A 103848-nucleotide genomic window follows, 5' to 3' on the forward strand; every position below is an offset into this window, starting at 1 on the left:
ATAAACATTGTATTTAGCGAGCCTTGGCGAGCTAAATACATAGTGTTTATTCCTAATACAGGATATTTACCATCCCCAAACACACAAGCGTAATAACCTCCTTATCATATAATGTCATTCTTTAATTTTGTGCTTGAAAATCGCTTTACCTCCCTCACAAACATTACCTAAACATTGCGAGTTTTCCTGGAATGCGCGCATCAATATTTATTACGTCACAGGGTAAGTGATGTGTCAGTCGGACAGTGACAGTAGCCAATATAGTTCCAACTGAAATCTGTTTCTTTTACAGTGGCGAAGCAAAATATACGCATAACAACAACAAAAATTACTTGCATTTCGCGGCAATCCATCGGTCTGTCCGCTAGAGTAACTGCCCTCTGTCAAAGGGAAGCTACTCTAACCCTAGTCTATGAGACTATGGCCACGATAAGACGTTGTTGACAGTCGGCCTGTCCTGTCAAAACGTTAGAAGTGCAATCAGATGTACACACAGCGAAAAACGAAACAAGGTAACAATTCAAATATATTTCGGCCAAATCCAACTATTTTAATTTGTGGAGAAGGTTTCAAGCCGCAGAGGTCTACAAGCACAGATATGGCTACTGATCCCGCTTGGCTAGGGCTAGTGCCCTCGCCAAATTGTTTCGAAATTTATGTCTCCAAAGTTGCCAAAACTTATAGAATACCTTAGCGACGTCACAGTTAGACACTGCTTTTAAGTATATTAGACTGTTCTTTTGCTTATGACAGCAATTATCTCTGTAGTTTATCCAGATTCCCGATGGTTAATTCTGAGTCGATTTCCGAATGACAAGAGCGAAGCCATGTTTGTTTATAAACACAAAAAGTAGTCCCTACTTGACCTTTGATATTTGCATCTCTATCCGCATATGACCCCAACGGATATCGTTTTTATCCGTTGGCTTTATCATGCTGAGAAACCTACCCATTATATGATAAATAGGTTTATCTGTTTTGTGTTTTTTTTGTGAATAATGAGTGAGTGAGTGAGTAATGTTTTACGCCGCTTTTAGCAATATTCCAGCAATATCACGGCGGGGGGACACCAGAAATGGGCTTCATACGTTGCTTTCTCGTAAAAGGTTTATCTTATTGTTCTAAATATGAACATTGTTATGGGTACCCTGCTCTAACATAATATTATATGTATATATCTTTGTGATTTTAATTGCATTATGCAAAATTATGAAAATATGTAAAAGTTAATTTGACACCATGCCTTCATGTGTCGCCGTAGCAATTACATGTCCTCAAATCAAACGACACGTTTTCTGACAAAATTCAAAATTACGTGTCAAAATATTTGAAAATAGTTCTGACCATTCCAAGTGCAAATTAATTGTAATGTTGAGTCAAGATAATGCACAATCCATTCCGGAAAAATAAAGGAGTGTTAAATGTTTTAAATGACGTTAAGACATAAAACGTGGCTAAGAGAAATTTGATGCATTCCTTGGCAGTATGCCAGAAAGGTCACAGCAGAGCACACCAGGAATGTGGTACAGATATTGTTATCATGTGGGGAAACGAACCCGGGTCTCCGGGTTTAAAATTCGAGATAAGAATAGGTCCCCAGCAGCCCATGTTTGTCGTGGAGGCGACTTAATGTATTGGATGGCCAGCTCGCTGACTTGGTTGATTGCATGTCACTGCACCTCCGCAATGGGGGACGTTGCTCGTAAAATAAATCACTGGTTTGTCTGGTCCAGGTTCGAATATTTACGGGCCGACATCATACAGCTGGACTTTGCGAAGTTACACGTGAAGCCTGTTTGCAAACATGATCTTAAACTGAGTGTAGTATTATGTCCCATCCCCTTACTTCCACAAACTGACGATGGCCACCACAGACACGCTTGATACAATGACCCCTAGCTATTTCCTCCTGAAGTAAGTGAAGATAGTTTTACGCCGCTTTCATGTTAGTAAGGTTACGACAGCGAGAAACCAAAGAGGACATTGTATAGCTGCGATGGAAATCACCCGGCCCCACTTGCACAAAGCGATCTTAGCGCTGAGATGATCATAACTTAGGCCCTGGTATACGTGCGACGAGGAAAGCTTCAACTGCGAGGCTTCAACTCAGTTTTTCTTGAAGAATCAGTGCGCTCAATAGTCATTGATAAAAATCGCAACCCGACTGAACCCGCAGCCAAAGAGCTGTAGTCATACGCCTGGTGGAAATATGCGAAAAACCATTTGTAAAGAATGTGATTATATCTGTAATCGCGAGAATATTCATTTATTTCATATTAATGTGTCAGTGTTTGAGGAATGATGACTTAACATGCCTAAAATGCCATAAATATGGTAATGAGGTTCCTGTGCATTCAGATGTTCGCGTATTTTCTTTTCATCCTAACACACTCTCGACAATAATCACGCCATGTTGAACAACACTTTAGTTGAAGCACTATTCTCCTGGTATATGGGAGGAGACTCCAGGTTGTCGATTAGCAGTGCGATCATAGAACATGTGCCATCGTGGGTTGGTTGTACTGTCTGTCTGCACTACTCTCCTGGTATATGGGAGGAGACTCCAGGTTGTCGATTAGCAGGGCGATCATAGAACATGTGTCATCGTGGGTTGGTTGTACTGTCTGTCTGCACTTCAAGACAAACACTTGTTTGCTGTGTAAGGTCGAGCTCAGACGAGGTTTCTGACACCTATAACACACTATGTTTCAGAACACGTCCAGTTTCCTAAACTTTTTGTAAAACCAGAGGACCAATTCATGTCAGTATTTTTGGGGATAGATTAAAAAAACCCATTCCGGAACCCCACTTAGGACGAATCTGGGTACTGGTTAAGTTGCACGGTTAAGTTGCACGGTTAAGTTGCACGGTTAGGTTGCACGGTTAAGTTGCATGATTAAGTTGCATGGCTAAGTTGCATGGTTAAGTTGCACGGTTAAGTTGCACGGTTAGGTTGCACGGTTAAGTTGCATGATTAAGTTGCATGGCTAAGTTGCATGGTTAGGTTGCACGGTTAAGTTGCACGGCTAAGTTGCATGTTTAAGTTGCATGGTTAAGTTGCATGGTTAAGTTGCATGGCTAAGTTGCATGGCTAAGTTGCATGGTTAAGTTGCACGGTTAAGTTGCACGGGTAAGTTGCATAGTTTTGTTTGTTGTTTAACGCCGCACTCAGCAATATTCCAGCTATATGACGACCGTCTGTAAATAATCGAGTCTGGGCCAGACAATCCAGTAATTGACACCATGAGCGTCGATCCACGCAATAGGGGTGAGATAACATGCATCAACCAAGTCAGCGAGCCTGACCACCCGATCCCGTTAGTCGCCTCTTACGACAAGCATAGTCACCTTTTACGGCAAACATGGATTGCTGAAGACCTATTCCACCCCGGATCTGCACGGGTGCCTGTATATGCAATGTTCAGACAAAGAATACATACATTGACTATACAAGCATATCATACACACAGCTGAACACAATGACTGCACACGCGTACCGTACACAACTGACACAAGCCTCAACACACACAGTCGCCAGTTACGCTGACTCGGATACCCCGAGTTCTCAGCCAGCAGCTGTGGGTGGGAGTGTACAGGGTATTTGATCTGTACACCAGGTTGGAGACACAATCCCACCATTGAATACTGCACTTTTTCTGATTGACTCGAAAGGCTTTAGACACTTGATAGTGACTTATGCACCATCCGGCAACGAGGCCGTGTATTTGATTGCATCGTGATCCTCCTGTTAGGAATGTTGTGAATTATTTATTGCTGTAGCAGTCCAGGGTTTAAAAATGCCATCGCATAGGACATGATGTGGTTGATGAGTTTATAGAGTGTATTAAGTGTGTTAACGAACAATTGTGTGAAACCTGTCTAACTTTATCAAGACAGACATTAACGCCCAAACTGTATGTACTCGCATTTATGTCCTCATTCGGCCATTTTAACGTGTACCGTTGTTTGTGAAATATACGCCTGTATAAAGCAGTGGCGCTAGTAGGATTTCTTTACATAATGCAACCAACTTGAGATCAAGAATACATTCTACGAAACAACTACGAAAATAGATTATACATGAAATAAGCAATCAGATATTAGAAGTGATATGCAGGCGCGACAGATTGGTTTGCATTTATTGAGGACAGAGCCCAGGTCCTGCCCTCACTCACCGACCCCCCACCCTCCCCGACCCCCACCCGCCTTCCCATTGCTGTAAGTAAAACGCTTGAAAACCGTGGGTAGTTGCTTATGTCTTAACGACTGGAATCGATTATTTACAACCCATTTTTAACCAAGCTGGACTATTGCTGACCGCGCCGTAAAACGACATTCACTCCGGCCAGCATATCTATTGCGAATAGTTGCTTCCCAACACGCAGCATGCCATGATAGGACAGGGAGCTTGACCGCCACACAAAGCCAGCACTTCATAGCAGTATTCATCATGTCACACGTCAACCTTGATATCAGTATCGCTTAGTTTATGTCTACACGTTCATCCCCACCTCAACATTTCAAGTCTTTGTAGGAAACAAACACATTATCTTCAACTTTTGCCAATCCTTGAATGCATAACCTACCCAACTGACCAAATAGTTCACCACGTTTCCTTTAACATATTTCAAACGGGCCCCTCGTCGTCCCCTCGTCTGTACAATGACGGTGTAGTCAGTCTCCGTCACGGCTGAACCCAGGTGAAGCTTGGCAACGCCTTGTATAAGTAGACGCCCGAGGCCATCAAACATGCAATATGGAGATACAACCGCAGATACGACCCTCGTCATACAAATACATAGAAACTTAAATCAACCCTGGCTTAATTTACTCCAAACAGTCTACGTCCACAATTGAAAAATCTACATTTCAAAAGCACAATAAAACCACATAACTTAGGCAATAAATTGCCCAAAGAATATTAATAATATACTTGCCTAACTCTCAGCCGTATAGAGAAAGCGCCTGAGAAAATATATTTCCCTGTCAAGCGATATCGTTCTTTGTTCGTGCTATGTAATGATATTCCCGGCATTTGGATTGCCCTCCTGTCATAATAGCATACCTTAAATACTCGCTACGCCTGTGTGCATCTTCGGGGTATAGAAAAAGTCATCCGCATGGAGTTTTCGAGGACCGTTTTATCCTGTACATTGTGATAAATAGGTTTCACATGTTACAAATTCCTTGCTCGCCCTATTCCTAACTTCAAGAATGTGGACCGTTCACTGAAGCACACGGCCCCTTTTCCTGTCTGTAGGGTGTCGATGTGACAAATTTATTTTGTTGTGCCCGGGTAGGTTCTATAGAAGGGTATAATTTGGCTCCTGTGTAGTGGCCCCATCTTCGTGGTTAATGTGTTCCGCTTGACTGACAACACGCAGCTTGTGTGAACATTTACAGAGGATCAGAGTTTATGGTCAAAACATAATCTGGTCATCAACTCAACAACAAGGAAAATTGTTCAATTTTGTGGTGGATGACTTTAAAGGGAATTGAAGTACAGCCCATTTTCGGTTTGTATAGATGTGATAATGGTGAGAATGTTGGTGTGAGGATAACGATGCTATAAGATGACTTTAGGAGCCCACATCAGGGCTACGCATGATTGAACTATGTGTACAAATATGCCTTGAAGAAAAAGTGTATCACTTTGTAACGCGGCTTCCAAGAAACTAATTTAGATTTGTAAACTATCAATAAAGGCATTTCTTCGGCAGTGTCATAATACGCCAAGAACATTCTCGCATTGGTAGCAATAGGACGAGGCAATGATATTCACGCGTTTGTATGTTAACAGTCGTCAAAACAGATGAAATAAGTAAAGCTGTGTAGAGTTCTAGCTTAGTCTATCACAGAACACCAGAACACATAGAGGTGGTTCTAGCTAAGTCTATCATAGAACATCAGGACACACATAGAAGTGGTTCAAGCTTAGTCTATCATAGCACACCAGGACACACATACATGGGGTTCTAGCTTAGTCTATCACAGCGCACCAGGACACGCATAGAAGTGGTTCTAGCTTAGTCTATCACAGCACACCAGGACACGCATAGACGGGGTTCCACTTAAGTCTATCACAGCGCACCAGGACACGCATAGAAGTGGTTCCACCTAAGTCTATCATATAACACCAGGACGCACATAGACGTGGTTCCACCTAAGTCTATCACAGAACACCAGGACACGCATAGAAGTGGTTCCACCTAAGTCTATCACAGCACACCGGGACACGCATAGAAGTGGTTCCACCTAAGTCTATCACAGCACACCAGGACACGCATACATGGGGTTCTAGCTACGTCAATCACAGCACACCAGGACACGCATAGAAGTGGTTCCACCTAAGTCTATCACAGCACACCAGGACACGCATAGAAGTGGTTCCACCTAAGTCTATCATAGAACACCAGGACACGCATAGAAGTGGTTCCATCCAAGTCTATCATAGAACACCAGGACACGCATAGAAGTGGTTCCACCTAAGTCTATCACAGCACACCAGGAAACGCATAGAAGTGTTTCCACCTAAGTCTATCATAGAACACCAGGACACGCATAGAAGTGGTTCCACCTAAGTCTATCATAGAACACCAGGACATGCATAGAAGTGGTTCCACCTAAGTCTATCATAGAACACCAGGACATGCATAGAAGTGGTTCCACCTTAGTCTATCATAGAACACCAGGACACGCATAGAAGTGGTTCCACCTAAGTCTATCATAGAACAACAGGACATGCATAGAAGTGGTTCCACCTAAGTCTATCATAGAACACCAGGACACGCATAGAAGTGGTTCCACCTAAGTCTATCATAGAACACCAGGACATGCATAGAAGTGGTTCCACCTAAGTCTATCATATAACACCAGGACACGCATAGAAGTGGTTCCACCTAAGTCTATCACAGCACACCGGGACATGCATAGAAGTGGTTCTAGCTAAGTCTATCACAGCACACCAGGACATGCATAGAAGTGGTTCCACCCAAGTCTATCACAGCACACCGGGACATGCATAGAAGTGGTTCCACCTAAGTCTATCACAGCACACCAGGACACGCATACATGGGGTTCTAGCTAAATCTATCATAGAACACCAGGACACATACATGGAGTTCTAGCTTATTCTATCATGGAACACATGGACACTCATAGTGGTGGTTCCAGCTTAGTCTATCATAGAACACCAGGACACGCATAGTGATGGTTCCACCTAAGTCTATAATAGAACACATGGACACTCATAGTGGTGGTTCCACCTAAGTCTATCATAGAACACATGGACACTCATAGTGATGGTTCCACCTAAGTCTATCATAGAACACCAGGACACGCATAGTGATGGTTCCACCTAAGTCTATCATAGAACACATGGACACGCATAGAAGTGGTTCCACCTAAGTCTATCATAGAACACATGGACACTCATAGTGGTGGTTCCACCTAAGTCTATCATAGAACACATGGACACTCATAGTGATGGTTCCACCTAAGTCTATAATAGAACACATGGACACTCATAGTGATGGTTCCACCTAAGTCTATCATAGAACACATGGACACTCATAGTGATGGTTCCACCTAAGTCTATCATAGAACACCAGGACACGCATAGTGATGGTTCCACCTAAGTCTATCATAGAACACATGGACACTCATAGTGATGGTTCCACCTAAGTCTATAATAGAACACATGGACACTCATAGTGATGGTTCCACCTAAGTCTATCATAGAACACATGGACACTCATAGTGATGGTTCCACCTAAGTCTATCATAGAACACCAGGACACGCATAGTGATGGTTCCACCTAAGTCTATCATAGAACACATGGACACTCATAGTGATGGTTCCACCTAAGTCTATCATAGAACACCAGGACACGCATAGTGGTGGTTCCACCTAAGTCTATCATAGAACACATGGACACGCATAGTGATGGTTCCACCTAAGTCTATCATAGAACACATGGACACTCATAGTGATGGTTCCACCTAAGTCTATCATAGAACACATGGACACTCATAGTGATGGTTCCACCTAAGTCTATCATAGAACACATGGACACTCATAGTGGTGGTTCCACCTAAGTCTATCATAGAACACATGGACACTCATAGTGATGGTTCCACCTAAGTCTATCATAGAACACCAGGACACGCATAGTGATGGTTCCACCTAAGTATATCATAGAACACATGGACACTCATAGTGATGGTTCCACCTAAGTCTATCATAGAACACCAGGACACGCATAGTGGTGGTTCCACCTAAGTCTATCATAGAACACATGGACACTCATAGTGATGGTTCCACCTAAGTCTATCATAGAACACCAGGACACGCATAGTGATGGTTCCACCTAAGTCTATAATAGAACACATGGACACGCATAGAAGTGGTTCCACCTAAGTCTATCATAGAACACATGGACACTCATAGTGGTGGTTCCACCTAAGTCTATCATAGAACACCAGGACACACATAGAAGTGGTTCCAGCTTAGTCTATCATAGCACACCAGGACACGCATAGTGGTGGTTCCACCTAAGTCTATCATAGAACACCAGGACACATACATGGGGTTATAGCTTATTCTATCATAGAACACATGGACACTCATAGTGGTGGTTCCAGCTTAGTCTTCATAGAACACCAGGACACGCATAGAGGTGGTTCTAGCTTAGTCTATCATAGAACACTAGGACACTTATAGATGTTGTTGAGTCTTTTGTACAACAGCAAGACACACACAGATCTATGCATCTGATTTGCACATATAATTTGCCTTTTACGCTCAATGGAATCTGTTTTGTTTGATAATCGAGACAGGTTATTCTCTGGTGCTGACGTTTCATATTTTTGGCTTAGGGTTAGAGTTAGACTAAGGGGTATGGTTAGAGTAAGGGTTAGGGTTAGAGTGAGGGTTAGGGTTAGAGTGAGGGTTAGGGTAAGAGTGAGGGCTAGGGTTAGAGTGAGGGTTAGGATTGGAGTAAGGGCTAGGGATAGAGTGAGGGTTAGGATTGGAGTAAGGGTTAGGATTGGAGTAAGGGCTAGGGTTAGAGTGAGAGTTAGGGGTTAGAGTGGGGGTTAGGGGTTAGAGTAAGGGCTAGGGTTAGAGTGAGGGTTAGGATTGGAGTAAGGGCTAGGGTTAGAGTAAGGGTTAGGGTTAGAGTTAGGGTTAGGGTTAGAGTGAGGGTTAGGGGTTAGAGTAAGGGTTGGGGTTAGAGTGAGGGTTAGGATTGGAGTAAGGGGGTGTATTAATACACTGGTATTGGTATTTGTATTAATAACGTGGGTGTTGATTATGTTCGGGTGTGAATACAACTGAAGTACAGACATAGACTTACTAAGAAAGGGTTGGAATTTATTGACGGTGACATAATCGTAATTGAAACCTTCCTCACAAACTCACTAACTCCACTCCTTAAAAAGAGTTACTTTTTTGCAATCTGTTCATGTAATTCTATTCTGAAGTTGAAGGCAATAAAAGACGCAGTTTAACTAAAAATAGCTTCTGGTGTCACATTGAATTATTTTGGATGTAAAAAATGTTTGGTACGATTTTAATCCAAGACGCACATCTTGGGTGAATTTGTTTCATATGTAGGGTTTTAAAGTCTGCAAATACAATATTTTCTTGTAATCAAATAGTTGAACGTTAGATCTTGGCTCTTTGGTGTATTTCAACGTTTTAATTCATGTCATCATGATTGTTTTCCGACAGCGTACGAGTTTTTAGGTTCAAGAACCATTCCTCGAGGAACCGTCACATTCCTGGCATATGTCCCCTGGAAAATAGTGGGTTTTTTATGTTTATTAGTGTCACTTAGTACGTATATATCGTTTTACATATATAGATATAAACCCTGGATATTTAACACAAGGGGATGGTGTTGGCTGTCACGGTTACTGAATAGCCTATATCAAAATACAGTGTTTGCGACATCACGGAAAGCAGTCGCACAGCTGGCGATCGTGCAGTTCCTCCAAATAACGACATCTCTGCCCGAACATCAGGGTGACACATTTTCCGGCCTGTGTTTTTGAGCTGTGTGAGAGGGGGTGGGGGTGTGGAGGCGGAGGGGACGGAATACGTAAGGGGGGTTTACACAGCTGGTTTAGACAGAAAATATTTGGAATGTTATCATCTGGCGTATATAAAGCCAAATATAACTTTTAATAGATTTTTTCTGCCCCATTTCCTCATATATCAGGAAATACTTGTTGAATGGCGCAGTGGGGATCGTTCATACATTAAGTACATGTATACAGTCTAGATTAGAGTTTGAGTATGAGCAACATAGACGGGCACAGATGTTTACAGAATGTGTTGTCTTGGATGTGAAACAGTCGTGTTGGTGATCGGCCTTGTCAAACCGTCAAATTTCTATCCATGTCAATGTCTTCTCATTTGCCCTCGGTACTCATAATGCTATAACTTCATCATTTGAAACGTTTTTTCTCCTCGACACAAGCTCTAAGGCACAGTAGAAATAAACCACGCTACCTTGGTGTTCCGCTGATATGAACATAAACTCGTACATCACTTATCTTTTCCGCCAGCCATTCTAGGCCACTAGAAAACCATTAAGATATATCACTTTGAAGAAATGCGAGAGTTTAGTTTAACACCGCTTTCAATAGTATTTCACGGTAAATCAACTAAATGTGGCAGGAAAGCCCGAAGTGAGGCAGGTCTTCGATGTCTACCACTTTGATGAAACCCATGATTTCGGGTATGGTTCTGACAAACCAAGAAACATAAGCAGGGCGAATCTCGAATTCGAACCTGTCATCAAAGGTTTGTGGAACGCCTTTATGCCGCAAGTCTACTCTCACCGACTGGGCCACACGGAGTATCCAGCTAACCTTTCTGGTGTGTGCGGCAGGCTTGGATTCCGTGGTTCTGTCCTAGCGTCCCAGATATATAGACCCTCTTACACCATACGGTGAGGATCTCTCAGGCTATATAGGCCAGAGTGAGTGAGTGAGTGGGTGGGTGGTTGAGTGAGTGAGTGAGTGAGTGAGTGAGTCAGTTAGCGAGCGAGTGGGTGAGCGAGTGGGTGGGTGAGTGAGTGAGTGAGGGGGAGGGTGAGTGAGTGAGTGAGCGAGCGAGTGGCTGAGCGAGTGGGTGAGTGGGTGAGTGAGTGAGGGAGGGAGTGAGTGAGTGAGTGAGCGAGCGAGCGAGTGGGTGAGTGAGTGAGCGGGTGAGCGGATGGGCGGGCGGGCGGGCAAGCGAGCTAGCGAGGGGATGGGTGAGTGAGTGAGTGAGTGAGTGACCCTTCCATGGACAATATGCAGTGACCTTCTAGCAGTCACCGTGATCCCACCCCGTATCATTACAGACCCACTCCCAAATCTGTCATGTTCGCATGACGTTCGTTAGGACGCCTCCAGACACGCCCACGCCTATGCAGAAAGCACAGGGTAAATCTGAACTCATCTGAAAACATGACGCGAGACCAACAGCGATTTCCCCAGTTTATACACGCTAAACACCACTGGCTAGATGACTAGAATGTGTCGAATTTTTAGCAGTGGTTCAGCATGTGGTCGCCGAGCATGCAGATGGTTGCCAATCGTCTGGTCAGTAACTTGAACTCCGGTGGCCTGACACAAGGGAACAGCGATTCGATTGGCTGTTTCGGCTCGACTTCTTAACTCCTGGTTTCTGAACCTCGGACCTGTGTTGTTGAACAAGGGCGCGCTGTGCGGGGCTGATCATTAACATTTTGTGTCTGCAGAAACCTGTTCCAGAGTCTGCCAATCACAGACTGAGACACATATTGGCTACCTCGCCGAGTTCTACCAGTTTAAAGCATGCCAATAGCTCTTACGAGTTCATCGCGTTGCAGAAGATTTGATCACAAGTACTACAAGAGTAGAGAGCTTAAGTGTTTCTGTCAACCTCAACACCACTTAATAGCTCAGCGAGTGTCAACATGAAGAATAACCGCCAACCCACGGAGAAATTTTGGTTAGGATGAGTTGGGGTGTTAGGTTTTCATTGTGATACGGTCTATCTCTGGCAGTCGTTTTTCAAAGCTGATCTTTCTTCTGACGATAACAACATTGCTATTTCATTATCCCTCACATATTTGTGAGAGTGTATTGTAAATATTTCAGTTATTTCATGGCAGTGGACACCACAGGCAGAATGACCTTAAAGCTTCATAAAACAATTTGGGTACAAATGCGTAAATTACAACTATCCAACCGACCTGATGTAACCTCACAATCGTGCTACCATGCTTTATATCTGTGAATGCATGGCGTTCTCGCTACAAAGGCCCATTCATCACTTTAGGGAAAATAATGTCCGACCAATTAGAAACATGATTGCTGTAAACAGTTACCATGGTAATCGGGTAATGTTTATAAGCCATAACATATGTGTTTTGGTATGCGTCCAACATAAACTGACTGATGGAGTGTGAGTACTGTTTCAATGCAGACAGATGTTTCAGGCGCAAATTGTAATCCGTCCGTATGTAATTTACTGTTATACCAGAGTACATTGCCCTAGATCCATACATGTAGCTGCGCAGACGTTTAACAAAATTCTCCTCGGATATTATGCGAAATATAGAAAAAGACACCTGCATTGTAGTGTATTTAGAATGCTATTTTGAAACATGAAATAATTCTTAATTCCTGAGACACAAAGAGACAACTTCCTCCGTTGGCGAAGTCGTGACTGAATCATCTGCCCGCACACAATGACGTGACGTCATGCATGTATAGAGTAGAGAGGGAGGTGTATATTAATATACACACACATATACACATAAAACCATGACAGGGAAGTACTTCGCTGGTCGTGTCACGGAGTCACGTGGTCACAGTCACGGGGCTGCACGGCAGGAAACTGGAGGTACTATATTGGTTTCCACAAACCCCGGGTGGGCGTGTCCGGCTGATATAACGCTAGTGCAGTTGTAGCTGGAAATGGTATGCCCAGAATAAAAAGTTGGAAGCACCCTTACGTACTCACGTGTTCACAATTGTTTGTTAATTTTGGATTTAGTTGAAAAATGTTAGAACAATAACATCACATTCTACACTGGCAGTGTTTTGCGGACCTAGAATGTTTACGCGATGAGTGTTTACCAGTGACTGGTTGAGGCCTGTGTGCGAGACTTGTGTACATGAACGATGTACTATTCTCAGCATCCATGCTTCAGCATGAATCATAAACCACGCATCTACTATACAGGTGCTTGTTTCACCGTCTAACTATTTACACATGTGCTTGTTTCACCGTCTAACTACCCATACAGGTGCTTGTTTTACCGTCAACTACCTTGTGTCACAGTCCAGCTACCTCTACAAGTGCTTGTTTCGACGTCTAATTATCTCTACATGTGCTTATTTCATCCTCTCACTGCCTATTCATGGGCTTGTTTCATCGTCTATCTAAACATGTGCTTGTTTCACGTTCTAACTACCTCTACATGTACTTGTTTCACCCTCTAACTACCTATACATGTGCTTGTTTCACCCACTACCTACGTCTACATGCCCTTGTGTCAAGTCCAGCTACCTCTACAAGTGCTTGTTTCGCCGTCTAATTACCTATACAGGCGCTTGTTTCACCGTCTAATTATCTGTACATGTGCTTATTTCACCCTCTCTCTGCCTATACGTGGGCTTGTTTCATCGTCTAACTATCTAAACATGTGCTTGTTTCACCCTCTAACTACCTCTACAGGTGCTTGTTTCATCGTCTAACTATCTATACATGTCCTTTTTTTTACCGTCTCACTATCTAAACATGTGCTTGTTTCACTGTCTAACTACCTCTACATGTGCTTGTTTCACTGTCTAACTACCTATACACGTGCTTCTTTAATCGTCTAACTATAGCTCCCAAGACAGGCCCGACCTTGTCTTAATTTTTGTCCTGAACTTAAGATAACTTAGCGCTGAGACAGCTTCGAGAATACACTAAGATTTGCTTCACTCCGACATCTTTACTTTAATCTTAGCGCTAAGACATGGGCAAACTATACTTTATTACACTACACTTAAACTTTATTTCTTACTTATAAAGTGAAAAGGCAATTCTTATATTTTTATATCACTGATTTTTACCTGGTTAGATAAAGATCTATACACAGTTATATTTTGTGTGACTTCTTTGTTACACTGACACCCAAACAACATCCATCTGTATCGCGGAATGAAGTAGTTCCTCAAAGGGGAGGTGACATGAGCGTATGTATGCTCACATTGACATATTTTATAATTTGTTCACAACAAATATATTCAAATGATATCATCATAAGACGAGAAAAGTATGTTAAGAACTACCACAGTAAGTCAGTCACAGTAACAGCGCGTCGTAATACATTTACATCAAATTCAAAGCGTCAAAATGGCCGACACGATAAACGTGACGGGAAAGATGTTAATGAACCTATTGCGATTAGTTGAGTGTCAGTCATCATTGTTCAATTATCCATTGTAAAGATGTGTCAAGCAGACACTAGTGTAAATTCATAGATTGCTGGGTCGTGTCGATACTACGATAGTTTGGATGTACATTTCTTCGTCTTGTTCACCAGGATGGGTTGTAGCGAGGATATCCTTGAGTGGACATGCAGTCAAACACTCTAATTCATCCCAAGTAATGCTGAGTCCAAGATTAAGGGGTTTAAAAGCTTCTGTATTTATTCGTGCAAGTCCACCAGTGTTTACCTCATTTCAAGGATACAGTCTCGTGAAAAACGTGTGAACGTCAAAAAGTTTCCGTCATACACTTATGAGCTTAAGATTTTTTTTATCCCGCCCTCCCGTCCAGTTGAGAAACCGTATACGCGTAACCTTCAAATTATATATATATATATATATATATATATATTATGCACCTGTTCCAAGGGTCTGTTTGAAAGGCACCTGTTTCTCTCAACGATTATCTAGTTAGTCTGATGAATCATGTAATAACAACCTTCATTAAAGCGCACTTTTAGCCGTTTGAACATTACGGACACGCTACCCCACACATAATTACACGTTAAATCAAAGGAAAGCCGATATGTTAATAACCATGAGCCAAACAGAATCACAATTAACGTTCCACGTGCATAAAGACCCAGAAACAAATATATCCAATACAGCCCATGCAAGTCCATTATGTTGGCCAGTCTTGAAATTACTGCAGTATCTGAAAATGAGGACTCACGAGGTCTCTTTTTTATTACATCGTGTATCTATAATTTAACAACTGTTTCTTTCCTGTAAAATATGTTCATTTCAGAGACCAGATGTTAGTTTCAAACAGACCCTTGATCCGGTATCACAGTGGTGGTCACGTGACAAGTGACTTCATCTCAAGGAATTCCGTTGCATCCTCCATACTCCCAGCTCCGGAACCTTCGGTTTCCTCACATCAATGGAAAATCACATGGCACGATTCTAAACTGGCTTTTAACTCTTGCGGAAATTTCCGTACGCATTTTGGAATTTTGAGACGTAATTATATCCCTTGCGAACATTTGTTCTTTAAAGAGATATTTTTGAAGAAATATGTGTGACGGTGTGGATAACTCCGCTGAATGAATGTTTAATGCATTGCATGCATGTGAAATGGGGTTATAGTATCTGTTATTTTATTGCAATCATATCATTGTTAATGTTACAAATTCAATTTTCATTTACGTTTTCTCAAAAAAAGTTTTAGCTGAAATGTGAATATCCGACATTGCCTTGAATAGCTTTATGTGTAAATAAGAAGAAAAATACAAGAGGATTTTAACATTTCATTTTATGTCTGAAAATTGAGCCTTTGGTACGTAAACAAACATCGTATCTATAAGAGATGCTTGAACACAAGAAGCTTTCGGACGATGCCTCGGTCCAGGATAGAGTATTTCTATGTCTTACATCACAACATACGTTTCCATGACAACATGGATATCAACTATTTTATTAAAAATGTGAAATATTGTGCCTACAGGCCATGTAGTCTAACGATTCCCAGATAGGATTGTTCGTGACGTCACGTATCCACCCATTTCGGGCCCTGTGTGACGTCACATCTTACTAATCTATACGAGCTGTACTTCCTTAAGTACAGAAACATGTACGTACCGTTGTAGTATGTGCGTAGTGGTGAAAGAAAAATGGCGCCTACATATCAACCATTCGCAAGGTTTAGTGTACGTTTGTTGAGGGCGGAGACTGTTTCTAGGTCATGTTAAAACAATCACTATACAGCCAACCCCAACAAGGCCTCAAAAGCCCCATCAAAGCCGATAACCAACCCATTTGATAATTGGTGAAACCGAGTGACGTCAGATCGCAATCTGCGATGCAGGGAGCTTGTACGCCGGAATGAATAATCCTGATCATGATCAAATTCCTCCCTAAACCTACATACTCTCAGCACCGTACTGCACTGGGTCCAAGAGTTATACTTGCGCAAGTCTCTAAGGCAATAATTATCATTATAAATCATAATTTGTAGATTATGTAAATAATAAGAACAAGATGTCCCTATAAGAGACTGGAGTCCTTAGAGTCCACACATCTAGACTTACCCATTAGGAGGAAAGAATTACAACACATCCATGGACTTTTCTTTTAGTACACCCTTGAAGCAAGGCTGTACAGTTAACGCCGCTTAGAAAATAGATATAACGAACCGTGATCATATTCTTATTTATAATACTATGATGTTTTAGAAGCAAAACTTTAAGTTTAAGTTTTTAAGTTTACTCGTGTTAACTTTGGCTGAAGGTTTGGGGGTTTGAAAAAAATAAAAACGTTTCTAAATTAGGTTTTGAACAAAAGAAAGGGATTATGAAGTGTGTGGTTAAATTCACTTCCGGTTAGAGATCAGTTTGAAGGACTGGTGTTATCAGCTGCCACTTCTCCTGACCCAGATAGTCTCCGCACCCACCCACCCTGTGTTCACCCTGTGCTAGACGTCGGGTCACCCTCATAGCAGTAGTAGCAGTAGTAGCAGTATATGTTTATTAAAGTGAGTGAGTATGGTTTTACGCCGCTTGTAGCAATATTCCAGCAATACCCAGCAATATATATCACGGCGGGGGACACCAGAAATGGTCCTCACACATTGTACCCATGTGGGGAATCGAGCCCGGGTCTTCGGAGTGACGAACGAACGCTTTAACCACACGGCTACCCCACCGCCAGTTTTCAAAGTGTCACATGCAATTGTACATGTAAAATGTTAATAAAATATACACATGATTTACAGAGCGTCCAGCCATTAATTGGTTAATGAGACACTAAAATCTGTACACGAAAAGGATTATTAAAAGAGGAAGTTATAACAGTTTAAATAAGAAATACGTTACGACATCGTTTGCGGGTATATTGACATAGTACACATCACAATCAATATCAGTTTTCAGTTATCAACACATGAACTCATTAGCTTGTTTTGTTTTAGTGCAATGATATTATTATGAATCCACAAGACAATTTCCGACAACAATGTTCTCATAATGTTTGTCCTTAACGCTTAGGGCGAAGGTGGTAGATATGGATTATTTATTGATTATCACAAGAGATGTATTAAATATTGGTTGAAATTGTTATCTTTACCCAGTTATAGATACCATAAGCAATGTTATTTAATGCTAAAATCTTTGGATGAAGTTAATCGCAATACATGGATAACTTGTGTCAAAAGATTATTATTCAGTTATGGATTTGACCACGTGTGGATTTCGCAGGAAGTTGGTAATGAGACCCTCTTTATTAATGCATTTATTCAAAGGTTAAAAGACTGTAACCAACAGGACTGGTATTGTAAAGTTTGTGAAATACGTAAATTATCAATGTATAAGGAATATAAGTCATTGCTAACAGTTGAAAAGTATCTCTGTGAAATCACAACCGTCATTATAGACGTATGTTTTGTTTGTTAAGAGTTGGCGAGTTGCCATTGATGGTAAATTTAGGTAGAAGATGCGGTATAGAGTACTGTAATAGGCAGTGCAGATTTTGTAATTTACAGGAAATTGAAGATGAGTTTCATTTTATGCTTGTCTGCCCATGTTACAGATATTTAAGAAATAAGTATTTACCTATTTATTACTCTTCCAATCCTACTTTATTTAAATATCTTACACTATTATCTTTTAACCGCACTAGTATTGTAACTAATTGTGTTAAGTATATACTGGAAGCACTTGCAATCCGAAATACTGTCACTTAATACCCTCTGTCATCTGCCTCATACTGTATTTTACAATGAGTATTTGAACGTGGGCCTATGGCCTTTATACTGAAATAAAGAATTGAAAAAGCTGTGGCAGTAGAATGTGATAATTAGCCAATGTCAGTGGGCGGGTGTTTAGAATGCTTCTAGTATGCATCAGTAATAGTGCAGTGTGTGTTAGACTGCCGCTAGTGTATTGCTAACGCCGTGGGTATGCATGCCACGTCAGGGTTATGCTAATGGATGGCAGGGTGATGAGTAAACAGTTGGGGGTATAGGTGGACTCCAGCTTCCCACACTGCCCCGGGTGGTCTGTCGGAAACAACTAACGCTCATCCGTTATTTCAAAGTGTTAACAGAAGAAATGTTGGTGAAAACGCGGCTTACAACACAATGGTCAGGAAATAGTTAGCATTTGTGTGTCATTGTATATGAGTGCTCTTCTACAGAACGCAACATCACTTAAAATCAGCTTAAAATGTATTCACCATGCGCGTGTTCTTCTCTTGATTACATATACGTAGTTGAGTGTGAAAACGGCACTCATCGAACAGAATGAAAGAAAGTATTAGAGTTAAAAAACGGGGGCGTTAGTGAATTAGAGTGTATGGTGTAATCCCTCAGTTGGGAAGATTCTATATATGTCACGTCGGTGCGCGTGCGTGTGTTGGTGTGTCTACGTACGTGTGTGCGTGTGCGTGTGTGTTGGGGGTGTCAAGAATGGGGTGAGACTTAGTTTGTCCCAAACCAATCGTCTCAACCAAACGGTTACTCAAAAATCACATAGATTTACAGAATGGGTGACATTGCACCATACTCCACACGTCTTCGTACAGCGATCCAGTCATCTCTATGTAGAGGACAAAGAGGAACGTGTCGTAAGCCTGACGTTTCAGAAAGCACCACCTGTATCGTCAATTACACTACAATCACTTTTCATGACATATGATGCGAGTGCACCAAATGATCTCGCATTCAACACCTGCATTGTGTAAAACATGTGCATCACCGCCTATCTAATAAGAAAATATTGCATTGTCATGGGGAATTTATAAGATATGAATAAAGCATTGACGAACAAGGACGTAGCAGCGCGCCCGGCATACCGCCATGTATAGATCCGTCTGTGTGATAATCATAGTTATTTCGAAATACAAATATTGCCTTATCACATCATGTCATAGGAATTAAGATCTGATGGTAGAGGATTAGGAAGCTTACAAAGGTGGAGCGTTGACCACGCCTAGTCAGATGTACTTAATATCTAACTGTCCACATGTTCTCATATCGGGTGGATCAGTTTGGATTATTACACAAAAAAGGCACACACCCTCTGAAATTAATATGAAATAATCTAAGTTTTCGATTGGTATTTACAAGTGATACACATAAGAGATAGAATTTATTGACGTCAACACTGTTTCGGAGTATAATGCTTACTCCTTGACCAGGAGAATGATGAAGGAGTAAGTATATACTCCGAAACGGTGTCTTCTTCATAATAGAGAAGTTGGCACCTATAAATTCTTTCTTATGAAATAATATTCATTAACATTCCTAAATTAATAGACGCTGTCTCAGACCCTTTACATATGTCATTTTTATTTTATTATGTTTATGTCTCAAAAGTATGTGTATTACTTTGCTACTGGTCTCCTAGGTTGTTTGAGCTGAGTACTAAGACAACAGTAGGTTCCTAAGTGGTTTGAATGGTAAGATAACTTTCCCTTGACAAGCACTAAATACCTTCCGAAATCAGTCGTCGGTGATGAAGTACTGGGACAAACTTCAATTGTGTCTCCTATATACATTGTTTCTAGTAATTAGTACTTGTGTTAGAGCCCAAAGGCAGTGCTCCCCCGATCGTCGTACAAAACAATAGAAATGTATTTACCGTTAGATAAGCCTTTCACGTCCGAACTCCGAAATCCCTCGTGCATGCCTCGTGACACGGGGATTATGTCGGATTAACGTTGTGGCTGCGGATTAAACGGTGGCACCTCACACTTATCTTTTGTCGTTTCGAATCAAAGCTGGCAACATATTCTTACAGCAGCCAGACAGCCATGCCGACAGTAAAACATAATGGCTAGAAGTGAGTTTGAGAATTAAGGTGCAATACAAGTTTAAGTGTGATGTCCATCAGGGTTTGACGCCATACACTTGTTATCATCGTAATATAACCTACCCACCACCACCCCTTTTCTATACTGACTTATATCTGTGTATTGATTTTTATACGATTGTCATTTTAAATATGCGAAATTAAAAGCTTAAGAGGAAAAAATGAAAAAAGAAAAGTTATTTGACTTTGTGATGCTTTTTCTTTTAAACACAATTCACCCCAGAATAAAGTGATTCCTCACGTACAGCAGGAATAGCCATGTCAGTGACGTAGCCAGCCGGGGGGTAGGGGGAGGGGGGGGGCAGTTGCCGCCCCCTGGATTTTTATAGAAAACAGTTTTATCATGAAAATACAAGTTGGGGACAAGTGATACTTGTACAAATATTTGCCCCCCCCCCCCCCCCCCCCCCCCCCGTATAAAAAAAGTGAACTATGGCCTTGCATGTTTATAACGTCAGCCTCTAGCAGCAATGTTATTACGTAGATACGAGGACCCACTACGTAGATACGGAGAGCTTGCGTATTTTCATTTATTACTCTTAAAGGTATAATCGTCTTATGAATGCGTTCCAGATTTCCATTCCTAAAGTCGGCAGAAAACAAATAAACACATTTAACAATGCCGAAGAAAACAAACGTACTGCGAAGAAGCCAAGAAGCGAATAGGGTAAAATAACAGTGTATGTTTATACTCTTCTGTTCCACGAAGAAAAACCTTCTGCCCACGCTATTTATTTACATTGTAAATTACAAGTGCTACTTTTTCTTGTGCTCACAAAGAACTGATATGCACAGGGAGCTTTCTGCTGACGTTAGATGTACTAAAAGGAATTTGAAAACAATTTCTGAAACAATTTTATTTCAAATTGTACAGCGACCGCATATAAGTGAAAGGACCACGTAAAACCTTTTTTGACGTAAACACAAAATGCTGAGAAAAACTACCTTGCCATATGACATCAAACACGACAGTTGAACAAAAAGAAGTAGAAATAACATTGTTATGTGGTCCACTTATGTTGTTAAAACTCATGGGAAAAGCTTCAAGTATAACAGACTACACGACGAGAAAAGATTTCCCTCTTTAAATATTCCAAAAGATATCTCCATAAAAATTGTCCTGTCAAATATTCAAGTAATGTATTTTAATATTTTCTGAATTTATGGTTCGGAATAATGGTCGGCGAGCTATTATTGTTACAGCCAAGGATAGAAATTCTCATCATTAAAATCACTGGGTTGTCATATCTTCAACAAAAGAAGTCTTCTATTTATCGGTTGATATAATAAGTTTATAACCAAGCGTCGTGATTGTGTATAGGGGGGCGCATGTGTGATAATGTCATCAATGTAGACGCTTAACGACGTCACGGTGGTTGCAGACAGGAATTTAAAACGCGCAGACCAACGAAATTGAACGCTGCTCGGCTAAATATAGCCACAATATAACGCAGTTTAACGCAAGAACTCAGGCAATATGTGAGCCCAAAGTCTATTTTCCGATTCTGGCTTCCGTTTCAGATTTATGAATGAAAGTTTCATGTCTGAGAAATTTAGGCGGCAATCCCATTGGCGGCCATCACTCCTGGTTGCCACGGACAACGGATACGGAACTGCCATATTAGGACTCGCTACTACTGCTCCGTAGTGTGTGATGTTAACTGTAAGCGAAGTGCGTGGTCGCCATGCAAGCCCCGCCTTACGGGAAATCATTGGCTCGCCGTCCGACATAAATACGAGGCCCGGTCTATCCAAGTCATTCTCACTGTGACAACGCCAGACACGAGCGTCAAAAGACGAGATACAGTCCTAGCGGAACGAGATTACATTCTTTAGAAGCTGTACTTGTGAGCCGGGTATTCAATATGGAACACATTCTCGCCCTAGTTGTGTGTGTCTGCATGGTAAGCCTGACATAATGTTTGTCATTTTTTGTGTAAAGAGGCAGTTGTTTAAAGGTTCTTGTGCGAAATCCTCTGTTTTATCACTGAGCTGTTGTAATACATATAAGATGCTTTCTTTAAGCGACGAGACCCACGTGCACACGTCACTCAGCTGATTTGAAACATTTGACATTCTTTTCCTTATTTTGTTTATAAACCCCGCTACAGTTATTGAAATGAATTATTAAACATATGCATGTGCTATATAGTACAGTGTCCTTTCTTATTTTTCAGATGTCAACAATCTCAGCAAAAGCACTAGGTAAATTATTAGATTTTTATAATTTTGTGTTAACTATTCTCTGACAGCCATATAAACGTTTCAGTATGTACGAATTATACACATCGTCTCTTTCGTAAGGTAGTTGTGTCATTGTGAGTTAAGTGTCATTGATTCAGGGGTGTTTTGATAGTTATGTTCAACGGAAATATTACACATTCCAACCGGGGGCATAGATAAAGGCAGTCTAAATATAGAGACTATTCAATAATGGGGAGACGAATGGAGAATGTATTGAATAGCTATTTATAAACGTTTTATTGCTACAGATTATGACGACTTCCTCATGCAAAGCGACCCCCACGGCTGGTTTGGCAACTTCGCCGTCGACGAACAGTCAGGCATCGTACCGAGAGGTTAGTTGAGAAACTGTGGCGCCTTTTAGTGTTTTCCTAAAATGATTGGAGTATGTAACAGCATATTCTTCAGTTGTCTCCCCAGTCGGACAACACGCACCTGTTATGGTTAATTGAGTTCGATGAAAAACATATTTCGATTTTCAAAGAGAATTTTCAGAAAGGATAACAGTAGGATGTCTTAATTTATTCAACAGTGTTATTTATGTCAGTGATTTATCAGGAGGAAAATGGGTTGTGCCCCTGATGTTATTAATATTGTACCCTTGATGTCAGCGCTTCCTCCAATTCGATCTCCATAGTCAAGCGCACATTGGCATGAACATCTATCGTTTAGTGGATAAAAAATATTGATTTATGAACTATTGTCATGTCATAGGTGTGACGAGGTAGACCCAGTTTTATGGATACCAACTTCTTTAATACCGTATTATTTTTTTTAAATATGGTATTAAAGAAGTTGGTATCCATAAAAAATGTGTCTACCTTGTCATCTGTCAACTTCTAAGTAATGCCTATCAAACAATGCATAGGTATGACGGCTAGCGAATCTGCCAAACTAGAGCCCGTTTCTCCTTGAACCCATTTGGACTGTTGGTCTACTCAGAAAGGCTCCCCCACCCCCATCTGTATACGTAGCAACACTTCCCTTTGTATCAGAGTTATTCCTGGAATGTTGGTAACCGTTTTTGTGCCCTTTTCAAACACGGTTAGCAGGATGTTTATAATATTTCGTTGATCAGTCGCTGACCTTTACGCAATGAATAAATACTACTCAGAAGATGTTTCTTTCTCATGGCGTGGAGGATTAACTGTAGTCATAAGAAAAAATCGAGTGTTCTTTTACTTCTTCTTTTGAGTAGTATATTTTGCAAATGTTACCGAAACAAAAAGAATGCACTGCTGAATGTTTAATGAGATATGTGTTGTTTCTAGGATGTGGAGGGAAGCCAGCCGATGTCTACTTTGTGATGGATACGTCACGTGATGTGACCCAGAAAGAGATCGATCTTCAAAAGAATTATTTTAAAGAGCTGTCTTCCCTGTTCTACCTTGGCATGAACACAGTTCGACTTGGGGTAATTTCTTCCGGAAATACTCCTTTGACCGCAATCCGCCTCGGCAGTTACAAAAACACGGATGACTTCAAGAAAGCAATCGACATCACCCCAAGAGTTGGGGGCCAAAGGGATCATGCTCAGACGCTGGACTTTCTCAGACGAACCGCCTTCGCCCCAACCGTTGCGAGGCAGAGCGTGGCCCATGTCGTTATTTTCATGACCAACGGATTTTCTCACAACGCCAAGGCAACTTTGGTCGAGGCCAGATTGCTTAAAAAAGCGGGAGTCTATGTGTTCACTGTCAACCTTGGCGGAAGATGGGACAGGTCCGAGCTGACCGCAATGGCCTCCCCACCCGCCAGCGACTTCGTCTTCGACTCGGATGACTACAACATCATCGACCCCCTGATCAGGCTGTTGAAGATCCACGAATGTGATTGTAAGTATTACAAGAAGCAATCAGGACACGCTTGAAAGAACCTGTTCTCTATTTGCCTTTGATGCTTGGGTAAATTTCAATACACCTGGTAGGGAGTAAACAGCTCGGTTTGTGCCCTCGAGGTATGTTAATTGTAGTGTTGCTTCTGACATATTGTATAGTATAGGAGGAAAGCCTTTGGAAGAATTAGCATTTTGCAATGTCATCATTTGAATTAATACTCATGGCCATAAAAACTCATGCAATTATCTCTTTGTGTTTTTCAGATCAGATCCATCCCCCAGTTGCGGAGCCTAAAGCAGGTATGTCATATTTTTAGAATATTATTTGCTTATATAACAAATTATATTGGTTTTGCCAAGGTCGGTAATTGTTAGTTTGTTTGTTTGTTGTTTACGCCGCACTCAGCAATATTCCAGCTATATGAAGGCGGTCTGTAAATAATCGAGTCTGGACCAGACAATCCAGTGAAATCACGAACATCGATTCATGCAATTGGGATGCGATGAAATGCACCAGCCAAGTCAGCGAGCCTGATCACCTGATACCGTTAGTCGCCTCTTAGACAAGCATAGTCGTCTTTTAAGGCAAGCATGGGTTGATGAAGACCTATTTTACCCATGATCTTGACGGGTCGTCGGTAGAAGACGCGTATGAGACAACAGACATGACAAAAGTCTTTAAGGCCAACCGATTGACGTGACCTCACGACATAAATCATGAACGCCTTTTTAATGTATTTTCCCAGTTTAAACATACAGTTCATTCACAACGCAACTAATAAACCTTTTCTTATTCAGCTTGCAGTCCAAAACGAAAAGTCGATATGGTGTTTGCTGTAGATCACATGCACATCGGCGCTGTCAAATCAAAACGCATCCTTGCATTCATCGACAGCCTGTTCAGCGACTTTGACCACGGCGATAATCTCAACACGGCCCTCCTTCTCAGTCGCCCAGCATCAACTGGCGTCCTCAGCAACAGGCTCACGGAAGTCACGGAGACCGAAGACGAAATGGACAGAGTTGCCTTTCCTGACTTTAGCGCCGTCTTGCGTCGAACGAGGAGAGCCTTGACTAAGGGGAGACAATCCGTGCAGAAGACAGCTGTGGTGTTCGTGGATTCTAACGTTCCGCTGACACACGCAGCGTTCAAGGAGGCGAAGCGGAATAAATTCAAGAAGATCGACACCTACGTTGTATACATCGGTGACGATTACAACAAGAACGACCTTGAACTTATCAGTAACGGAAAGGAGAACATAATTATTGTGCCTAGTTACGATGAACTGGAAATCTCCAAAGAGGACGTCCTCACATCCCTCTGCAAAGGTATGTTTTATAATAACTCGCTTTTTTGCGTGTTATCGAGTAAATTTGTGTGTCCATATAATATCTCAGAAAATAGTTTTCATGTTTATTTCATAAAATATATTATTAATATTGATACAATATCAAATCGGTGTAATGCTGAGATACCTTTTTCTTAAAAAAAATCTTCCTAATTTTTGTCTTAAATATGATTCTCAAGTTGATTTGTACGTAGTTGTTTGTTTCAAATTTTAATCATGAAATATTTGTTTTCAGGGTTGTAAGAATTCCCCTTCAACGGAATTGGAAACACCTTCACCGTCACTGTTCCACGTGTACATTGATCTTATGGCAGCTTCCCATTACTGATGATCATACAGGTACATCTACACGACACTGCCAACACGTTGAAGAGAGGGTGTCCCGGTTGATACGCGGGAACGTTGGTTGGTCCAGCTACAACCAGCATGTGGAAACGATCAAGGATATGGTTGCGTGGCAACGACGATGCATTTTCGCATTCGATGTGACGTCATTACTGACTATTGCAATGGCAATAATACCAAAGACAATGGCGCACTCACATCTGATGTATTCATACGCGATCGTGTACAGAAGGACTTACCCAGGAACTATTCTAGTCATTTACAGAGAAGCAATGCAGGACATTGTTTGGGTTATCGTTTTGATTTGATATTTTTGTTACTTTTGTAACATAGAAATCTCTTTCATGGTAGATTTGGTATTGGTCTTTGTAGGAAAGTGGAAATAGCGACCATTTATATGTAACCGAACACAAGGGATAGGTACTATTCGTACCCTATGAGCTTTAATATGGAAAACACCAGGGTATTCATTTAAGACAAGATTGGTCAGCATGTGAAATTAAGCAGTTTTCTCATTATTTCTATAATTCTCAATTCACCAACCGGCGCAATCACGTCCCACTGCGCCCAACCAACCTGTTAAAGGGCAGCTGCAATAGAGAAAGAGCGACATCCGTCCATGTCATGTATGCCTTGTCTCATATTTTGTACTTTTATACTGTATTTATAAGGTGTAAATGCGAATATTGTGAATGTTATATGAACTGATGAAAGTTCCTTCTGGCAATGTCGGCAATACTCCGGTGATGTTGCCTTCTCCTGGTGCATGTGTGTGACTGGATGTGTGATGTGCTTATGTGACTGAACGTGTGACTGGATGTGTGATGTGCTTATGTGGCTGAGCGTGTGACTGTTTCTGTGGTGTGTGATATCTTGTATGGATTAGGTATGAAAGGCATGAACAGCAGAATGACATCGGTATTTCTGTGTGAAGTGCCATAAAATGTACCAGCGTCTCTGGCCTTGAACGAATTCCATGAATGTTTGCGATGTAAATCTAACTTATTCAATTTAATAAATCTTTAATCCAGTTGAATACATTATAATGTTTGTTTATTTTTACCAAGAGCTGAGAGTAGATCGTAGCCCCGCTTCATGTACAGCAACAGGCAAGCAGGTGATATTTGTCAAGGCTTAGATAATGCATTGTGGATTGACGTCAGACTGAATAATGGCTGATGTGAATTCCTGTGTTGAATGACACAACCGAACACCTATCAGTATATTTGAGTGTTCCCGAGACAACTCGGGGCGACACATTATGTAGTGTGACCTAGTCGCGATATGCACGCACACCATACTTGTATGTGCACTGGTGAAGTGAGTAGGAAATGTGACGTCGGGCGCACGCACCAGGTTTGATGTACACGACCTGTTGGTTATCGAACCTGGGCCAGACAAACCGATGGTCGATAGAGGGAGTACTGAACCAATACGATGGCACACAATTGTCAAAATACAATTTGTGAAATGGTCTCCCCTGGCATTCAGTGGCACTTTGGAACCACTGGGACCACCCGATCTCCATTACTTCGAGTATACGTCCCACAGTCCCCCAGTCAACACGGGATAAGTTCCCCAGTCAACACTGGATAAGTCCCCCAGTCCCCCAGTCAACACTGGATAAGTCCCCCAGTCAACACGGGATAAGTCCCCCAGTCAACACGTGATACGTCCCCCAGTCAACACGGGATAGATAGGTCCCCCAGTCAACACTGGATAAGTCCCCCAGTCAACACTGGATAAGTCCCACAGTCCCCCAGTCAACACTGGATAAGTCCCCCAGTCAACACGGGATAAGTCCCCCAGTCAACACGGGATAAGTCCCCCAGTCAACACGTGATACGTCTTCCAGTCAACACGGGATAGATAGGTCCCCCAGTCAACACTGGATAAGTCCCCTAGTCAACACTGGATAAGTCCCCCAGTCAACACGGGATAAGTCCCCCAGTCAACACGGGATAAGTCCCCCAGTCAACACGGGATAGGTCCCCCAGTCAACACGTGATACGTCCCACAGTCCCCCAGTCAACACGGGATAAGTCCCCCAGTCAACACGGGATAGGTCCCCCAGTCAACACTGGATAAGTCCCCCAGTCATCACGGGATAAGTCCCCCAGTCAACACGGGAAAGGTCCCCCAGTCAACACGGGATAGGTCCCCCAGTCAACACGTGATACATCCCACAGTCCCCCAGTCAACACGGGATAAGACCCCCAGTCAACACTGGATAAGTCCCCCAGTCAACACTGGATAAGCCCCCCAGTCAACACTGGATAAGTCCCCCAGTCAACACGTGATAGGTCCCCCAGTCAACACGGGATAAGTCCCCCAGTCAACACTGGACAAGTCCCCCAGTCAACACGGGATAAGTCCCGCAGTCAACACTGGACAAGTCCCCCAGTCAACACGTGATACGTTCCCCAGTCAACACGGGATAAGTCCCCCAATCAACACGTGATAGACCTCACAGTCAACACGGGATAAGAACCCCAGTCAACACGGGACAAGTCCCCCAGTCAAAACCGGATAAGTCCCCCAGTCAACACGGGATAGGTCCCCCAGTCAACACGGGATAAGTCCCCCAGTCAACACGTGATAGGTCCCCCAGTCAACGCGGGATAAGAACCCCAGTCAACACGTGATAAGTCCCCCAGTCAAGGCTGGATAAGAGCCCCAGTCAACACGTGATAGACCTCACAGTCAACACGTGATAAGTCCCACAGTCAACACGGGATAAGTCCGACAATGAACATGTGATTGACCTCACAGTCAACACGTGATAAGTCCCACAGTCAACACGTGATAAGTCCCCCAGTGAACACGTGATAGGCCTCACAGTGAACACGTGATGAGTCCCACAGCCAACACGTGATACGTCCTATAGTCAACACGTGATACGTCCCATTATCAACACGTGATGAGTCCCATAGTCAACACGGGATAAGTTCCACAGTCAACACGTGATAAGTCCCATAGTCAACACGCGATACGTCCCACAGTCAACACGTGATACGTCCCATAGTCAACACGTGATACGTCCCACAGTCAACACGTGATACGCCCCATAGTCAACACGGGATACGTCCCATAATCAACACGTGATAAGTCTCATAGTCAACACGGGATAAGTTCCACAGTCAACACGTGATAAGTCCCATAGTCAACACGCGATACGTCCCACAGTCAACACGTGATACGTCCCATAGTCAACACGTGATACGTCCCACAGTCAACACGTGATACGCCCCATAGTCAACACGGGATACGTCCCATAATCAACACGTGATAAGTCTCATAGTCAACACGGGATAAGTTCCACAGTCAACACGTGATAAGTCCCATAGTCAACACGCGATACGTCCCACAGTCAACACGTGATACGTCTTACATTCTCTCGTTACTTCCCCAGAATATGACGGTGCTACACAACCCCTGTGTTAGCCTTGCTGCTAGATAGGTATTTAGTTGACGACTGCTGGGGTGTTATTCTGACGAATGAAGTCCCCTTTGACTAACAGTAGCAATGCCAGCACTGTCGTAACTACCGTACCTCAATACAGACTTCCGCCAGTCGTGAGACTACGATCGCTTTGTAAACCGGGGCCTACACGAAGGATTATGTCACCCCCCTGTGGCGGTGACTCCCAAACATGGTAGAGCTTAAAAAAAACCCGTACATTTTCGAAAGCGTTCCATGAAAGGTCGATATCACGTCCTAGAAATGATCAGGAACATCTTGTTTACGGACATGTATGGTGCCTTGTTCCTAGGACGGTTTACTCTGTACATGAAAACCCCAAGAATGACAGCGTGTTTACCTGAGTTACTGCCACTGTTACACCTGTAATTAATGCGCCCAGAGAGACGGGAGTTTGAGAAAGTCTTCCTGCCCGTCGGGGACACATCAAAGATAAGCATTTATCTTTTGTACATGCAGGTAGATATTTGGGCGTCAAAGGGGCCGAGGACATTGACCTCTCGCATGTCGGTGCGCCGTGTGACATGATACATGTCAGCGTCCCAGGCTTGTCTTTGTAGACAACTTTAGCTGCGTTGTCGCCGAGCGCGAACTGCTTCTGTGCCACGGCCACTGTTACTTTTGTTGTACAAAACATGTTGACAAAATTGCGCATTTAATCCGACTTTAGACAAAACACAAAACAATAACCTTTATGTTATGCCTCTAGAAAGGTATTGGGTATTAATGATGTCGAATAAATATAATAATCAAGTCTTTGAAAGGCATTTAGAAGTGATGCACATAATGAAGAGAATTTATGGATGCCAACCTCTTTATGAAAAGGAACACAACATTTCGGAGTATATACTTACCCCTTCATCAGGTGAATGAATGATATGAGGCAGAGAACATATATATGTACACGTAAGAACAACAACAGTAATAAGATAAAAAAAGGTGGAAACTTAACAAGGAGTAAGCATATACTCCGAAACGTTGTGTTCCTTATAAAAAAGAAATTGAAATTCATAAATTCTCTTCCTTAAGTATAATAATCGTAAAGAGGAAGCAACGTAATTAAAGCCAAGAACCAGTCTATATGCCGAGTTCCAATACAGCTATCTCTCGAATGACATGTTTTAGATGTACGTAAACACGAAACGGTAACGTGACAAGCAGCTGACACATTTAATTAAACATACTTTGCAGTTGTGAAACAAATGATTGCTTAGTCGAAATATTTTTGTACAAGAGCCCTTGGTCTGGAATATGTACAGGCGTTTAAAAGGTGTGATACTGAGTGGGTATGAAATGTATGGGTAGGACCTACACTGACTTAAACTGACGCCTTGTCAATTCCGAGTGTTAATCTTTAACCTCCCAGTTTCCAAGACAACATTACATTGTCTTAACCCCATTTGCAAGCTTATGTTATTTACATTGTCACTCTCAAAACTAACTATATTCCCATCGGTTAATATAAATTTACTGAAGAAAGATCGAATTGATGTTTGAATCGCGACTTCAGTGTATAGGTACTGCACGTGTTAAACAGGTTGACTGTCGGTGACTGCAGAGTCAAACATCACTCACTCACTCACACCACGATCCAATATGTTTGAGACATTTAGGTAAAATCTCCTTAGTAACACGCGGAGTCGCCTAAATCATCGAATTATTGTGTAATAAACTTGAAGATTTAAACACTTTCCTCGTCGTTTGCTATATAAACTGCCGGGTAAAACTAAGTGACTTTAGTATACACCCTTGTTTGATGGTGGCTGATGTAAAACAAAAAATGACAAGGTTATTCGATGGTGATGTCTTTGATAAATAATGTGCAGTGTTTCAGCGATTGTTTTCAGTCTTGTAATGTTTTAAAAGTGTTTGGTCAAATCCAATTTTCAAGTGTACACTTTCTTTTCTCGACAGTTTTTAAGAATCACTGGGATGAATAAACTCCAATAACTCCAGAATTTCCAAAGCTAATAATTAATATGTGTCGTCCACAGTGCACGCGGTGCAGGGAACGTGTCGTGGCTGCCTGCACCGGAGGTCTGTGTTTCAAGCCCTCCATACCGGAAGTGCAGCTAGGCAGATATAGTTAGGGGCGTATTTCTGCCTTGTGTCATGCAACCACACTGGTTTCCCCAAGCTTTTCCCCATATTGAGACTACAGCTGCGGCACTGTCATCGCCAACGTCGGGGGCGGACGATCTGAATCTCCCACTGACACCATTTGTACAGCTATATATAGCCCTTTGTGACTCACACTAATATTCGTGAATGATAACAGGCTATAGTTGCAGATTAACGCGATTCCATAATCTTATTAAAGCGTAAAAAACAAAACATTTATCAGAGGCCATTGTTCAATTCCGACTAAATCATAATCATATGCATATGTTTATGAATCGCTACCTAAATTGATGATACCAGGTGTCAAAATAGGGAAGTAGATCAGGCATAGCCATTGATACGTCAAATTTGGTATTCTACTCAATATGACTGCCATAAAACGTTTGAAAGCTTTTCTGAGGCCTTGACTGTTTTAACCCTGATCAAACAACTTTTGAGCAAGAGCATGCTGGATTGTAATGAAGTTATGAAATGTAAACACCAATATGCTGGGGATTCTGGAATATTGCTTGACATAAAGGGGACTATGACTACTGGACAGTTGAAGTCATCCCTCTTATCATGAAGTCTTCTGGAGAGTTAGTTTCATCAAACTGAAGCTTAAGTATGGAATACTTTGAAGGACATTTTCGCGTTCTCGCACCTCTATATACACTCCAATAGCCTTTATAAAAACAACTGGAAACGTAATTAACTTACCGTAATATTGAAACACAGTTACTTAATATCTACTTATCTAAATTGATATTACTCAGACAGGTTTACTCGGGGTCAGTTTTCCTAAGGTGGCAGATTTTCAGGGGTCAGTTTTCCTCAGGAGGGGCGATTGGTAGCCTAGTGGTTAAAGCGTTCACTCGTCACGCTGAAGGCCAGGGTTCGATTCACGGACATTGGTACAAACCCATTTCTTGTGTCCCCCGCCGTGATATTGCTGGAATATTGCCAGTTTTCCCGAGGAGACAGATTAACAGGGGCCAGTTTTCCGTTTTCCTGGGTCTAAATGCTTAACATACATGTGGAATCGTGCCTGATCGAACCGTTTGATTAGACTTGTCAGCAATAATTACGTGTCTGGATACAACACAGGGTTACGTCAATGAAATCAGAAACTACATATTAATTTCTTTGTATTTGTAGTGTTGCTTCGACACGTCGAAACCCGTGTTCGATTCCCCACTTATATGCACAGTTTGCGGCTGATTTTTCTTTGCATCACGTGTTGATTTTTCGAGTGTAGTGCTTATATTTATTGGCGCTTCATACATTTTATATTTCACGCTCTGAGCCTGGGAGATTTTAAAGGTGCTTCAACTACTCCGTCGCAAAATGTTCCCCCCGAAACCAGACCAGCGAAACACTTCAAAGGCATTTTCTGATCAGAACCTTGAACTGGAGAGTACAAACTTACTTTCCGTTTTTAGATATTGCACAGCAATTTCTGCAAATCAATCTTCCGGGAGTACCCAGAGTATTACATCTCCAATCTGTTGTCATAACAAGGTGAGGTGAGGTGAAATTTGGTTTAACGTCGCGTCCAAGTTATTGCACTTATATTGCGACGTGCATGCACGTGTGTGTGTGTGTGTGTGTGTGTGTGTGTGTGGCTGCTTGTACTAGTCTGGACTGATGCCGATTTATAGTGCTAGCTCACTGAGATACCATGCAGCAGTTTAACATGAATACCCCACTCAGACACAGTATACTGACTCCGAGCCGACCAGTCCTTGTTTTAGCCCCTTAATGCCGAGCGCCAGACAAGGTAACAACAAGTACCATCTTTAACGTGTTTAGGTATGACGCGGCCGGGGATCGAACCCCGGAATTTCCGCTCTTCGGGCGAACCCTCTACCACTAGACCACGGAGGCGGTCCATAACACGAAGGGCGTACAAGTGACCCGACCTTCTGAAGTGCCGTGATTCGCTGAGCCGGCATCACACCCACATATGAGTGAGGCCCTAGGCTCGCCGAGATTCTTTTTCTATGTTTGTCTGCACCATACCCGCGATTGGGGGTTTAAAAAAACTTAGACCTGTATTACGGTTTTCCTCCCAAATCAAGCTGACACGTAATGCCTATTATCACAACTATATACTATAATAGAATGGTCAAATAACACAGTGTCATTGTATAATCGAGGATGGGCTTTGGGCGTCTTAGACAGATTCCATTGTTTTTTAAAAAAGGTTATAAAGCAAATTCATTAATTTTGCTGAACATTCAACAATTTATTGTGCCAATAAGCTCACGATATACATTTACGTATAACTTGGCATAAACTAAGACAGGTGATCACAACAGAACCAGATGTAATGGACAAAGAATGGATGGATTAAACAACAGACGAGGGGTGGCTGAACAGTTCTGAGCCTATAGTACACTCTAATAGTTTACATGAGTTACACTTTCCAGCTGCACTGGGACCATATACACAATCTGGCTGCACACTTCTGCGGGCACCAAAGCGAATAGGTATTGCCTGTTGATAAATATGGTCAAAATTGGCTTCCGCGCTGTCAGGTATCTCCAAATGAAGGGGCTAACTTCATTGTCATCCACACCGGCACGGTGTTACGTTTAGGGGATGATGTTCCTGCCTTTGCCGCTGTTAAGAGGTGGGAAGCAGAGTTCAGGTGGGGCCTTAAATATGATCCAAGAACTGCCACAACCATTGAAAGTGCTGTTAAAATACATGACATTATTTGGGTGATTCACATAGCCCCTATGATAGGCATCTCTCGTGAGAAGTTTCATCTCATTTTGATGAGTGATGTGTAACTAGGGATGAGGCTTGGATTCACCGCTATCAGCCAGAAACTACACACCAGTCCACGCAGGAGAAACATCTCAGGCCTTCCCCTCCTCCGAAGTAAAGAAATGTTCCATCAGCTGGCAAGGGGATGGTTTTGGTTTCAGGGATTCCAAAGGAAACCTACGGTTGGCCTACCTTCCGAAATGTCAGACCATGAATGGTAAATAGCATAATAGTATGCTAATCTGGCCAGGCAACTGCGAGAGAACATCAAGGTTAAACGTCGTGGAAAACTCGCTAAAGGTGTGTTCTCCACCAGGACGATGTACCTGAGCACAAATCTGACTTTGGCTTTGAACTCCTTGAACATCCTCCGTATTCATCAGATTTGGCACCGTCAGATTTCCATCACTTGCCAACAAGAAAGAACTGTCAAACATTATGTACATGATAATGACGTCATTTCTGACGTGGCGGACGTTTGACAGCACCCAGAGGAAGAATTCTACACCAATGGGATCCAGCCACATGAGCATCGTTGGCAGAAGTGTTTGGACCTCGGAGGGGATTGTTGAAAAATAATTAGCAACCACCTCTCTTGATCTATCATGTGACCTCTCTTTCAATCCATCATGTGATCTCTCCCTCTCTCTCAATCTATCCTGCAACCTCTCCCTGGATCCATTCTGTGATCTCTCTCTCTCTCTCTGTCTCTCTGTCTCTCTCTCTGTCCATCATAGTTAGACTCGGAACCCTATAGCCACCCCTCGTATATCGTTTTGTACATTGAGACGATGGCGGCGATTGGTCAATATTATAAATATGAAATACTCAAAGCAGCATGAATGGCAAACAAATATAAAGCAATGGAAACTCCATCAGCATAACAACCACTATAGGCATATGATAAGCATTGTAACATAACAAACATTTTCTATTTGGCGTGGGCTATTAAATAACTTACATATACAGCATCATTAAATTAAATATAACTTTTATAAATATAGATTCATATTAAAATATACAAATGAAAATCCCAAAAGGGAAGGATGAAATAAAAAATCCCCAAATCCTCTGTGTGACGACTCCCGGAATTGAGTGAGAGACATATACGTATGTACGTACGTACGTACGCTCATTCGGCAACACTATGCTAGTCATACGTATCATAACCAAGAGCTGAGACACCGGGAATGGCACACTGAATTTCATCAGTTCCTACACAAAGATACATCTGTCGTCCAGGGCCCTGTTGCACAAAGCGATCTTAGCGCTAAGGTGATCGTAACCCCCATACCTTAACATAGACTTGCGACAGTCATAGCGCTAAGGTTGTTTTGTACAACAGTACCAAGGGTCCTGTTGCACAAAGCTATGTTAGCTCTACGACTGCCGTAAGCCCATGTTAAAATATGAGAGTTAACATAACTTTACGCTAAAATAGCTTTGTGCAGCGGGGCCCAGACACACCCCGGTCAGACTGAGTGAACTTGATGCATAAAGTAGATCGCATCTTGAGCGACGGACATGCGTTTGTGGCCTACATAGGAATGTACATACTACTGGGTGACAATACAGTTAAACACGCATGGCATGTACGGCTTATGTAGATATACGTACATGACGTCAAACAAAGCTAAATCTGTGTGCTGGCCGAACATCGTATCACAGTCAGTCGCATGTACATCCAACATGTATATCAATTGTATCAATCAAATAAATACTGGATAAAATTACATCGTTTTTAAACTTATGGTTTGTATTCACAGATCTATACAAACACGGCTTGTAATGATATCGGACAGCCCTTTCAGGAGGGGAATGAAGTATTTCTAAAAAAATCATGCTATCATTTCATAATTAATATGCAATTTTAATCTTCATGGATTATCCAAATGTTTTACGAAAACACCCGGGCCCAAGCGTAAATTTGTATGGTCTTTGACATGAAGAATCAGATATACGTCATATACGTCAGATCTATTTCTGGTATCAGAATAACGGTATATACATGTACATATGATCAACCTAAATATATTTCTTCACTCGACTTGTTTCATATCCGCCGAAAACAATACCGACAGCTTGGATTATCGCAATGTTTTACGAAAACACTCGGGGCTCAAGTGTAAATTTGTATGGTCTTTGGCACCACTGATCTCTAATATCACGATCTTCGCGTTTGTCGAAGCAGGCCAATTTAGTGACATCAATCTCGAATACATTGACAACTGTGCAACTCACACACGTAGTCACGCACTCGTAGTGCAACTCTGTCGTAGTGCAACCCACACACGTGGTCACGCACTCGTAGTGCAGCTCACACACGTAGTCACGCACTAGTAGTGCAACTCACGTAGTCACGCTCTCGTAGTGCAGTTCACACACGTTCTCACGCACTCGTAGTGCTGCGCACACACGTAGTCACGCATTCGTAGTGCAGATCACACATAAAACACACATCAGTATCACAAACGCTATTAGTACTGATAACTGGCTATGCTAATAAACAGGCTGTACTGGACAGGTGCTGTCTTTGCCCAGATACTAGTCACACATCACACTGAAATCTCGAAATGGATGATAAAGAGGTACACTTAATTGGGCAATATTTGTGTGGAATCCAAAAGTTTTGAGCGTTTTTGTCAACTTTGTTTTGATTACAACTAGCACACTTGTTGACATAAATACTCAAATAGTATTTAGAAAAAAGCCTTGGTCCCATAATAAGTTGTTGTAGTCGAGGGTATCTACAAGTGGATCCGACGCCATGATAAATAGGATATACATATATCAAGGAGCTTGCCATCACTGGAATGTGGCCAGAGACGTGTGGCACGACACAAAGTCCACACAGTATTAACAACACCGCGCTCTGCATCCTCCGGGACAGTCGTCAGATGCTGGTACCGAAAACCCTGTTCCTTGATTCGGGAAATCATCGTTGCTGGAGACTTCAGATGTCCATGGTCTGTGGAGGTCGTCATCGACCTGGAGTATGGAATTAAATGCAATTAGAAACATTTCGGCATCAACAGTTTGCTGTTTGGAACAAGCATCATGCTGTTTGACTTACATTCATTTACCGAGGGGGTTACCCAATACAAGGGAGGTAACTCCAGCACTACTAACACTTGTCGGCCTTGCGTGTAGGACGACATGAAACTCCGTGGCTATGTCTAATGTCCAATTACACATTTCCCGGAATCATTTATGTACACAGTCAGGTGGGAGATACGGGTTGTAGCGTCAACGTAGTGTACTTTCTTGAAGTCAAAGGCGTACATACCGAAGACGAAACTGGCGGAAAAACTCCGTGTTTTCGCTTTCCCCCTTCTGCGAATGACTATCACACAATATGTCTGACGTGTGTCAGACATATGATAATCTATGATTCGTCATGGTTGTAACAGCTTATACAATGGCAGGGGTGGGTGTTTCTGCACATAGCCGCACGTTAGCAATTTAAATACAGTTTCTTTGTTTGCGCGATATCAAGGTGACTCAATTTAACATTCTGGTGAGGTTGATACATACTGGTTGGACGATACATCAACTCTATAATGTCACCCTTTAATAAATACAAAAAGCTCAAGTGAATACATGATACTACAAATTGGAGCACGTCTGACTCGATAAATCCACAAATCGCAAAATACAACGCAGGTTCAGTGAGCCAAGCGATCACTTTAAAAACCTGGCCAGTAAAATAATTTGGTCAAAATTGAAGGGCTTATTATGGACTTATTAATGGAGAAAAACATTTTTTGTTATTGTTTTCTTTTGATGGATATGCATGGCAAGTTAAGCATTTATCCAGTTCTCTGCTGAGCCTTCATGAACACGTTTTAAGTTTTTAGCTCGCTACAGTAATCCGCTTGTCTAACCGACACTGTGCTTGTAGCCAAATTTTAATTACTGTGCTTGGCCTATAAAAAGCTGTCGTAAAACCTGTAACATTCAACAACTCGACAACGTGGCCACATGCAATACAAACACAATTACCTGCACACATTGAATAGAGTAACCTCCCTTTGGCCTCGGCAATGTTTTTGTAGTGGTCGACGTGGACCACGTTTCTTGAGGATGGTGACGTCACTAACTGCTCCAGCTGCTTCTCATCATAATGGTTACCGGTAGCGACCACAATGACCCGGATGTTGGTGAATTTCGCTCTCCTTGCCTCAAGAATCGTCGGCCCTGGATTGTCAAGTAGATCGTCAACAAATATGACTGCAATTTTCTGAGATGACTTCCGTCCACCATAACGAGGCTTGAAGCTGTACCTCCTTAACTTTTGAATAAGTGGCTGAAGTCCTTTATACTCCACATTCTTCAAATGACGTTTGAATGCATGTGCATTATTGTACTGCGACAAGCCTATATCGGTGGTTTGGGAACAGGACTCTCGGATGATTCCGGCACGAGTCACGTGGTGTTTCAACTCCATCTCGCGGACTACGTCACCGATGAGGTCTTCGATCATGTGACTATGACGTCGACCAGTAGCACCGGAGTCGAACACAAACATGACGTCAGTGGCTGTGTCAAAGCTGCACGAGGCTGGAAGTAGGTGACATGCAATGAATGACCATGTTATAACCGTTGAAGAAGCTGTTGGAATGGATACAGTCTATTTTGGGGCGTAATAAAAATAGGTCGTTACATTAAGAATACTTCCTTCAGATCCTAGCAACGAGTTAAAAATGAAGAAGCATGTTGAGGCTAATTATAGACATTCTCAGTCTGTGACATGCACAAAATTAACATAAATGCCTCAAGAGACAGGAACAAACTGAGTAATCCACGTTAATTAACCTGTCTGACGCAAGGAGGAAGGAGACACTCACCTGGTTGATCCTTCATAAAGTTGTCGTGCACTGAAACAGACAAGAGAGGCAATTAATCTCGCGGTCTACACTATTTCTTAGGAGAGCCCTGAAGGGTGAAAGGAGATTAGACTTAATTTTTTGTTGTCATCGCTGGGCGTGTCAAACATAATTAGTCAATATGACCGGTATTAATATTGAGTTTGATTGACATCAGCTGTCGTTGTTGCTAGGCATGGCATCTCGGTGGTCTAGCACTATAAAATCGGCATTAGTCCTGATTAGTTCAAGCACACACACACACACGCACGCACGCACGCACATACACACACCTTTACTGCACTTGTTTGGAACTGGCGACTACGCTTCGAAACATTTTCTCGCATTAAAAATTTGATAAAATAGATTGTGTGGATTCAGTTTATAAAGCTCGTAACTGTCGTTCCCCCGTAAGCCTGTGTTACATTTTTCGAGTATAAATGATTAAAAAGCACTTTCCGACTGTCACTTTCTTTATCTGGTAAGCGACGCTCTGATTGGCCGGACGGAAGTACGATCTGACGTGACCCGTTAGTGGATGTCTTCAGATCTTTGTTCAGCGGTAGTGAGAACTAAGATCTAATTTTAAAAGAACTGTCTTGAACGCGACCTTAAACCCAATGCACCTCACCTCCTGAGAGCGATCGTAACTCCCACACTTGAACACAAACCTGTGATAGTCGTAGCCCGACGATCGCATTATGGAACGGCGCACAGGTCATTTAGCTAGGGTGAAGCTCAGTGAGTGAGTGAGTGAATAAAGGTTTACGTCCAAGTCAGCACTATGGAAGCCGCTATGAGATCCTCCAGCTAGTAACGATTCACGTCCTCGGAGTAGCCTCACACTTGAGAATTGGTATTTCCGGATGATCAGGGTTAGGGCTAGGGCTACTATTGGAATATATTCAAGCGAATGATAAGCAAAGGGAAGTGGCACTCGGAACACTAACGCGACACAAGTGCTGGGGTTCTATTCTGCACCAGAATCTCCGACGTTTAGCTCTCACCTATTTGGGTCCACTTTTAGGATCAGATTCAGAACACATACCTTGACAGGCTTTTATAGCGAGCAGGTCCTTGATGCTTGTTAAAGCTGTGTAGTCGTCCACTTGGAACACAAAGTCGTCGTCAGGGTTGCTGGCGATGTCGTTCAGCTCAAGTGTGTCAACAAACTGGCCAATGCCGATAGCAAAGAGGTAGATGCCTGCTTTGTGGGCACGCCGGGACTCCATGTATGTGTTCGACAAGTTCTTGGACTGGCCATCCGTCATAAGGATGGCAACATGAGCAACTTCCGGTCGGGCAATATCAGCGGCAAATGCGTGGTCGGTTAGAAACCTGTGAACACCAAGGCGACTGATGCGATTATTCGGGTGTTCCGTTTCTCAGATTAAGAACAGAAGAAAGCGATAGACTCTTTGTATTGTCCATTCGGACAAGTAGATAGTGATTCATAACATCGTAACACTTTAAATATCGACAAGTGTTCTCATATCACGATTGTAAATGAACAGGAGAATACCTTCCCTATTACTTTACAGAACGACCATGTATAGAATTTGGTTCCATATTTCGGTAATATACGTAAAATGACAGACAAATCAGGGTTTCTTCGTGTAAAATGGTATCAGAAACGAAATATGTCACTATGGGTCGGTAGAGAAACGGCGCCAAAAACAAATCCTCCTGAAAATGGCCGTTCCTGAGGAAAGAAGTCAGCAGTTCTCTCACCTGATGGCGCCACCTGTGTTTGTTCCGCCACCAGTGTAAGGAACCTTGTCGATCTGCTCTTCCAAATCACGGCGGTTCTGACTTCCGGTGAGAGGTATGATGGGATGAATGCCGTCGCTGAATGTGATGACGCCGACCCTGGTGCTGCCCTGGCCTAAGTCGAACTGACCGATCACTTCCTTGATGAAGTCCAGCTGCTTGTCGAAGTCAGGCCTCCATATACTGGAAGAGCTGTCCACGATGAAGTAGACGTCCGCCGGCTTCCCGCCACATCCTGCTGCAGACACAGACATGTTAGTCAGGTTCATCTGGACACCAACTTCTTCAACAACTGACGCTACTGCGTTCGATTATTAATATTCCTGGCCCGAGCCAATCGAGATTAACACATCTCTGGCAAACAGGGTTGACTAGGTTCCACCTGTGTTGGCTGAAGGGAAGTATATACATCGCATACGATGCAACCTCTTCCAAGTCCCTTCCTGGTGTTCCAAGCCGTGATGTTGCTGGGAGTAATGCTAAAAGCGGCGTAAAAACATACTCACTCTATTTGATGCATGTAAAAAACTGGGAAGTCCAAAATAACGCGTAGAAGCAAAATTATCATCAAAGTTGCATTATTGATGAAAAAGTATTTATGTCAGCAAGCGAAATCTAAATTTTCTTGAGGCATATCAGATACTATCAATACGTAGTTAATTATATCCAATAAAATAATTTCATTTACCGCTGAATCAATAATTGAAACTATTTAGCTTTAATGATACCGTCACTTGGCTTCTGACCAGAACACCGAACCCGAGGGTTTCAGTAGGTCTGGGCAACTCGGTAACCCATGTATGAAGTAAATCAGTAAACATGTGCTCACGTTGGTCAACACAGGTTCATCTGAGTCTTACAGGGGTTTTGAGATCGAAAGCGTACTCCATGAGCATGTCTGCATTGTTAGTGTACATCATCTGTCATTACTTTGAATTCAACTGCTTGATCATCTTCCCGAGGCAAGGGAGTTATCTGACTTTAAAAGTCCAGTTTCCACCCTTGCTGGAATTTCGTGGCTCGAACGTAGCGCCACTAGTTGCTATTTGGGTAATGTCCCTTCTATGTCCCTTCTATTGACCAATCAGATTCCACCTATCATATTACTTGCATTTGCTTCAAACAAAATGGCGGCGCCCAGTCAAGACGATCTGATCAATGATGAAGGTTCATATTGTTATTAAATAGGTCTTACCGAAGTGTATCAAATTACTTGAGCGTCTTGATTAAAACATAGGAAGATTAGGAAAATATCTGTCGACGCCAAGTTGACGGTACGCATGCATTGCAAATCCTGCAATCGACGCGAAGAAGCTGCTTCATTCACCACCACATCATGTACTACTACATTCACAACTACTTATAGCATCCTTCAGCACAATAACTGTTTTCTTAGAACTACTTCTAATAAAGTTTGTTCCATAGCGTATACTGTTATACATTTCTACCTACTTCATCGGCCAATTACCAAAAGAAATATTTTTTGTGCTTAGTCCTTTCTCCCTCAGTGACGCCACTGAGTAGAATTATATTTTCAAATGAAAATCGTCCTTGATTTTTTATGTTATTTCGAATATGATATTATCTTTAGTGATATTATCATGTTAATATCTCATCAACTGCTGGAATATCAATGATCAGGATTAATTAATTCATGTTTTTAGGAGTTCGCTTCACATGATCGAACGAGAGAGTCTAATTTCACCCCAAACCCGTTAGTGAAGTTAACCAATTAGGCCTTTGTGGGCTGTTATTCTGTATCTCATAGAAACTTGCTTCTCATTAGTAACGAACAGGTGTATAACTCGGAAAAATATATATGTGGGTGTGGTCTCATTTGGGTTATGTTTTTAGAATATTTATTATGATTCGTTCTGTGTAAAGCTTATCTTGCGTGATTAGCAGGATAACTGCTTTATATTTGATTTCACAAGCTAGGACGTTTTGACCCAATGTGTTCACCATATCTGACAACGTCCCTTTGTATTCAGTGCTCAGATACGCGACGAATTTGTGTGTCTGCATTGCCCGCCATGGACTTGAGACTTCAAATATTATAGCATGTGTGGAGGAATGTGTGTGACACATCTGCCTGTGGCGGTATTGTTATGTCTTCTCGCGCAGACTGAGACGTTCTGTATTTGTACTTCATCTATCCTCACAAAATGCCGATCAGAAAGTCAGGCACAGACAGAAGAGAAATGTAGTGTATGTGTATGTGTGTGTTTGTGTGTGTTTGTGTGTGTTTGTGTTTGTGTGTGTGTGGTTGTGTGTGTGTGTGTGGTTGTGTGTGTGTGCGTGCGTGTGTGTGTGTGTGTGTGCGTATGTGTTTGTATGTGTTGTGTATGATTGTATATGTGTATGAGTGCGTGTATGTCTGTGTGTGTTTGCGGCGTATGTGTGTGGTTGTTTTCGTGTGTATGTATGTGGTTGTGTGAGTGTGAAGATGTGTGGCGATGGTGTGTGTATGTGTATGTGTATGTGTATGTGTATGTGTAAGTGTTTGGTTTCGCGTGTGTGGGTATAAGAGCATCTTCCTGAGTCAAGAGCTTCCACTTGCCTTTTTATCAAAGTCTTTTTTCTTCTAGGCTTTGATACAGGCTAGTGGACACGCTTGCCTCGGGAAGTTGGCATGAGAGGAGATGGGGACATGTTTTTATCAATTGATTAATGACCCTTTGCTGTTTTTTAGATTGCAAATTAAACGATTTACAAAACTCAGGGAAACTTACTGTCTGGCTTTACAGAAGGTTCTGTCTTGCTCTGGTTGTTGCTGGGACCTGCAATATGGAAACACAAATGAGCGACACTGACATTTATATATTTCAGTCGTATCGAAACATGGGACAGCAACTAACACACATTTGCAATAATGATTTATTCAGATGACTGACGCACGCTTGTATCACCCAAACTAAACTAGTGAGCCAGTTTGGTTTATTGCCGCTTTGAACAGTATTCCATCTCTATCACAGCGTGTCAGACGTTTACCAATTTGGTAAAATCCACGAGAGCGGGTATAGTGCTGAGAAACCTAGAAACAATCAGAGCTAAATTGGATTCGAACCCACGATCACAGGCTCCTGGCTTGCCCAAGGGACGCCACCCATGCCCCCATTAATAAACAAATGTTGTCAACATCATTTTCATGGTGGATATACTACCCTGTGACAAACCCGCCTACTTACGCTCACAGGACATATGTTCCAGCGCCTCCTGTATGTTGGGGAGGGCGTTGTAGTTGTCCACCCGGAACACGTGTTTGTCCTTGGGGGTGGATCCGATACCCCGGAGTTCTCTGTCGTCCTTCCCCAGCCCCACCCCAATGGCGAACACCTCGATGCCGTCGCTGTGGGCCATGGATGCCTCCCAGAGAGTCTTGGTGAGGTTGTGGGAATAGCCGTCCGTGATCAGGATGATGACCTTGCCTGCAGAGTCACGGCCGCCGTTCTCCTTCTCGAACATCTTCGACCGGGCGTATTGAAGCGCTTCTCCTGTGGATAAATATGTTCGTGAATGGCGAAGGCAAAACATTTGAAGCGTGGTCCAAATGATGGCCGCTTATCCCAAACTAGACAAAAATGTGAAACATGCAAACATAAATACCAAAAATGATGTGGAGGTGTTATTAGTTAAATCTAGTAAAAGGATTTGGTATTCCTAAACCGCCCTCAAAGACCATTAGGTAAATGGTTCTAATGCTGTGGTCATTAAAATCCTGTCTTTGTCATGGTGGTCTGTAAGGGTAGTTGTGGCTGGGGCTGTACATGTATGGAGTATAATGATCAACACTGGCATTCAAATACAGCTGAGAGTTTATGTCGTCCTTCATCCAGCCTTTCTGCAACTCGTTCCTCTGGTTACCAACCGTTCCCGTCAGCATGGACTATTCAGGAACAAGTCTACCTCACAAATCAAACTTGATTGCTTCAAAGGAATTTCGTTTTTCTGAAATGTTATCTTGACGGTTCACGTACCAGGATAACACATTCAGTTGCAGTAGGAGTGTCATCACTGATTTGCTGCAATACGTCTTCACCTCAGTGATAACACCAGAGGAACGGGACAGACCATTGGCATCGCATTTCGCACTCTCTGACACATGCAACATGCGAAGGATCCGCTTGACTTCGAATACAACGCTCCACACCACCCTCAGTCTGTTGAATTTTCCATAAATCTCATGCAAGGGCATGCATCTCTCTCATCCCTATTGGTGGAACCATTGACAAGGTCAGCGGGATGATGCCTGCACCAGGGCAACCCTGGGGGTGGGGGTTGAAGCTGGTCATTGTGAGCTGCACTCCTTGGCTACTTGTGGCCATTTGAGCAGAACAGCCACTTCCCGTGTATGTACGGAGAGGCTGCATGTCATGACCCTTTGCGTAAAAGATAATTACAGAGTATTGAGTTTAAATTGTGGCTCCAGAGGTCAGTCGTACTGTTTTGATCTTATCATACAAAGGAAACTGCAGTGTAACAGGGAGGGTTTAGGTTGGCGTCGACAGTGGGTCGGGTGCCGGATGTGGTATGTGGGGTGAAGGAGGTCGGGGTGGAGGGTCGGGGGTGTCTGATGTTGGAAGGGGATGAGGAGGGACCAGGGCGGGTGAGGAGTGACAGGAAGATGGACTTCCCAAACGATGTACCCAAATTAGAATATCCCCCAAACTAGGTTTTATGCATGTTTTACTGTCACACAACCTACCCGTGTTTGTTCCTTGTCGTTCACCCAGGTAGGCAATTTCACCGATGGCGGTCTTCAACCCTTTCTTGGTCTGGTGTTCCTTCAGGTTGAAGTCCAGCCTCACGTCTGTCCCAAAGGTCATAATACCAACTCGGATGTTTTTGGGACCAACGGCAAATGTGTCCACTAACATCTGCACGAAGTCGAGTTGGGCGGCGAAGTCTTTCTCCCACAGGCTGACAGAGGAGTCGAGGACAAACACGACGTCGGCGACCTTCTCGTGACATTCGAGGTGATCTGTAAGTACACAGCATTACATCCTCAACTGGCGGCCCGAGTGAGTGAGTGAGTGAGTGATGAGCGACTGAGTGAGTGAGTGAGTGAGTGAGTGAGAGTTTGGGTGAGTAGGTGAGTGAGTGAGTAAGTGAGTGAGAGCGTTGGTGAGTGAGAGTGTGCGTGAGTGAGTGAGTGTTTACAGGTCAGTTTGCAATACTTCATCAATCTCACACGAATGGACAAAAAGATTGAGTTTCGCTCATGTATCCCTGTGGGGAATAAAACAAGGAGTTTAATCATTAGGCTTCCGCGCAGCCGAATCAACTTTAGAAATGAAATGAGATGTAGGATAAAAAAGGTTAGAAAAAATACCATTCGTTTATTGATTCACCAATTCATTAATTTAATATTTAGTGATTTACTTGTATTTCACATTTGTATTCATTTATTTGTATATTTAAAAAATCAGTTCATCTTTTTATTTGTTTCTATTTCTCTTTAATGTCGGTACAAAAGTTGCACTTAATGATACATCACCATTTATGGGTACTATTGTTTTTGCACTGATCACCCTTCCAGTCACGTGACAAGTGCATAATGTCCCCCATCCCCAAGCTCCGAACATCAGGCGATGTGGGGGAGTGCAGGGCGTGTGTGTGGGGATTGACATTAATATAAACAATATGTGTTTATACATACATTGTTCGGGTTATTGTACTGGCTGTGCGTGTGGGAGGGAAACTGTCACATTTGGTCAACTGCCGAACCTATCAAGATCCCCGGTTCTCCCAGGCGGTGAGGTTATACCACTGTTGGTGTGCAGCTCGCATTGCATGCTGGTAACATGAGCTACTTTTGAACAGATACATGTAACCCCAATACAAACTAAACAACACAATGAAATAGACCGTTTGTGGGCGTATTACGAATTGATACTGTACCTGAGTATTTGAACACCGCTCTGGCTTAACATTCTTTCTTTGTTAGTAGTTTAACGCCGCACTATATGATGGCAGTCTGTAAATAATCGTGTCTGGACCAGAAGATCCGGTGATTGATAGCATGGGCATCGATCCACGCAATTGGGATGCGATGACATGTATCAACCAAGTCAGCGACCCTGACCACCCGATACCGTTCGTTGCCTCTTACGACCCGCATGCATGGTCGCCTTTTACTGCCAGAACTTGTTGTTGAAGACATATTCCAACCCGGATCTTCACGGGTTTCTAATGCTGAACAAGAGACTGGGGTGGCCGACGTATACCTTTCTTTAGGGTCTTGAGGAAAAGTTAAAAACAACTTCATGAAAAACCCTTATCAGTTTATACAAGGATTGAAACAACGTCATGAAGCATCGGTGCATCACCACACAGCAGCTGAGTATCGTTCCGGTTAGCTATTTATCGACACCAAATGATTAAGTATCCATAAGTGAGTGAGTAGGGTTTAGAGCTGCTTTGAACAGTATGTTTATTACGGCGTGTCAGCTTGATGTGGGGGAAAGGCGAAGTGATGCAGGTGTCAGATGTTTACCACTTTGGTGAAACCCACGAGTACTGGTATAGTGCTGACAAACGTAGAATCGTCATCGGGGCGAACCGGGATTCGAACAATTATAGGTTCCTTGCATGCCCAAGGGACGCAACTCTGCACAGCGAATTACAGCGCCTTAGACGACTGCCCCCGCCCCCTTTCAACCCCTGTCCTCCATAAATTTTAGGTTGACATGTAAAACTGTACAACACTTACAACCTCCTCGTGTCGTGTACATAATGTCCCAAGCCATTGTCTTATCATTGTGTCGAATGTATTATATATGATTAGTTTACGTGTACAGTTTCGCGGTTTTATTATCGAGATATGTATAGCTGCATAGTGTATCGTTACAGCTCCATTGCTTCATGAACTTTCATTGCAATTATCAGGTGCTTTACAGCCGAGTTTTCGGTATATCCTTACTTCGTATTTGGAGCTCTCTGCGCGGTATATTGGTCGTGGGTCCTACTCATTGAGTGATGGCTAAATGAATACCTTTCATGTCATCGATGAGAGAGTTCTTAGCTTTTAGAATTCAAACACGATATCGCATGACTAATCCAGTTGAATCATGTGAATACATGATTCAAAACAGTTCAGCCAACGTTTGCCAAGAACCTAACTACAGTCAAGCTTGGATATACCGCTGTATGGAACGTTTAAAAGAAATAACCTGTGCGTTAACAAAACACTTAAATACAATAACCGTAATATATATGATAATATATGTTCGTTATATCTGAACTATTTATTACTAATTAATGAGTGTAATGACATTACACTTTAACATTCGGATGAGTCGAGCATTTTTAAGGACCCTTCTAGTTTGACGCATTGTTGTTTGACGGTTTATGAAGGTGATTGTTCTGCCAAACGGGGCCCTGCCCTGATCGAGAGAGGAATATTACACTTTGTCGTATCTTTATTCGATATTACATCACGATTAAAGAAGATATTATATTTGTTTAGATAAAACCTTTGCCCTTTATAACCAAAATAATTCCCCACAATTACTCAAAACACATTTCAGCAAACCATATCTGCCATTGCAAGCTTCTCCCTCACCCCAAGCTTGAGTCACAAGTGATATCTCGGTTTTAGCGCTCTTCAAATCGATCACATATCCTCGGTGACGAGTGAAAACATTATCGCTCGGTCTTGAATTATGTACTAGTTTCCTGACAAATGACGATACTTCTCGTCATCTGCTGATTAATGATGACTAGTTGGGTAAATGTGCTGTAGCTCACGGGGAACATGTGGATATATACACTGTTATCTCCATGACATTGATAAGAGAATCAGTCCTGTAATCTAGTGGGAAGTACATACGCAGTTTGGGCTGGGGGAATCCCCATAATTCCCCAGTAAGTATATAGAGGGCTGTCTTGAGTGGCCATGATCTCCTTGAGTCTCTATGTGTATTCCGAGTGAGTGAGTGAGTGAGTGAGTGAGTGAGTGTGTGAGTGAGTGAGTGTGTGAGTGCGTGCGTGCGTGCGTGCGTGCGTGCGTGCGTGAGTGAGTGAGTGTGTGAGTGAGTGAGTGAGTGAGTGAGTGAGTGAGTGGAATCAAACCCAGTTTGCAGCGTGAAGGGTCAACCCTATAACCACTAGGCTACCCCACCAGGCCATAACGGACACTAACCTTTACGTTATATCTTGAATATCATAATGAAGTACCTTATGTTCCTTATCAAGTGGCTTCAGAAAACAGGGTTGACGTGAATGTTGGAGTCTTGAAAAACTTTTATAGCTTTGAAGAAGTGGTTTCACTCTGGTAAGGTTTGGCTCTCGGGTCGTATTTCGACATCTCGCGAGTACAATTGCCCTTTGTTTTAATGAAACCGCACCGAGCAGTTCTTGTAATATGAACATTCGCTGATAAAACTGTTACATGATGCAAAGCCTATCCGTTCGGGCGAGAGCAAACAACGTGATAAGAAAATCAGTATAAACAAATGTTATCCAGTTGAAATATTTCCTGGTTTTTGTCAAGCACTGTTACACGGGTCGTTTCGACAATTTCATTGCGAGGAGAATACCATTTCATCCCTATCACTCACCATGGCTCCAGCAGTGATGAATAATACAGATGTCTGAGCCTATTGAAGAGACAACGTTCATTTCCCAATGCTTGTTCAGATAGATCGGATCAGGTTACAATTGCTGATTTAGTGGTACCAGGAACACCCACGCCCAGGAGGTGTGCTCAGTGGGGTCAGGTGGCCCGACACAGTCGCATGTCCTAGACGTGTGTTCAGTGGGGTCAGGTGGCCCGGCACAGTAGCATGTCCTAGACGTGTGCTCAGTGGGGTCAGGTGGTCCGACACAGTAGAATGTCCTAGACGTGTGCTCAGTGGGGTCAGTTGGCCCGGCACAGTAGCATGTCCTAGACGTGTGCTCAGTGGGGTCAGTTGGCCCGGCACAGTAGCATGTCCTAGACGTGTGCTCAGTGGGGTCAGGTGGTCCGACACAGTAGCATGTCCTAGACGTGTGCTCAGTGGGGTCAGGTGGCTCGACACAGTCGCATGTCCCAGACGTGTGCTCAGTGGGGTCAGGTGGTCCGACACAGTCGCATGTCCCAGACGTGTGCTCAGTGGGGTCAGGTGGCCCGACACAGTAGCATGTCCTAGACGTGTGCTCAGTGGGGTCAGGTGGTCCGACACAGTAGCATGTCCTAGACGTGTGCTCAGTGGGGTCAGGTGGCCCGGCACAGTAGCATGTCCTAGACGTGTGCTCGGTGGGGTCAGGGTACCCGACACAGTAGCATGTCCTAGACGTGTGCTCAGTGGGGTCAGGTGGCCCGGCACAGTAGCATGTCCTAGACGTGTGCTCAGTGGGGTCAGGTGGCCCGGCACAGTAGCATGTCCTAGATGTGTGCTCAGTGAGGTCCGGTGGCCCGACACACCAGCATGTCCTAGACGTGTGCTCAGTGGGATCAGGTAGCCCGACACACCAGCATGTCCTAGACGTGTGTGATTCCAGTAAGTGAGGGAGGTGCGTTTATCGCCGCTTTGAACAGTACTCAATTACAAGGCGTGACAGCTAAAGTGTCTGCGAGGAGGTTATTCTGGTGTGATCCCTCGGGTAATCAATAACTAGTTATTTCTGTACTCGATAGGTCAGAGAACAGTCAGTATTTTGGCCGACGTGAAACTGTTTGTTTCGAGCTTCTCTGCACGTACTCGCGTTACTATAACATAGTTGGATAGTTGCCTCAAGATACATCCACACCCACCTGTCATTGTGGCCACCCCGTGTCCAAACTTCAAGTACGTAGATCTGATGATCTTACTTCAAGAACGTTGATCAGATGATCTTACTTCAAGAACGTAGATCTGATGATCTAATTTCAAGTACTTAGATCTGATGATCTAACTTCAAGAACGTAGATCTGATGATCAAACTTCAAGAACGTAGATCTGATGATCTAACTTCAAGTGCGTAGATCTGATGATCTAACTTCAAGAACGTAGATCTGATGATCAAACTTCAAGAACGTAGATCTAATGATCTAATTTCAAGTACGTAGATCTGATGATCTAACTTCAAGTGCGTAGATCTGATGATCTAACTTCAAGAACGTAGATCTGATGATCAAACTTCAAGAACGTATATCTGATGATCTAACTTCAAGAACGTAGATCTGATGATCTAACTTCAAGTACGTAGATCTGATGATCTAACTTCAAGTACGTAGATCTGATGATCTAACTTCAAGTACGTAGATCTGATGATCTAACCTCAAGTACGTAGATCTGATGATCTAATTCTAAGTACGTAGATCTGATGATCTAGTAGGCCACTGATTTGTTATAGAGTGTATCTAGTTTCCTCAGTTCAGTATCAGATAATAAAGTTGACACTCTATTTTAAAAGATAGAAACTTAGTCTGTTTATGCGGCTCAACGCAAAAGAGTTACACGGAAAGTTATTTTTCAAAAGAACACACAAAAGAACTATATATTATATCCTGTATATGTCAAATGGTATTGGCTTCTGATAATTAAACTGTCTGAATGATTTACCTTCTATAGATAACACGCACCACCACTCACAATCTCAACAAAACCCGATTCCCCAGGAACCTTTAACTTTCAAATGACACTCACACACTCAGTGCAAAAGGATTTAAATATCACTACTCAAGTGTAGTCTTTCTCCAACGGTGTTAATATACACGAGGGGTATAAGTAGGTCAAGTGCAGTCACGTTCACTGGATTATTAATCGCTAAAAGATAAAATACGAAAAATGACCTAAATTATTTCCTTTATGGGTGTAATAAAAGCCCCCCCCCCCCCCCTAAAAACCAAACACAAACACAATAAATAATGAAAAAAAAAATTGAAAAAAAGTTTCAAGCAGACATTTGAGATCCCTCGCATGTATTCACTATGCCGAGAGTCAATGGTATTGCAGGTGTTGTCAATCTCTGTCTGAATAAGTGAGTGAATATAGTTTTACGCCACTTTTAGCAATATTCCAGCAATATCACGGCGGGGACACAAGAAATAGGCTTCACATGTCTAGATAAGGGAGCCAAGCGGCCTGAGCTGGCCATGTTGTGCACAGAGCGTCCATCAGAAACTTGGCTCGGCGTGGTTCTATTGTCACACATTGTGTGTGATTCATAACCTTTAACCCGAGAGACGTAATGACAGCGTGACATACGCTTAGGGCTGAGACCATAGGTTACCCCCGTCACTTGTTTGCCTGCGCAGGTAATAACGGTTTGACGTCATCCATATTGACGTTGCGGACAGGATGTCCTTCAGGTGTGTTTTACTTTGATCGTCTTCCTGATGAAGTGACCATGACCTTGAGCAAAGATTTATGTTTGTGGCCATGACCTTGAGGAAAGATTTATGACTCAAGGATGTGAGAATTCGATGCAAAACGAGTCAGTATATTTCAGTGAATACGTTCCAACGCTACAGGACAGTGTGTACCTATCGGGATGACACGGGACATGACTGAACTGGCAAAACGAGCCCTGTAAAAGTCACGAAAAGACATGTCATGGTGTAAATAAACACACGTCCTACTTCCTCCTATAATTCCGAGAACTGAACTGAAACTAAGGAATCTACACAGAAATTTACCCGGCAGCCACCCGTGACCTTGACCCGCCACGCTATTCAAACACAGGCAGCCAACAGGACGCTCGTGTAATACCAAGAGAGTATGTTATAATCCATCGTAAATCACGGACATAATTTTGTTGACGCACACACTATCAAATCATAGATGTCAACAGAGTTAGCATTACAGACATACTTTGAGTATCAGTTAAAAGAGTAGAACATTCTGTTGTGTTTGTAATTTAGAAGTAATTTCACTGATAAAATAATCACGTAACATTGCTCTCACGTATGATTTTCTTTTGACAAGAAAACAGGTTTGGTGGTTTGGAGACTGTTGAGGTCGTCTTAGACAGATCATGTTGTTAGTTTTGTGTGTCGTTTCCGTGTTTTACAGATAATGTTGTTGGTTTTGTGTGTAGAGGCCCCGTTAGACAGATAAGGTTGTTTTTTGTGTCTTGAGGTGTTAGGTGGTCATTTTGGGGTCTATTGAGAGCGTGTGAGGCCGTTGTGGGGTTTACTGATTCCAGCTATTTGACGGCAATCTGGACCAGACAATCTAGTGATTGATATCATTAGTGTCGATCTACGCAATTGGGATAGGATGACATGCATCAACCAAGTCAGCAAGCCTGACCACCCGATCCCGTTAGTCGCCTCTTACGCCAAGCATAGTCGCCTCTTACGATCAGTATTCCCGGAGAAAAACACATTGAAAGTCAATGTTATTCTGTTCTGTGTCGAGCAGTTTTTATGAATACAGCTAAACATGTCCCTATATTATATATGTCCAATTTGCTACCCCCTTTCCCCCTCTCTCTCTCTCTCTCTCTCTCTCGGGAGGACCAGGTTAGACTAGACCTCTAGGCGAGAAAACTTCTCCTACCTGTTATCTTCTCCGCGTGACAGCCGACCTGGAATGAGAAAAAGTGTTGAATATTAAATGTATGGATGAATAGAAGAAGTCACCTTTATTCATGTTTTCTGTCACTGTATTGCAGGGATATTACCACTCACTGCATAGTTCAGATCCACATATCTTTTAACAATTTTCTCGCCCATGGAATCAGTCCTTGAAAACTCATTCTTATGTCAAATACATTTCTCGCATATGGTGAAACGTGTAAAACCCGAGACAATCGACAGATCCAGTTACCCGAAGCTCGACTGAAGTGTCTGTCCGAAACTTAGTGTAGATAAAGAATGTGTCGGGACCTTAATGTTACTTCGTCATAAGCGATATATCGAGTTAAAGGGGTTCACGTGGTTTAACAGTGGTGTGTGTGTGTTCGTGCTGGGGATTGTACCATTTCAGCTTTGAGTGTACATTGAAATGTAATCGTTTGTAATACATATTCAGTTATAAAATGCTGAAAGACTAGAACTAGTTGAATTTCAAAAGTCACCTTGGCAAATGTAGTCTGTAGATGCCTCGAATACCGCTGCAATGTTTGATCGTGACACAACGTTGATGTTAAACTCTATATCCCTGAAGTCCGGGTAATAAGTGGTTATATAATAAGAACCTTATCAGTCGCGACGCACACATCGACAGAAATAATGAGACTGACTGCGTTTACTTTCTTCTGCTGTTTGCCTTGCGTCTAGAATCGACTCGAGAAAATAAACACACTCAGTCGACGACTTTTATTCGTAGCATGTTCCGTGTTAAATGTGACATGCAAGGTGAAGGTCGAATGCACATATCTGTCAAACCAAAGGGTGTAAACTGTTGGCCATGTACCGGGGAGCGAAATGAGAAATATTCAGGCTGATTATGTTATACATTTCATTTCTAAAGGCGTTCTAACACTAGGCCACCCACTGAGGACAACATCAGTAAGTGGGACATCATTGACTTCATGTACGTCAGTTCATAATTGTGGACGCAAGTGCAGTGTCACAACCTGCAGTAGATGACAAGTATTTCACTTCTCTTCATAATAAGCAAGCATTGGTTATGGTCTGTGATGACCTGTGATAGAGCTTTGTGTGTTGGTCTGACAATGAGATCTGGGTGTGGTTGAGATGTGTGCTCTATATATACCTGCTGGGTTATATTGAGATAACCTGGGTAGATTACCCTGTGCAAATCGTTTTGTGTGACAGAAAATGATATACTTATATTTCAGAGGGACCAGTCCATGTCGTCTGATCTATTTCCGATGAGACTTGACATATATATATATATATGTACGGCGTGCTTTCCTGGTTATACAGGCCTTTACCAGTATATATTTATCAGTAGCGCTTATTCGCCTATCAGGGTCTTTAACAAATAACCGTTTATGATTTTCATGACTAAATACCCGAAACTAGGATATATGTTTATTAATGTACAAATGATTATCATGTGTGCTCAAGCGATTATGGTTAATTATTCATTCACATTACATCCATAATCAATCTTAACTAATATTGTTTGTTAAAAGGCTAATTTGTTGGGGTCGTCATCTATTGAATTAATCCACCCTAACCCAACGAAAGCACACACGTACACCGACACACATACACGCACACATACACGCACACAGACACATACACGCACACAGACACATGCACGCATACAGACACATACACGCACACATACACATACACGCATACAGACACATACACGCATACAGACACACAAACACACACAGACACGCACACAGACACATACACGCACACATACACGCATACAGACCCACAAACACACACAGACACACAAACACACACAGACACATACACGCACACATACACGCATGCAGACACACAAACACACACAGACACACAAACACACACAGACACATACACGCACACAGACACATACACGCACACATACACGCATACAGACACACAAACACACACAGACACACAAACACACACATACACATACACGCACACATACACATACACGCCCACAGACACATACACGCACACATACACGCATACAGACACACAAACATACACAGACACACAAACACACACAGACACATACACGCACACAGACACATACACGCATACATACACATACACGCACACAGCCACACAAACACGCACACAGCCACACAAACACACACAGAGATATACACGCACACAGACACATACACGCAACTCAGACACACAAACACACACAGAGATATACACGCACACAGACACATACACGCACACAGACACATACACGCACACAGACCCACATGCAAACAGACACATACACGCACACAGACACATACACGCATACAGACACATACACGCACATAGAGACATACACGCACACAGACACATACACGCACTCAGACACATACACGCACACAGACACATACACACATACAGACACATACACGCACATAGAGACATACACGCACACAGACACATACACGCACACAGACACATACACGCACACAGACACATACACGCACACAGACACATACACGCACTCACTGTCTCTGTCAATCTTAAGCCTCGTGGTGTATCCAGCCTCGATGTGTTCGTCACTTCAGATGTCTTAGTAACAACCTGAGTCATATAGGCATAGTTGACCTGTGAAGTAATAGCATGAAACAATTGTATACACTTCAGCGGTCCTATATCCGCCACAGTGAAGTGTCGAGAGATACCAACCATGCCACGACAACCTCCGTAATTCACTGACTAAGGCCGAGCAGGGTTGTACAAAGGCGAAGGACATTTTGATATGAAGACGGTCGTTTTATAGTTATGTAAATCACTTGCTCGGCGAAGTTGTTTTGAAAACCGTATAAAAAAGGGCTGATAAATTGACTTAAACCCTATTGAGAGAGACTGTCGGTACATCTAACGATGTTATAATTGTGCATCTAACGATGTTTTAATTGTAAGAACGAGAGTCTGAACTGTCATCGATCAAAGTATGTGCATTGACATTTCATATCGATCATGACAGGGACATTCCAGCACGCTCTATTAATATGCTTCTTATAACCATTTAATGTCACCTTACTCCAACCTTGCAATCACGCACATTTAATGTCAATACGAGCTGGTGTTATCCTGAAATCAATAACGTGCCAACAAGGCATGGCCCCCAACCATGTTCAGTGTGTCTATGCACTGAATCATCGGATTCCAGTTACCCAACTGGTGAGTGGAGACGATGTTACAGTGGAACCGGTATCTACACAAAGCTCCAATATCTGCACTCCGTCTGTCTCGAACTATGAGTACTCTGTTTGTCTCGAACTTTTGGTAGGATAACATAACTTCTACTGCCATAATGACTTTGCGTTTCACCATATAGCATTTAAAGCTCTCAGATGAAGACCATATGCTAAGATCGTCAACACTTTCAGTGACACGCCATGAAAGCAGATCATCAACACTTTCAGTGGCACGCCGTGAAAGCAGATGGTGAACATCTTCAGTGACAGGCCATGAAAGCAGATGGTGAACACCTTCAGTGACAGGCCATGAAAGCAGATGGTGAACACCTTCAGTGACAGGCCATGAAAGCAGATGGTGAACACCTTCAGTGACAGGCCATGAAAGCAGATGGTGAACACCTTCAGTGACAGGCCATGAAAGCAGATGGTGAACACCTTCAGTGACAGGCCATGAAAGCAGATGGTGAACACCTTCAGTGAGAGGCCGTGAAAGCAGATGGTGAACACCTTCAGTGACAGGCCATGAAAGCAGATGGTGAACACCTTCAGTGACAGGCCATGAAAGCAGATGGTGAACACCTTCAGTGACAGGCCGTGAAAGCAGATGGTGAACACCATCAGTGAGAGGCCGTGAAAGCAGATTGTGAACACCTTCAGTGACAGGCCATGAAAGCAGATGGTGAACACCTTCAGTGACAGGCCATGAAAGCAGATGGTGAACACCTTCAGTGACAGGCCATTGTGCAATTAAATGCAATGAAACTTCTGACAGAGGCCATACAAAGCAACCGAAACCGAAAATAGAATACCAGGCTTATATACAATCACCTTATCAGAAGTCTCATGCAAGACAACTCAATATCACAACTGAGGCACTGCTCTCTCCCTGCATACATATATAGCTGCTCTTGTATCGTAATATAGGCCTCAAACTGTAGCAGGTGAAACAGATAACGCAACTCACTGCATTGTCTGAACAACTCCAGTCAAACCAGCTACATACTTGCCTAGCCATTAAATAGTCTGTACGACAGGTCAGTGCGCTCTGAGATGTCAAGTCTCGTCAGCCGGCGTCGCGAGCAGGTATATATGTATATATAGGTAGGTAGGTAGGTAACGTTTACTTACCTTGAGGGTTAAGGCAAGAGCGCAGACCTGTAGCACAGACCACATCATCAGTTTCCACAGTTTGGCGATGTAAGTGTGTCGCTCACAGAGTGTCGAGTCCGACTGGAGAGGGGCTATCCACACCTGTCTTTAAATGTAGGGTTTTCTCATCCTAGTTTCCGCTTATAGCTGCTCGGCTCCCGCCACAATGAGTAAGGCGGTCTCAACCGTGACGCAAACCAACTCTCGTTGGCTATACGCCAGCATAGTACTACCGCCATATTCGGATCATCGACGTCACTCAGCCAATCAAAATAAAGGTCAAAGGTCGATGGATTTGTTATGAATGAACAGTACGGCCAGTATCTGACCCAAATGTTCAACATTTGCATTGCTTTGGCGTGACGTGACCAAGACACGATAATATTGACATATTGACTACTTGTTTTCTTCTCAAACACTTGACAGTACCTGAGATTACTGATTACAACTTAGGACCCACGGAACGTAAGATATTTCCGCTTATAGTGTGGGGGACAGGTATATTTGTCTACTCTTATTTAATCGAGATGACGGATAGCGAAATTAGGGCATCTGCTGTCAAACAGAAAACGAAAATCTTGTGGTGACTATATTTCCGCTTCGGTGTCCCAGCTTCAGGTGGGTTGTGTGGGCGGGCTCTTACCTGTGTTTACCTGTAATTACCTTTTACCTGGCTTCAAGGAGCAGGTGAGAAACCACAGCATGTCTACTCACCTCGACCACATAGAGACAACTCCATCGTGGTTGGCACTGTCACGTACAGCAGTGGGTTACAAGGGGCGACAGTTTTAAAGAGACCACACGCACGTGGCCCCGTATTATATTGAATGTCTGCTTACACAATGATTCCTGTCAAAGTGATGGGCCAGCTATAGATTCTATACTGTCTCAACCTGGAAAGTTCCTGGGATGGACGTGAATATATTACTGCAGTTATAAGGGATAGATAGTGGTTTTTAAGGGTTTGTTACGAGATGACACTGGTTCTTCCGCGCACTGAAATCACTCCCAGGTTTACGGGTTAATATCATGCTTGACAGATCCAAGTTTAGGAGGAAATTTATGGCCAATGGGTATTCAGCCGTAACGTCTGTGTATAGGGAATAGGTAATAAAGTGTGAAGTGTGAGAATCAAGTAGCACGCACGACAAAACGCGTGTGGTGACTGGGATTTCGAGGAGATTCCTGTCAATTGCCCTGCACACGAACGCACACGTTGATGTCCTAGTTTGTAAAGGAAAAGTGAAGACTTTTGTCATAACTCAGTTTGCTGGAGGTCTGTCTGTCTGTCTGTCTGTCTGTCTGTCATTTTTTATCTATCTCTTTGACCTATCCATCTGTTTGAAAAGTGAAGACCCTTGTCATAACTCAGTTTGCTGGAGGTCTGTCTGTCTGTCTGTCTGTCTGTCATTTTTTATCTATCTCTTTGACCTCTCCATCTGTTTGAAAAGTGAAGACCCTTGTCATTATTCAGTTTGCTGGATCTCTCTCTCTCTCCCTCTCTCTCTCGCTCTCTCTCTCTTTCTCTCTCTCTCTCTCTCTACCTATCTACCGATCTATTTTTCGTCTGCCTGTCTGTCGTCCGTCAACCTTATTTCTCTGATGTCCGTTGTTTTATATCTTTGTCGTCTGAATTTCGCATGCCTGTCTGTCTTCTGTCCGTCTATCTGCGTTGTTTCTGTCTGTCTGTCGTTTGCCCGTCCTTCTGGTGAAGATATAATTTGTACATACGTGTAATTCTATGAATGACCTGTAAGCATTATCGTTAGTTTAACTACAAGTGAGGTTGGGCTAATACGCCGTTATGCGGAGTTGCTTCCCTTTGACATTCCAGGACCCTGTTATAGTAGGTTCGAATCCGTTTATGGTCCCTTATTTGTCAGCACTACAGGGCAGTTGCAGGGTTTCACCAACGTGTAACTCCCCAGGAGTTGAGTATGGTTTCCTCCGTCATGATGGTCACACGAACGCTGTGATGTAGTGAAAATATAATTCAACGGCGTTAAACTAACTAACTCACTCACTCACTGTAACTCGTCCACAATTTTATAAGAAGGATTGAGTCAGACGTTAGTAATTGTAATTGAGATGGGTGAGATGCATATACATGGGGAATCGTTAGAATAACATCCCCCCCCCCCCCCCGCCCCTGCATATAGCGCGGTTGTACCCCCGATGTCCGGTGATAGCGGTGTGTAGTCCCCCCACCCCCCACCCTCACATGTAGCAGCACGGGCGTAGCCCTGATGTTCGGTGATAGTGATGCGTTGTCCACCCCCTCCTTTGTGATTCAGCAACCAGGAACCGCTTCCCTGACGTTCCATTGATTCACTACAAGCACATTCTGACATTTCGGCAGGAGGGTTTTTTGTAACGATAGTCGCTTCCTGATAGTGATTTTACCGTGTTTGACACTACCAGAACGATGCCTACCTACAGCCATGCCGAATGTCAAAACAGTATTGTGCCTATTGTTTTACGTGACTTGGGCTGCGTGATCCGAACCAAATGGGTGAAATTAGGCAACAATTGTCTATAATGTCGACAGAGGTTTTAACACGCTCAGTTCCCACTTCCATTCCACCAATGACATTCTAAACATCTCTCAGTGACGTATCCTTCAAGCACAGCCGGTATCGAATGACGGGAAAAACTTCAGTGATATGAAAATGATTACACATGATGCTGTGGGAGTCGACATTCAACAGCCTCGGTACACGTAGTTGATGGCGCGGAGGTATGCAGTCTGGGTGCCACCGTTGGTCCAACACAAACACATGACGAGGTAGCACCGATCCTTGTACCAGTCCCAGACAATGCTTGTCATAGTTTCATTCGTATTCTTGAGCTGTACTTGTCACTCTATTTCTTACTCAGACGAAAGTCAACTACACCAAGCAATGTACCAGGATTGCACCTGTTTTTTGTAGTCATAATTTAAAACCTCTAAAAATCAATAATTGGTACCCCTAAGGTATTTTCATTTATCTTTAATCATGATGTATAACGGTGGTAGGAGGAATTATTAATGAGTCTATATAGTTTACATGTACATTAAATGTAACATTTATGAACTGCCGGGCAACAGAAAGTATACATCCATGTTTGATGGTGGCTAAAATAGAAACAAACAAGAATTGGTGATGTTTTTTCTACGTTTTTGACCCTTTGTTTGCTGCCTAGTAACATTTTTATAACGTTTGTCATTTTTTGGGTCAAATACAAATTTCAAGTATATTCTTTTCCCGGCATTAATATCAACACCGGCGTTAATATTGTGTCTGTGATGTGACCAGCAGTCTCAGATTCCACGCGCACGAATAGTCAGTCAGGTTTTAGCTGATATCAAAAGAATGCGTTTGGGAAGATTTCTGTTTTTGAGCAAGATATTCAAAATCTCCCAAATTCAAGAACCCATCATATTATGGTACTTACAGTTATACTGTACGAGGCATTTCTATTTGAATCGTAACGGTATTAAGTATTTTAAAGAGTCGTCAATTCGACAAAACGCTAGATGCCACACAAGGTGCACAGCGTCAATAGTGGTGTGATACTATGGATTATTCCTAGGAAATACCGTAACGGCTTGAGATATTATCAGATTTCTAAGATGTAGCTGCAAATTCTCAAAAACAGGCAAGACAAAAGATAATCACAGTTGGCGTGTGTAGGAAGATGCTGGTCGGTTATGTTTACTGAAGTGTACAAGGTCCACTGTGATTATGAATTAGGTCAAGTTTCAAGTGAGGGAATGAATGTGTTTTTTTCAACACCGCATTCAGCTGTATTCAATGAATACTCATGTCTGGGTCAGGCAAACCAGTGACTGAAGGCTTGAACTGGGGACCTTGTACCCTGGAATCCTCTCGGGGAGACAAGCATGGGGTAAGGTGGACCATCTCTACCCTGGAATCCTCTCGAGGAGACAAGCATGGGGTACTGGGGTCTATTCTACCCTGGAATCCTCTCGAGGAGACAAGCATGGGGTACTGGGGTCTTTACTACCACTGAATCCTCTCGAGAGACAAGCATGTGGTACTGGGCTCCTTTCTACCACTGAATCCTCTCGGGAGACAAGTATGTGGTACTGGGGTCTTTTCTACCACTGAATCCTCTCGAGGAGACAAGCATGGGGTACTGGGTCTATTCTACCCTGGAGTCCTCTCGAGGAGACAAGCATAGGGTATTGGGGTCTTTTCTACCACTGAATCCTCTCGAGGAGACAAGCATAGGGTATTGGGGTCTTTTCTACCACTGAATCCTCTCGAGGAGACAAGCATAGGGTATTGGGGTCTTTTCTACCACTGAATCCTCTCGAGGAGACAAGCATAGGGTATTGGGGTCTTTTCTACCACTGAATCCTCTCGAGGAGACAAGCATAGGGTACTGGGGTCTTTTCTACCACTGAATCCTCTCGGGGAGACAAGCATAGGGTATTGGGGTCTTTTCTACCACTGAATCCTCTCGGGGAGACAAGCATAGGGTATTGGGGTCTTTTCTACCACTGAATCCTCTCGAGGAGACAAGGATGGGGTACTGGGGTCTATTCTACCCTGGAGTCCTCTCGAGGAGACAAGCATAGGGTACTGGGGTCTTTTCTACCACTGAATCCTCTCGAGGAGACAAGCATGGGGTACTGGGGTCTATTCTACCCTGGAGTCCTCTCGAGGAGACAAGCATAGGGTACTGGGGTCTTTTCTACCACTGAATCCTCTCGAGGAGACAAGCATGGGGTACGGTGGACCATTTCTACCACTGAATCCTCTCGGGGAGACAAGTATTGGGTACTGGGGCCTTTTCTGCCACCGAATCCTCTCGAGGAGACAAGCATGGATACTGAGGCCTTTTCTGCCACTGAGTCCTCTCGAGGAGACAAGCATGGGGTACTGAGGCCTTTTCTGCCACTGAATCCTCTCGAGGAGACAAGCATAGGGTATTGGGGTCTTTTCTACCACTGAATCCTCTCGAGGAGACAAGCATGGGGTACTGGGGTCTATTCTACCCTGGAGTCCTCTCGGGGAGACAAGCATAGGGTACTGGGGTCTTTTCTACCACTGAATCCTCTCGAGGAGACAAGCATGTGGTACTGGGGTCTTTTCTACCACTGAATCCTCTCGAGGAGACAAGCATAGGGTATTGGGGTCTTTTCTACCACTGAATCCTCTCGAGGAGACAAGGATGGGGTACTGGGGTCTATTCTACCCTGGAGTCCTCTCGAGGAGACAAGCATAGGGTACTGGGGTCTTTTCTACCACTGAATCCTCTCGAGGAGACAAGCATGGGGTACGGTGGACCATTTCTACCACTGAATCCTCTCGGGGAGACAAGTATTGGGTACTGGGGCCTTTTCTGCCACCGAATCCTCTCGAGGAGACAAGCATGGGTACTGAGGCCTTTTCTGCCACTGAATCCTCTCGAGGAGACAAGCATGGGGCACTAAGGCCTTTTCTGCCACTGAGTCCTCTCGAGGAGACAAGCATGGGGTACTGAGGCCTTTTCTGCCACTGAATCCTCTCGAGGAGACAAGCATGGGGTACTAAGGCCTTTTCTGCCACTGAATCCTCTCGAGGAGACAAGCATGGGTACTGAGGCCTTTTCTGCCACCGAATCCTCTCGGGGAGACAAGCATGGGGTACTGAGGCCTTTTCTACCCTGGAATCCCCACTGAGCATAAAGATACAAATGTGGGTATTCTGGATATTCTCATCAGGTTCTTATCAGAGTAGGGAACAGTATATAGCAATACATAATTGATTAACTGACACATAATGTGTTCTCGATGTATAGTGATTTGACATAGTATCATAGTCCGAAGTCATCTTTGTGACAAGCTGTATTCTGAACAACCTCAGCGTGTGTGTGTAACAAACTTGTCCATAATACTCCTTGCCCTGATTACGCCCACTTTCTAATTCTAAACGTTTTTTTGTTAATAAATATGTTCACATAATCTATACACGGATGGTTTCTTCTTATCTCTATTCACACACTAATGTATGTGCCAGTAGATTAGTATTTATAAGCCGTCTTCCATACGCTGTTTTACATTCATTTCGTTATTCATGGATTACAATCCAGGGGAACTCGACATATAGGTATACGCATATCTGTGGATGGAAGGAGAGGCGACGTCGGCCACACCTTGTTATCAAAACGGAAATTCGCCAACAACAAAATGTACATATCATATATCATGCACAATACACCTGTTGAAGTAGACGCACATGTTGAGGTGCATGGTACAACGTCCAGGCGGCAACAGGCACCATCGATCAAACTGACACACTTTGCAGCGGTGACTGTGTGTGCCCCACGTGGGGTGTAATACCGCCTCACGTCACTCAATATGTCACTGGTCAAGCCTCTGTCCCTCTAATGGGCATAGCGTAATAATAATAAAAATAATAATAATAACAATAATAAAAATAAAAATAAAAATAAAAATAATGATGATGATGATGATGATGATGATGATGATGCCTGTAAGGCGCCAGAATGGTAATCACATTGCCATCATCCTACCGGGTACCCATTACCGTGTGCGACGACTTGTGTTAGGCTTACTAATCATATCGTGGGTTGATGGCGTGAAGTGGACGCATCAGAAGAAGGATAACGAGACGGAGTGGCCGGGACGTTCTATAAGTGCTGGTTCTTGTTTCCATTTTCGAATGCATGTTTTATATCAAACATCGTCGACAGGACATACTTACCTTTTCCTTAACACCTGGTGTCGTCACTTATTTTCAGTGGTCCATTCATTTAATTTCCACAACAATTTCAAAGCCCTTTACGCCAAATGGAATCTGTTTCGGCAGAAAATGTAGGCTGGTTATTCTCTTGCATTTTCAATTTATATTCATGTATTAGACAAAGTAAATTTCTTCTTCACAGCGTTGCTTAACCGATGGTAGATAGATATATATGGCCTCCTACATATTACATAAGGATTTACATAACACATGCGTTTCCGTTAGATAACACCGTTATCAGGACCAACCAGGAAATGAGCCATTTATGAATATGCATTTCATTCTTCCGTGTGCTGTGTCTATCAGTCTATGTCCCGCTCTATTAATAAAATTTCAGATGATCAGCTATATTAAGCCATGTTCAGCCATGTTCAGTGGTGTCACTGTGGTATGTCGACGTTCAAGCAACCCCACGTTCCCCGTCGCCCTACTTTGGGAGGGGCTGACGACAGAGCAAGCGAAGAAGTGCGTCACAGCTTGGACAATGACGTCACACAACTACAGAACGATGTATAATATTGCTGCGATCCCGTGATCAGAGGATCGTGCCAAGATTCCCAACTACATGTTACTACCGTTGTTAAGGTGATATCAAACGGATATGGGCGAAGTATACTACTACTCCTACTACTACTCCTACTACTACTACTACTACTACTACTACTACTACTACTACTACTACTACTACTACTACTACTATTCTTTTGGCGAAACAAGAAATTCAGGGTATTGACACTTTCACATGAAGGATCATGTCAAGACTCATGATGAAAACAAGGCATTCCACACGTTTCAAGGATGTGGGACATCATCTCAATGTCGGTGTTGATTTGGTTGATGGTTCTGTACTGCTGGATGGCACAGAAATGAGTGTCAACCAAGCGAAGTACAATATCAAATCGGCCCAAACTGAAGGAGAGGCTATCTGAACGACCATTACGTCTCGTTTATGTGCAGTGTGTTGAGAAGATCAGCAAACCTGTAGAGACCTTCGCTTGGACGAAGTCGGCTGGCCTGAAAAGTGAAACTGAATGCTTTCTGCTTGCTGCTCAGGACCAGTCACTTCCCACTCCAAACCATCAATGTGTGATTTTACATCAAATGAAAATATAAAATGCAGATAATGCAATGAATTGAATGAGACTGTCCAACACATTGTCCGTGGATGCTCAGCTCTGGCACAAACTCAGTATCTTAAGCGACATGATGGAGTGGCTCGATCCATTTATTACCGTCCACGCCAAGTTTGGGGCGTCTTTTCTGCATATAATCTGTAAATTATAATAATAAAAAATATAACAATACTAATAATCATGATGATGCTGATATAAGAATCAAACGAGGATCTATATGTTTAAATGAACGCCTCAATCACAAAAATACTCAACCGCCCCTTGTGTAGTTGAGAGAGCAGAATGGTTGTATTGCAATGGTAACGTCCACGAGAATAGACATGCCATGGTCGTGGTATCCCGGGTAACACCGGTAACAAAGACAGGACGGCGGTTACCAGTTGGACAAACCCATCAAAATAGATAAGGCTTTACCCCTTGGAGAGAATTGAATGACTTTTATAAATCAGTTCGAACACCCCCGAAGTGTCTTTAGAAATTCTGCTTGCTGAACATCAACGTTTTTTTTCTTGTCTTCATTCTGATTTATGATGTAAAGCCGATAAACGCTCTGTCACCACCGCGTGTGGGTATGCAGGTCGCTACAACTTGCTTTATTTGTTTTTCAGAGCCTTGCGTATTAAACTAAAACATACGACCATACGAACCATTCCGCCTCAGTGAAAACACTACGGTAATAATTACAACACAGTTCTGTTTGTAACCTGCACCTGTGTCCTCCATAATGTGTGAGTCGCCCTTGTGTGAACATTGAAGTGATCTCTGCTGCTGTTCCACGTGCGTCGAGCTCGGTCGCGAGCTGCTCTTTATGATGCATGATCCAAGGCTGTTCACAATTGTCTGTGGTCCTGTACGTGTACTGTATCAATCGCTTGGACTTTTTAAGAATATGCTGACGGTGAACTATACAGCCCTTCAGCAAGACACCAATGAATCAGTTGACGATGGTATTGTGGCATTATTGACAGAGCGATTCGTTACATACATCAACGAAGGTACATTTTGTAAGGATGTTGATGCTATTGGAGCATTATTGACAGAGCGATTAGTTATATCATCAACAAAGCACCTCTAGAACCTGTTTAGTTACATACATGATCAAGAAAATACCTCTTGAAGCAGTTGATGATGGTATTGCAGGCGGCAGTGCGAGCATAAGTTGATGCTATTGGAGCATTATTGACATGGCGATTAGTTATATCAACAAAGCATCTTTTGAACCAGTTGATGAAGGTATTGTTGGATTATTGATGAGCCAACGTCAATGTATGGAGTCCGGGTGTTTCCGGCATCCCAAAGACGTCGACACAGCCATGGTCACAAGAAAGGACGAAGGCCAAATGATACCATTCATTTGGAAGATTTGTCGCCCTTCCACAAGGAACCATTTGGACTGCACAAAGTAAGTACAAGATTATTATCTGTGTCATTGAATAAATTAAACTACTCCAGCCACTTTGGCTGATGGATGGGTCTACAAAGAGTAAGAGCCCAAAAAATCGACTAGAGAGTATAGTTCTTGATATTGCTTTGAAACGTTTGGCCAAACCAGAAACAGACCCCACTAAATCAGACAAAAATCGCATGTTCTTGAATTTGAGATTTGCAAACAAGGGAATTGATGCCTTAAATGTAAGTAACATTTTCAGACAAAAATCAGTTTCCCAAAATGTGTCACAAAATTCAGGAACCACCAACAATTTCATTTTCCAATACGAACACCGTTTTATCCAGGTTCAATTCTGTCAAAACTTGAAGACATGTTCATTTCTCTTTATACATGTGGTTTTTTTTAAACTTTGTACACCAGAATAACATATGCCAAACAAGGAAAAACTTCCTTCCTTGATCCATTTTGTTTTGGTTACAACACGTGGTGACCAAAGATATAGTTACATATCTATCTTTAGAGGTTCAGGTCAAACATGAAAGCAAATGCCATCTGCAGTTTATTGAGAAAACAGTCTGGACTTCCTCATTGATAACATCTATGTAATATTTTGGCGTGAGACATTTAGGCAAGAAGTAGGTATCCCTATTGGCACCACCTGTGCTCCCCTTCTTGCTGATCTGTTTCTTTATGCATATGAATCCGAATTTCTGCTCGGATTGGCATGGTCAAAACAAGGTAATTTGGCCAAGAAGTTAACTTAAGCTTCAGGTATATCGATGATCTGATAGCGTTTAATAACCATCAACTACCCAATTCCCTTCCACTGATTTACCCACCTGAACTAGAAACAAAGGATATCAGTAAAACCGCCTCATCTATTTCATATTTGGATCTATGCATAAAGACCGTATGACAAGAGGGATGACTTCAACTTTCCAACAGTCAACTTTCCCTTTATGTCGGGCAATATTCCTACAGCTCCATCCCTTGGTGTCGACATGTTACAACTTTTGAGGTACTACTGAGTATGCTCTTTCTACAAAGATTTCAAAGAGCGCCATACGACTCTTGCCAAAAAAATGTTTGATCAAGGCTGCAACATTCAAGACCTCAGTATAGCTTTCAAACAGTTTTGTGGTAGACATGGGGAGGACATTTCCAAATTTGAGGCATCAGTGACAAAAAAGATGTCGGATGCAATTCCCTATTTTGACTTGTACATATGCTCACCTTTTCGCGAACACCTGGTGTCATCACTCTTTGATAGTGATTCATAAACACATGCTCATGATAGAGTAGGAATCGTACACAAGACGTTTTAGCGGGGATGTCTTATGAATAGGGAAAGGGTTTTGTCGCTTTAATTTACTCCATCAACAAAACAACCCATAACCCAGTTGACGATGGTATTGTAGCTTTACTGGTGGAATCGACTAGCTCCACCGGCAAGTAGGTACCCCTTGAACGATAGCATGATGTCGTACAGTTGTGATGCTGTGCTGTGTAGGAGCGGCAGCAGCAGCATCAGCAGAAGTAGTTACATGCAGGTATGTCCTGGGGGCGAGGCGCCGTTGTGGATCCAGGGTTACACACTTCAGTTGACGCGGATACAAGATTTGATCGGCAACAACCCCTCAAATATTTACACCACTAATGCGCGTTGAGAAGTACACAATGTGTACACACCTACCAGTTAACATAAACATATTATATCTACTGTCACCAAGTGCAGGACAACTTGAGTGCGACGACCACTCTGAAGTGGGTGCTGTGGGTTATGTGTGAGTTTCACTTCAAACATGACCCAATTATTTATCCCTAAATCTCAAATCTGAATCGGCGATAGAGTATATAAGTTTTGATATGAACACTCCCTATACTACTTCATGCTTTATTTAATTAAGGTCGCTTTATCATCGTAAAGATAAATGGGTGATGATTCGTGCATGGTAAAGCACACAGAGAGCCAGCAGTCACAGAGAGCGCCAGCAAGGGTAGCTATCTCTCAGCTACACCAACAAGCACCGCCCACATCTCCTTGTGCCCTAGTGGCTATGGTGTTCTGTATTGACTGACATATGAACGATGAGGGCCGTTTAGTCACAAATGACGGGCATGCATTCATTCGAATGATTCAATGATAGCCTTAAATATATATTCAAGAAGCATGATGATGAGTAGGAAGAGGAGCGGACATATTTCATACACCACGTTATCTATTTGACTTAATCTGACACCTTACTGTTCGTATTATCAAGGAAAATTAAGCGAAAGTATAGTATAAATGATGTATTTGACAAGGTGATGTGATCGTCATACTGCATGGTAATAAATGATAGTGTAAGAAAGCATTTATATAATCATAAGAAATTACGGCTACATGCAGTGCCCATTGTACGATTCCGACTATAACTGAGGGGTGAAGAGCCGTACTTACAAATGTGACTAATTCACACGACAGTGCATGTAGGTGCAACGTTGATAATAAGACTCTGAAGAAGCACTAGTGCTAAAAGTGGCAACCAGTATCACTTCATCTGATGTGTGTCAGTGATATGAAACAGTGGTGTATCATTCAAACGCTTTACGCCCACTCACTCACTCACTTAAGACGGGACACGGGTGGCTCTGTCGTTTAATGCATTAGAATTCGAAATGCAGAGTTGCGTCCCTTAGGCATGACAGAAATATATGATCGTGAGTTCGAATCCCGGTTCTCCCTGATTATATTTCTTGGTTTTTCAGCACCATCACTATGCGTGTGGTTTTGTCCAAAGTGGCAAACGTTTGAGACCTGCATTACTTGGGATTGTCCTCACACATGAATCTGACAGGATGTGGTATTACTGAAATACTGTTCACAGCGGATTGAAACCAATCTCACTCACTCAATATATCCCGCTTCATTAAAATCAAACCACGGAAATGACCTATACGTTCTAACACTAAGGACTGATTCTTGGATTCCAAGTAATGTTTATCTACATGTTTCTTTCAAACTGAGATAATAAAGATAAGGTCTCGATGTGCGACGTACCAATCACATTCGTCGCTGAGATTGTATGTAGCTAAAAAAGCCCTTAGATATCTGTCAAAGTGAACACAGTAAGCCTAACAGGACCTAGCGAAATGTAATGTAATGTTTAAAAGTTTGAGTCATTATACACATACAAACTAGTCACAATCGCCATTGCTGACGTCGTGTGGCACCGGTTACCAAACAGGACATCATTATTGCCGTTCCCAATGTCTGTAAATCCAAAAGCTAACTCGCGGATATATCTGGGTGTCGTAAGTTGTTCATAAAACCAGGCTAGTGTGAGTGAGTGAGTGAGTGAGTGGGTGGGTGGGTGGGTGGGTGAGTGAGTGAGTGAGTGAGTGAGTGAGTGAGTGAGTGAGTTTTTCGCCGCTTTTAGCAATATTCCAGCAATATCACGACGGGGAACACGAGAAATGGGCTTCACACATTGTATCCATGTTGGGAATCAAACCCGGGTCTTCGGCACGGCGAGCGAACGCTTTAACCACTAGGCTAGTCATCCGCCCCCAGGCTCATGTTAAATCAGCGGAAAGACCAAGAAAACATTTATTTGGAATTTAAGGACAAAGCATTTGAAAATTATTAGTGCCTAGTGTATTCTGATTATAGATTATGAGTTACATAAATGGCCAGGTGAGCTGAATACATTGCATGTTGAAGACGTCTTTACCGGAGACAGAACCGGGTGAAGTCAGAACATTATGGCCCGGCTGTATCATCGGCAGTCTGTCTGTCTGTCTGTATCTATGTCTGTCAGTCTGTCTGTCTGTATCTATGTATGTCTGTCTGTCTGTCTGTATCTATGTCTGTCTGTCTGTCTGTATCTATGTCTGTCAGTCTGTATCTATGTCTGTCTGTCTGTCTGTCTGTATCTATGTCTGTCTGTCTGTCTGTATCTATGTCTGTCAGTCTGTATCTATGTCTGTCTGTCTGTCTGTCTGTATCTATGTATGTCTGTCTGTCTGTATCTATGTATGTCTGTCTGTCTGTATCTATGTATGTCTGTCTGTCTGTCTGTATCTATGTATGTCTGTCTATCTGTATCTATGTATGTCTGTCTGTCTGTATCTATGTATGTCTGTCTGTCTGTCTGTCTGTATCTATGTATGTCTGTCTATCTGTATCTATGTATGTCTGTCTGTCTGTATCTATGTATGTCTGTATATATGGATGTATCATCAGCTGTATTGATTTCTGCATGTATGTCTGTCTGTCTGTCTCTATGTATGTCTGTGTTTCTGTGTTTGTCTGTCTGTCTGTATGCATGTGTGTATGTATGTGTGTATATCTGTCTGTATGTCTGTATCTATGTATGTCTGTGTTTGTCTGTCTGTCTGTATGCATGTGTGTATGTCTGTCTGTATGTCTGTATGTATGTATCATCAGCTGTAAAAAAATTTCTGTACGCCTGTATGCATGCATGTCTGTCTGTATGTATGTATAAAAAAATATGAAATTTCAGTAGCTCGATATCTCTCTGAATTCCGGAAGAATGATAACGGTATAATATAAACAATGTGATTAATAGTTACGTTTCACTTTCCTGCTAACGTGATCCACGTCACATGTGTGTAATTACACTGGCCACCTCAAGGTACATGAGTCAAAGATAACTTTGTTGGTTTATTCGACAATGGGAAACAGCCGAGGTATATAAACAGTCATTTCCATACCTCGGGGAGCAGGAGGAAAAAACACATTCATTATGGCCCACATGAGGTCATTGCTTTTTATAGCTGTGGGTCTGCGGCGGCTCACGGAATTAAAGTGTTTCTACTGCCTCTGATTAATGTTTTCTGGAATCACAGTGACGCTATTGTAAGGATGCGATGTCATTCTCTGCAACCGAGGAGTGGTGTGTGTATGTCGCCATTAATGCAATCTAACTGAAGCAACACGTACAAATGTGTCCGGGTGCCCTGGTAATAAATAAATAATGTTCATTAAATGTAAAAAATAGATGTTATCCTGGCGTGTTTCAGTGTTCCGACACGTATAGGGACGCTGTATCCTTTGCCGATCACTTGGGAGGATAGGTGCATGTGTAATGTTACATATACATTTGATTAAGTAATACATAGTGGCATTGGGCGTATCCACTTTAGTATTGGTGTTCCGACTACCCTCTCAAGGAGGTCTGTTGAGTTCATTGCGCAGCTAGAGCTGTCGTTTATCGGGAGTCCTTTAGCGACATACTTTAAGTCGGAACGAAGCGTAATATATCCAAAGAACAAGAATTAATTCCTTTTCACTTCAGGTTACGTATTGCCAACGGCAGAGGTTAGTTATGAATATAGAAAGTGTTTTGATACTTTTATTTAAGCCATAAGTGAATGGCGTGTCGCTGTACATTGAGAGAAATTACTTTAGTTCGCATGTTTTTATCCATTTACTAAGAGTCAGTGAGTAGGGTTTTAACGCCGCTTTGAATGGTACATTGTATTCCAGTTGAATTACGGCGTGTTGGTTGCTGGAGGAAAGCCCGAAGTGATGCAGGTCTGAGACGTTGACCACTTTGGTGAAACCAACGAGCATGGGTATGGTGCTGACAAACCTAGAAACACAATAAAGGTGAACCGGGATTCGAACCCATGAGCACTATTTATTAAGAAAATAGCACATCGACATCTTAAAATAAAAGTTTGTTTCATAAATATACTGTTAAAATAGTTTAAATAGCTAAATTCTATCAACTACTGTTTTTTTCAAAACTATATCCACCGCGAGTGATTGCCCGATATGCATCTATAATACATGTAAAGTGGGGACTGCACACTAACCATCTTCCTTTTTCAATTGGAAAGATTTACATCATCTAGATTTTAAAATACATATCTTAGAAATATTTAGATATTCTGAATACATGCCAGCGGACATCCGTCTTGTATGTATCCAGGGCAATTCGGTAAATCTACACTCACCTCTTAATCTACTACCGTGGTTTTTGAGATCTTAAATTACCATCCCTTTTATACATTCCTTTTATATAAAATAAAAACAGATGGTAAACGATTGTTCAAATTTGCACACATCATTCTCACTGACCCAGTTTCAAAAGAGCACACATGGAACAGTAGATTTTCAAAGTGAAGGTCATCTGTTCTCAATATCTTGTAGCGCCCGGTCTATACTATAGCCTATACTAGTGGTTGATGCGTTTGCTCGTCACGCCGAAGACCCGGGTTCGATTCCCGACATTGGTACCTTGTGTGAAGCCCATTTTCGCCGTGATATTGTTGGAATATTGTTAAAAGCGGTGTAAAACCATGCTCGCTCACTATAATATCGTGTATGGCCACCATTACAATCCAAAAGTCAAGCAATCAGATCCCGAATTTTGGCATGGGGAATATTCATCGACTCTTCCTGCAGTGTTTGTCCCATCTGTCGGAGGCTCTGTGGGTGTTGCTGGCGTGCTCGCAGTCGTTGACCCAGTGCATCCCATTAATGTTCGATTGGGTTTAAATCTGGAGACCCGGAGGGCCATTTCTTGACCACACTCTGTGACCTTGACACCATTGACGTCGCAGCCGACGATGCAGGTCCGTCAAAACGACATCTCGACCTGATCGTCTAGCCTTATTACCTTCAAACGGTTCCTCACTGTCTGGGCTGATATCCCACGCAATCCAGGTATTGCCGTGGTTAAGAGGTGGCCATGGTGGTTCTTTTAAGTAAGTGACGTAGCCATTTGAATCTGTCCTGTGCTCTAGAAGTGGTACGTGGTCGACCGGACCTGGGAAGGTCCCGTGTTGTCCCGTGTCTGATAACGGTTCCACAGGTTGCTTTGTGCACCATTTGTGCTACGTGGCAAAATCTGACAACGGCCAAGGTGATTTGTCTGTTTGTAGTCGGCTGATGGCGTTGTTGCGTTGGGCTTCCGTCAGTCGTGTCATGTTTTCACTGTTCACTTGCTGCAAGATTGTGATGGCATGCAAGTGAAAACCCAACATGTTTGTAGCCCAACAAGTGATGTTACACGTGCAGGTCATGTTGGTGTGTTTCGGCGCCAGGCTCTCATGTGGTTGTGGTTTTTTTTCATCTTTTCACCAAATGTCTGTAGTACCTCATCAATCCCAATCCATGCAGAAATGACGAATTCATTTTTGGTTGTAATTTTATATGGATGTCGGCATCACTCTGTCGGATATTAACGATTTTGCTACTTTGAGTTTTTTGCAGGGTATATATGTTCATGAACACAATCAGGGCTATTACTTGACGAATCAAGCTGTAGACGATACGATTAGGCCTGTATCTATATCTGTATCTATAGTCTTCGAATATATAATAGAATAAACCCTATTCAGTATTTACACGATATTAAAATGAATAACGTTACGCAGATCTTTATCGACTGGTTGTTTTTCGCAGATGCGAACGCCTTTTGCAATCGAACCAATATTTCATTAACACTTTGATCTTCCAGAGAGTGAGATCAGTGCTTAGAATCGCTTACTGACGTTTTCACATTTGCATTGATAGTGCTGTAGTGTGAAGGAAATCTTTTCAAATGATAGAAGAATATTGATGACTTGTCCCATCAATTAACGCTATTAGTCCTGAAGGGATAACGCCTATGAAGTGTAATTTTAGTCCCCGAGTAGATCAAGGTTACGTGTGTGTGTGTGTGTGTGCGCGTGCGTGCGGGAGTGTGTGTGAGCGTGTGAAGGCATGTGTGTGTGCGAGCCTGTGTGTGTGGGCGTGTGAGTGTGTGTTTGGGCGTGTGGATCAGTGTGTGTGTGTTGGCGTCTGTGGGCGTGTGTCTGTGTGAGCGTGTGCGTGTATGTGTGTGTGCGTGAGTGAGGGCATGTGTGTGTGAGCGCGTGTGTGTGTGTGCGTGTGAGTGTGTGTGTGTGTGTGGGGGGGGGGCGGGGCGTGTGTGAGGGCATGTGTGTGTGTGGACGTGTGAGTGGGTGTGTGGGCGTATGGATCAGTGCGTGTGTGGGGGGGCGTCTGTGGGCATGTGTCTGTGTGAGCGTGTGTGTGTGGGGGGGGGGAGTGTGTGTGTGGGGGGGGGGCATATGTGAGGGCATGTGTGTGAAGTGTGAGAGTGATTGTGCATGTGAACGTGTGTAAGCGTGATTGTGCGTGTGAACGTGTTTGTGTGTATGTGTATGTTTTGTGGGGATCGGTTGGTGTGTATGGGAACGTTGATGACGGTGGGCGACAGGGAAGCTATTTCAAATTGACGGAGATTGTTAGCTGAAAATTGTGTGAAAATGTCGCATGACGTTAAGAATATCAATTTATTTTGGAGTAATAAAACCATTTTTCTCATAACTTAGCCCGTGGCACATAGCTCAGACACTAATTGGGAGAAATATGCTTTGTAATTTCGAGGGTGTGAACGGATACCGTGGCTATGTGTGAGTGTATTGTGTGGGCCGACGAGTGTTAGGAATACCAAGCTTGAAACCAGTACAATATTTTTTTTGTTTTTATTTGCAGATTAATTTCCTCCTACATGTCGTAAATCCCAGCGTTTGTCATGCAGTGCGACTGGTATAACATGTTTTGTGTGTGAGGTAGAGCGGGATGTATGCTCACTTAACGTGTACCCGAGATGACAGATGATTCAAACAAAAGCTGAACATTCTTCCGTAAAAACTACAGGGAATCAAGTGAACACAGTGGCTTCTGTGGGTGTTGAGTGTCTGCAGGGGGCACCGCTAGGACTGATGTCTGTCAGATGGACACAGTGGCTTCTGTGAGTGTTGAGTGTCTGCAGGGGGCACCCCTAAGACTGATGTTTTATCAGCTTTACACACTAGTACAGCTACATCAGGGCATACCAGCTTTACACACTAGTACAGCTATGTCAGGACATACCAGCTTTACACACTAGTACAGCTACATCAGGGCACACCAGCTTTACACACTAGTACAGCTACATCAGGGCATACCGGCTTTACACACTAGTACAGCTACATCAGGGCACACCAGCTTTACACACTAGTATATCTACATCACGGCATACCAGCTTTACACACTAGTACAGCTACATCAGGGCATACCAGCTTTACACACTAGTACAGCTACATCAGGGCATACCAGCTTTACACACTAGTTAAGCTACATCAGGGCATACCAGCTTTACACACTAGTACAGCTACATCAGGGCACACCAGCTTTACACACTAGTACAGCTACATCAGGGCACACCAGCTTTACACACTAGTACAGCTACATCAGGGCACACCAGCTTTACACACTAGTACAGCTACATCAGGGCACACCAGCTTTACACACTAGTACAGCTACATCAGGGCACACCAGCTTTACACACTAGTACAGCTACATCAGGGCACACAAACTTTGGGAGGGAAGCCAGAAGCAAGTCATAGAGATGTTTACCACTTTGGTACTACCCACGAGCATGGGAGGTTATGAAAAACCAAAAGTCATATTTAGGGCGATGCCGGGATTCGAACCAACCATCAGATGATCCTAGCAGGCCAAAGGGACACAACTTTGAACAGAAAGTGCAACGACTGAGACCACTGGGCTCCCCGTGCACCTCGTGATAGCTAATCTCAGTCAATTCTTGGAAAATACCAGTCGCCAGGAAAAGTCAGCAGATTTGGAAGCGGTACATATCTTCACAAACTACATACACATACTTACAACCCGCCTGATGCAAGGTAGCTTCAAGTGGTTGTGTGATATGCGGTTGAAGCCCTCGACGGCGACAGTAAGGAGTATTAGGTTATCCTCAATGAGGGCTGGCTGTGGTAACATTGCAGCCCCGGACAGCACTCCAATATTTCTTCCAGTCACGCTACTGTCAGGACTGTATATCAGCAGGGGCATGTCAATTGCTGCCTGCCGTCGTGTTAAGTACAGAAACATGAGGAGGAAGAATTGAGATAAGTCACATTTTTCAGCAAAATAAACTAAGTGTTCCAATGATGGTATAAACGACATACCCGGTGAGTTTTTCAATATCAGTGAAACGTGACAAGGAACTTGATCCGAACCTCCTACTACCCCAGCCTACCCCAACTACCACCCCCACTTCTCAACACCCCTACAACAACATCCCTACATCCTACTACCCCAGCCTACCCTAACTACCACCCCAACTTCTCAACACCCCTACAACATCATCCCTACATCCTACCCCCCCAGCCTACCCTAACTCCCACTCCAACTTCTCAACACCCCTACAATATCATCCCGACCTCCCACTACCCCAGCCTACCCTAACTACCACTCCCACTTCTTAACACTCCTACAATATCATCCCGACCTCCCACTACCCCAGCCTACCCTAACTACCACCCCCGCTTCTCATCACCCCTACAACACCATCCCGACCTCCCACTACCCCAGCCTACCCTAACTACAACTCCCACTTCTCAACACCCCTACAACATCATCCCTGCATCCTACCACCCCAGCCTACCCTAACTACCAGCCCCACTTCTCAACACCCCTACAACAACATCCCTGCCTCCCACCGTCCCAGCCTACCCTAACTACCACCCCCACTTCTCAACACCCCTACAACACCATCCCTACCTCCTACCACCCCAGCCTACCATAACTGCCATCCCACTTCTCAACACCCCTACAATACCATCCCTACCTCCCACTACCCCAGCCTACCCTAACTACCACCCCCACTTCCCAACACCCCTACAACACCCCTACCTCCCAAGCCACTACCCTCCATAACTTCTACCTCCAACCATCCCAACCTCACCTACCACCACCCAATCACCCAAACCAACTACCATCACTACCTCCCCTGCCTCCCATCACCTCTCAACAAATAGTTTGGGTCCTCTGTAACATCGTTATCATTCATATCTCTACTGAAACGCGTGTAGGCAAATTCTGATTAGATAGTCATTGAAACGCTCCTAAAATACACCAAAGCAACTATCTTGTCCAACTTTATTGAAGCAGCATAAGAACCGATGTTCCACAAGTTGAAGCTCAATTGATTGATGATTTAAGAAAGAAAACGTCAATGTGGATTTATATTAACAGCGTAGTTGTTGTATACGGAAATATATTGATACGAAGGCACCACGACGCGTGTAGATCAGATATTTCTAACGTTTGACAAATATATACTTGTACACATTGTGGTGTTTCAGAGTTACCTCCCTTCTATATGTACGCAGCATGCAGCCTGGTCCGCTGACATTCAGCCCATCATATCACAATGACATGATGGGTAATGATATCGACTTCTAAATCACAATCCCCCTTTTCAGTATTCGGATTTGGACATAATATAATATAACTTGCAAACAGGACAAAAGGCATAAGTCAATATTTGATAAAGTTTATTTTCAAAATATAACATATTTCAGTTTCACTTGAACAAATGCATAATCTACAAACATACTCTCAGTTATTCGTAAACAATATACAAAAACGCCATCCTGATTGTATTAATAACATTACAGATATAACCCGAACAGTGATGTCACGACAAGCGAACATATAAACACAAACACCATACATACTTATGTGATACTGAGAGCAGGACCCCGCTATAGCGACATATCATGTAATACTGAGAGCAGGACCCCGTTATAGCAACATATATTCCTTAATACTGAAGTAGACACAGGCAGGCCGCAGTATACAGTAATTTAAAACAGGGAGCAGGACCCCGTTATAGCAACACGTTATAGTTAACGACGTCGACAGAAATGACACGGCTACCAGCGGTAGTTATTGTATACGACTTATGAATGAGTGCGTGAGTATGGTGTTACGCAGCTTTTAGCAATATTCCAGCAATATCAGGGCGGGGGACACAAGAAATAGGCTTCACACATTGTACCCATGTCGGCAATCGAACCCGGGTCTTCGTCGTGAGGAGCGAACCCGACCGAATTGTGACACAAAAGTATACGTTTTGCGTGACAATAAAATAGCTCCGAGTGTTTAGGAACATCTTGTAGCTGTGTACATTCCACCAAATCCCAATCACTTAAAACAGGTATAAGGGGTAAGTGTACTTTAATTCATTTCTTGACGGAGTTGGACAAGATACAAAACAATAACAACCACACAGTAAATAGTAAACGTCACTCGGGAAAATAAACTTTAATATTAAAACCAGTATCTATTTGAGCACGTAAGATCTATGGAATAGTAACGGGAGTGTACTCTGATCCAAGTGTCTGCCAGCAGCACTAGAGGTCATGGTGATCTCATACAATGTTTGTTTGTTGTTCTGTAACGCCGCACGCATCAATAGTCCAGCTATATGACGGCGGTCTATAAATAATCGAGTCGTCAACCAAATCAGCGAACCTGACCACCCGATCCCGTTAGTCGCCTCTTACAACAGGCATGAGATGCTGAAGACCTGTTCTAACCCGGATCGTCGGATTGTGATGTAATGCAGTGGTCAAGTCAGCTTCACCAGATGACCATTCTTCAGAGATCTGGAAAGAGGAGATGGACAGTTTAGTAAGCTATAATTTACAATATGAAATAGAATGTAAAAAGTTGAATGTGATTTAAAATTATTTGAGATAGTGAAGAAATATAAGGTGACATTATTCAGCATGAATCAAACATTTCATTAATAACGGCATATGAACATGATGACTACTACTACTACTACTACTACTACTACTACTACTACTCCCACCACCACCACCACCATGGCGCGGCCAGGGATCAAACGATCGACTTTCCGCTCTCTGAAAAGACGCGCTATCTACTTTTATTTTATCTACAGATTAAAGACATATGCATAGGAATACTTAATACATAAATAAGAATACATTAATACCTGCACACAGAACGTCGATAAGTTGCAGATTAGTCTCGCGCAGGGCGTCATAGTCGGCAATCTGGAACACGTGACCTGCAGATGTCGCCATGACCTCCACCTCCGTCATATCAACGTCCTCGCCAATGGCCACAACGAAGATCTCGATGTTTTCCTTCTTGGATTCCTCAATCTCATGGAACACTCTCTTCGGAATCTCCAGCTTATCATCCACAAACACAACCGCCATCCGCCTCGCCATTTCACGCGCACCTTGTTCCAGGGTAAAGCTGTGACGGTGCATCTTTCGTACGACTTGACTTAGCTCCGGAAAGTCCCGGTTTCGAAGATCTTTGGCAAACTCGTCTTTGTCAGCGTGCTGAAGAAGCAAGCAAAAAACCACACTGTAAAATATGTCAATTATCAGGAATAGGGGCTAGTAATTGACATCAATGTGAATATCTATCATAGAGTGTCCCCCACGGGGATTTCAAGTTAAAATAGATCTTCAGCAACCTTTGTTGGTCGTAAGAGGCGACCAAATTGATCGGATGGTCAGGCCCGGTGACTTGGGTCATTGGTTTGTCATTGCACCCTGATGGCGTGAATCGTTGTTCACAATATCAATCACTAGATTGTCTGGTCCAGACTTGATTATTTACAAGCCGTCGTCATAGAGATGGAATATTGCGGCATTAAACAACAAACAAACAAAACAAACAAAACAAGCACAAGCATGGTAACTGAATTGGTCACTCACCTCTCCAAGCTCTATATCCCCGTCGTGGCAGTTCCTGGAAACAACGCCGGCTCTCATGACATCATCGGCAAAGTTAAACTCGTCCACGACGGTGCCGATAAACTCCTGTATTTGTCCCGTCTTAGTGGATCCCGTGGCAGCAGAGTCGAACACGAACATCACATCGGCTAAACTGTCGCTGTGACATGCTGGAAATGTAAGGATAAATATTTAGACAACAGAAAAAGTGCGCTGTCAAAATGAGTACTATATACATATATACAGTAGATCGATATGTTGGAAACGACCAGTTATTGTGTTGTGGCTGCAAATTCAGATGTTATTTTGATTTTCAGGAATGAATGGTGGGGGAATATAATATATAAACTTTTACTGTTTCAATTTGTTATGTTGTTTTCGTGATGAACACTTGTACATACCTGGCTGGTCCCCTTGCATGATAGCCTCTGCCGTGTTGGCTGAAACAAGAATTCAATGGACGTTGAGTGAGTCAGTATTGTTTTAAGCCGCTGTTAGCAATAGTCCAGCAAAATCATGGCCGTGGACACCAGAAATGGGCTTCACACATTGTACCAATGTCGAGACTCGAACCCGGGTCTTCGGCGTGACGAGCCAACGAGTAAACCACTAGTCTAGCCGACCAGCCCCCAACTGACATTGAAGAGGAACTATAAATTACACATTAGACCCCTGTTCATCTTCCTCTTAATATGTGTGCAAAATCTTGAGAATATTCAATTTAAGTCCCTACATTTGTATCATTTTAATGATTCATCCCGCTTGCGGGTGGCCGATAGCCCAATAGCATTCGCTCGTCACGCCAAACGCCCGGGTTCTATTGAATCGATTAGTATCATTGTTGGGTATTGCCTCTTCTTGATATTGCTGGAATACTGCTATAAGCTTGCCTTCACGTATCATTGCCAGGTTTCCTACATAAGGTCACCTAATGGTAATTAAAACAGAACCTAATTGTTGCCCTTTAACTTCCTCATGGGAGATTAAAATGCCTAAAGTTGTATTCATCTGTAGGCATGTTAAGTTATATGATTCAATGTACATAATACCCCACCTCACCTCACCACTTCTACATGATATAAGAGGTAAATCGAGTAAATATCTCAATTTGATTTGAACAGAAATATAGTAATACTAATATCGAATATTGAATATCATCTCACCTTCACAAGCACCCAATGCTAACTTGCCCATGATGCTTTCCAGAGCACCATAGCTGGCCACTTCAAACACGAAACTCTCTGAGGGTTCGCTGCCGATGAGGGTCAACTCCTTGTAGTCAAACCTGTCGCCGATACCGACAGCAAAGATGTTGATGCCTTCCATCTTGGTCTTCATGGCCTCTGACTCAGTCTTGGGTGGATTCCGTGATTTTCCGTCAGTCAAAACTATGGCAATCTTGTCTATGCCTTCACGAACGATCTGTGGGGCAAAGGCCTTCTCGCGCATGTATCTGATGGCTGTTCCGGTGAGAGTGTTTCCGCCCATGTAGGGTATCCTGAGAATGGCCTGTTTGAGCTGTTCTTTATCCTCATATCTATCCAGGCCGAACTGTGGGTAGTAGTAGCTGGAGAAGGTGGCAACACCGACCCGTGTGTTGTTGGGGCCAATGTCGAACATGTCGACGACGTCAGTGACGAACTTCAGTTGAGTTTTGAAATCGGGTTCCCAGATGCTGGATGAGGTGTCCAGGAGAAAGAAGAACTCAGCGGGCTTCCCTCCACATCCTGGAAAGTCAGTATCAACGTGAAACCTACAGTTCCAATATCGGAAGACTAATAAACAATTTACAATAATTTTAAAAACTGCCTGTTAACTTTATGTTATTAATTTGACTTCATTATATTATACGTGAAACAATACAGTTCCAACGAAGGAATACTAAATAATTCCAATAAATTTTTACTCTATCTGAAATGAAAATATACATGAATATAAACATTCGTAAGTGAATGAAAGAGAAAGTATTATCAATGAAATTCAAATCTAAAAGTATAAATTCTCAATTACCAGTTCACAGAAAATTAACATTTTGTTATTGGTTTCGTTTGTTTCAGAGATAACACATGATTCAGTTGACATTTAGTATTATTTTACCTGGTCCGAAGTGCTGTTGAAATTGGTCGCTCTCAGTAAGGAATGTTCCAGTGTGAGCAGGCTTACTGGAGACGAGGCCAACGATTGCCTGTTTTAGAACAGTAAACAACCATTAAATTTACATCCATGAAAAATGTAGCATGTCAACTTAACATTTCGAAAGAATCACGATGCCTCAAAGTGCATGAAACATGCAAGCCATGTGATGTATTTTTTTCCACATTAAAATATTCTTAAAGTTGCGAATGAATTACAGTTGTTAAGGGAAATATAATTAAAATCGTATAAGTTAGCATCCATGTACTGGATGCAAAAACAATTAAAGGTCCATGGACTTACCAAGCAGGCAATGATGAAATACTCAGGTAGCATAACTGTAGATATTACTGTGTATAAATGATGCAGTTGAGCTAATCTAACATGTACAAGTAGTCCGACTGGTATGCCATGATGAGTTTACTTCGGTATTTATACAGTGTAGTGCACGAGGCGGGGGATGCGCTCAACGTGTGTACTACGTCATCAGAAGGGTGAGTCTCTCTACCACGCAGATGGTGTACGCACGCATGTTGTGAATGGGAACGTGCGAGCGTTGGGCGGAAGGGGAGAGGGCAAGTGGGGCTATAGGTCAGATATATGCAGAAGGTATCAAAGAAAGATCTCCATTGACATCTTCACATTCCATCTTCAACCGGAACCATGGAATGTCGGTAGATGTGACGGGAGTATCTGTAGAAGCAAGTGCTGGCAGGGTGGACAGAGAACGCCAAGGCGTACATAGGTACAAACTGGTTGGGATTAACTGCGTGTGAAATTACACTAGATGCTCAGTGGCCATGGGAACTGTAAATATACCTTATATGGAAGAAATACAGATTGTGTTTTGAAAGTGAAATCCAGGCATTTGCACTCATAGCACTCTGTTCTGTAAATGCGTTATACGAATCGAGTGCATTTAATGTATAAAAAGGTTCAGTCTTTTGTAATTCATGATTGGTCAGTTGATAAATATGTCATATTTCTCTGCATCGGCGACCGGTGTAAGAATTCATATCAACACCAATACATTTTTTATTGTTACTTCGACGGTTTGTTCGGTTAAATAGGTAATATAAACTATATAGTGTCTATCTACTTGAAGTGTAGACCAACGTGCCCTCTGTCCCACGTACAGAATTCTGAAAAGGGATTGTATTGTGCTCTGATATAGTTATGACGAGACACCTAGTGTAAATATATACATGCATTATTATTATGGTAATGTAATTACATGCCTACAAGAGCCTGTATTTATTTTTGTTTTTTTAATGAAATGAGTTGAAAGATGGGGATGATTTGCTTACATAATTACCCCATTTGAAGCTGTATCGCCATACTTTGTGACATGCAGTCCAGTCTATCAACAGGACAAACAACGTACGTGTGTTCATCGATGTGTTTTTACCATCTGATCTTGTTCAGACGGACCGCCTCCGTGGTCTAGGGCATCTGCCCGGAGAGCGGACGGTCGGGGGTTCGATCCCCGGCCGCCTCATACCAATAAAAGACGGTACTTGTTGTACCCCTGTGTGGCTCTCGGCATTAAGGGGCTAAAAGGATTGGTCGGCTCGGAGTCGGTATACTGTGTCTGAGTGGAGTATTCATGTTAAACTGCGGCATGGTATCACAGTGGGATAGCACTATTAATCGGCACACCTACCTACCTACCTACCTACCTACCTACCTACCTACACACACACACACACACACACACACACACACACACACACACACACACACACACACACACACACACACACACACACACACACACACACACACACACACGATTTCACCACTCCAGAGAATAATCAGTCTTCAATATCTGCTTAAATAGATTCCTTGTGACGTAAAAGCCAAATAGTGATGACATAGATATGAATGTATATGATGACACCAGGTGTTTGCGAAAAGGGTCCTGCTATACCGGTATCACCCGCAACTCACACACTTTGAGAGTTAGGAAGTTTGAAAACCCCATGTACACATGAAGGCATTGGGTAGCAGCCCGCATCATGTTGAACAGCGAACCGTCATATTGTGTTAGACGCTCTTAATGCCTGCTATAGATATGTCTGACTTAACAAGGCCTTTGATGATGAGAGCCCGAATGAAGTGGTTAGTTGTTCACCAAATGTGTATTTCCGTGAACATTGGAGAAGTAGAGACGGATTAGCTCTGATAGTCAAACTGTGAGATGTCTTCTACTCAAAATAAATGTGTGTGTGTGTGTGTGTGTGTGTGCGTGTGTGCGTGCGTGTGTGTGTGTGTGTGTGTGTGTGTGCATGTGAGGTATCTTCTACTCCACCTGTCTATGATGTATCTACTACTCCAATTGTGTGTGATGTATCCACTACTCCAATTGTGTGTGATGCATCCACTACTCCAATTGTGAGTGATGTATCTTCTACTCCAACTGTGTGATGTATCTTCTACTCCAACTGTGTGTGATGTACCTACTACTCCAATTGTGGGAGATGTATCCACTACTCCAATTGTGAGGGATTTATCTTCTACTCGTATTGTGTGTGATGTATCCGTTACTCTAATTGTGTGTGATGTATCCACTACTCCAATTGTGTGTGATGTATCTACGACTCCAACTGTGTGTGATATATCCACTACTCCAATTGTCTGTGATGTATCTACTACTCCAACTGTGTGTGATCTATCCACTACTCCAATTGTGAGTGATTTATCTTCTACTCCAATTGCGTGTGATGTTATCCACTACTCCAATTGTGTGTGATGTATCCACTACTCCATTTGTGTGTGATGTATCCACTACTCCAATTGTGTGTGATGTATCCACTACTCCAACTGTGTGTGTGATGTATTCACTACTCCAATTGTGTGTGATGTATCCACTACTCCATTTGTGTGTGATGTATCCACTACTCCAACTGTGTGTGATGTATCCACTACTCCAACTGTGTGTGATTTATTCACTACTCCAATTGTGTGTGATGTATCCACTACTCCAACTGTGTGTGTTTTATCCACTACTCCAACTGTGTGTGATGTATCCACTACTCCAACTGTGTGTGATGTATCCACTACTCCAACTGTGTGTGTGATGTATCCACTACTCCAACTGTGTGTGATGTATCCACTACTCCAACTGTGTGTGATTTATTCACTACTCCAATTGTGTGTGATGTATCCACTACTCCAACTGTGTGTGTTTTATCCACTACTCCAATTGTGAGTGATGTATCTACCACTCCAACTGTGTGTGATTTATGCACTACTCCAATTGTGTGTGTGTGATGTATCCACTACTCCAACTGTGTGTGATGTATCCACTACTCCAATTGTGAGTGATGTATCCACTACTCCAACTGTGTGTGATGTATCCACTACTCCAACTGTGTGTGATGTATCCACTACTCCAACTGTGTGTGTGATGTATCCACTACTCCAACTGTGTGTGATGTATCCACTACTCCAACTGTGTGTGATTTATTCACTACTCCAATTGTGTGTGATGTATCCACTACTCCAACTGTGTGTGTTTTATCCACTACTCCAATTGTGAGTGATGTATCTACCACTCCAACTGTGTGTGATTTATGCACTACTCCAATTGTGTGTGTGTGATGTATCCACTACTCCAACTGTGTGTGATGTATCCACTACTCCAATTGTGAGTGATGTATCCACTACTCCAACTGTGTGTGATGTATCCACTACTCCAACTGTGTGTGATTTATTCACTACTCCAATTGTGTGTGATGTATCCACTACTCCATTTGTGTGTGATGTATCCACTACTCCAACTGTGTGTGATGTATCCACTACTCCAACTGTGTGTGATTTATTCACTACTCCAATTGTGTGTGATGTATCCACTACTCCAACTGTGTGTGTTTTATCCACTACTCCAACTGTGTGTGATGTATCCACTACTCCAACTGTGTGTGATGTATCCACTACTCCAACTGTGTGTGTGATGTATCCACTACTCCAACTGTGTGTGATGTATCCACTACTCCAACTGTGTGTGATTTATTCACTACTCCAATTGTGTGTGATGTATCCACTACTCCAACTGTGTGTGTTTTATCCACTACTCCAATTGTGAGTGATGTATCTACCACTCCAACTGTGTGTGATGTATCCACTACTCCAACTGTGTGTGTGCTGTATCTACTACTCCAACCGTGTGTGTGATTTATGCACTACTCCAATTGTGTGTGATGTATCCACTACTCCAACTGTGTGTGATGTATCCACTACTCCAACTGTGTGTGATGTATCTACTACTCCAATTGTGAGTGATGTATCTACCACTCCAACTGTGTGTGATTTATGCACTACTCCAACTGTGTGTGTGTGATGTATCCACTACTCCAACTGTGTGTGATGTATCTACTACTCCAACTGTGTGTGTGCTGTATCTACTACTCCAACTGTGTGTGTGATTTATCCACTACTCCAATTGTGTGTGATGTATCCACTACTCCAACTGTGTGTGATGTATCCACTACTCCAATTGTGAGTGATTTATGCACTACTCCAATTGTGTGTGATGTATCCACTACTCCAACTGTGTGTGATTTATGCACTACTCCAACTGTGTGTGTGTGATGTATCCACTACTCCAACTGTGTGTGATGTATCTACTACTCCAACTGTGTGTGTGCTGTATCTACTACTCCAACTGTGTGTGATTTATGCACTACTCCAATTGTGTGTGATGTATCCACTACTCCAACTGTGTGTGATGTATCTACTACTCCAACTGTGTGTGTGCTGTATCTACTACTCCAACCGTGTGTGTGATTTATGCACTACTCCAATTGTGTGTGATGTATCCACTACTCCAACTGTGTGTGATGTATCCACTACTCCAACTGTGTGTGTGATGTATCTACTACTCCAACTGTGTGTGATGTATCTACTACTCCAACTGTGTGTGTGATGTATCTACTACTCCAACTGTGTGTGATGTATCTACTACTCCAATTGTGAGTGTGATGTATCCAATACTCCAATTGTGTGTGTGATGTATCTACTACTCCAACTGTGTGTGTGATGTATCTACTACTCCAACTGTGTGTGATGTATCTACTACTCCAACTGTAGGTGTGATGTATCTACTACTCCAACTGTGTGTGATGTATCTACTACTCCAACTGTGTGTGTGATGTATCTACTACTCCAACTGTGTGTGATGTATCTACTACTCCAACTGTGTGTGATGTATCCACTACTCCAATTGTGTGTGTGATGTATCTACTACTCCAACTGTGTGTGTGATGTATCTACTACTCCAACCGTGTGTGTGATGTATCTACTACTCCAACTGTGTGTGATGTATCCACTACTCCAATTGTGTGTGATGTATCTACTACTCCAACTGTGTGTGTGATGTATCTACTACTCCAACTGTGTGTGTGATGTATCTACTACTCCAACTGTGTGTGTGATGTATCTACTACTCCAACTGTGTGTGATGTATCCACTACTCCAATTGTGTGTGTGATGTATCTACTACTCCAACTGTGTGTGTGATGTATCTACTACTCCAACTGTGTGTGTGATGTATCTACTACTCCAACTGTGTGTGATGTATCCACTACTCCAATTGTGTGTGATGTATCTACTACTCCAACTGTAGGTGTGATGTATCTACTACTCCAACTGTGGGTGTGATGTATCTACTACTCCAACTGTGTGTGTGATGTATCTGCTACTCCAATTGTGTGTGATGTATCTACTACTCCAACTGTGTGTGTGTGATGTATCTACTACTCCAACTGTGTGTGTGATGTATCTACTACTCCAACTGTGTGTGTGATGTATCTACTACTCCAACTGTGTGTGATGTATCTACTACTCCAACTGTGTGTGTGATGTATCTACTACTCCAACTGTGTGTGATGTATCCACTACTCCAATTGTGTGTGATGTATCTACTACTCCAACTGTAGGTGTGATGTATCTACTACTCCAACTGTGGGTGTGATGTATCTACTACTCCAACTGTGTGTGTGATGTATCTGCTACTCCAATTGTGTGTGATGTATCTACTACTCCAACTGTGTGTGTGTGATGTATCTACTACTCCAACTGTGTGTGTGATGTATCTACTACTCCAACTCTGTGTGTGATGTATCTACTACTCCAACTGTGTGTGATGTATCTACTACTCCAACTGTGTGTGTGATGTATCTACTACTCCAACTGTGTGTGATGTATCCACTACTCCAATTGTGTGTGATGTATCTACTACTCCAACTGTAGGTGTGATGTATCTACTACTCCAACTGTGGGTGTGATGTATCTACTACTCCAACTGTGTGTGTGATGTATCTGCTACTCCAATTGTGTGTGATGTATCTACTACTCCAACTGTGTGTGTGTGATGTATCTACTACTCCAACTGTGTGTGTGTTGTATCTACTACTCCAACTGTGTGTGTGATGTATCTACTACTCCAACTGTGTGTGTGATGTATCTACTACTCCAACTGTGTGTGATGTATCCACTACTCCAATTGTGTGTGTGATGTATCTACTACTCCAACTGTGTGTGTGCTGTATCTACTACTCCAACCGTGTGTGTGATGTATCTACTACTCCAACTGTGTGTGATGTATCCACTACTCCAATTGTGTGTGATGTATCTACTACTCCAACTGTGTGTGTGATGTATCTACTACTCCAACTGTGTGTGTGATGTATCTACTACTCCAACTGTGTGTGTGATGTATCTACTACTCCAACTGTGTGTGTGATGTATCTACTAATCCAACTGTGTGTGATGTATCCACTACTCCAATTGTGTGTGTGATGTATCTACTACTCCAACTGTGTGTGTGATGTATCTACTACTCCAACTGTGTGTGTGATGTATCTACTACTCCAACTGTGTGTGATGTATCCACTACTCCAATTGTGTGTGATGTATCTACTACTCCAACTGTAGGTGTGATGTATCTACTACTCCAACTGTGTGTGTGATGTATCTACTACTCCAACTGTGTGTGTGATGTATCTGCTACTCCAATTGTGTGTGATGTATCTACTACTCCAACTGTGTGTGTTTGTGATGTATCTACTACTCCAACTGTGTGTGTGATGTATCTACTACTCCAACTGTGTGTGTGATGTATCTACTACTCCAACTGTGTGTGATGTATCTACTACTCCAACTGTGGGTGTGATGTATCTACTACTCCAACTGTGTGTGTGATGTATCTACTACTCCAACTGTGTGTGTGATGTATCTACTACTCCAACCGTGTGTGTGATGTATCTACTACTCCAACTGTGTGTGTGATGTATCTACTACTCCAACTGTGTGTGTGTTGTATCTGCTACTTCAAGTGTATGTGAGGTATCTGCTGTGTGTAAGTGCACCTTGGATTTTGCATTTTGAGGAAATTGTTTGAAAAATACAGTAGACATTATATTAATTGAAGATAACATACAATGTCTGTGCAAATCATCTGCTCCACATCTGATTCCATCTGTTTCGTTGTGCATGAATCGGAATGTCTGCTCGGACTGACAAAATCAACATACGGGAATTTGGCTTGGACTGACAAATTCCTATCCCCAAGACTGTATGACAGGGGGTGTCATCAACTTTCCAATAGCAGTCAACTTTCCCTTTACCTGGAGCAATATTCCAGCAGTTCCAGCTTTTGGTGTCTACATTTCCCAACCCTTTAAGGTACAAACATAGATTTCAAGAAGCGCCATACGACTCTAGCTTAAAAGTGGTTTGATCAGTGTTATGGGATCTTTTATCTTGTTAAAACTTTCAAAAGCTTTAATGGTAGACTTGCGGATTTAGTGACCAAAATGATATCCGATGCAATTCCCTCCTTTAACTTGTACCATATCTTTCCGTGTTTAGGTAAACACTTGACTTGCCTTTGCATGTGTTTGTGACGCGTGGCATTGGTGGGGTAGGATACGCGCACATTTTCGCAAACACTTTGTATCATCACTATGTGATTCGTAAGCAGATGCTTTTGATATAATCGGAATTGTACTGTGGACCTTTACGTTGATCGGAGGATTTTCCGCTTTTACTTGCAATCCTGCGTCGCTATATGACCTCCTGAAATGTTCATACCTCGTGTTGCTGTCCCCAAGCATATGACTGGGAAGGTTGTGAGAACTTGGCGGAAGGGGGAGGGTCAATGAGGTCAATAGTCTTATCATTGATTATAAAATGTATAGACCACAGGTCCACAACAGGAACAATGCACTGTCGGGACATTGGATGGAAATCGTTGTATATGTACAGAGGAGAATATGACGTCATCCACTGCGGAGAGAAAGACAAAAAGTGTGACAGAGGCATACTTGTCAAGCTGTGATACACTACCTTACAATTACGTCTCTGTGCGCAGTAGCATAGTTGATAGCATCGCAGTAGCGTTGTGAATAGCATAGCAGTAGCATAGTTGATAGCATCGCAGTAGCATAGTGAACACCATTGTAGTAGCATAGTGAACCCCATAGTGGACAGCATAGCAGCAGAATAGTGAACAGCATAGCAGTAGCATAGTGAACAGCATAGCAGTAGACTAGTGAACAGCATAGCAGCAGCATAGTGAACAGCATAGCAGCAGCATAGTGAACAGTATAGCAGTAGACTAGTGAACAGCATAGCAGTAGCATAGTGAACAGCATAGCAGTAGCATAGTGAACCCCATAGTGAACAGTATAGCAGTAGCATAGTGAACAGCATAGCAGTAGCACAGTGAACAGCATAGCAGTAGCATAGTGAACCCCATAGTGAACAGTATAGCAGTAGCATAGTGAACAGCATAACAGTAGCATAGTGAACCCCATAGTGAACAGTATAGCAGTAGCATAGTGAACAGTATAGCAGTAGCATAGTGAACAGCATAGCAGTAGCATAGTGAACCCCATAGTGAACAGTATAGCAGTAGACTAGTGAACAGTATAGCAGTAGCATAGTGAACAGCATAGCAGTAGCATAGTGAACAGCATAGCAGCAGCATAGTGAACCCCATAGTGAACAGTATAGCAGTAGCATAGTGAACAGCACAGCAGTAGCATAGTGAACAGCATAGCAGTAGCATAGTGAACAGCATAGCAGTAGACTAGTAAACAGCATAGCAGCAGCATAGTGAACAGTATAGCAGTAGACTAGTGAACAGTATAGTAGTAGCATAGTGAACAGCATAGCAGTAGCATAGTGAACAGCATAGCAGTAGACTAGTGAACAGCATAGCAGCAGCATAGTGAACAGTATAGCAGTAGACTAGTGAACAGCATAGGAGTAGACTAGTGAACAGCATAGCAGCAGCATAGTGAACAGTATAGCAGTAGACTAGTGAACAGCATAGCAGTAGACTAGTGAACAGCATAGCAGCAGCACAGTGAACAGTATAGCAGTAGACTAGTGAACAGCATAGCAGTAGACTAGTGAACAGCATAGCAGCAGCATAGTGAACAGTATAGCAGTAGACTAGTGAACAGCATAGCAGCAGCATAGTGAACAGTAGAGCAGTAGACTAGTGAACAGCATAGCAGTAGACTAGTGAACAGCATAGTGAACAGCATAGCAGTAGCATAGTGAACAATATAGCAGCAGCATAGTGAACAGTATAGCAGCAGCATAGTGAACAGTAGAGCAGTAGACTAGTGAACAGCATAGCAGCAGCATAGTGAACAGCATAGCAGTAGCATAGTGAACAGCATAGCCGCAGCATAGTGAACAGTAGAGCAGCAGCATAGTGAACAGCATAGCAGCAGCATAGTGAACAGCATAGCAGTAGCATAGTGAACAGCATAGCCGCAGCATAGTGAACAGCACAGCAGTAGCATAGTGAACAGCATAGCAGCAGCATAGTGAACAGCATAGCAGTAGCATAGTGAACAGCTATGTTATCAAATATCGGAGATGATAATCGAGAGAGTTCAGTCCATCCTACATATGTGTCAGACTGGTCAAAGACCATAGATGCTAAATAGCCAACCAGACAATCAGGAATTCACCCAGCAAAATCCCTTCCCAAAATGGGTAATTCCTGGCCAGATGATTTGAAGGCAGTGCTTGCACGGTTGTCGTTGTCCGGTAAGGACTTGGGTTGAGGGTGGGACGTTACTTTGACAATTTTGAAAAAGGAAGTTCTTTTATATATCACCGTTACATACAGGTAGAAGACTGACGAAAAGACTCGACATAACACTCGAATATTGTCACGTGCTTCATAGCGATTCGAGATCGTGATAGTTTAGTTAATATGTTGACATTATACTTTAACAACCAGTAACAACAGAGACGAATATCCATTATTGTACAGAGCGTCTCATCAAAATTACTTTGTGATGTAGCAAGTACATACGTTTTCTGTCTCAGCAAATAGTGAGTACGCATCATATACAGATACACAGATGAACAGACAGACTCGATATTTATTTGGGGCACCCTCAGATTTTCACTTCTACCCAAACTTGAAGAGAGAACTGTGTGGCAAGTATTATGTAAATGATAATGACGTCATTTATATGCTACTTATATTTTAACTCAACCCAGTGAAAGCAGTAAGGAAGTCGGCATAATTTATATAATAAGTTTATTTCCGGAAAATGTCGGACGTTCATAAGACAATATCAGCAAAACGTTCATCCATAGGTAATAAGCAATACATTCATACTGTCACAACATGACGAGATCATTGACTGAACATACTCCAGTATACACTACTGTAGAGTCACGTAGACACCTACACACATAAATGCTTTTGGTATGACAGAAATATAACACTTTACAATGATAAAGTCGTAAGTTAAATAATCGACAGTGAACGAATACAACCCTATTACGAATGAAGATAATAAGTATTCCGCGCATATACATATGTTGTGTTGTATTCACTGTCCATTTTTTAACTTAATTATTAATATATAAGCCGTGGCGCATATTTTATTTCAACGACAAAGGCATTCACGTAAATGTGGCAAATATTTGGCGGCTGAAATGAACATTGTTCACTAATGATCGAAGTATGCAAAATATACATTTAAAATAAATAAACGTAAACTTTTATGTACGATTTGACATAAGTATATACAACGTATATTTACAAGGGCCATTTCGTTATATAATCACTTCCCAATCCATGAGACTTCATACGGAAACGATTACCTAAAGGATGGTACACGCACAGTAGTGGTACTTGCACGGTACAATAAATAAATTAAAGTACTAACATAAAGATACTGGTCCCTAACTTAACACCACATGTACAAAGTCATACACTGTAAATGAGATCATTGCCTGTTAATACAGACTCCTAAACAATGGAATGATTGAGTGACTTGTGATCCAAGTGCCTGCCAGCAGGACTTGAGGTGATCTGAGGTTGAACTGATGTATCGAGGTAGCACCACACAATGAACAGACGGCGACGTATCAATACTGTACATGTAGTACTATAACTTAATGGATGGAAGACCGGTTGGACAATGTATCCAGCTCTACGGCATATTGCACATATCTCACAGATCTGAAAAATGAAACATTTAGTATATTAGATACATATCATAACCGATCAATAAATTATTCAGATATTTGTTTCGTGCTGGTATTTAATTCTGATTCATATTTCAACAAAAAGATGCTTAATGCAAATGGGTGTGTATAATAAAGGGTGTTGAAATACCACATGATATAACGAAGAGGCACACAAAATATTTAGAGCTTAAATACATATGCATAGGAATACTCAATACATGAATAAGAATACATTAATACCTGCACACAGAACGTCGATAAGTTGCAGATTAGTCTCGCGCAGGGCGTCATAGTCGGCAATCTGGAACACGTGACCTGCAGATGTCGCCATGACCTCCACCTCCGTCATGTCAACGTCCTCGCCAATGGCCACAACGAAGATCTCGATATCGTCGTCCTTTGCCTTCTCAATCTCATGGAACACTCTCTTCGGAATCTCCAGCTTATCATCCACAAACACAACCGCCATCCGCCTCGCCATTTCACGCGCTCCTTGTTCCAGGGTAAAGCTGTGACGGTGCATCTTTCGTACGACTTGACTTAGCTCCGGAAAGTCCCTGTTTCGAAGATCTTTGGCAAACTCGTCTTTGTCAGAGTGCTTAAAAAGAAAGCAGAATATATAGAAAGTGGAAAATGTTAACGAAGCATGCGCAGTAAATCAAGTCTCTGGCGTTGACGTGTTATAACAACATGGATACCCCTCTCAGAAACAGTATGCTAACCCCTTATTGCCCGGGCCACAGGTAGGGTACAACAAGTACCACCTTTGAACGTCTTTTGATATGTCGCGGCCGGACCTCGAACCACCGACCTTCCGCTCTCGGGGCAGACGCTCAATCAAATACATCACGAGGGCAGTTCTGTGGTACTCTAAATACAATTCTTGCGGCCTAAACAACTTTCCATCCATTTTTGCCACTCACCTCTCCAAGTTCTATATCCCCGTCGTGGCAGTTCCTGGAAACAACGCCGGCTCTCATGACGTCATCGGCAAAGTTAAACTCGTCCACGACGGTGCCGATAAACTCCTGTATTTGTCCCGTCTTGGTGGATCCCATGGCAGCAGAGTCGAACACGAACATCACATCGGCTAAACTGTCGCTGTGACATGCTGGAAATGTAAGGATAAATATTTAGACAACAGCAAATGTGCACTGTCAAAATGCGTATATATATATATATATATATATATATATATATATATATATATATATATATATATATATATACAGTAGATTGATATGTAGGAAACGATCAGTTCTTTAATATTATATTATTTATTTGGCTCGAACAAGTTGGAATCAAAAGTAGTAAACACTGAACAGCCATGTTTACTGTCTTTAATATTTACCTGATTGGTCACCCTGCATAATAGCCTCTGCTGTGTGAGCTGGAAGAAGAGTAATATTTGCAATGACATGGTATATCGGTATTTGCAGTCATACCATACCACATGTATAATCTTCAGTATATAGTGATAGCGCAGACGCTTCTGACGAAATTACGACTCTTATGCACATTTTTCATGTTGTTGCACAAACACTGTTTCTTCATATTCATTTATATGACAAGAGATATTTCTACGTCAGCTTTCATGCCATTGGCATATCAAAAACTATTGACAAACATATCCGTGTGTCACCACATCAAAACATCAGATTGAGTATCATCTCACCTTCACAAGCACCCAATGCTAACTTGCCCATGATGCTTTCCAGAGCACCATAGCTGGCCACTTCAAACACGAAACTCTCTGAGGGTTCGCTGCCGATGAGGGTCAACTCCTTGTAGTCAAACCTGTCGCCGATACCGACAGCAAAGATGTTGATGCCTTCCATCTTGGTCTTCATGGCCTCTGACTCGGTCTGGGGTGGATTCCGTGATTTTCCGTCAGTCAAAACTATGGCAATCTTGTCTATGCCTTCACGAACGATCTGTGGGGCAAAGGCCTTCTCGCGCATGTATCTGATGGCTGTTCCGGTGAGCGTGTTTCCGCCCATGTAGGGTATCCTGAGAATGGCCTGTTTGAGCTGTTCTTTGTCCTCATATCTATCCAGGCCGAACTGTGGGTAGTAGTAGCTGGAGAAGGTGGCAACACCGACCCGTGTGTTGTTGGGGCCAATGTCGAACATGTCGACGACGTCAGTGACGAACTTCAGTTGAGTTTTGAAATCGGGTTCCCAGATGCTGGATGAGGTGTCCAGAAGAAAGAAGAACTCAGCGGGCTTCCCTCCACAACCTGGAAAGTCAGTATCAACGTGAAACCTACAGTTCCAATATTGGAAGACTAATATACAATTTACAATAATTTTAAAAACTGCCTGTTAACTTTATGTTATTAATTTGACTTCATTATATTTTAATTTTCTATAAGATTGATGTTTGAGAGAAAATGTGATAGCTCACCTGGACCAAGAAATAATTCAGCTGGACCAGCCTTCTCATGTCTTTTATGATGAGCGGGTTTACTATGGACAATGGCGATGAATGCCTAGATTGAGAAAAGACATAATTGAACATTACATCCCCATAAATACCTCATATACACATATTAGAGATGTACTTACATGGGGTAATAACATGTACGTTTACGAGAACATTTTTGGAACATTAAAATACCTGCATAAAATACCTGTAACTGTCTCTTGTATTTTGAATATTATCCGAGAGATGCTGAATAAGAATATAACCATCATAAATGATAGTGTATACTAATTAAGACCATTTCAAACAAAACTGATATTATCAACCATAAATTAATTCCTTCATTTCACTTATTAATAAATCAGGGCTTTAAATTCAAATAGACTCACCATTATAACAAGTGTGAACGACCCCAACAACATAGTGTAGTGTTTAGCAAAGGTGAAGTCGAAGATGATGAATGGCGAGTGTAGTCCGATTGACATGCCTCATGATCGTACATTTGTTCTTATATAGTGTAAGAAAAGACGTGGGTGATTCGCTGTAACATGCGTGCTACGTCATCAAAGGGGTAGGTCACCTGCTTCGCCATACTTGAGTGTCCCCTGACCTGAAGAATACTCACATACCACGCATAGATTGTGTTACTACGCGCTGCATGAATGGAACGCGCGCGAGCGTCGGGCGGAAGGAAGGGGAAAGGGCAAGTAGGGATAAGACAAGCATAGATTATAAAGATTGCAGAAGCTTGATAAAGGTAGGCATTTCAAAAACGACCGGATCCTCAGATTGTCGGAAGCTTTGTTGGGATTATGGCGATGTAGATGTGCAATGGGACCCACCATGAGATGTCGCCATCTTGTGGGACATGGGGAGGGACTGACACGCATGGGTGTGGCTTTCAGAGTTGAGTAATACTTATGGCGATACGTTCGCAAATGATAAGGAGAAATACCAAATATAGTAACCTACGGTTATAACGAACTCAAAAGGACCACTAATTCTAGTTCGTTATAACCGTAGTTCGTTATAAGTTATACAACATATATACAGCAAATGGTCGGGACAAAAAAATAAGTTCGTTATATCTGTCAGTTCGTTATAAGCGCGTTGGTTATAAACATAGTTTACTGTATGGAAGAAGGGTTCATATACGTCTGTAGTATGAGCATCAACACGCTATGAAGCGGCTTACCTAGTTCGCAGCATTTGCTCCAACCACATTGGATGCTATTGTAATACTTGAAGTTGATTATTGTTCACTTGGAATTAAATATTTCACCATATTTTCGTAAAATAAACAAAAATATTTTTCTGTTATCTTTAACTACTCCATAGTCTTAAAACTCGTATTTCTTCCAACTAAAAAAAACTAATATATTTTTAATCCAATTACAAACAATGGGACATTTTCATCGTTGTGTTGCATCTACTATGACGTCACATCCTGTAATATGCAGTGCAGCGCGTCAACAGGCCCCGCCCACGTGATGAACCTGACCCTTACCTATCTCACACGCCCTTGCAGTGACAACTCATATTTCATGTTACCTGAGCAGACATGTATTTACATAACCCTGGACCATAGACTTGGCGGGCCCTTGAAACACACTCATTGTACTTCTGTACAGCATTGCAAGTTTGTATTACATGTCATTACAAGCAAATGTTTCACGAGAGTGTTTTCTTGCCATTTGACTGATATTGTTGACATATATATTGAATGTGCAAATCTACAATGACTGACGTTAACTGTGTCAACGTCACAAACTCTTGAATAAACGTATATACTACTCAACAGAAGTTAAGGAATACGTGCCAAGACAGATTATCTAGAAATATGAAAACACCGGGAGCCTTTAGTTTCTTTTGTGTTATAACACATTAATGAGTGAGTGAGTGAGTGAGTGAGTGAGTGAGTATGGTTTTACGCCGTTTTTAGCAATATCACGGCGGGGGACACCGGAAATGGGCTTCACACATTGTACCCATGTCAGGAATCGAACCCGGGTCTTCGGCGTGACGAACGAACGCTTTAACCACTGGGCTACCCGACCGCCCTATAACACATTAACACATAACACATTACACGTTTACATGAGGAAAGAATACATTCGTTTAAACTACTATATTATGACCATAAGATATCAGTATTTACACCATGTCATGTTCAGTCCCAGTGTGTTTCTCGAGGTTAGGTTTGGACAGCATACTTGACTCCACCGTTTGAGCCTGTGTATGTTTGAATCAAACACGCGCATGCGCTGAAGTAACCTGGTATGAACTACATTCAAACACATATACGCTACTCAGTGAGAAAATGTCCCGTGAACATTCGGGGTAGAATAGGTCTTCAGCAACCAATGCTTGTAAGAGGCGACTAACGGGATCGGGTGGTCAGACGTGCTGATTTGGTTGATGGATGTCATCGATCCCAATTGTGTGGATCTATGCCTATGACATCAATCACTGGACTGTCTGGTCCAGGCTCGATTATTTACAGACCACCGTCATATAGGTGGAATATTGCTGAGTGCAGCGTTAAACAACAAACAAACAACAAAAACAAAAGAGTGTGAAAGTTTTACAAAATGCATGTGTACAAAATATATAACTTTACGGTACCTTTGTATGTAAACTTTGTCATAATAATTTTATGAAGAATTATGCATTGATATCAGATTTGTTTGGTTTTTCTTCTTCAGTCGATTTCTGGCACTGTTCATAAGGACTTTAATATTGTATGAAGTCATGTCTGCTTTTCCTTGTTATTATTTGCAACTGATCACAACAAACTGCTTTAGGCTCCTATAGGTACACAAGAAATATATTCTTAAAATCGTAGGGGATACTGGGAAATAACGTAAAACTTTCAAAATATTGAGAAATATTAGTTTCTAGAAATAGTTGTATGGTAGAGTAAAATTTAGTTGTATAATAATAATAATGAAAGAATTGGGCACACGTTACAACCGGTAGTGAGGTGTGACAGTAGATGTTTTGACGCCAACGATCTTGAAAGACGACAAGTGAAAATATGGGAAATTTTAAAGTACCGCGACGATTTGTGAAACATTTATTCGATCGACGAGGCATACCGCGTATGAGTCTTCCAAGGGGGATGTGGGGGAGTCTGTTCCTATCCTCTTGCAGCAACTGGACCAACGTGGTCGGCGGACTCTGACGTTGACGCACCCGTGTCTTCCTATCCTGTCCCAGGCGTGTTCAGTGGGAGAACGGTCTGGGCTCATTGCTTGCATTCTATGTTGTGCTGCTGGAGGTGAACATTGACGTGTTTTTCTCACACTGTGAGTCCATATTTTATTTTTTAAATCTGCCTATCTGTAAACATATGACACAATAGAAAACTACTATTAATTTTATGTACAGATAAAATTAAATAAATGTAGCAAAGAGGGTTTGGGTGATCCTGGCACAGTCAGGCTCGTTAGGATCATCATCAACTCAGGGCCCTTGCTCCCTCTACACGCAGCCCAGACAGCGAATGAAACTTCTCCCAAGAACCGCTGCTTAGTCAAACCCACCGAAAAAATTTCGGAGAATATGAAGACTCCCCAACACTGGAGCCTTCTGCTTTACACAGATTGTCAGAAGTATGCCTGGAAGCAAACCCGGGTACTCTCCCAGTGTCAGTCAACAGATTGGGAGGTATCAAACCTGAGGCACCGAGAACAATGGGGAGTCGGATAACTTGGTACTTTGGATGCAAGCGTAACATTTCGAAAGCGAGACCCACATATTTGTCATGGTTTTCCTGGATCTAGACAATCACACTAGTGTCAAAAGAGACGGAAAATGCAATGATATAAATGATTTCATTGGATTTATCAACAAGGACAAGATCGGGTGTGTTGGTCTGGATACGTCTAAGGCTGTATACAGGCCTATTCCAAAGGGTTTTGTATTTATAATTTTCCATGACGCTCTCTACATATTCCATGTTCAGATTGCCTCTCCTTGAAAAACTGAGTCTGGGCTGATTTTATATGGCACTTCGCTTGGTTGACAATCATTTCTTTACCGTCCAGCAGTACAGAACCATCAACATCGACATTTAGATGATCTCAATCTAAAGTTGAAATATATAGAAATATATTCATAAAGTTGAATTTTAAATAAATATACTCATAAAGATGAATTATATATGAATATACTCATAAAGTTGAATTTATATAAAAATACTCATAAAGTTGAATTTTAAATAAATATACTCATAAAGATGAATTATATATAAATATACTCATAAAGATGAATTATATATAAATATACTCATAAAGTTGAAATGTATAGAAATATACTCATAAAGTTGAATTCTATATAAATATACTCATAAAGTTGAATTCTATATAAATATACTCATAAAGTTAAATTATATATAAATATACTCATAAAGTTAAATTATATATAAATATACTCATAAAGTTGAATTCTATATAAATATACTCATAAAGTTGAATTTTATATAAATATACTCATAAAGTTAAATTATATATAAATATACTCATAAAGCAGAATTTTATATAAATATACCCATAAAGTTGAACTTTATATAAATATACTCATAAAGCAGAATTTAAATACTCATATTGCAGATGAGGTCTTCACGCGGGAGATATAGATAATACTCCTTCACTGAAACCGTAAACACCCCAGAAAACCATCTGCATCTACTTGATTCCTTGCTACATTGCTACATTAAGCACACTAGGAGTCCTCAGCCAGTCAGTGTCTGTACATGCAGATAATAGCGGACAATAGCCCCGCTCTCCAGGAGGCCCTTCCCCTGTCTATTGGTGCCTTCCGGTCTCCCTCGCTCGTCTTGCTCAGGGCATTGACCGGGAGGGACAGATAAGGACTGAATGTAATTTTGTTTGTTTGCAGTCAGCAATAGTCCTGCTCTATGACGGCGGTCTATAGATATTCGAGTAGGGACCAGACAATTAACGTCATGCATCAACCACATCAGCAAGCCTTACCATCGAGCCTTAATATCGTGTTTCTTGTAATATTTTCAGAATGTCTGTGTTATATTATGATATTAAATTATGCTTATGATACAGTCGGAATTGAACAAAAGCTTTTGTCGTTTATATTCATGAAATTGTAGAAAAATTTGTTGAAACAGTTATGTTTTTTTGGTGTTTTCAACCATGTTAAAACAAAACCCAGCTATTTCAGGCATGCAAACATGTATTTGCTATTATGGAACACCAGATGTTGTTATCAACCAATACTGCTGTTGAAAACAACCATTGTTGTGGAACAAAACGTCAACCAGTTTCGATTTTCCAACGAAACAGATTCCAAATGGCGTAAAATGTAAAATAGCGGTGAAAGTGATGTGAATGGGTCAGTGAAAGTCAGTGATGACACCAGGTGTTCGCAAGCAAAAACGTTAAATCTTCGCCTCAAATATTGTACAAAGCTTTCCCTAAACCGTAAGCTGCAATAATTCTTGTTTGCAAGCTGGGACCTTCTCAATATCCAATGTGTAAAATGTATGTACATGTAAAAGGCATAAACATAACAGAGAGTACTGGATTCAAATTATGCACACGAAGTTGTTTCATTTTCTAAAGTTTGACTGCACTTTTACCGACGACTATTATCAACCCAACACATGCACATACACAAGGAGAGGTACCATGTATCATAAAATCATTTCCATGTACAAATAACATATAAATAATATAATCAATACACATAAAAAACACACCAACAAACATTTTACCCAATTTCTTAAATATAAACGACAAAACCTTTTCCAAAATCATGATCGTTTTTTTTTCTTAAACTTGTAAAGAGTGAACAAATAAATAGGTAGTAAACGGATGCCCGAAGAAGACCACATTTACAGGGTCGAACCTCGTTGTGTCAAAATCGTGGGGACCTGAACAAAAGTTCGAGTTTTCCGGAGTTCAAGACATCAGGAAAACATATATTTAATTTTCCGAAATGACTTCGAGACAACATGGATTTCGACACATCAGAGTTCGACACAACGAGGTCTGATTGTATCTGAGCAATCGACGCAAAAGCAATGGCGATGGGAACAAGTGTCATTCAAACAACAAACACACACATACCACATACGCCTCCAATAAATTTATATATTTATACACACAACCTAGGCTCAAACCACCCCAGAGTGATATTTAAGGAGTCCATTAATAATTTTATATAGAGGAAACAGATTGAAATTTCAATCGAGACCTCGCGACTGTTAAACTGTCAAAACTGTTTAATTTTCTCATCTAATGTTCTAAGTAGTTTAACAATCCTTACGACATGTGTGAGTGAGTGAGTATGGTTTTACGCCGCTTTGAGCAATATTCCAGCAATATCACGGCGGGGGATACCGGAAATGGGCTTCACATATTGTACCTATGTCGGGAATCGAACCCGGGTCTTCGGCGTGACGAGCGAACGCTTTAACCACTGGGCTACCCGACCGCAACCCCCAATATTTGCTTTAAAAATATATGAATTAAAAAATGTACGTTTCTCTCAAGGAAGATATGTGTTGACATTTCTTCAGTCATAGAGGGTTCCTGAAACATTCTGATTAAGTTCGAAAAACATTACATCACAATATGCTTTGCAGACCATTAGTGATGGCGAAATAACATCACTAATCTCTCTGCCACTGAAGCAAGTTAGCTGTTCTTTACTCAAGATACCGGCTATTATTGTCTACAAACTGAAAAAGAACGCTTTTTAGGCTGATGAATAAAATGATTTTTTTTTATCTCAACCTCGTTTGACATCAAATATATCAACACATGTTAACGCTTAAAACACTACCGCAAGTGTGTCATTTGATGTGTTTGATATCCAAGGACACCGATGAGGTTCTCTATGCACCTGCATGAGAACATTGTAACATGTTAAAACACTGTACGTAAGTTTGGAGCTGCGACCTCAGCACAGCACTATGTAGTGCATGTGTATCTAACTGCACTATG

The 103848-nt window shown here is 42.4% G+C and overlaps 3 protein-coding genes across 4 annotated transcripts; 1 reads left to right on the forward strand and 2 right to left on the reverse strand.

The window, feature by feature from the left end:
* Positions 1–22104: 22104 nt before the first annotated feature.
* On the forward strand, positions 22105–27127 carry LOC139458883 (collagen alpha-1(XXI) chain-like). The gene is made up of 7 exons (XM_071240322.1): positions 22105–22231; positions 22505–22532; positions 22820–22906; positions 23843–24406; positions 24673–24708; positions 25207–25737; positions 25993–27127. Exons 1-7 carry the CDS (start codon positions 22193–22195, stop codon positions 25998–26000), a joined length of 1293 nt encoding a protein of 430 aa, XP_071096423.1. The 5' UTR covers positions 22105–22192; the 3' UTR covers positions 26001–27127.
* A 6815-nt stretch (positions 27128–33942) lies between these two features.
* Positions 33943–58124, reverse strand: LOC139471421 (cartilage matrix protein-like). Of its 2 annotated transcripts, none has more exons than XM_071253797.1 (10): positions 57924–58124; positions 53561–53588; positions 45799–46074; positions 44282–44587; positions 43826–43873; positions 41055–41328; positions 40372–40661; positions 39306–39335; positions 38461–39018; positions 33943–37446 (listed from the first exon to the last, which is right to left on the reverse strand). In XM_071253797.1, exons 1-10 carry the CDS (start codon positions 57969–57971, stop codon positions 37439–37441), a joined length of 1866 nt encoding a protein of 621 aa, XP_071109898.1. In that variant the 5' UTR covers positions 57972–58124; the 3' UTR covers positions 33943–37438. The 2 variants fall into 2 exon arrangements, with proteins under 2 accessions (XP_071109898.1, XP_071109889.1); XM_071253788.1 differs by having other exon boundaries at positions 41055–41331.
* A 20454-nt stretch (positions 58125–78578) lies between these two features.
* Positions 78579–97332, reverse strand: LOC139478576 (matrilin-4-like). Its single transcript, XM_071261155.1, has 13 exons — positions 97252–97332; positions 96845–96929; positions 96114–96677; positions 95790–95828; positions 95362–95549; positions 94679–95036; positions 83228–83325; positions 82889–82976; positions 81955–82518; positions 81193–81231; positions 80774–80961; positions 80035–80392; positions 78579–79681 (listed from the first exon to the last, which is right to left on the reverse strand). Exons 1-13 carry the CDS (start codon positions 97282–97284, stop codon positions 79674–79676), a joined length of 2610 nt encoding a protein of 869 aa, XP_071117256.1. The 5' UTR covers positions 97285–97332; the 3' UTR covers positions 78579–79673.
* Between the last annotated feature and the right edge of the window lie 6516 nt (positions 97333–103848).

Source organism: Haliotis cracherodii, unplaced genomic scaffold, assembly GCF_022045235.1.
Source record: "Haliotis cracherodii isolate W230 unplaced genomic scaffold, xgHalCrac1.p SCAF_1, whole genome shotgun sequence".
NCBI lineage: Eukaryota > Metazoa > Mollusca > Gastropoda > Lepetellida > Haliotidae > Haliotis > Haliotis cracherodii.

What these genes read in the sequence shown, in the direction of transcription:
- LOC139458883 (XM_071240322.1), top strand. Translation starts at nt 22,193, where the DNA reads ATGGAACACATTCTCGCCCTAGTTGTGTGTGTCTGCATG. An exon ending in GTCAGGCATCGTACCGAGAG is followed by an intron (nt 22,907 to 23,842) that starts GTTAGTTGAGAA and finishes TGTTGTTTCTAG; the next exon opens with GATGTGGAGGGAAGCCAGCC. An exon ending in GAAGATCCACGAATGTGATT is followed by an intron (nt 24,407 to 24,672) that starts GTAAGTATTACA and finishes TGTGTTTTTCAG; the next exon opens with ATCAGATCCATCCCCCAGTT.
- LOC139471421 (XM_071253788.1), bottom strand. Translation starts at nt 57,971, where the DNA reads ATGATGTGGTCTGTGCTACAGGTCTGCGCTCTTGCCTTAACCCTCAAG. An exon ending in TCACGCGGAGAAGATAACAG is followed by an intron (nt 46,075 to 53,560) that starts GTAGGAGAAGTT and finishes GTGTACTTACAG; the next exon opens with ATCACCTCGAATGTCACGAG. An exon ending in GGAACATATGTCCTGTGAGC is followed by an intron (nt 43,874 to 44,281) that starts GTAAGTAGGCGG and finishes TCCATATTGCAG; the next exon opens with GTCCCAGCAACAACCAGAGC.
- LOC139478576 (XM_071261155.1), bottom strand. Translation starts at nt 97,284, where the DNA reads ATGTTGTTGGGGTCGTTCACACTTGTTATAATG. An exon ending in GGGATATAGAACTTGGAGAG is followed by an intron (nt 95,037 to 95,361) that starts GTGAGTGGCAAA and finishes TTTCTTTTTAAG; the next exon opens with CACTCTGACAAAGACGAGTT. An exon ending in ATTTCATCATTGCCTGCTTG is followed by an intron (nt 82,977 to 83,227) that starts GTAAGTCCATGG and finishes GTTCTAAAACAG; the next exon opens with GCAATCGTTGGCCTCGTCTC.